Source organism: Patella vulgata, chromosome 8, assembly GCF_932274485.2.
Source record: "Patella vulgata chromosome 8, xgPatVulg1.2, whole genome shotgun sequence".
Taxonomy (NCBI): domain Eukaryota; kingdom Metazoa; phylum Mollusca; class Gastropoda; family Patellidae; genus Patella; species Patella vulgata.
This window is the reverse complement of record NC_065886.2, coordinates 5,139,828-5,284,006: the sequence shown is the minus strand read 5'-3', so window position 1 is coordinate 5,284,006 and position 144,179 is coordinate 5,139,828. Positions and strand designations below refer to the sequence as shown.

General features: G+C 36.8%; 1 protein-coding gene and 4 long non-coding RNA genes across 7 annotated transcripts in view; all 5 read right to left on the bottom strand.

The window, feature by feature from the left end:
* LOC126829415 (phospholipase B1, membrane-associated) overlaps positions 1-6,859 on the bottom strand; it is a 24,909-nt gene extending 18,050 nt beyond the window's left edge. The window contains exons 1-2 of one of the 2 annotated variants that reach the window (XM_056102950.1): positions 6,587-6,859; positions 1,834-1,959 (exon numbers count right to left, since the gene is read on the bottom strand). In XM_056102950.1, the coding sequence (XP_055958925.1) occupies positions 1,834-1,959; positions 6,587-6,596 (136 nt within the window). In that variant the 5' untranslated portion in view covers positions 6,597-6,859. Of the gene's footprint in view, positions 1-1,833; positions 1,960-3,612; positions 3,744-6,586 lie in introns of those variants that run through there. The other variant, XM_056102951.1, reaches the window with a different exon arrangement.
* A 7,315-nt stretch (positions 6,860-14,174) lies between these two features.
* Positions 14,175-25,913, bottom strand: LOC126829427 (uncharacterized). Its single transcript, XR_007683391.2, has 4 exons — positions 25,754-25,913; positions 18,964-19,121; positions 15,362-15,490; positions 14,175-14,939 (listed from the first exon to the last, which is right to left on the bottom strand). It is a non-coding gene; the product is annotated as an uncharacterized LOC126829427 (long non-coding RNA).
* A 17,388-nt stretch (positions 25,914-43,301) lies between these two features.
* Positions 43,302-65,643, bottom strand: LOC126829426 (uncharacterized). The gene is made up of 4 exons (XR_007683390.2): positions 65,438-65,643; positions 47,775-47,962; positions 43,924-44,052; positions 43,302-43,529 (listed from the first exon to the last, which is right to left on the bottom strand). It is a non-coding gene; the product is annotated as an uncharacterized LOC126829426 (long non-coding RNA).
* A 1,533-nt stretch (positions 65,644-67,176) lies between these two features.
* Positions 67,177-126,370, bottom strand: LOC130013986 (uncharacterized). Of its 2 annotated transcripts, none has more exons than XR_008788957.1 (4): positions 126,298-126,370; positions 69,961-70,088; positions 68,669-68,794; positions 67,177-68,103 (listed from the first exon to the last, which is right to left on the bottom strand). It is a non-coding gene; the product is annotated as an uncharacterized LOC130013986 (long non-coding RNA). The 2 variants fall into 2 exon arrangements; XR_008788958.1 differs by lacking the exon at positions 126,298-126,370 and adding an exon at positions 81,509-81,634.
* On the bottom strand, positions 111,479-113,446 carry LOC130013987 (uncharacterized). Its single transcript, XR_008788960.1, has 2 exons — positions 113,321-113,446; positions 111,479-112,753 (listed from the first exon to the last, which is right to left on the bottom strand). It is a non-coding gene; the product is annotated as an uncharacterized LOC130013987 (long non-coding RNA).
* Positions 126,371-144,179: the final 17,809 nt, after the last annotated feature.

The window sequence follows — 144,179 nt, the reverse complement described above, 5'->3', positions numbered from 1 at the left end:
TCTCCGGGTCCTCCGGTTTCCTCCAACTGTTAAAGACCCCTACGCGCGAGCGAATTAATGAAATAAAATTGAGCCATATGTTAGTCCCGAAAAGACCTAGTTTGTGTTGAGTGGACGTTAAACCCCATCTCTCTCTCTCTCTCTCTCTCTCTCTCTCGTTATCATCGAGATAAATAAATGATTAGGCTTTACTGTCGTAGGTTACTGTGGACAACAAATTCCAAGACAAATCTGATAACCACAGTTAATGATATCCATGCAATACCAACTACCACTCCAATAACGTTTAAAGTACGAGCTGTTGATCCTTTAGCTCGAGCAGTGTTCACATCTCCAATCCTATAGGCATCACGTGACTGTAATAAAGTTATAGAAAGCATGTATTTTGTGTGTGTGGGGATTGGTTTTTCTAGCAAAATTGCGAAATTTTGTAATCTAGAGTCCTTGAAATACCATTTCCTGGTCTTTGGGTGAACATTTGATGGTATAACGTAATGTGAATTCATGTTATTTATTAAGAATTTTGCAAGAATGCAACACACGCACGCCAGAGCCAACTATGGTCTATGAATCATCTGAAAAAGTATAGTGTCCGCGAGTTTTATGTTAAATAATGGTGTCCGCGAGGTTTATGTTAAATAATGGTGTCCGTGAGGTTTATGATAAAGATATCTGGAAATGTAAAGTAGCAAAGTTTCTACAATTTTTGCTCTTTAAATTAGTAGCATTGTATTAAAGTTGCAATTTCATATTTTTACCTTATATTTTTAAAATTTATTAAAATAAAGCCTTAAAATAGATGGTATCTATAGTAGTCCTACCTTGTTAAAGAATAATCCTATTAATCCTATAATTCGCTATTGCCCGTTGAAAAATTGGCAAAAATATCATTTTCCTCTTCAAATTCAAACGTTTGGGGATAGCTACTCCATAGTGGAGAATAGAAAACAAGGGAGGTAATTGTGTTATTATTTCCGGTCTAAATGAGTTTTAAGTGTGAGAATGACACCTATGATCGTATAATAGTGAGTTGACAACCTATTGAGCAACAGACATAGAAATAATTTTGTTTTGACTTTCTTAGAAAATATGAAATTGTAACTTTAATTAATATCTTTGGCTAATTATTAGATTCACACATTGTATAAAAGTCATTAATATTGTCTCATATGCACTTAAATCAACACGAGTGAATGATTGATAAGTTGATACATAAAAAGAGTTATAATTTGGTAATCATTCATTTCTAGGTTGATAACAGATATAACTGTGAAATGTCTACTGTAAGATTCGACTATCCATATAAGGGTGGTTTTCGACGTCATTGGGCTAATTAAACAATCGTTATAATTAATTACGTCATGTTTGACCAATTAGATAATTGAAGGTCCAAAACCCAAAGCTAAAAGACCATCATATTTCTGAGCATTCGTCAGACAGCAGCTGAATTCTAGAAGGAAAAGATGTAGCAATATCTATCTAGTTGGATGGGGTTTGAGGGAATGCCTTTATTGTAATCTACTATGCTTTGTACCATATGTAAGCAGATTGATATTTAAAATGTAAAAACGAACTATTGCATTGTTATTTCTGGTAAGGCTATTACAATATGTAGTGAGAAAAGATGCATGGGTCATACGTAGGATGTGGCGACCGGTTTTGAGTTATGCCCGCTCCCCATATCTGACAAAGACCCATGGTGCTACAGTGATTGAAGGGGGCATATACAACTCTTTGGTAAGAAAAGTGTATCGTGTTACACGTGAACATACTCGGTTCAAATTTAAATAATAAATTACTCAAATGGTCGTTAAACCCCGTTTTACTACCTACCTTGACCGAATGAATTATTGATGCGATTCCAATTGGCCAGAAACAGATCACACATACTATGATGGAGAATACCAGATAATCTGGTGGTTTGTGTACGGCGATCATAGTGTTTTGGGGCTGAGTAACCTGTAAGAACAAACCAAAAAAATTATTAAGTTTCGTAAATTATTTATCTGTGTTTCTTGAATAAGGGGGTTGGATGGCTGAATGGTTAGCGTGCGCGCGCTGTATCATAAAGTCTGTCATTGAGTCGACTGGCGTGGTTTCGAATCCCCGGTTGTACGTGACAAGGAGTAGGGTCGCCTGTCCAACCTCGTGGGGTTTCTCCGGGTCCTCCGGTTTCCTCCCACTGCTAAAGACCCCTACGCGCAAGCGAATTATGTACCAAAATACTGGAGGGGTGCAATGATATTTGTTATAGTGTAAGAATCTCCCCACTTCATCTGTTAAAACTCTTGTCCATTCTCTCATCACCTCTCGTCTAGATCAATGTAACTCTTTACTGATTGGTACTCTTTTACGCATCACTAACAAATTACAAAAAGTTCAAAATTTAGCAGCAAGGCTCATCACCGGAAGTAATTATAATGACCATATTACTCCTATTTTACAGAAACTCCATTGGTTACCGATTATTTTTAGAATTGAATTTAAAATTCTCCTTTTAACATTTAAATGTATGAATGATGTGTCCCCTTCTTATTTATCTTCACTTTTAGAAATGTACACACCGAGTCGCACTCTGCGCTCTTCATCTGATCATTTTTTACTTGTAAATAAATCAGCAAGACTTTTATCTTTTGGAGATCGATCTTTTACCGTCCAGGCACCGGAATTATGTAATTCTTTACCTTTTAATATAAGATGCTGCACAAATTTAATCTCTTTTAAGTCACTTCTTAAAACATTTTTGTTTAAGAAAGCTTTTAACTTATAATTTTTTTTTAAAAACCTATTTGTGATATGAGATTTTATTCTGCGTTACCATGTTATGTTTTACTTCTATAGTTGTATTTAGTTTTCCTGTATGTATATTTATTTTTATTACATATTTTATTAAATTGTGTTGTACAGCGCATCTGAACACGTTTTGTGGAAGATAGCGCTCTATAAATGTTAATAATAATAATAATAATACCTAGATACACGAGGGGTATAATGAAATGACTACAGTCGGGAGATAAATCGAAAAACAACCAAATGAAAGTAGATGAAATGGCTACAGTCTAGTGATAAGTGATAAATTAAAAGCCAAAAAATTGAAAGTAGATGAAATGACTATAGTCTAGTGATACATTACCCCCTCCCCCCCCCCCCACACACACACCCCCCACCCCCGCTAAAAAAATGAAAGTAGATGAAATGACTACAGTCTGATAATGAATTAAAAACCAACAAAATGAAAGTAGATGAAATGACTATAAGCTAGTGATACATACATACCCAAAGAATGAAAGTAGATGAAATGACTACAGTCTGGTGATAAATCGAAAACCAACAAAATGAAAGTAGATGAGATGACTAGACAGTCTAGTGATAAATTAAAACCCAACAAAACGAACGTAGATGAGGTGACTATACAGTCTGGTGATTAATTAAAAAAACAATACAAAATGAAAGTAGATGACATGACAACAGTCTAGGGATAAATTAAAAACCAACAAAATTGCTACAGTCTAGTGAAAGTAGCATTAAGATAAAATGCATACTTATTATTATTATTATTATTATTATTGTTCGATTTATATAGCGCTTCATTACACATGAAGTGTTACTTACAATTACATTGCCGCCGGCTGGGTATTGCCTCTGGGAATAACTTTGTTGTGGTGCATATCCTTGCTGAGGAGCATATCCTTGTTGTGGAGCATATCCTTGTTGTGGTGCATATCCTTGCTGAGGGGGATATGCTTGTTGGGCATATCCTTGTTGAGGGGGATTTCCTTGTTGTGGTGCATATCCTTGCTGAGGGGGATATCCTTGTTGGGTATATCCTTGCTGAGGGGGATTTCCTGGTTGCGAGGGATATCCTAGTGGCGGGATATATTGCGCCGGGGGTAATACTTGCTGTGCAGAGTCTTGCTGTGGAGGGACTGATTCATTTTCCTTCTCTGAAAGATTAATTATTAGAATAATTATTCTTTTATATATCTTGGTCAGGGAACATAACCCTTTTACTTGTAAGATATCTGGACATATGAATCTATCGGTGCTATGGCTAGATATGAATATTAAAGGACAACGTTGGTGTCAGCCATTATCACACATGTGATAGAACTGGTTAAACACATTCCAAATATAATTTTAACACAGAAATCACTGGCCATGATAGATGTGTTATGAAGATTTCAAGAAACGGGAAGTGTCGAAAAGACGAGCTATCCTTCTGAAGTAACGAGGGATAACAGATAAACGATCGAATTTTAGCTCACTATCACTAATAATTCCTTAGAAGAGACTGTGAGATGATATCTGACAATACTTTATAACAAGAATTGACTTTCACGAGAAAACAAAAAATAAATAATAGAAAAAGTCATAAAAAGAATTGACTGTCACTGGGTAAGAGACACGAGAAAAATAGAAAAAGTCCAAATATTACCATATATATTTTATTAAGTAGAGAATGAATAAAAACAAAGGAATGCACGCCTATGGCTTTGTTGTTGCCCGCAGAGCTCCGTAAAGGAAGTGACTCTCCCCTATCGGGTTGCTTGGTTGCTCTCGGTAATCGCCTCTGTTGCTGGTTAACCTGACTAAGGCAATAAAACGAGAAGTCAGGCATCGATTACCGAAGATCTAAATCCTCTTAAAATCGGATCTAGAGAGAGGAGAGAGAGAGAGAGAGAGAGAGAGAGATGGGGTTTAACGTCCACTCGACACAAACTAGGTCATTTCGGGACTAACACATGGTTTAATTTTTATTTCAATAATTCGCTTGCGCATAGGGGTCTTTACCAGTGGGAGGAAACCGGAGGACCCGGAGAAAACCCACGAGGTTGGACAGGCGACCCTACTCCTTGTCACGTACAACCGGGGAATCGAAACCCCGCCAGTTGACTCAATGACAGACCGTATGATACAGCGCGCGCGTGCTAACCATTCGGCCATCCAACCCCCCAGCAGTGTAGACAACCGCGTACCCTGCCCTCATATTTTTAAAAACAAAAGAAAACGGAAATGGTTGATAACCCTTGAATCCAATGAGATTTCCTGCCAGGGTATAGGGGTATGTGTGGCTAAGCGCCTTACGGAAATTCCCCTCCGCAAAAGTGCCCTCTCTTCGAAAAAAGTGCCCTCATTTCTGAAAAAGTGCCCTCATTTCTGAAAAAGTTCACTTCGAATTTCGGAAGAGTTACCTCTTATGGAAAAGACACCGAGAAAAATAAACCATAGTTTGATTCACTATTTCAGCACTTCGTTGATACATCATTTTTCTCATCGGATTGAATACAAAGATCAATTTTTAGTAATTAAAAATATATATATATATATATATATATATGTCAAATTATGTTTTTCCAGTCGGGACCGCCCTTGAAAATAACTTTTCCCGGACCTAAATGTGAGGGAGTTTGGCACAAATTTCTGCAGAAAATGAATATGTCAGCAGTTCAAAATATTTAAATTTAGTTTTACAATTTGCAATAATTTCCATTGCTCCACGATACCAATGTCACGGTGTTCAAATACAGCATACACTCTTCAATTATAGTATTAGTAATTTTGCACAGATTGGAATAAAGCATTTGATGCTTGTATTTTTCTTTATCCGTAGGTCGTTTAGTTCTTGGCTGTTATGTTCACGTTCATGTTCAAATCTTTGGGACTTGGTCTACTCATACCAAATGTCACTGTATGATATTTCCTGGCTCACATATACGTCAAATCAATTCTAGAATGTGCAACAGGCCCAAATATTTCCCGTCGCCGCTCCCCTCCCTACCCCACACAATAAGTGTCCTAAGTTCGGTGTGCATATCCTACGTCGGAGGACCCAGCACGCCACTAGATATCACGTCAATCATTTCTTTGTCAATAATTGATTTTATTTGTCGTGAATACAACGCGTATCCACCAAACAAGTAGATAAACAGTTTCAAACAGTAACAGACTGTGTTGCTATAGTTTCCAAAAGTAACAAACTGTGTTTCTATAAAGCATGCGTTAAACAAGGCTCGTGTCCTGCTTAACCCTGTCTTTTGCACTTTTAGATTATTTACTCCTGTTATTGTCAGTAGAATGAATTAGCTTCACCTCGTTCATCAATAAAAAAGGGGGACTATATCGTTTATATGTAAATCTGATAATAAAGCGAGCCTTGTTCGACATAGACCAGTTTTAAATGTTCATATGGACATACATGAGAGAGAGAGAGAGAGAGAGAGAGAGATGGGGTTTAACGCCCATTCCCCTCCAACTAGGTCATTTTGAGCTTAACAAATGGTTCAACTTTATTTCGATAATTCGCTTGTACGTAGGTGTCTTTGTTAGTGGGCGGAAACCGGAGGACCCGGAAAAACACAACGAGGTCTTATAGACCACCCTATCAATTGTCACGTACAAGCGAAACCCCGTTACTTGACTCAATGACAGACCTTCTGATCTAACGCGCACGTCTTCCCCACCAGTCGCCCCCCCCCCCTCCCCTGTTAAATGACATGAAAAGGCATGGGACTGAATGGAACACTCTGCTTGAAGACAGACATTGCACCGGAAATTAAGAACAGGTATTTTAAAATTGTATACTCACTTTCCGACATTTCGTGTTGCTTCGACAATATTATCAATCCTAATAGAATAACCTCACGTTAATCCTTAGATTATTATGTTGTAACTTTTCATTAATATGTTTTACACCTGTATGCCTAGAATGGGTCGCAAGTCAGGACACCAGCGGATTAAGGGATAAGTTGCGCAATATCTCAGCTGGTGGAGAGATCACGCGTTGAAAGCTGTCGTCCACAGTCTCGAACACTGTGATAAGCATACAGGTCCATAGTCTCGAACACTGTGGTGAGCATACAAGTTGTATATATGTGTAGCGTACTGAAAGTGATCAATGAACTATATGATATGTGTGTGTGTATAGAGTTTTAATAAATCGATAAACATCTAGGTTTGGTTACAATAAATAATGTATGGTCAGTCGGGTTGTAGTGACGACTGTTCTACAGCCTTGAATATATAAATAAGGTAATCCCCGGTGTGAGCGTATATGGCTTGATAGGGGCGACCCCTCAATCTGCTGGGTTTTCTCCGGGTACTCCGGTTTGCTCCCACCGGATAAGTAACTACGCATACTTATTGCTCGCATTGAACGGTGGATAAACGGAAGAAGTTTTGTGGCTTTCACCCCGAGTTATAGATGCGGACTGGACAGGTACACGCCTCTGCTAGGGATTTCATGTGGAATCTTGAGGTGTTGATGGATTCGACGTGAACCATGGATACTTATACCACTAATGTGTGCAGGGTGGCGTCGTTTGCCCTATGGTGTATTGGCAAGCTTCGGAGGCCTTTGATCAGACCTCGACACGGTTAGGGGGGGGGGGGTGGGGGTGGATAGCCGAATGGTTAGCATGTGCGCGCTGTATTATAAGGCCTGTCATTGAGTCAGCTGGCGTGGTTTCGAATCCCCGGTTGTACGTGACAAAGAGTAGGGTCGCCTGTCCAACCTCGTGGGTTTTCTCCGGTTCCACCGGTTTCCTCCCACTGCTAAAGAAGACCCATACGCGCAAGAGAATTATTGAAAAAAAATTTAACCATATGTTAGCCCCGAAATGACATAGTATTGTGTCGAGGGGACGTTAAACCCATCTCTCTCTCTCTCTCTCTCTCGCGACTGAGAAGCTTGTCCACTTGTGAGTTCAAGGTTGGATTATGGTAATAGCTTACTATTTGGTTCATATGATTACCAATTCCATAAATTGCAGCACATTCAGAACGTCATGCAGATATGACGCTCATATTGGTGGAACCTCTCTGGCTACCAGTTGAAGCTCGGGTCCAGTTTTAGGTCATCTGTATAATTTTCAAGTTGATCCGTCATACAACACCTGCACAACTCTAATCCCACTGAGCTGATTTCTGTTGCTACACCAGTGAGAAATCTTCGTAGTGCTGACGGTGTGAAACTTTTATATCAGCCACTTCGACCCAAACCGTCAAGAGCTTATGGTGATCGTGCGTTCAGTGTTTTTGCACCAAGCCTATGGAATTCCTTCAAGCTTGCCTGGTTACTCCAAAAATAGGAATAATGCGAATTGATCATCGAGATTCTTTTATTCCCCGCGTTAGTTTGTTTTTTTGGGGTTTTTTTATTCTGCGGTAAAGTATAGAATTGTCGGAGAATTTACAACGAAACGAAATTCTAAGTGCTGATAATACGATAAGGCGTCTATTTTAAATGCCATTGGACCAGGTCATCGCGGACATATCCTTGTTAGTTCTTGTCTCCCCTTTTTTTGTCATTTCATGGCTCGATGACAACACCACGAAATATCCTTGGAGATCCCGGTACTGGTCGCGAAGGTTCCCCGAACGTCCGGCGTGGTTAGTGGGTGCAGGACGGGGGGTCTGGCTCGGACAGTGTCTAGTTGTTCGATGGGGACGAAAAACCGAGGCCCTGTGTACATATCTCAAAACATATCACCATCTCTTAATATAATAGATACACGGTGTTACATGGTAAGGAGGATACGCCTATCTGTAACTAATGGCTAGAACACAGCCTTTAGCAACCGTAAGCAGCCGCCTCCCTATCTCTTTAGCGGTATCCAGACAAATGAATACGCCTAGGTCCAGAAACTGAACTGACGAAACTAAACATGGTATCCGTTACATGCAGCTGTACATAATTGATAGAGAGAGAGAGAGAGAAAGAGAGAGAGAGAGAGAGGAGGGGTGGTGTCTCTAGACCACACAGTCAACAATCCCCACCTAATTAAGTACACATACAATGTGTCTGTGCAATAAGATCACTTCAGATTATCTTAGAAGTCATGCACAGGATAATGTATGTTGGTGCTGGTTTAAGGTTCACTGACAAAATACACTAACGGTTGTCGATATTATTGGTCTCCAATGAAAGGGGAATCTACGTAAACAGATGTCCCCATACGTGTTAAGCCTAAATCTTATATCATATAGACACTCCGAGTATACAAGTTTGGCCAACCCATTGCATCTTACATAATATTATGTCAACACCCCACACCTGATGCAGATTAAATTTTACAATTAATCTGTCACATGTCCAAAATGAGTTACAAATGAAAAATATAAATTAAAATATGAATTCAAAATTCAATATTAAAATTTAGATCCCAAATGATATTGTATTACATATCCCATTCACCATGAAGTAGGGTGCGGTGGCTCAGTGAGTAAGGCGTTGGCTCGCTACCCTGTCGGTCCCGTGTTCGACAGTTGGTCGGGATTTTCTGGAGTTGTCCCCCTTGTGTTGGTCAGCTGGCCGGAAAAGAAACAACGTATAATTGTTCGGGTGGGGACCAAAAAACGAGGTCTTATTTATATATTGCCATGCACGTAACAGAACCCCCGAATTCGATATAAGAATAGTCCTTAGCGCCGCTGCCCGGGAAACACTTCCCTCATAGCACACCGTACGGCGTATGTCCGTCAACATAGCCCACTCCGTGTAGAAAAGTAGACCATTAAACCCCATTTCATCACAAAGTTTTATTTTTTATTTTTGTCTTTTGAAATATAAGAAAATTATGAGATCTTCGGTGCCTTTAATCGTCGCATTATTCGTATAAAAATCTTTAAATATATATTTATGTTTCGCATTATTCGTATAAAAATCTTTAAATACATATTTATGTTTCGCATTATTTGTATTGAAATCTTTAAATATGTATCTATGTTTTGCCCGAACTTTCTTGTGTTTTATACAAAACATGACTGGATGTAATGGTGTTTAATGACACGTCAGCAGCAACTGAACACTGACATTATTTTAGTAGTGATAACAGAGATCAATTTCGTAGTAAATATATGATTTGTTTACATCAGGAACATAAATATAAAACAGCTTCATAAATTAAACAGGAACACAAATACAACAGAACATCAATTACACCAGGAAACAATAACATTAGTTAGTTTAAACTTATTTTATTGCATCGACATTTCATTGTACAATACAACTTATAAACGTCTTCTCCTTAAAAAACAGTAATTGATGAGAATATTTCATATGATAGATACGAAGTTATATTCATTTCATTGAACTAATCATTAATATATTGCATAGATGCTCAATTCATATAAATGGAATATTTTAACAAATAATACTTATAAATTTGCGGAATATGAAATAAAAAACATTTACATTTACAAAATAACAATAACACGGTACATTAATAAACAACCATTCTGCGCTTCTGCCACGGCGGCGGCTGAACTCGAGTGAGGGAATACGCCGGTCTTCGCTCTCCTCTGCTCCCCTCCGCTTGTCGCTCTCTCTCCCCCTTCTCTCTCCTCTGCATGTCTTATATAACTTATATACCTTTCAACAACAGGGACAGCTGACAGGAACGTCTTTTAAGGAATTGAGTCTTACAGCACAACGTCATTATCATGTATGGAGTTGGCCACTAGGTTGAACACAGATCATATGGAATTGATTAATGCCTAAATTACAACACAGTGCGTACGGGTTTAGAACAACGTGTATAGTTTGAAAACAAAATAATATCATCCAGTATCACAACCAGCTTGGGTCAATAAGAGAGGGAGAGAGAGAGAGAGAGAGAGAGGGTCCACTCGACACAAACTAGCTCATTTCGGGACTAACATATGGTTCAATTTCATGTCAATGATTCGATTGGGCGTAGGGGTCTTTAACAGTGGGGGGAAACTGGAGGACCCGGAGAAAATCCACATCTAAATAATAGACAATTTAATGAAAGTTATTGAGCACTAAGGCGCGGGTAACCTTTGGTTTTTTGAGAGGTCTGCAAATTTTTATCCGAATTAAGTCCGTGATGTAGCAAGGGCGCGGCGGGGGATGTCAACTCCTAGTTAAAGGTCGGGAAGTTCCATGCATTATAAAGAGCTGACAGATCTCGCTATAATAGTTAAATAGATAGTGAAAAGGGAATCTGTTGAAAATCTCGGTAACAGTATTCCATTCTGAGTGGAGTTATCGTTCTTTGCAAATCAGTGTAGTCACGATTGTCATTGCTACCTTTGTTACGACAATCAATAAAGTCTCGATTGACTATTTTCAATTTAACCGCAAATTGAGTTGCGTCTACTACATCGTTAACACTGTTCATCACGTGCATTTTGCATACCGATTGTCCATTGGCCAATCACCCTATTTTACCGAGATTTCGTCTAATAGTTTGTATGCAGCTATGGCGGGTGTGGCGCCAGGCAGGGTAAGCTTACTCTTCCGGACACCTGTTACCACTGTTTGTGGTGTATTTTGTACACGGTGAACAGTCCATATGCTGATTACACTATTTTGCCTTTTTACTCAATTTTGCCTATATCGTTTTTTTTAGGACTTCGAATTTTGTCTAATGGTTCGGATTGTTCGTTCGTAAGTGGAATCATGCACTTAAAGCTACAATTTCATATTTTGAAGTTATATTTTTAAAATGTATTAAAATAAAGCCTTAAAATCGCTGCTATATATAAACAGTCCTACCTTGATAAAGAATAATCCTATTAATCCTATACTTCACTATTGCCAGCTGAGAAATTGGCAAAAATATCATTTTCAACTTCAAATTCAAACGTTTGAAGATAGCTATTCCATGGTATGGAATAGAAAAACAAGGGCGGTAATTAGGAGATAATTGTGTTATTATTTCCGGTGTGAAACATTTTTAAGTGTGTGAATGATAACTATGATCGTATAATAGTGAGTTGACAACCTATTGAGCAAAAGACATAGAAATAAATATGTTTTGACTATCTTAGAAAATATGAAATTCTCGCTTTAAGCGGCTCCTTACAAATGAGAGATGTCACTCTAATAAAATTTGGGTGTGTTTGTTAAGTTCAGTATTTGTATATATACTTACATTGACACATCCTTTTCCAATACAAATGGGAGATTACCACATCCTTTGATCATACAATTACAAATGGGAGATTACTACATACTTTTACTATACAATTACGTATGTGTGAAAAGGGTGCATATTTCTGCTTGCGAAATAATGAATTGCCACATCGCTTTGTCTGACATGCATGACTGAGCATTACCTAGAAATCAGCTATATTTGAGGCAAGGTCCTGTTTCAACTTGGTTGGGCACGTATGATTGACCCAGTTTAATAGTACACCTTTAATAATAAATGAGGCGTTGACTTCGGATAGGAATGAAGCATGCGTTAGATGATTGAAATTTGGTTTGTAACAAGATAAAGCGAAAGCAGATTTTTATAAAACTAATTTTAGCATCCTGTCTCGACACAGTAATACACATATTTATTATCGCCAAATCAGTTAAATCTAGGGACGTAAAATTTCAAACAAAGGCAGACAGTTAACCCAAATATATAAAATCCAATAAAATCCAAATAGATCCACTTTCATTCCACTTGGGCATGGTTTACATTAATATGAGAGAGAGGGGGGGGGGGACGGAACTCCTGGTGTGTCAACCAGATAATTAACCACTGAGTCACAATATTTTTCCGAATTTTATAGGTTGAATTCTTTCAATAATATAAGGTGCCACGGTGGCTCGCTACCCTGAAGTTCACGGGTTCGATCCCGGTGTTGGCTGAGAAAAGTTCATTTGGATTTCCCGGCGTGGTTTCCCCCTGTTAATTGGCCACGACGGAGGGCCTGACAGGGATAACTGTCTAGTACTTTGGATGGGACGAAAAACCAAAGTCCCGTGTACACATTGGCGTGCACTTAAAAGAATTCGATATAAGAGTAGGCCGGGCACACTTTCCCTCATAGCACACTGTATGGCGTATGTCCGTCTTCATTAGCCCCATTGGAAACGAACAGCAGAACAGTTGGACGTTAAACCCCATTTCATTTCATTTCAATAATATAAATAAATGAGTTAGAGTTTAACGTCCAACTGTTCTGCGCCAACCTTGTTATTGGAGACGGAGAATGGGGTTTAACGTCCAGTCGACACATACTAGGTGATTTTGAGACCAACATATGAATCAATTGTATTTCAATAACCCACCTGTAGAAGGAAACCGGGGGACCACGAGGTTGGACAGGCAACCCCGTTCTTTGTCACGTACACACGCCACCCAACTCCTCTTAAAAACTCAAATAATTTTAAAGATATCAGTTGTAATTTAGTAAAGAATATAGAAAGAATTATTTTCCAATATCCATTGAGTATACACTGCAATAATGATAATAAAAATTAAAATTATAAAAAACCTTATTTATTAAAAACCACTATTTATTAACAATTACAATTATTTGCACCTTATTTATTAAAAACCACGGTTTATTAAAAAAAAAACGATTTATTAACAATTACAATTACTTGCACAATATTAAAACATAGTAAAATTTAGTTTAAAAAAAATAGAAAAGAACACGAAGGCCATTTTCCGATATCCATTTTAAAACTGCAGTTTTAATTTAGTAAAACAAAACACCAAGAAGGTTATTTTCTGACATCCATTGAGGTATACACTGTAATAATTATAATACTACTAAAAATATAATTATAAAAACCTTATTTATTAAAAACCCTTAATTATTAACAATTACAATAACTTGCACAATTTTAAAACATTACAGTTTTAATTTAGTAAAAAATAGAAAAGAACAAGAAGTTTATTTTCCTACATCCATTGAATATACAATGTAATAATAATAATAATAATGATAATAATACTAAAAACTACATTTATAAAAAGAAAGCCACTTGTTGCACATGTGTATGAACTATGAATAAGCTTATCAAGCAATTAAAAATAGGAAAGAAAAATTATACTTATTAGTCTCAGGTAATATTTATATCAAGGATAAAAGATAAATATTGTAACAAATGTTATTCATCGCTGTTTTTAAACAAAGATAAAACAAACAAACAAAAAAGATAAATAAAAACCACCCCATCCCACAACACAACCACAAAAATACTAACAAAACCAACGATGGAAATTTTCGTTTACATAAACTGTGATATTATGGCAAAGAAAGGAGATTGTTTAATGATAAACAGATAATTTAACAACAATATTATATTTAATGATAAAATCATTTGTTATATAAAAGACATTCCGTAATTTAACAACAATATTATATTTAATGATAAAATCATTTGTTATATAAAAGACATTCCGTAACTTAACAACAATATTATATTTAATGATAAAATCGTAAGTTATATAAAAGACATTCCGTAAAGTAGATTTTATTTTAATGCATAGATAATTTAATTAAGTTCGTGCATGAGGGAGCCGCTAGCGCTAGCCAGGTCTCGGGTTCGCTTCCAGTGTTGGCCCACAAAGTTCCTCGGGAATTCCCGGCGCGGTTTTCCCTTGTCAGTAGTGCCGGAAGGATGGCCCGACAAGGAACAGTATCTAGTCTTTAGGATGGGACGAAATATCGATAAAGGGTAAACATTGGCGTGCGCATAAAAGAACCCATGGCAGTTGGAATTCGAAATAAGAGTAGGGATATAAGAGTAGGCCATAGTGCCGCAACCTTGGCAAAATTTCCCTCACAGCAGACTGTGGTATGGCGTCTTAAATAGCCCAGTCAAGAGTAGAACAGTAGAAAGGTAAACCCTATTTTTTGTCTTTATCATTATTAGTTAATATTTACAAGTAATCACGAGTGTCCAGTGCATAACATATCGTACTCGATTATCCATAAGTAGTAGAACTGGTGTTTACTACTGCCGTTGAATCCCGAGTGTCCAGTGCATAATATATTGTACTCGATTATGCATAAGGAGAAGAATTATTGGTGGTTACTGCTGCCGTTGAATAAACGACCACCCTGAGAACTATGGCTACTATGATCCAAATAATACCTATTACCAGTCCAATAATGTTTAATGTACGAGCTGTTGATCCCTTGGCTTGAGCAGTGTTCACATCTCCAGCAGTGTAGGCATCACGTGACTGAAATAGAGTTATGGTAAGCATACATTAAAACGCCGAAAGATTTTAAAATTTTCAATTACTTACAGGATTATGACTACTCATCTTCCTGTTCCCCTTGTGGGTATGCTCTGCTAAAAAATAACTAAGGCTCAAATACCAGCGACATGAAACTTGGCATGCTTGTTTCGTGGACAATTGCGCATCGATTTATGGACTACGAGGGAGAAGCTGAGAGAGAGAGAGAGAGAGAGACAGAGAGAGAGAGAGAGAGAGAGGCGGGGGGAGGAGAGAGAGAGGGGGCGTGGTTAGGATTGACAGCCTTTATGTGACAAGGAAGGAGTAGGGTCTCTTGTCGAAAAAATGATTTAGTTTGTGTTGCTCTCTCTCTCTCTCTCTCTCTCTCTCTCTCTCAAATATTTCATTCAATTTCAAATACTTACCCCGCATGAAAAAATTATTGATGCGATTCCAATTGGACAGCAACAGCACAGACAAACAAAGATGGAGAATCCCAGATAATCCTGGGGTTTTACCACGTAGAGTGTTGACGGCTGTGGCTGTGTTGTTACCTGAAACCAAAAAAAATATCTGGTCAAATAAATAACTTACTGTCTGTTCCAGGCGACACTACTATTTCTTCAATTCTTAATTAAAATGGTTACAACTTCACGACCTACCTTGAATTGTCACCCCATTACTTTCTTCGTCGAACCTTAAATCCTTTATTCCCTTGTAAATTTCACATTTTTCGACACTAATCAATTTCTCTGAACATAAACATTACCACTGCACTTGCGAATGTTGGGTCACTCGTATATCAGGTAGGGTATAAGGTATTCCACAAATCGGGTGCATTCGGTTAATAATATTTGTGCGGAAGGATTCGCCCGTTTGTTTTGCGGCAGTGCGAGGTGTGTGGGTGTGTGTGTGTTTGTGTGTTTAGGTTTCTTTGGTTACCGGTATTTTAATATTCCTTAAAGATATTCATAGTATTGCATGTCTCCTACAATATTCCTCACAGAACACTTATTTTCAGCATTAGATGGCATGGTAACCTTTCTGATAAAGTGTAAATTTGTACGATATCTTATAATTTTATGGACTTAAATAGTTTTGATTAACGGTATCTATTTTCATTTGTTTCAGATATTATCGTAGAATAGATAGAAAAAACAAATCGTGGAAAATATAATACCTTGAATAATGGATCATCCTTTCATCACATGCATTTGCAAGTGCACGATGATGTGTGTATATAAGAAGGTAAATACTGGGTAAGTGATTATTGTTATTTACAATTTCAAGATGATGATTACGCGAGATGTGAACCAATGTTTTAATCGTTTATTTACTTATTTTGAGAAACAGAGTAAAATGAATTATAGACGGTATAAAACTGCCCAAAAAGAGATTGCCTACGCATTGAATATACCCTTAAAATCTGTGTACGGGGCTTTGAAAAATGACTCATCTACAATGCAGGAAAATAATTTTACAAAAAGCAGGGTTAACAAATGTTCAACAAAATTAGATAATTTTGACCTGATGACAATAAGAAAGACCATCCATAAACTACACGACAATGGCCAGTATGTAAGTGCAGTTCATTGTCGTCATAGACAAGGTGGAGGATCTGTTTTGGGAAGCGGGAAGATTGAATGAGGAAATACCACCAGTCGTAATTTCGTTCGGGAGTGACAACGAGTATGAGAGTGAGGATTTGGACGACGATGTCAGTGGAGAGTGTGATAGTGAAAATTTTGCTGAGAATATTGATGACGATGGTGTTGCGAATGAAGATTCGAGTGATGATGATATAAACGTGTGTAGTGTATGTGATTGTGAGAACCCACCGGGAAGTAAATCGGGTGCGATTGTGAATTGATTGGGCTGTGATTTGTGTGAAAGTTGGATGCTTGTGAAAGTACTGGGAAAGAGATTGATGTAAGCGCAAGTGTGGTGAAGTGTGTCGATTTTGTGCATAATGTAGGCCAGACAACTTCTGTAATATATATTGTATATAGTCGGGGCATTTTCTGTGAATTTGTGTAAATAAATGATTTGTGTAAAACATTTTTTTTCCCGTTTCCTTGTTTAAAAGGTAGACTTGCAGAAATTGAATTAAGTTCAAGATGAACAAAAAACAAACACCCGTGGTCTGAACACACGCAATTACGTGCCCTTGATCTACCAGGAGTTGACCTTGTGTGGCTACTACGTCGTTCCGTTTTCTGTCATATTATCACTTGGGGGCATTTCACAAAAAAAACTAAATCAAACAAGAAATAGAGTAGGCTATCTATAAAAATACCTTAGGCGCGCCCCCTATCAATATATTGCCAACTATGGTCGTCCACTAAGGTGTATATATCTTTCTAAAAGGTGCTACAAGACCACGATTTGGCGGTCTGAAAATAGTATTAAAAGTCGTACAAAGCCAAATAAAATCGACAGTTATATATCTATTATTCTAAAGCCAGATAGACAATTCGTTTGAATTGTCATTTAGCCTACTTCCAAATTTCCATGACGTGTCACTACGTGTCAAACTTTGTATGTAGTTTATAGCAATTTCCAAAAGCCACCGGACTGGGGCCGCCAATTTAATATCTAAGGCAGTAGAGTAAACAACTGTGGTCTGAAACCAAATAGCAAATTTATATTACCTCCCGTAAATAGCTCATAGAGCAAATTATATTCTACTGAGCCGAAACAACTATTTAAACATGCAAGTAGGACGAAACGACCCCATGTCAAATCCACACCCCTGGTGGATTTGGTTTATTCCAAATAATTAGGTCAGGCATGGCTGTCTTCATTACCGCGAAATAAATAAACAACGTTTTTTCAAGAGAGAAAGGTTATATAGCTTTGTCTGAAATTAGTTAACGTGCGGTAGAAAGTAAAGGGGTGACAATTTCAGGTAGGTCGTTAAGTTTTAAGGATTTTAATTAAAAACTGAAGAAATAACAAGCCATTTTCGAGTCGTAGTGTCGCCTGGAACAGACAGTAGTATCATTTTCAATAACAACCCTAGTCTAGTCCAATATATTTGAGATCAAACACGGAATCTCGGGGTTAGTGCGCCAGTGCCTTATGAACTGAATCCGCTGTGGCCCCGCTTCTATTTCCAAACAACAATTGAGGTTGTACCATTTTGATGTTGTACCTATCGTCGCAAGTTGGGTTGGATGGCTGAATGGTTAGCACGTGCGTGCTGTATCATAAAGTCTGTCATTGAGTCAACTGGCGTAGTTTCGAATCCCCGGTTGTACGTGTCAAGGAGTAGGGTCGCCTGTCCAACTTCGTGGGTTTTCTCCGGGTCCTCCGGTTTCCCCCCACTGCTAAAGACCCCTACGCGCAAGCCAATTATGGAAATAAAATTGAACCATATGTTAGTCCCGAAATGACCTAGTTTGTGTCGAGTGGACGTTAAAAACCCATTTCTCTCTCCCTCTCACCTCGTCGCAACATCATTTTTCGTGAGTTAGTGCTTATTTACTGATCCTCTATGGTCCCTCTTGAAGTAACGGGGAAATCAAACTGTTGTGTAAAATCATTAATGCTAATTTTAGTCAGTTTGTGTTACATATCTTTAGTTTAACGTCCACTCGACATAAGCTAGGTCATGTCCGGACTAGCGCATGGTTCAACATTATTTCAATAATTCGCCTGCGCGTTGGGGCCTTTATCTAAGGGACAAAACCAGCGGACCCGGAGAACATCTACGAAGTAGGACAGGTGACTCTTCAGGTACAAGCGGCGAATAGAAACCACGCCACTTAATAGACCTTATGATCTATTATGCCCCTGACCCCCCCCCCACCCCAAGAGGAATCAAAGATACTTGCAACCATCAGTTTTATTAGGTTAAGGTTGCATATCTTTAAAACCTCACACAACATTTTAAACTTAAATAGTAGGCATTATGCATTCCATCTCGAATTATCTAGTAAAGATAAAATGGCTGTAGTCTAGTGATAAATTAAAAACCAACAAACTGAAAGTAGATATAAGTAAAGACCATATAATTCATACTTACAATAACATTGCTACCGGCTGGGTATTGCGCTTGACCATATCCTTGTTGTGGGGCATATCCTTGACCATATCCTTGTTGTGGGGCATATCCTTGTTGTGGGGGATATCCTTGCTGCGGGGGGTACCCTTGCTGCGGGGGGTATCCTTGGGGATTCTTAACTGAAAGATAAATAAGAACGATTAGTGTTTTTGCTAAATTTTAATATATTCTAAATATCTTGACCAGCGGTCCTACTAGTTATACTCCCAACTTTAACATCCGCATACTGCAGCACCTTGATTGCGAGATGAAACAAATATTCATATTGCCGCTATTTATTATTCAACTTCTTGTAATTGACATAGAAGGGGTGTAAATACAATTACTACAATTGTAATTGACTTGCATATACAGGAAAGAATTTGTTGTGTTTAACTTAAAATGGGTGTATATACAATTATTTGTTGTAATTGATGTAGAGGAAGTGTATATACAATTATGTATTGTAATTGACTTAGAAGAGGTGTATATACAATTATTTGTTGTAATTGATGTAGAAGAGGTGTATATACAAATATTTGTATTTAACCTAGAACAGGTGTATATACAAATATTTGTTGTAACTGATTAAAAACGGGTGTATTTACAATTATTTGTTGTATCTAACTTAGAAAGGGTGTGTTTACAATTATTTGTTGTAATTGATTAACAAAGGGTGTAATTACAATTATTTGTTGTCATTGATGTAGAAGAGTGTATTTACAATTAATTGTATTTAACTTATTTTTAACCACAAAACCCTCTGCGCGACAACCACTGATAGTATTTATTATTTTTTTGATAGAAAAGTGGCGGTGGTCTTTATGTGAAACATCTTCTTTTCTTTGTTGCTCCAAATATTCGTAATGGTATACACCCGTTTTTTTGCATAGAATGTGTCTACATTTTTCAATTTGGGGGCATATCAAGCCCAATAACTCGCCCTTTATCAGCGCAAGTAGAGTTTATATATTAGGGCTTGCCCTGAAAAAATAATGACTAGTTCGATAATAGGGTGTCCAAATCGGTGAGGGGGGTTGGGTGGCTGAATGGTTAGCGTGCGCGCGCTGTATCATAAAGTCTGTCATTGAGTCGACTGGCGTGGTTTCGAATTCCCGGTTGTACGTGACAAGGAGTAGGGTCGCCTGTCCAACCTCGTGGGTTTTCTCCGGGTCCTCCGGTTTCCTCCCACTGCTAAAGACCCCTACGCGCAAGCGAATTATTGAAATAAAATTAAAAACCATATGTTAGTCCCGAAATTACCTAGTTTGTGTCGAGTGGACGTTAAACCCCATTTCTCTCTCTCTCTCTCTCCAAATCGGTGAAAATGTATTACTGCCAGGTCCTGCCGATCACCTACTAAGAGCGTTTGTTTCTCAATACCGCCCAAAGTATTGAAAACTTTGAACGACAAGGAAAGATATTTTATAGATATACATCTATTCTACACATTATAAAATTGGAGAAATTATAGATAATTTAATTTTGACTTCACGGCGTAGAACCGACACGGAAGAACTATAGCTTACACGGAATTGACTAATTTGTAAAGCCCACACACAATAAAACGAGGAAAACGTGGATGAAGATATCCCGATTGTAAAGAGTCTAAGCATGTCTCAGCATAATCAGGGCTAAATCTTTTTGTTAAGGCCAGCTCAATTTTCGTCAAGGTCGCTCAGTTGTGAATAAGGTTAGGGCACGTGATTGTTGGCGAGATTGCAGGTTAGGGTTAGGTTAAGCATTAGGGCTAGGGTTAGGGTTGGGATTAGCATTAGCCCTGTTAACATCTCGTGACCTTTCACCAAACTTGAAGTTGGCCTTATCAAAAAGAGTTAACCAATAATCAGGTTGAATTAACCATTAAGCAAAATCAGCACGTGCTTCGCGCATCATGGGAATAGGTGGGGGGGGGGGGCACAGAATTTCTGCTTTGTTAGACGACGAATTCAAAATATCTAATCTAAACATTAATTATGAACTTTTAATTAGTTTTCATTGTTTTTGTCTTTTCTTAATGTTACCTTCTTTGTTATAATATATACTAACGTGTATAAAACAACTCTAACCACGTGCTTGATGGATTGTTTATGGTTTATTATTATTTATACATGGGGACACGAACATCTGCCCAGTGTTCATGGCCGGTATAGATCTTACCCGACCCTTAGTATGATAAATATTTTAAATAATAATACTACTAATAAATCACAATCACATAGGCACAGAGGGGTGCCTGAGAAGAAATTTTTGAAAAATATCTTGTGGAACTCTTGTGGTGAAAACCACCACAGACCCAAAACATTCTATCAAAATTATTCTAAAAGTCGCAAATTTTGTGGAATGTGGTACCACACAGACATATAGGGAGGTATGAGCTAAAATTTTTGAAAAAATTGATTTTTTTTCTAAGTTCAAAATCTTGTGGAACTCTTGTGGTGAAAAACACCACAAACCCAAGTCGAAAGTCTTGTGGAATGTATTTATTTTCAGAAACCCAGTATCTTGTGGAACTCTTGTGGTGAAAAGTTCCACACAAATGCCCCCAAACCTTGCCATAGATGACTTATATCTTATTTATAAATATTACTGGAGATGTTTTAAATTAATAAGTGGGGGTTGGATGGCCGAATGGTTAAAGTGTTGCATCATAAGATCTGTTATTGAGTCAAGTGTCGCGGTTTCGAATCCATGTTTGTAAGTGACAAGGAGTAGGGTCGCCTGTCCAACCTCGTGGGTTTTCTCCGGGTTCTCCGCCCCCCCCTAACCACTGCTAAAGACACCTAAGCGCAAGCTATTGATTGAAATAAAACCATATGTTAGTCCCGAAATGACCTAGTTTGTGTCGAGTGGACGTTACACCCGATTTCATTATCTCTCTCCTAACTTAACTTAAAGATACATTATGTAAGATTTAGATAAAGAGCTGATCGTTCTTGCTATAAAAATACGTTATTATTATTATTTTTTTTACAAGTTGTCTCTGTTTGTAGTTTTGACAAGATGTGTGCATTGATTGTATATTATCGTAACCACGATTCTAGTATATTCGAACCGTTCTAATCTAGTTAAAATCTCGAGCATTCGATGGCATCGGGGGTTGATTATGGTCGGGTCATGTTAATAAAAATGACTACTTAATAATTTATATGACATTTAAGGCGTAAAGAAAGGCCTCTAGTAAGCAGATTTAGCTCTTGAATAATGTCTCCTTAAAGATAGGTTCCCAGAAAAGTATTTATCAGGTGGTTATTGCCTATAAAAGTATGGCAATTTTGGTATGTATGGAAGGAAGAGATATCCAATCTTACTAGAAAAATACTGAATTCCCATGCATCGTATACAGTACATAAATGTAAGGGTTCCCCTAATCGACAGCCCGACGATTAGGAATATCTGCAGGCGTGACGTCGATTGCTGCACGCGAACATTGGGCGATTTGTGTACATGTTGATAAACTTTATGAAGAGTAAGACGTACAACACTTTCTGAGATAAAAATCACGGGAAAAGACGCGGGCAGTGGATAATCCGAGCATTTAATAAGGATCCGATATTTGTAATAAATAGTCAGCGATTACAGACAGCATCGTCTTGTGTACGCCATGAAATCTCCTTTGTCTTCGCTGCCGTTTCTATAGGTACGGAGAGAGGTAAATCACGTGATACAAACATGACCTCTTTCGATCGATTTTTAAAGTAGGGCATTCCTTGGCAATTACAATGTTTTGAGAAGGATTTGAAGCAAAATTATGATAAATTAATTAGTTTGAATTGTTTTTAGTCCAAATATATCATCCATCAAATCATCCAGTTTGCACCCGGGAATGTATCTTTAATAGTCGAGTGCGAGACAATAAATAATATATTGATATAGTACGAGTGAGTTAGTACGAGCGCTATTCTACTTATTACGCAATGGCTTGCACGAAAGCATTAAACAACTTAAAATACAGACACTATCCAGCACGTGCATTTCAATGAAATACGCCACGCGGGTTCAATATTTCAACTAGTATAAATAATGTACGCTTGGCACATTGAAATAATGGAACGTCAACATCAAAGGATGACGTCACATCTGTATTTTAAATACAATTAGAATGAGACTATAAAGAGCAGTGGTCCCTAACGACCGGTTCCCGGATCCATTCACTTGGTGTGATATAGTGTTTGTCCTGTGTAATTGTTTAATTGTTTATGTGTTTTATGACCCTCCTGCACTTACTGTTAAAGATGTATTATGTTAAAGCTAATTCTGACTATTACAGGATTTTATTTTTAATTCAAATGTTATATAAATAATTATTTAGACATTTATTCACGTGGCACTTAAGCCTTTAATCAACTCTAGAACATCGGATGGCCCATATGTAAACGGATTACAATACGATCACCATTTATTGATTTAATTTAAAAATGAAGAAGCGAGGCTGAGGTTCGATTAAAAAGTAACGTTGCTACGATAATAAATAATATGTGTCAAAACTTCAATTAGTGATAACTTCGCTCATAATAAAATAATTTGAATGAAATTTCGAACAGTTCTTTATCTTAGATAATGCATCTTTAAAATAGGGGAAGGCCACTGGGGTTAAGTGGGTAGGACGCTGGGTCGCTAGCCTGGAGGTCGCGTGTTCGATCGGCATTGGTGAGAAAGTTCATAAGAATTTTCCGACGTGGTTCACTCTTGTCAGTGGCGCAGGACGGAGAGCCTGACAAGGACAGTTGTCTAGTCGTTCCGATGGGACGAAAAACTAAGGTTTCGTGTATACATTGGCGTGCACGTAAGAGATATCTTGAAAGTTGTAATTCGATATAAGAGTAGGCCGTAGTGCCGCTGCCCGGGCAAAATTTCCCTCATAGCAAACTGTATGGCGTATGCACGTAATCATTAACCCAGCCGGAGCAGACCAGTAGGACGTTAAACCCCATTTCATTTCATTTTCATTTCTTTAAAATAAGATTAGTAAATCACACAGAAAGTGAATAAAAGAAACCATGCTCTTTGTTGATTGTTGTTATGTTTATTTGTTATGTTGATAAGTCAATAAACAATTACACCATACCCTTACTGTGTTATTACAGGTCAACACCATGTCTTGATTTTGTTGAAATGTAATTGTGAGAATAAAGTAGTTTAAAGGGCCTTGTATTTTATTTATGAATACCAACCATAAATTAAACTTGGCCCCTCTCAATGTTTTGTTTGAATATAAAGTCTGCCCGGGAATATTCAATCCGTTACAGAGACAACGTAGACGGCTATACAATACAGAAAGTTTCACATATATTCACACATTATTGAAAGCAGGGTGACCCATGCTAAATACAGAAAGTATAACAATATCTTTACACGTATAGTCAGTTATTGAAAGCAGGGTGACTCATGCCAAATACAGAAAATATAACAATATCTGTGCACATATAGCCAGTTATTGAAAGCAGGGTGACACATGCTAAATTCAGAAAGTGTTAACAATATCTTCAAAGGAGATAGTCTACTGTTGAAATAAAGTTGACACACATCGAAGTGTGAGTGGCTCTATTCACTGAAACCTTAAAATATTAATGTATATGCTATTGTATGTATTCTATAGTACAACTCAGTTGTATGTATTACAATCACTGTATTCAATTATAAAAATTCTTATTGAATTATTGCTAAATACTTTTGTTCGTTGAAATTCGTAAACAGAGCAAATAGAACGGCGGTTACATACGCCTGCTAGGTCCATTCAACACGTGTTTTTTATTATTATTATTTTTTATTATACTTACTAATGCCCGAAACCATAGAAATACACGACATGTGTACTGATTATAGCCCATTATGTCTTAAATATTTGATCATTCCATAACAACTGGACCAATGGTGGGAACATGCCCCCCCCTCAAAAAAAAAAATAAATAAAAATCATAGGGTATAGTATATGAACCTTAACCTATGAGATATGACCAATTGGAATTACGGTACTGAAACGGATCATAAATTCAGTAATGTTTTTCAGGTTTTCGGGAGCTTTAAACTCACATTTCTAATATGAGTAGACTCTATAACTTAGTAATCTAAGACAACTTTTGGTGAGGTTGGACAGGCGACCCCACTCCTTGTCACGTACAACCGGGGAATCGAAACCCCGCCAGTTGATTCAATGACAGACCGTATGATACAGCGCGCACGTGCTAACCATTCGACCATCAAACCCCCCTAGCAATTAAGAAAGTATTTCAAATTCTTTCGGCACATCTCGGATAGCTCTGTATTCGCTAGTGGTCATGATTTTGAAGATGTCGATTATTACTTCGATAATATTTCTAGTATGATATTACAAAACGTCTATAGGTTTCTAATGCTAGCCTGGGGTTAAATTGAAAATGTATTAAATATTATGAAAATGGCAAACCTGAAATTGTAAATAAATATTATATTTGTTTGCTCATTTAATTTTTATATTATCCAAAACCATCTTTTCATGAATTGGTAATATTAATTTGTAAATTATCCAGAACCATCTTTTTATGAATTGGTAATATTAATTTTGTATATATTATTGGAAATAGATAGCCTAATATAGGCCTAGATTGTTCCTCAATCTTTATCTGGTAATAAAATCCTGTGTGTAAAACACGCAGGTTATTTAAAGTTGTCATGAATTTGTAATAATATTATTTTGTGTACACAAGAGAGGGGTGGTCTAATACACGCTCAGCCTGTTCCCCGTTCTTTTTCTGTAAATAAAATACTTTATGCATAATAAAAACAGACTTACCATCTGAGAATTCTTGCTTCGACATGATTGTTACTTCTTATTTTATTTTGTGTCGTTATTATTAAGACCAACAAGTTCACACGAACTGATTCACCGCACTGCCTGTCTTACTTCTATATCCAACATAATACGTCACAAATAAAGGAACGGGCCTAGTATGGGGTCTGTTGCGCAATATCTCTTCTTGTGGAAAATTCACTGAATGTTGAAATAGTTCGGCTATGTTTGTGACCACTTTTATAACAATACAATTTAAGAATACAATATATTTATTCTATGTGCATAATAAATCACTAAGCCAAATTGTAGTGTTGAATATATTAACAGCCTAGTACAACATGATAATAATTAAACATTATATGAATCATTTTATTGTATGTCATAGGATTATCGATTGCAAGAATTTGTTGAATGTCATGTTTCTATCTATCTATACTAATATTTGTGACTGTCGTTTGTCTGTCTGTCTGTTCGGGGTTGGCGGCTACACTAGGTCTGCCCCGAGTCTGAAATTTGGGGTATAGGGGTAGCTCAGACTGGGGAGTAACATAGGCCAGGTGGCGTTAGTCTACCACTTCCGGTTTCGGAGTTATGACTCCCGAGCGAAGCCGGGCATTCTTCTAGTTAACCATATATTTGATATGTTATGAGAGTCAGAGAGAGGGAGACTTATGTCTGTACATTGATATTTGATTTAAACGAAATGAAATGAAATGGGGTTTAGCGTCCTATACTGTTCTGCTCCGAAATGGGATAATTGAAGACGGGCATACACCATATAGTGTGCTATGAGGGAAATTTTGCCCGGACAGCGGCAGTACGGCTTACTCTTATATCGAATTCCAGCTATCAAGGGATCTCTTACGTGCTCGCCAAAGTATACACTTGAACTCGGTTTTTCGTCCCATCCGAACGACTAGACAGCTGTCCTTATCAGGCCCTCCGTCCTACATCACTGACAAGGAAGAACCACGTCGGAAAATCTGGATGAACTTTCTCGGCCAATGCAGGGATGGAACATCCGACCTCCACGATAAAGGTGGTGCAACAGTCATTTTGGAATCGGAGAACTATAAAAGAATGGTATTAGACATATTGAACGATACCAACTACTATCTAAAATTAAACTCTCCGCCACTATCCAGAAATATGACCGCACTACGTCGAATGATATGGACACATAGTCCCTGTTTAACGGAGAACGAAATCAAATACTTACAAGAGTTTAATTTGAAAACCAACAATATTTATGGTTGCCTAGCTGACGCGACAGATATTGCTCCAGATTATAAAAAGTCTAGTTGAGAATCAGGTGGGAGAGACCTAGAGGTCTTCCGGGACGTCGGAGAGGCTCTGCCCTCGGACCCCGGGAGAATAAGGTCTTCTGAGACCTAGTAGGAGCAGCTGTATATAGACGTTATTATATCTAACCACAAATGACGTTCATATGTAGAATTGTGAGAGAGAGAGAGAGAAATGGGGTTTAACGTCCACTCGACACAAACTAGGTAATTTCAATAATTCGCTTGCGCGTAGGGGTCTTTAGCAGTGGGAGGAAACCGGAGGACCCGGAGAAAACCCACGAGGTTGGACAGGCGACCCTACTCCTTGCCACGTACAACCGGGGATTTGAAACCACGCCAGTTGAATCAATGACAGACTGTATGGTACAGCGCGCACGTGCTAACTATTCAGCCACCCCCGCCCCCAAATGTAGAATTGTACATCGACGAACCTGTGGTTATATCGCATACTCTTAAGTGGTGCCGTAGACCAGACCAACCTTTTCGAAGTCCTAACCACTAGAAGATCAAAGTATTTTATGAAGAGGTAAGTCTTTTTCTGATCCTAATCATGGCCACGGTTAATGCAGATATTAGTGTTATGTTTAATAATTAAACTGGCGAAATAAGTGGTTTGTCTTTAACGCTTACACGTTATGTAGTAACTCAATTAGCTCAACCATTTTCTAGAAATCGCTTGAATATATACTCAGCCAAATTAAAAACTTGACACTCGGGATTTTTGGGACTAGATTTTTAATATTTGGTTTAAGGCAACTATTTTAGTGTTATGTTGTGCACAGACGACCTTGACATCAACAGAAAGCAAGAATACGTCTCGCCGAAAGTCCTTGACATTGATAACGTTCGTGATGTCACAGTACCCCCAAACTGAAATTCACAGACTTGGAGAACAATCGGAATAAAGTGTTTAGTAACGGCTGTGGCCTCCTCTAGCGTCTCATACTGCCACACAACGTCTTCTCGTGGATCTCAGAACATTTGTAAACACTACCCGAGGAAGACGTCGCCACTGCTCAGCAAGAGCATGTTGAAGGTCCTGCAACGTCAGTGGTGGATTCACTTGCTGACGTTCACCTCGTCTGCGGTACACTCGGACCCTGCCATTGGCAAATCTCCAAGTGAATCGAGATTCGTCACTAAAGACAACCGAATTCCACTGTCTTTGAGTAAATCTTATGTGTCTTGTGGACAACACAAGTCGGTTACGGCGATGAAGAGGCGCCAATATTGGTCCATTATAGGGCCTCCGAGCTCGAAGACCAGCAGCCTGCAAGCGATTTCGAACAGTTTGTGCAGTTACCCTTCCACCAAACATCTCTCTACTTGTGCAGGTTGCAGTGACAAATCTGTTTCTAAGATGACGTAATCGTATTGCCTGATCTTCCTGAAGTGACGCCACACGTGGCGCTCCCGCCCTTGGGCGGTCGGCAATAGTTCCAGTTTGAAACACTCTCATTCTAAGATTATTTATTGTCTGGCGTGAACAATTAAAGGCTCTTGCAACAGTGACCACAGACTGACCAGCATAGAGCCTACCTATAGCACGTAGACGTTCTACATTTGAAAGGCGCGGCATTTTCTAACAAAGATGAAAATAACAATTTTAATTTGTTTTTCAAGTTCAAGTTACGTGTGCGTGTCCAGTTTAAGCAAACTTGCATCGATTGACCTCACGAGTTTGTATGCTCAAAAGTCACGTGATCCACGTGACTTTACAATTTTATTAAATTAAAGGCTTCTTACTACTTACTATGTTTAGAAACACTTTAAAATTTATTTGACTTACCAGAAAAAAAAATTGTTGAAATTCATCAGTGTCAAGTTTTTAATTTGGCTGAGTATATTACTAATCGGATCAAAAGTATTAAAGGACAATATTGGTGTCAGTCATTATTACATATGTAATAGAACTGGTTAAATACATCAGATGAAAGGTCCTATTTCTTAAAGGACAATATTGGTGTCAGTCATTATAAAATATGTGATAGAGCTCGTTAAATACATCCCAAATATAATTTTAACACAGAGATCATTGCTACGGGAGACGTGTAACAAGTACGTGAAGAAACGGGAAGTGACGCCAAACATGACAAACACGAGTTGTCCTTCTATATAACAGACTGAAGTAACGAGCGGTAAGAGACAAACGATCGAATTTCATTTCACTGATAATTCCATTGAGGATGAAAAGTTGTTATACGAGACGATGAGAGGATATCTGACAATTCAAAAATAGAATTGGCTGTCACAAGATAAGGGAAAACAAGAAAAATAGAAAAATCCCGTGCATTCCCCCGTTTTTATTCATTCTGCTCTTAATAAAAACATGGTAATGCACGGACTTTTTCTAATTTGATTGTTATCATTTATCTAATGACAGCCAATTCTTTTTTTGAATTGTCAGATATCCTCTCACCGTCTCATATAATAACTTTTCATCTTTCATCTTATAACTTATAATGACTGACACCAATATTGTCCTTTAATGGAGAATATTTCCAACATAGATTATAGACTATCCGTTCCAGCTAATGCGAGGAGTTCCCACTTTTGGATTCCCTAATTTGGATCGTGTGTGATTATGATTATGTTTGTGTGTTTCATTTATCATTTATATGACATTCATTTGCGTGACGATTTCTTTCCGCGTACTGTGTTCCCATGTAGTGTGTGCCGTTATTAATAGAATAATACTGATCTAGGACTAAACGCGTAATGTGACCAATGACTCTTATACTTTTAGTTGCAGGTACTTGATGACTGCCCTGTAGCCAGATTTATCCATTTGTGCTGATGATTTCAATGGGTAGGTTCACATGATGGTATGATATAAAGACAATAATAAAACTACATTTGCAGTTCTTATCTCTATAATTCTTTCAATGATTCTATCCAATTGAAATATCCTTAGAACTTTCCAGTCAGCTGTCGTATTATGGTATATCGACACAAAAACAAATTTGAACAGAGAAAAAATATTATGACATGATAAATCTATATAATGACATTAAACGTTGAAGTATTCATATTTCAATCAACAAAATCAAATGTATATATACAAAAATATATCTATGTATACAAATATATCTGTAGAAATGTATAAATACTTCCACAATTGAAAACAAAGCTATCCCAATTTTACAGGCATTGCCAATAAGTTTACTAATTTGAAATTTTAATTGACAAGTTATAATTTGTGTTTTTGTCAAAAGTGACCAACAATGTGACAAGCAAACATAGTCATTTAAGATGTGTGAATAACTGTAATTTGATAAATATAATTTGCATCCACTCCAAACAACCCCACCCCACCAACCCACTTCTAGTAACAAATCATTAGGATATATCAATAATAAAAATATTTACACAGATGAAAATCTCAATACAACATGAAGCTAAATGTAAAACTTGGTTAATATTTAATGTGTTTGATGTCATGGGTAGGAATATAGTCAGATATGCATATTTTATTTCTGATACTGTACCAGGCTCTTTTCTCTTTTTTTCACTTAGTCTGACATGGCCTGTTTAAATGAAATGAAATGGGGTTTAACTTCCTACTGGTCTGCTCCTAAACTGGGCTAATCAAGACGGGCATACCCACTTAGCCACGTGATCTCCTAGGCCTGTTTAAAGCTAGAGTTATTGGATATACATACCCCAAGATACACATACGTATTTACATTTTCCATGTAATGTATTTCAATATACAACCTTTTATTATTATTATAGAAGAGCATTATTTTTGATTTATCTGTGTATACGTCTAATTTCCCGTCTGAACAGAACTGTAGAGTTTAGAGTCCTTTGTTGACCAATATTTGTAGAGGAAATCATCAGCAAAGAGAAGGTGTGAAATTTTGGTATTATCTAGAGTGGGTGCATCGTTATCAGAATTGGTTAAATAAGTGTGAAGATCATGATTAATATAAATATTGAAGAGGGTTGGTCTTAGAACACAGCCTTGTTTTACACCCGTATTTGAAATTATTTAGTAGCCCATCAGTAGTTTTGGCGCGATACGAGGTGTTTTCATGCATTGAGTATATGAGGTTAAATACATTGCCAGAGATGTTATGTTTTAGAAGTTTCAGAAATAGACCATTACGCCAGATATTGTCGAAGACTTATGAGAAATCCACAAAACAGAAGAACAGGTATTCTTTATTGCATTTATGTTTGTTTATTAAGGTTTTCAGAATAAAAACATTGTCCACTGTTCTGTGGTTTTCTCTAAAACTATACTGAGCTGCGTCAATAATGCTGGGTGCTTCCAGATAATCAATTACACGTTTATTTATTATGGAGAGAAAACATTTGCATAGGGCAATACCCCTATACATGTAGTTGTTTGTATCAAGTTTGTCTCCTTTTTTATAAATTGGTATGATAAAAGATTCACTCCATGATTGCGGAAATGTACCCGACTTAAGTATTAGATTAAAGAGTTTAAGAAACTGCTAAATCATATATTCATTGGATGTATTTAGCATTTCATTCAAAATTAACTCTGGGCCATTGGCTTTTTTTCTTTTATTTTTTTTTGAAAGCTGTGCGTATCTCCTCAGCAGATATTGCTTGATTTATTTTATAATTTTTTAAAGTAGAGGAGTTTATGAGCATTTTTATATTCATGTCTGTGTTATCGTTGCTACTACTGTTTTCTCAAACGTTTTTGGTTGGAATCATTTTGAAAAATGATTTTCCCATGTTTTCAGTGGAATATCATTAGTTTCGTTTAATTTTACTGTCATCTTGAAGAAGTGAATTTACTAATTTCCAATACTCACGTCCGGAAGGTAGCTATTAAAGAAAACATACATGTTTGATCCATTTATCAGAGCTCCACATGTAGTATGATACAAATTGAGGGTGTAACTGTAGGACGATTTTCTTTTATTGTCAAAGACTCGAATGGTAGAGCTTATTACCGTCTGGGTTCTGTCACACGTTTCTGTTATATGAGCCTGTAAAAATTTGTTCTTTTTGTGGTTCTTATAGTAGAATTCTGCCACGCGCCTGAATTTCATATAATGGCCAGCACTCCAGGTTTAATGGAAGATTCCAAACTTCAATATACCCTCCAAAATACCCCCCCCCCCCCACCTCGGAATATGTCATATAAAAGTTATGAAGCGATCTCAAAAATCATAACAGTCTCTGGAATTAACTGCTACGTTATTTTGCGAAAAAGAGCACTGGTCATGGAAAGATAACTGGTTGTGTAGACCAGGTTGGCGGCTAAGTCAGCTGGATGCTTTAATAATATCAGAATAAATTGACATACATATCACATATCTAGTTACAAAGGAGTGAACTATTTTTTTAAGACAGTATGGCGGTTCAGCCTACTGTATGATTTAATATTACGCTATAATAATTAATTAGGGGAAAATAATGACGAAAAGAATAGGGACTTACACAACAATTATTAACAATGACAGTGCATATCAAATGATTTAATTTATTTATGGCTAACAATTTAATGCCATGTATTATTTCTATAAATGGTTTAATTTGTTTTAATTGCTTTGTTCTGTGTTGCTGCTGGCTCTTCTTTTTCTCTTCAGGTAAGTTGTATCTGGGCAGAGCCATACGCAAGACAAACCCTAATGGAATACCTTTAACTTCTAACATCAGTCAGCTGGACCTCCTGTTTTAACCTGTTTTTTATTATACTATTCAAAAAAAGTGGGGGATATTTGATTTTTAAGTGTTATTAAAGTCACCTAATGAAACTGACGAAGAAACAAATGACAAAATGAAATGAAGTTCACATTCATCGATTTATTCCAAATGATCGTTAGACTAAGTAAGGCACAGACTGACCATTATAAGGGTAAAATGATACCCGGGTTCAAAAAGCAAAGTTACCACAGCATCACAACCAAGTCAGTAACGGGTAAATCCTCCTCTGTTTGCCAAATAAGCATTGATCCGACGTGGCATACTCCTAATGAGACGTCTAAGGTCATTTTGGTCCAGATTGTCCCATTCCTGTTGCAACGCAGCAGCAAGTTCTTGGACATTGACAGGACGTTGTTGACGTTGACGTAACCTCTGTCCAAGCATGTCCCAGACATGCTCGATGGGGGAGAGGTCGGGACTCAGTGCTGGCCAAGGTAATGTGGTGATGTTCTGTTGTTGGAGGTAACCTGTAACGATCCTGGCCCTGTGACATCTTGCGTTGTCATCCTGGAAGATGAAACGGCGGCCATGACGTCGTGCGAACGGCACAACATGGACTGCCAAGATGTTGTCCCGGTAGTACTGGCCTGTAACACGCCCTGCAACAACATGTAAAGCCGTTCTTCCAGCAACAGTGATGCCTCCCCACACCATAACAGAACCACCCCCAAATCGATCATGTCTGATGACGTTAACGTCTTGGAAGCGCTGGTTTCGACGACGCCACACCCTCCTACGTCTGTCCAAAAAATCAACAGTGAACCTTGACTCATCTGAAAACATCACATTGCTCCAGCGTCGATTATCCCAGTGTTGACGATCCCTACACCAACGACGTCTTGCCTGAATGTGATGATCTCTCAAACAAGGGATCACGCGAGGACGTCGGGCGCGAAGGTGACCCCTATGCAGTCGATTCCGAATCGTCTGGCCACTCACTCTCACACCAGTGTCTGTTTGAAGACGAACGCTGATCTGATTTGCTGTGATGACACGATTTCTCAAGGCCAAGGTACGGATAAATCGATCCTGGGCTTGAGTTGTCGCCCTTGGTCGACCTGAGCGTGGTCTGTCCTGTACAGATTGTGTATCACGGTATCTGGACGGTATCTGCTTATGACAGACTGAGAAACATTCATCGTCCGCGCCACAACCGCCTGTGTTGTGCCGATCTGTAGCATGCCAGGGGCACGTAACCTTTCATTTTGGGTAAGCCGACGCATATCAAAATTTGTTTTCTGGTCACTAAAACAATTAAACTGATGTTTCCACCCTGGAATTCAATGCCACAATGACTGTAACATTCAAAGTCAGAGTCGTGCAAATCTTGGGTTGGACCCCCATGATGATCCCAAGCATCACCTGCATTCCATGCGGTAGCTATTGGTGCGTTTGGGCGTCACATGTAACTGGAAATGTTTCTTCTGTTAGGTTCTATAGTGATTTTTTTCGTAGTCATTTGCATATTTTAGTATTATGCCCCCAAAATCAAATATCCACTACTTTTTTTTAATAGTATATCTACCCCCCCCCCCACCTCTCTTCATCTCAGATATACTTCTTTTCAAATCCAAAACTGTTCAACTGGTTTTCAAGCCCATGTGTTCTGGAATTATCTAACTTTGAGTTCAAGATGTTGTACATATCTATATTCGTTTAAAAAACAACTTAAACAAATTTATTTGAACAAACTTTTAACTAACTCTGTATATAAACATTTAACATGCTATATAATATGCTGTAACAATAATAATAATAGTCTGTTCATTATCTTCCTCTCTCACTCTTTCATTCTCTCTTTCACCTTCTTTCTATCTATCTATCTTTCTATCTATCTTCCACTCTCTCTCTCCGTCCCCTGTTAGGATTTGGCCGAATGTTAGAAAATGCCTCTCCGTCGCCCCCCCCCCCCCCGGGCCCCCACCACGGCTGAAAACCCTTACGCGAATACGTAGTATTGTACCATATGTTAGTTCGAAAATAAAATCTCTCTCTCTCTCACTCTCTCTCTCTATCTCTCTCTCCAAATCCCTCCCCCCATATACCCCTCTCTCTTCCCCAATCTATAAAATATATGATTGGACACATTTGAACCTTGACCCGACACGTATCACCCGAATGCAATGACTATTGCTCGATAAACTTATTGATTATGTGAAAATATCTAACTGAATTTAACATGAAGTTTTACATGTATTTACTTGTATTTTGTTAAATTAACACAACAATATGTTACCAACCCACGTAGTTTGATTCTGCTGACGTCCATGTTGAATCATACTGGTGGAATTTTCCATAAAGAATTTCACTTATTATTTCAGAATTTATTTTTTTAAATTAGGACGATAAACACTAATTGCTTTTTTATTATCTTCTATAAAACTAACAGGGAGTTCTTTAACCACACAAGTTGTTCTAAAATTAACTTCCATATTATAGATAAAATATCCTGTAATATTACGTAATGACAAGACAACTCTTTCTATTTTGGGGTATTTACACTTCAGTACCATCAACTCTATTCCTGGTTTCCTTCCACTGCTAAAATGGACTAGTTTGTGTCGAGTGGACGTTAAATCTCATCTCCATCTGTCCTCTTCCTCTATATCATCATTTATCTTATTTTCCTTTCTCTACCCCACCACCCTCCTTCTCCCCCGCTTCTCTAAACTTAAAGGCTCTATTTACATGGTTAAAATTGATTATTTAAAGTAATCAAGGAATAGACTAAGTATGCTTGTGTTAACAGCCAGTATTAATATTATTCCAGTTAATATGAAAACCTTGTCGGGAGAAGAAATATTGAATGTGGGATGTGCATCAGAAACTATATTCTTGGAAGTTGATGAAACATGTGAATAAATTAATCGGCATATACATTTATTTCAACAAATATTTGTATTTTTAAAACCTGTAACCTGACGAATATGTTTTAAAGATGCCAAAATATTTTATTTTCTCCAAGTTGTCACAAATTTGACATTTGAGGGAATCCATCCTTACTTTTATTCAAAACCCATTTTTACTACATTTTGAAAATGGGAACCCCCACCCATGGAACACCCAATATTACATATGGAAAAGTGTGCTACAGTTTCACGAATTTAAAGGAGAGAATAGACAAATCACAATCCAAAACCCAACCGTCAACAGTGACTCTTACCTTATCTCAAGTTATATTTACAAGTTGGACTAATCAACTATGATTCTTTATTGTGTTTATTGATTTACATGCTTAATTACAACTAATATTTACAGCTAATGTTTTATCTGTCTTTGTCATTTCACATATTTGACGTTTTACATTTAACTTTGGCCTTAGAGGTATTTTGACTTTATCGTTATCGGTATCTGGACTTTTACATTTGTTACATACAATCAATGGACGAGACATTTTAGCAGAGCGTTTAATATTGGCAGCGATACCCTTCCATAGATCTAAAGCATGTATGAGGTTCACCACACTAGCTAACTAGTAAGTAGGTTTATTGCATAAAAACGCCCATGGGGAGCAGCAAACAATTATAAAATGAAAGAAAAATCACATTAGAACAAACATACATAAACATAGATAAACGCTGCCTTGTTCACTACTGAATCAAGGGCGATCTGTAAAGATGCCTAATTCAATCTTATAAAGTGATTTACAAAGTACGCTCACAACAAAAAGAAAGGAAATAAACATAGTTCTATATATACTAAACAGCAAAAAAACGTCAGTACGATTTCAAAATCAGAGCGGCACTTTGATCAAATCATTCTAGAAAACGACTTACTAAATGGATCACATTAGTGATTAATTTATCACAATTCCAAGATATTACGAGTCTGTACACAGTCTATACATCAGTATCGTGTGTGTCCACCGCGAGTGTCAATAACAGCAGCTCAGCGTCTGTACATGGAGTGGACCAGGCGATTGATGAACGCCACTGGCACCTACACTCTCAGAAAAGTCTGGCGCAATCCATCGGCTGTGTTTGGTCTCGGTACGACGTTATTAAGTCTCCTCTGAATTTCATCCCAAAGATGTGCAATCGGGTTTAAATCTGGACGAAGGGCTGGCCAGTGCATAACGTTACGTTTAAACATATTTTATTACTTTAGAGTAAACGGTTCGGACAAAAGTTACTAAAACTTACAAAAGAGTCCTCTCCAATACAATATAATTGTTTTAGGTGGTCAGTGAAACAAAGTCAATGAATGTACATATCGGATACTAATAAACAATACATTAACAAAACAAACATATTTACACAAGTTCAGTGTATTTAAAATATGGACCAGGGAGAATACCTCGGTAAAACATACCTTACAACAGCGAAATATACGTTGACACCGTTCTGCTGTAGAAAGTCCCGAGTAACTCTGGCGGTGTGGACACGTTATTTCGATGACGTGCGAAATGTGGTATGACGTGGGGCCTGAAAGCTTGATCGATGTAGTTCACTGCTGTGATGCCGCCTCCTCTCCCTGGACCAAGATTTTGGAACACCACAGGACCCACTCTCTAGTTCAGGCCGATTCCCCCCCAAATCATTATGCTTGGACCTCCACATGAATCTCGTTCCATGACACATTGGTCAGAATAACGCTGGCCACGTCGACGCCATATTCTGGTCCTGCCATCTGCAGTTGATATGCAATAACGACTCTCATCTGTGAACAGAGCAGTTCTCCATTGCCTGAGTCGTCAGTTCTGGTGCTGTTGGGCAAACTGTAGACGTTCACGTCGATGACGAGGGGTGAGGATCGGTCCACGGTAAGGTCTACGGCAATGGGTGTTCTCTAATGTGAGACGTTGGCGCACTGTATCGGTACTGGTGGGTCTTCCGTGTGTTCACACTGTCTGACGTGCTGTCTCAGATTCCTGTGTGAAGGAATTTTGCACGTGCTGTCGCACAACATGGCGATCCTGTCGCCTTATAGTAACCCTTGGTCTACCAGTCCGGGGGCGATCATCCGTGGTGTGAAGGGATTCTGCACGTGCTGTCGCACAACATGGCGATCTTGTCGCCTTGTGGTAACCCTTGGTCTACCAGTCCGGGGGCGATCATCCGTGGTGTGAAGGGATTCTTCACGTCCTGTCGCACAACATGGCGATCTTGGCGCCTTGTGGTAACCCTTGGTCTACCTGTCTGGGGGCGATCATCCGTGGTGTTGGTGGCCCGGAAGCGTTGCTGAAGTCTGTAGATGTTCCGAACATTGACCTGGAAGTGATTGGCAACAGCTTGGGCAGTGTGGCCAGCGTCGAGTCTTCCAAAGCGCCTGGTTCCTCTGAGCTGTCGTGAGTCGTGGCATTGTAGTGTGAATCATTCAACCAGGTATGGGGGTGCATATTATAGGGCTGGTCCCGGCGAACATCACGTGCAGCATGAGTTACATGAAAATCATGGAGAACATATTACCATCTCAAAAGTCGGGTTGCGTTTTTGAGAACATTTTCTGGGTTCAATTCTGTGTTTGGGAAGGAGCCTTATTGCCCAGGTAACATACCATCCTGACCTTTCTTTTGCTGCTTAGTATACATGTAATTACTTATCTAAATTAACTACATTTGTAATTGCTTTAATGTTTATCTTTATTCTGAACCATGATCATTCTAATCTGAACGCACTGTCTTATCTATTTACTTTTTCTGAACATCTATCTTAAAATAATTTAATATTACTTAACATGCATCTTAGTCATTGATTCAGTATGTACCTATATTTGAGTTAAGTCTCAGTAATGTAAATATGTTAATTTATATCATATTTTGTATTATATGTTTAACCCTTATCATGTATATGTTCAAATATTTCTAGTTTAATTATTATTAAGATATTAAGTTGGCGAAAGCGATTGGGTATATAAATATAAGAGACGAAATACGGACACTTATGTTCATTCGTTAATAAACCCAGTTCAACGTTAAATAATTAGTACTTATGTTTCTTATAGGTGAGTTAGTTTATAATTGGGTCGCCTAATAATTCATTTAGTATATATGTTTATGTTATACCTAATATTATGATGTGAAATAGTTTACTACACTTATTCACATAGTATGATAATACTTTATAATCGCTTATTGATTAATGTATGTTTCTTTTATGCATAATATGATAACGTGAAATAGCTTAGAATTACACTTGGTCACATAATATATGCTAAAATTATATATTCAATTATTCATTAATAGATAATTTGTAATTGATGTTTTAATTATGAATTCAATATATCTTTATTTGTTTTATGATGTTCAAATAATTAGTACTTATGTTTCTTATATAGATTAAAGCTCCTTGAATAAAAAATATTTTGATAGAGCGCTGTGCTTCGACGTATTAGAGCTACGCACCCCCAGCATAAGAACTTCTAATAAACGTCAAGATAATATAACAGAGCACAGTCGCATATATAGAGTTGCCTTAAACCAAATATTAAAAATCTAGTCCAAAAAATCCCGAGTGTCAAGTATTTAATTTGGCTGAGTATAGTTAAATAGATAGTGAAATGGGAATATATGTTGAAAATCTCGGTAACAGTACTCCATTTTGAGTGGAGTTATCGTTGTTTGCAGGACAGTGTAGTCACGATTGTCATTGCTACCTTTGTCACGACTATCAATAAAGTCTCGATTGACTATTTTCAATTTAAATCATCAACCGCAAATTGTATTTAAAACTGTTGAAAATCTCGAGCATCTGATGGCATCGACAGTTGATTATGCTATTGGAAAGTTAATAAATGTATAATTGATAATTATTTAAGGTCTAAAGAAACAACTGCAATAGACAACTTTAGCTTTAGAATAATGAATTGTTCGTTTAGCGAACTTTTAAGCGGCTCCGTACAAATGAGAGATGTCACTATAATACAATTTTGTGGGTGTGTTTGTTTAGTTCAGCACCTGTATATACACTAATTGACAAACCCTTTTCCAATACAATTACAAATAGGAGATTACCACATCCTTTGATCATACAATTACAAATGGAAGATTACCACATCCTTTTCCAATACAATTACGTATGTTTGAAAAAGGTGCATATTTCTGCTTGCGAAATAATGAATTGCCACATCGCTTTGTCTGACATGCATGGCTGATCATTACCTAGAAATCAGCTATATTTGAGGCAGGGTCCTGTTTCCACTTGGTTGGCCACGTATGATTGACCCAGTTTAAGAGTACACCTTAAATGCATTCTCTGTTCATTTTAATCAAGAAAGAGAAAAATGAGGTTTAACGTCCATTCGACACAACTAGGTCATTTCGGGACTAACATATGGTTTAATTTTATTTCAATAATTCGCTTGCGCATAGGGGTCTTTAGCAGTGGGAGGAAACCGGAGGACCCGGAGAAAACCCACGAGGTTGGACAGGCGACCCTACTCCTTGTCACGTACAACCGAGGATTCGAAACACGCTAACCATTAGCGCGCGCGCTAACCATTCTGCCATCCAACCCCCCCACATTTTAATCAAAATCAAGCGTTGACTTTTATAAAACTAATTTTAGCATCCTGTCTCGACATAGTTATTTCACATCGCCAAATCAGTTAATTTTCGAACGAAAGCAGACATTTAACCCCAAAAATCATTATATAAAATCCAATAAAATCCAAAATGTCATCCGTATGTATGTGTTTGTCATTCTAACTGTGTATATACACACATTTTGTTCCTTTTTAATACTATGTATGTATATTATCTAGGGAGAGGGGTTTTACATAGGCTAAGACATCCTGAATGAAAATATTGTTTATAAAACAAAAGAGATCCGCTTTCAATCCACTTGGGCATGATTTACATTAATATCACTTGTTATTGTGATAAATATTTCTAAATATCAAATACGTATGATGTTTCTCGATAATAGAATGTCTATGCCTCCGACCAATACTCACTGCCAAGGGGAATCCAGCGCTAGGAAGGAAGCCCGGAACTCCTGGTGTGTGAACCAGCGCCTTAAAGGTACATTAGTTAAGATTTTTATAACGAGTTCGCCATTCTTGCTATAATAATTCAAACATAGATGATAAAAGAAAAGAAAATGTTGAAAATTTCATGCAAATTACTTTGTTCTGAACGGAATTGTCACTGTTGAAAGTTTGGACTAGAAATTGGCATCAATTGTGTCTGCACCGTCTATGAGAATTGACAGACGATAACTAAATGGCTATGGTAGCCTCGCTTAGCAGGCCTTTCATCGCCAGTTTCCGGTAGTGACATCAGCGACTAACGGAAAACGTTAGCTTGATCTGCCATTTATTGATTTAATTTTAAATAGACGACTGTTTAAATCCAAACTGTATCCACACCATCCGTGGGTCTACAGGGTTGATTTTGAGCTTGTTGTGTAAATAAAGGTCTAATTAATAATTTCTATAACATCTGAAGCCTACATAAAGACTTGCAATAGGCAGATTTAGCTCTTGCATAATGTATGTTTAACTACTGAGTCACCATAGTTTCCAGAATTTTATAGGTTGAGGGACTATTGAGGGATTAAAAAAATTCAGCATTCCTGAAGAAAAAGAGCTCAGTCTACGTCGCGTCTTCTGCTACGAGTACGATACGGGTCATCGTCGAGTGCTAGGCCTAGTGCTATATAAATATATACCTGAGCCATAATAACATTGATATAATAAATCATAAGAACAGCAATATAGGGCCTATATCATCAGAAATTATATTTTGTAAGAGTACATATTTGGTGAAAGATGTTTTCATATTTGATTGGTTAGGCTTAATTGATATTATATTGTTTATTTATAATGATATATTCCAATGTAGAGTACTGAGTACTGTAGGCCTAGAAGTTCAAGTAGATCTATACGTCTTTATCTTAGATAATATGACCTCCTCTCGCTCTAACTTGTCTAAGCTAAATCAAATCAAATCAATGTGCTATTAATGTAATGTAGGGAGAGACTTCAGAGACCAGAGAGAAATTTGGTTTAACGTCCACTCGATACAAACTAGGTAATTTCGGGACTAACATGGTTCAGTTTTATTTCAATAATTCACTTGATTGATGGGTCTATTTTAGCAGTGAGAGGAAACTGGGGGACCTGGAGAAAACCCACGAGATTGGACAAGCGACCCTACTCTCTGTCTCGTACAAACGGGGAATCGAAACCACGCCACTTGACTCCATGACATGTCATCTAGGTCTAATACACGTATTAATACCAGGTAATTTAAATTGTAGGTCCCTGTTTTTAGTAGTTTCGTAATTTTAGAATTACATGTAGTTGTGATTTTTAAAGGATCAAATTTTAAACAGAAAGCTTTACTGTCTGTAGTTGCACATGTTCTTTTTACATTCTATATTTTTTGTAAAAACAAATAAAATCTACAAACACAATAACAGGCCTACAGTACACCGAATAAAATAAAGTTAGATTCATATGTTGTCATTAAAAGCAATTGAAAAAGAATCATGTGCGAGGGAACCAACTATATTTTCTGAAGAATCTGTTGTATTCTGGCAAAAGGATAATGGACAAGACTAATTTTTTCTAAGATTGTGTATCGAAAAATGTGATTCTATGTAGGCCTACAATTACTTGTGGTAAACAATTTAAGTGTTAAGTTTATGGTATGTTATATTTATATACCTTTCCAAATTTCATAACAGAAATATTATTTTGCTCAATTTTCATTTGCAATAAGCTTTTAATAAAACAGTAAGCCTAATACTGTTATGCTATTAAAAATCACATTTCTCCTTTTTACTGGTAGGCCTTAATCCAACCAATAAAATATTTACTGAAGCACTATCACTAATTTTAAACCATTCAGTAATTCAATTTACTCTGTGATTATCTAGTAATAGTATGCTGTATGGTTAACTTCAGTTTGTATGGCAGATAATTCCATAATAGTACACAGTATAAATTAAATTTTCTATTTCTAAATAATCAGTTGACAAAAAAATCACAAAAATAAAAGTAACTCTGAACACAGATCAGACCTAATGTCATGGATATCTAGAGCAAACTTCAGATTTATAATAAATGAAATGAAATGAAATGGGGTTTAACGTCCTACTGTTCTGCTCCTAACCTGGGCTAATGAAGACGGGCATACGCCATACAGTGTGCTATGAGGGAAATTTTGCCCGGACAGCGGCACTACGACCTACTCTTATATCGAATTCCAACTGCCAAGGGATCTTTTACGTGCACGCCAATGTGTACACGGGACCTCGGTTTTTCGTCCCATCCGAACGACTAGACAGCTTTCCTTGTCAGCCCCTCCGTCCTGCATCACTGACAAGGGAGAACCACGCCGGAAAATCTGGATGAACTTTCTCGGCCAATGCAGGGATCGAACACCCGACCTCCAGGCTAGCGAGCTAGCGCCTTACCCACTTAGTCACGTGATCCCCTCATATAATAATTTAATATATTCTTGTGCAGTAAAATTGACAATCTCATAGTATTAGGGGGCCTATAATTATAAAGGCCGTCAAAACATTACATGACACCCAAAGCAATATGCAAAATATTCATTCTCAAGTTGTTTTTGGTTAATACTTGTTTGTAAAAAGAGAAACCAATCAACGTAAATAATGTTTATTGAAAAATGTTATAGGCCTATTTAAAATAGAATTTTAATATCTTTAATTATTATATTTTTTTAAAAATGAAAGCCTACATTTTTACGCTGCCCAGTATACTGTGATACATAAAATACCCAGTACCAGTCCAATAAAGTTTAAAGTACGAGCCGTTGATCCATTGGCTTGAGCAGTTTTCACATCTCCAGCAGTAAAGGCATCACGTGACTGAAATAGAGTTATGGTAAGCATACATTAAAACGCCGAAAGATTTTAAATCTTTCAATTACTTACAGGACTAAGGCTGCTCATATTCTTGTTCGCCTTGTGGGTCATGCACTGCTAAAAAATAACTAAGGCTCAAAAATACCAGCGACATGAAACTTGGCATAATTGTCTCGTGGACAATTTGCGCATCGATTTATGGACTATGAGAGAGAGAGAGAGAGAGAGAGAGAGGGGGGTGGGAGGGGAGAGGGGCGTGGTTAGGATTGACAGCCTTTATGTGACAAGGAAGGAGTAGGGACTCTTGTCGAAAAAATGATTTAGTTTGTGTTGTTCTCTCTCTCTCTCTCTCTCTCTCTCTCTCTCTCAAATATTTCATTCAATTTCAAATACTTACCCCGCATGAATAAATTATTGAAGCGGTTCCAATTGGACAGCAACAGCACAGACAAACAAAGATGGAGAATCCCAGATAATCCGGGGGTTTTGTCACGTGGAGTGTTGACAGCTGTGGCTGTGTTGTTACCTGAAACCATAAAAAAATCTCTGGTCAAATAAATAACTTATAATTAGTATCATTTTCAATAATAACCCTAGTCTGGCCCAATATGTTTGGGATTAAACACGGAATCTCAGGGTTAGTGCGCCAGGGCCTTATGAACTGAATCCGCTGTGGCCCCGCTTCTATTTCCAAACAACAATTGAGGTTGTACCATTTTGATGTTGTACCTCGTCGTAACATCATTTTTCGTGAGTTAGGGCTTATTTACTGATCCTCTATGGTCTTTGGGGATCACGTGGCTAAGTGGGTAAGACGCTGGCTCTCTAGCCTGGGGGTCGGGTGTTCGATCCCTGCATTAGCCGAGAAAGTTGTCAGTGATGCAGGACGGAGGGCCTGACAAGGACAGTTGTCTAGTCGTTCGGATGGGACGAAAAACCGAGGTCCCGTGTACATATTGGCGTGCACGTAAAAGATCCCTTGGCAGATGGAATTCGATCTAAGAGTAGGCCGTAGCGCCCTTGCCCGGGCAAAATTTCCCTCATAGCACACTGTATGGCGTATGCCCGTCTTCATTAGCCCAGTTTAGGAGTATTTCATTTCTATGGTCTCTCTTGAAGTAACGGCGAAATCAAACTGTAATGTAAAATCATTAATGCTAATTTTAGTCAGTTTGTGTTACATATCTTTAGTTTAACGTCCACTCGACATAAACTAGGTCATGTCCGGACTAGCACTTGCTTCAACATTATTTCAATAGTTCGCCTGCGCGTTGGGGCCTTTATCTGTGGAACAAAACCAGGGGACCTATGACGGGGTATCAGGTTAAAAATGCGATCTGCAGTAGAAAGTAGAAAATAAAAAGCAAAAGAGAAAATTCTTATCCAAAATGGACATTTTCGTGTGGGAAACATATACCGTTCGTGCTTTTCAACCTAATACGTCCACCTTTTCAAATTTAAGTCGTAAATATTCTACTTTCAACAACAGAATTTCTACTTTCAATAATCAACTTTTGACATTCGACTTTCAACTTCAGATTTTCTACTCGAGATTTTCTGCTCGAGATTTTCTCCATGTATATTACGGAAATAAATTTGATCACGTGACTATTTCTGCATGTCATTAAAATACGGAATTTTCCCTGGGCCCTTATTCACGAAAACTTAACTAAGATAAAATCCAAATTTTAGTTATTTGATTGGATAATATTAGATTGATTTTAGTGCTTAGCCAATCAAAATTGAGGTATCTACTAAAATTTGGATTTTATCTTTAGTTAAAGTTTCGTGAATCAGGGCCCAGAAAAATAAACGATCCCAGGGAAAGATAACTCTAGTTGTAAGACTAAGATAAGGACGCAGACCACCAAATTGTAGTTCGTCTATTTATAGCAATTCTCTCTCTGTCTCCTTTCTCCCCTTTTGCATGCCCATTTTTGTTGATTATTTGGTCTAGAATGGACGAAGAAGGTTTGAATTAACATTTTCTGCCAGGTTTTGGTAAATATTTATGATTTTGAAGCGGAAGGATAACGGAGTTATCAGGTTGGCTACGGTGATATGTACGGCAACTAGTTACATGTTTTTAGTATGCTTCTTCAAGTTTGTTTATCTCAAAATTTTGGTGGTCAACCTCATACAAATTTTAGTGCAAAGACATGGCCATTTGTTCCTCTGTATGTAGTGAAAAGCATTCAGCCCAACGAAAATTTGGGGAAAAGTTGGAGGTGGGCAAAAAGGCCAGAAGTAGTGCGAGTTATAAATAGACAATTTTTCCCATAATTTTTTTCTCTCCTCTTCCTTCATTTTTGGGTTGACTTTTTGGTCTAGAATTGGAGAAAAGGGATCAAATTTGCAATTTCATAGCAGTGTTGGGTAATACTGATGATATTAGAGCGGAGGGATAGGGGGTGTAAACATAGGCGTACGGGCTCAATGACAGTTAGGGGGGCAGAACCCGAAATTCCCGAAAAAAATTCGGGTTTACAGACAGCGACGCCGGTCTTCCTCTAATAGAGCCTAATTAAGATGGCTGACTCGAATTCTAATCAATCATTTACAGTCCACGGAGACGGGACAGTTGGGAGAACATTTTGAAAATTTGACTGTCGCAAACGCGTTTTCCTGCTATTCTAGCCTGTGAATACAGCAACTTCAATTTGGTCCAATATAGCCTACCTGGCTGACCCGAGGTCCAAACAACCAATCAATCAATCAATGGAAAATTTAACCACCGCAAAGGCGTTTTCTGTTATTCTAGCCCGTGTAAGCAACTCAAAAAGTATCCAATGGCTTTGTAAACGAAATCCCATTCTGAATTCGAACCATCCAATCAGACTGTTGCAGCTGCATTCACAAATAATAATCGATGCCCGAAAACTGTCACATAAAGTAGAGTGGCTCCAGACAATGTTTTAATCCATAGTCAACTCAGTACAAATTCGTGGTATTCAATTAAAAGAAAAGTAAGGGCTCGGTGATAGTTAGGGAAGCAAAACTAGAAATGCCCGAAAAAATTTCAGGTTTACAGACAATGGCGCCGGTTTTCTTCGAGAAGCGAAGAAGCAAAGCTGACCTTGTATGCCCCCCCCCCCTCAGAAAATTGTGGAATATTTAACAGCCGCGAACGCGTTTAACTGCTATTCCAGCCCGTAAAATTAGTGTTTTATTAGATTTCGGGCACTTTACCCGTCTGCCCGAAAAGTCAGCTTGCCCGAAAGTGCCCCCCCCCCCCCTGCCCCCCTGGTTCGTACGCCTATGGGTGTAAAGTGTCTTTCTGCAGAGCAATCATTGTGTCGGAAGTGAGATTTTCACCCAAGTCAACATCAAATCCCCGTAGCAAAAAATCTAAATGGTCAACCCCCTACAAATTTATGATGAGGATATTGCCAAATGTGGTCCCCATTTTGCCTATAAAGATTGGAACCAACGGAATGTTGAGCAAAAAGCTACAGCCTGTGATGTTACAGCCATTTAACATTAAAGTCAATGGGCAAATAATTGCTAGTCTGAGTCCATGTGCAACAAAGATTGAAAGCGGAAGTGCGGTTAAGAGTTATCTTTCTATGGGATCATTTATTTTTCCGGGAAAATACCGTATTTTAATGACATGCAGAAATAGTCACGTGATGAAATTTATTTCCGTAATATGCATGGAGAAAATCTGAAGTTGACAGTCGTATGTCAAAAGTTCATTATTGAAAGTAGAAATCTGTTGTTGAAAGTAGAAATTCTGTTGTTGAAAGTAGAATATTTACGACTTAAATTTGAAAAGGTGGACGTATTAGGTTGAAAAGCACGAGCGGTATATGTTTCCCACAGGAAAATGTCCATTTTGGATAAGAATTTTCTCTTTTGCTTTTTATTTTCTACTGTCTACTGCAGATCGTATTTTGAACCTGATACCCCGCCATAGGGACCCAGAGAACATCTACGAAGTTGGACAGGTGACCCTTCAGGTACAAGCGGGGAATCGAAACCACGCCACTTAATAGACCTTATGATCTATTAAGCCCCTGACCCCCCACCTCCCCCAAGAGTAATCAAAGATCCTTGCAACCATCAGTTTTATTAGGTTAAGGATGCATATCTTTAAAACCTCACTCAACATTTTAAACTTAAATAGTAGGCATTATGCATTCCATCTCGAATTATCTAGTAAAGATAAAATGGCCGTAGTCTAGTGATAAATTAAAAACCAACAAACTGAAAGTAGATATAAGTAAAGACCATATAATTCATACTTACAATAACATTGCTACCGACTAGGTATTGCGCTTGACCATATCCTTGTTGTGAGGCATATCCTTGACCATATCCTTGTTGTGAGGGATATACCTGCTGAGGGGCATATTGCCAGGGATCTTCTTGTTGCGGGGGATCTCCTTTTTGCGTGGGATTTCCTTGCTGTGGGGGGTATCCTTGGGGATTCTTAACTGAAAGATGAATAAGAAGGATTAGTTTTTTTGCTACATTTTAATATATTCTAAATATCTGGACCAACGGTCATACTAGTTATACTCCCAATTTTAACATCCACATACTGCAGCACCTTGATCGCGAGATGAAACAAATATTCATATTAAACTGTTTCAATGGCATTTAGTAATTGAACTAGAGTATACAGGTCACAATTCTATGGAATACAATTACTGCTTTTTACTGAGCGACGTTTCGACTAGGCTTCTCTAGTCATTATCAAGCTATGATAAAAAAATGAAAATATGACAGGACAATATATACATGTACACAACAATGCTTGGTTAATGCTGACAAACCAGGGATCTCCCTTAATTACGTGTAATATTTAATACTTATCAATATTCCAGTGACAATTTTAAGTTTGTAATAAACATCATAATTTGCAAAAATGATAATTATTAATTCCCAACTATTTTTGCTTTTCAGGCCTGCTGTTATTGTAATTTAATGCACTCAATAGTTCTAACCCTGCCTTTCTTCATCACTATAACATCCAGTGAAGTACTACTCAATATTTCAAATTGTCAGCCTCCAGGGGATTATTGATCATTTGTGCAGTCATTGTTTTAAGGGATTTTCGTATATCAGTAGAATCACTCGCATCAAAATACAATTAGAAGGATACTGTAAAGCGCCGTGGTCCCCTACGACCGACTTCCGGATCAATTCACTTGGTGTGATATACTGTTTGTCTTGTGTAATTGTTTAATTGTTTATGTGTTTTATGACTCTCCTGCATTTACTGTTAAAGATGCATTATGTTAAAGCTAAATCTGACTATTACAGGATTTTATTTTGAACTCAAATGTTATATAAATAATTATCAAGACATTTCTTCACATGATACGTAAGCTTATAACCAATTCTCTAGAACATCGGATGGCCCATAAGTAAACGGATTACAATACGATCGCCATTTAATGATTTCAGTTAAAAATGGAGAAGCGAGCTTGAGGTTCGATTTAGGAGATTAACACTTCCTGTTACGTATTTAGAGGGGGTTTATTGTCCATTTAACCATGCTTGAATCATTAGAACACGAGACGCGATAGCGTGTCTGTAGGCACAGACACACAAAGAAGAAATGGGTGTGCAGACACAAAAAAAAATTGAGCGTGTCTGCCAGAATGATTTTCAGTGTCATTTGTAATGAAGCGACTCGATGAACAAGGCTAAACATATCCCACAGGAGAATACTACTGGTTTAGACTAGAATAATCAGACGCAAAAGACTGTCATTCAATTTCTGTGGCACCATGCAAGAACCTGATAAGCCACATGACATTCTATTTGAGAAAAATGCAACTGAAGTCTGTGGTCTATAATTCCAAATCTATGATCTCTATTTGATGTTTTGTGATTTTAATGTGTACAGAGGCATCGTATAAAAATTCTGGATGATAATCTCTCTTGTAACTGCAAACCTTACGGAAACTTTTGGGCAAATATGAATTTCTGAGATAATATTTTTTGAATTTTCCATGCAAAAACCTGATAAGCCACATTGATGAAATCCCATTGAAGGTTTGTTGGCTCTAATCTTATAAAATACGTCATAAATCAACTGAAACAACACATACAAAAATCCCACATATGCTAGGAATATCAAGGGTGGACTCAACGACCATGGGTTTTGTGGGGTGGGGGGGGGCTCGGGTGACGAAGCGCTCAACAGGTGGTCCAGGTGGCCCACTCCTGACAATTTCAAAAGGTAGAAGCCCAAAAATGCCATTTCCAGTGACCTGAGACAAGAATCCGGTTCTAAAGTGCGCCCACTGGATCGCCCCCCCCCCCCCCGGCGCTTAAATCCTCCCTTGACTTAAACATCAGCAAAACGGGTTAGAACGCCGTGGACAACCTTGATAGACCGCTATCTCGTGACATAAAAATAAGAAAAATGCATTATATGTTATGAAAGTGTGTTGACAATACAAAGCGTCTTAATTATTGAGTTATTATAATGTCCACTTGACACAAAATATGTCATTTCGGGACAAACGTTCGGTACAATTTTATTTCAATCATTCACATGCGTGTAGGGATCTTTACAATATTTTTTTAGCCCTGCATGAACTCGATTCCATTCAGTTTTCGACTCAATGAAAATACCAATTTTAATTAATTACAACAATTAAACCAGCGGTTACCATGCAAGATACGCCCACATTTTGCAAGAGATGTACAGAGAAAAAACTAAAACAAATGTGATTTTTTTTTATAGAAACAGTGACCAAAATCCAGGAAGTTACGGTCCTATATGCACAAATATCGAAAGAAACCAAGATTTGTTTGTTGGATATAAACATATATGTCAAGTTTCATCAATATCAGATAAAAGTTGTGACTTCTAGAGGGCCCACATTCCACAAACTTGGTATTACGTACTTTTACACTATTTGCGTACAAGTGGTAGCAATTTTGTCAGGTAGTTTTTACGAAATTCGAACTCAAATCATCATTATGGTAACAGTGATATATTTAAACCGTTTTTAAATTGGATGAAAATTGTGACCTCTATAGGGTCCACAAGCTAAAAACGTGATTTTTCACACAATCGGGGGTCATAACCCAGGAAGTCATGGCCCGATATATGCAAATATCGACAGGTACCGAGATCGTTTTGATATAAACATATATTTTAAGTTTCATCAAGATCGGATAAAAATGTGACTTCTAGAGGGATCAAACCTTGGTATGACATACTTTTGCACTATATGCAGCCATTTTGCGGGGTTGGATGGCCGAATGGTTAGCACGTGCGTGCTGTATCATAAGGTCTGTCATTGAGTCAACTGGCGGGGTTTCGATTCCCCGGTTGCACGTGACAAGGAGTAGGGTCGCCTGTCCAACCTCGTGGGTTTTCTCCGGGTCCTCTGGTTTACTCCCACTGCTAAAGACCCCTACGCGCAAGCGAATTATAGAAATAAAATTGAACCATGTGTTAGTCCTGAAATGACTAAACTTAGTTACGAGCGCCATAATCCATGAAGTTACGATCCGATATGCGCGAATATCGAAAGGAACCAACCCGAGATAAATGACCTTGGGTGTGACTTGTGGGTTATCAGGTTCTTGCATGGAAACGTTGGCACACAAATCAGATATTATGAGGCTTATCAGGTTCTTGCATGGAATATGCTTATTTTTATATCAGGTTAAAACTATTATAGACTTGGTTATCATGTCAAATATATTCACAGTGTCTTCATGATTACAGTCAAGATGGATACTACCCATCTACGTTCAATGGCACTCTTATCTCAATTTTGGGGAAAATGTGGGTTATCAGGTTCTTGCATGCTGCCACAGATTTGGACTTTTCTCATATTTCGCCAAACATAACCGATTAGAAATTACAGTAAAAACAGAAATGATTGAATGTAATTCAGTTTATATACATTCAAATTACATTTTTATATGCCTTGCTACCCATTTGTATCCATTTCTGGGCGATCATGTGGCTAAGTGGGTAAGACGCTGGCTCGCTAGCCTGGAGGTCGGGTGTTCGATCCCTGCATTGGCCGAGAAAGTTCATCCAGATTTCCGGCGTGGTTTCCCCTTGTCAGTGATGCAGGACGGAGAGCCTGACAAGGACAGCTGTCTAGTCAGGGATGAAAAACTGAGGTCCCGTGTACACACTGGAGTGCACATGAAAGATCCCTTGGCAGTTGGAATTTGATATAAGAGTAGGCCGTAGCGCCGCTGCCCGGGCAAAATTTCCTTCATAGCATACTGTATGGCGTATGCTCGTCTTCATTAGCTCAGTTTAGGAGCAGAACAGTAGGACGTTAAACCCGATTTCATTTCATTTTTCTCAACCAACACTGAGATTGAACCCCTCATTTGCATGTCAGTGTGTTACTGATTACTAAGTTTGTGAAATGTAGGTTTTTCCTCATGTAGGTTTGTCCTCATGAAATCGGTTTAACGTCCTACTGTTCTGCTTCGACTGGGCTAATGAAGAAAGATATATGCCATACAATGTGCTATGAGAGAAATTTTGCCCCAGCAGCGGTACTATGGCCTACTAATATCGAATCCAACTGCCAAGGGATCTTTTCGTGCATGCCAATGTATACATGGTACCTCGGTTTTTTGTCCCATCTGAGTGACTAGACTACTGTCCTTGTCAGGCCCTCCGTTCCTGCACCTCTGACAAGGGGAAACCATGTCGGAAAATCCTGATGAACTTTCTCCACCAATGCAGTGATCGAACACGTGCCCTCCGGATTACCGAGCCAGCATCTTACGCACCGTGGCTTTATCAAAATTAGTAATGAAGATGTGCTATGACAGAAATTTTGCCTGGAAAGAAGCATTACCACACTTACTAATGAAGATGTGCCAGGAAAGACATTCTGCCTGGAGAGCAGCATTTCAGCATACAGTCATTACCAATAGTTCTAAGTGCACGCCAACCTATAAAAGAGGTCTTTACACACTTTTCCATCATTACCAATTACTAGTCTGCGGGTTCACTAGTCCGCGGGTACACTAATCCGTGCGTTCACTAGTCCACTGGTGCACTAGTCTGACTATATAAAATACTATAAATATGAGTATTAAAGAAACCCAGTAGATATGGTGACTGATATCACCCAACATCACGGCATTTTAACCCGAAATCACAACATTTTAACCATTATAGCATATGCCCTTCTTCATTAGCCCACTTGGAACAGAATAGTAGGATGTTCAACCCCATTTAAAATTCATTTTCATACTTTTCTGCACCAATCGGACTATTGAAGATAGTCATACGCGATGCAGAGTGCTATGACGGAAATTTTCTATGGACTGTGGCAGGGCGGAGGATCTGGCAAAGGGATAAGGTATAGTTGTTCGGGTTTTAAGAAAATCAAGTCCCCATGTACATATTGGCATGCACGTAAAAGACACTCTGACAGTTGTAATTCAATATCAAAGTAGGCCATAGTGCCGCTATACGGGCAAAGTTTCTGTCATAGTACACTGTATATAGTGTATGCCTGTCTTCATTAGCTCACTCAGAGCAAAACAGTAGGATGTTCAATCTCATTTAATTTTCCTACTTTTCTGCACCAATGGGACTATAAAGGATAGGCTTGCAAGCGGACGAGTGCACCCGTTGACTATTGAGCATCATTTGCTTGAAAACGTTGAGAGAACCCTCAACGAAACGTCGCTTTAATCAAAATAGTAATTGTGTTCCATATTATGTTTTTTGCTGTATCATGGAGTCAAGTGAACGTTAAACCCCATTTCTCTATCTCTCTCTCAATTTTGACAAAACAAATAATGATTGATTGTCGGAAACTGTTTCATAAAGTAGAGTTGTTCTCTACCAAAAGGTTATCACTGTCCAAATGTTCGGAGTAGTCTACACCTAGTCTGACAATGGATGAAGTGTTTTTATAATTAAATTTATTAAATATAGTACCTTGCACCAGTAAATATAAAATTAATGATTCTTGCACCAGTAAATATAAAATTCATAGGCCGACTTAACTTTAAGTCCCGTAATGATGAATGTTATAATGACACGTTTTCCATTGCTGAACTCCGAGATTCTCTTAAACGAGCTCGGGATACTGCAACTGGTCCAGATGAAATTCACTACCAGATTTTAAAACATTTACCTTTTTCTACACTCTTAATATTAATAGATCTTTATAACCGGATTTGGGTTGATGAGAATTTCCCTCCTTCGTGGCATGAAGCCACAATAATTCCCATCCCTAAACCGGGTAAAGATCATACGAATCCTACCAACTATCGTCCGATCGCTTTAACTAGCTGTATTTGCAAAACCATGGAGAGATTGATTAATCGGAGGCTTGTTTGGTACCTCGACTCCAACAACCTTATTACTTACCTCCAATGTGGATTTCGGTCCCAAAGGAGCACTCTTGATCATCTCGTTAGATTTGAAACGTTTGTCAGGGATGCTTTCATCCAGAAACAACATGTAGTTGCTATATTTTTTGATCTGGAGAAAGCTTATGATACCACATGGAAATATGGTATCATGCGCGACCTGCATAACCTCGGTCTGCGAGGTCGCTTACCTATCTTCATTAAAAACTTCTTAGAAGATAGGTCGTTTAAGGTACGTTTGGGATCAATATTCTCTGACCCATTTCCCCAGGAAATGGGAGTTCCTCAGGGAAGTATATTATCTCCCACACTTTTTGCTAACAAAGTAAATACAATACCGACGTGCCTTAAACGTGGGGTCGATGGCTCTCTTTATGTTGATGACTTTCAGATGTGCTACGGATCGACAAGTATGCAGACAATCGAACGTCAGTTGCAGCTTTGCCTGAATTCTATTCAACGATGGGAAACTGACAATGGATATCGATTTTCGAAATCCAAGACTGTGTGCATGCACTTTTGTCAAAGAAGAGGTTTACATCCTGATCCGGAACTTACACTGGATGGTAGTCCCATTCCAGTTGTAGATGAAACGAAATTCTTGGGTTTGATATTTGATAAGAAATTATCATTTATCCCTCATATCAAAACCCTCAAGAAGAAATGTCTGAAAGCCCTCAACATATTTGGAGTCTTATCAAACACTGACTGGGGAGCAGACCGCAAGGTCCTGCTCAGATTATATCGAGCATTAATAAGATCAAAACTCGATTATGGGTGTATTGTGGGTCAGCCCGCGAGTCTTATCTCAAAGAGCTTGACACCATACACAACCAAGGACTTAGAATCAGTTTAGGGGCATTCCGAACATCTCCAGTGCAGAGTTTATACGTCGAGGCGCACGAGCCCTCATTGCACGACAGACGTGATAAACTTGCACTGCAGTGTGCTTCAAAAATTGCATCTTTGCCTCATCATATTTCATTTAACACCATATTTAGACCCTATCATGAACATCTATATTTACTGAAAACTAATGTTATTCCATCATTCGGTATTCGCATTCAACCCCTTTTGTCTCAGGCTGGTATCAGTCAAGACAGTATTGCGAATACCCCTTTCTTTGAGACACCACCATGGGCTATATCCCCTCCCAAGATCGATCTCGATCTTACAAAAAATAAAAAGAAAGATACTAGTTCTACAGTGTTTCAGTCTCTCTTCAAAGAGTTAGGGTCTAAATATGGTGATTATGTTCCAATTTATACAGATGGTTCCAAAGATGGCGATCGGGTAGCTTCGGCTACTGTCACGCCATCTGAGACCATTTCTGTTCGTCTTCCTCCTGCTGCTTCCATATTTACTGCTGAACTCCAGGCCATCTTTCAGGCGTTGGAGTTCATTAAATCCTCTTCATCTTTAAAACACATTATATTTACCGATTCTTTGTCCTCTTTACAGACAATAAGCAGCTTGCACACCCTTTAGTAGCAGACATTTATCGTCTGCTACTATCACACGAGTTTAACGGCAAGGACACCGTCCTTTGCTGGCTTCCCAGTCATGTTGATATTAAAGGGAATGATCAAGCAGACTTAGCTGCCAAGTCTGCTTTATATCTTCCCATATCACAATTTCTTTTACCTTTCACCGATTTTAAATCGTCCATTAATTTTTTTATATATGACCGCTGGCAACGGTCTTGGGATCTTGCAGACACAAATAAACTTCATCACATTAAGCCTCTCTTAGGAGACTGGCCAAGCTCCTACAGAACCAGCAGGAGGGGTGAAGTTGTTTTGTGTCGCTCTCGCATTGGTCATACCTTTTTAACTCATATTTTCATTTTGAAGCGAGAGCCTCAACCAGAATTTGTTCACTGCCATGTTCCTTTGACAGTAAAACACATCTTGATTGAGTGCAATCATCTCAAGTATATTAGAACTAAATATTACCGTTGCCAGTCAGCACACGTCAATTATTTGCTCAACCGGAGCTATATGATAGAGTGCTAACATTTTTAAAAGAGACAAACTTTTATTCTCAATTTTAATTGTATATATTTAATCATGTATGTCGTTTTAAATATTTATATATGTAAAAGATTTGTTATATTTATTTTTAATTAATATATTTCTGTGATATTTGTTTTTATTTACATATAAATTCAATTATGTGATAGCATTTTAATTTGTCTCGATAGATTCACCATATGTTTGGCGCAATATAGCCCGGTTGGAGCTGACGTGCCATTAAACAACATTTCATTTCCAGTAAATATAAAATTAATGATACTTGCACCAGTAAATATAAAATAAATTCATGATAATTATTTATATATTCATGTATTTTTGTACAAGTGTACATTCTTGGAATTGTATTACCATTAACAATATGGAGATCAATTATAATAACCTTTTGCCTTGTTCATGAATCCTTAAATTTTTGAAAATTTAGTTCTTAATATGAAACTGTCTTAATAAAATATTGCTTAAATCAATGTGTGTTGTTAATGTCATTCAAAATGGCGACTGTCTACATATACAATATATAAAATAGGTCATGAGTCGATTGTTGCCGTTTTTTTTATTTCGAATTTAAAATTATATAAGTTGTAAAACCATATAAAAGTAAAGATTGGGCCAACGTAATATAACGTATTTATGTAACCTCATATAAAATATGGTAGAGCGTATACAAACAGAATTATATGAATATATTCATTATCAGAAATACACAGGCCTTTCAAACGAACAGCCGCCATTTTTATACCTACATGCATATGTACAAAATATATTTTTATCGTCTCGGGCAAGGTCAAGGTCACGATCTTTTCACGGTTGATGATTGTGTTTAAATCTGTTTATATCATATTATTTCTATTCACATTACAATATTTTTTTATAGGTTACGGTTATTGTTGTTATTTATCTAAATTGCTTCAATTATTTATTAAATATTTTTTGTTTGTTCGTTTGACCGGAACGTACGGAATTCTGGGATTTAAAATGGAGGCACTTTATTATTTTTCCCAAAGAAGAAATGATGCCGTGATTTAAAGTTAAATAAAGCTATTCCACACATACACACACGATTGAGGTTCAGCGAAGTAAAGTTGAAGGTAAGTGCACTTTGTATGCGAACTTCCGTTGACAGTATACCGATAGATATAATGTTGATAAAAAATAATCTGGCCGTGGAAAAAGTTTGCACGCAACTTTGTATATCAGATAGTCAGTATTTTTTTTAACACGATGCAGTTATATTGTCCGTAAACCATGCGATTTATAAACAAAATCAACATTGCTTTAAGTTATCGAAAGTAATACTGGTTCCAAAATTGTTTAAAAAAAACTTGGATTCAAAAATTATCAAACACATACACATAACGAATTTATTAATGATGTAAACTGTTAAAATTCAGGCTATGCTAATTATAATATAACTACATGTAGTATTTTCTAAACATTTTTAGGGGCGTTTCAGGTTGTTTTTTTTTTGTGTTATTGTACTGATATTTTTGCAAATTTAATAATGCATAATGCAAGAGCTAAATCTATATATTGTACGTAGGTTAAGTAGGTATTTCTTGAGACTGTAAATGTTATATTTTTTCATAAGACATTTTAATGTTAATGATTTAATTTAATTGAAAAATGGATAATCAAGACTTTAAGCTTATACATAGGCCTATTTATATGATATAACATTAAATAACAAGTTTGCCAGTACATACTTGTACATAAAGGTTTCAGTCCTACTCCCCTGCTAATTTTTTTCTTGCAGTGGCCAAGAAAGTTCATCAGGATTTTCTGGCATGGTTCCTCTTTTAACTGGTGCAAGACGGGGGGGGGGGGCTGGTAAGGGCCAATGTACAGTTGTTCGGATAGGACAAAAAACCAAGGTCTTTTGTACACATTGCCGTACATGTAAAACATGTTGGAATTAAAAATACCTGTAGGCAGTAGCACCACGATCCAGTCAAAATTTCCATCACAGCACACTTTACAGCATTTGTCCAACTTCATTAGTCGTTTGGATGGTACGATTGACCGAGGTCCTGTGCACACTCGGGTGTGCACGTAAAAAAAAGATCCCCAGGCAGTTTGAATTTGATATAAGAGTGGGCCTTAGCGCCGCTGTCTGGATAAAATTCCCTGATAGCACACTGTATAGCATATGTCCATGTCATTAGCCCCGTTGGAATAGGACATTAAACCCCATTTCATTTCACTCATTCCAAAGTTAACTCCTATTCCATCAATACCATGAACAAACGAGATAGAGGCTATAGGTTTTGGCCATATTTGGTCAATATCCCAGATTTCCTTTCTTTTATGCATATCATCACTTTCATAGCGCTAATGTAGACCTTTTTCTTGAACATTTTCCCTTGTCAGTGATGCCGGACAGAGGACCTGACATGGATGTTGACTAGTCATACGGATGGGACAAAAAAACAAGGTACTGTGTAAACTCTGGTGTGTTTGAAAGATCCCTTGGCAGTTGGAATTTTATATAAGAGTACGCCGTAGCTCTGCTGTCCAGACAAAATTTCCCTCATAGCACACTGTGTGGCATATTTCCTGTTATCACTTCTCAACAAGCTGTGGATATACATGTAAATTGTTAATATTTAAATGTGTATTTTCAATTTTATAACATTATATTTTTGTCTTTTAAATAAAGTATATGTATACATACTTATAGAATATTTTGTTATATAATTCTGCTAGATTTTTAACTTTCCTGTGCAATACATTTAGAATTCAAAAAAGATGTTTATTTAATGTTATAATGGTCGGTTAGATCTCAATCATTTTGCTCGTCCTTTTAACGACAATTTAACGCCAGGAAATGACGTTAATCTAGCGTAAAGTTTACGTCATTTTTACGTTATATTTACGTCATTTTCTGGCGTAAATCTAACGTAAAGTTTACGTCATTTTCTGACGTAAATCTAACGAAAGTGACGTAAACTTTACGCAAAATTTACGTTAGATTTACGTCAGAAAATGGCGTAAACTTTACGTTAGATTTACGTCAAAAAATGACGTAAGTTTACATTAGATTAACGTCATTTCCTGACGTAAAATTATCGTTAAAAAGATGAGCAAAATGATGGTAAACTGACTGAACAAGAAATTAGTATTATTGCGGTATTTCGAGGCGAGTGTCCGTGTGATTGAAATAATTCCACCCTGCTATCCGAGACTAAAGCCCGTCGTACACGAGCAAATTTTCTTTGACAAATGGAGATTTGTCAAATAAATTTGCCCGTGTACGAGAGGAAATTTACCACATTTTCATTTGCCATATGAGATTTGACAAAAGCTGACATGCATAGCTTTTCGTCAAATAAATGTGTTAAAGATTTGGAACTTATGCTCGTGTACGATAGGCCGTCAAATAAATTTGCCACAAATCTGCGCACGCATCTAAATCTATTGATTTCACTTTCATTTTTCGACGCAGGGGCAAATTTATTTGCTGGCTTCGTACACGGTCAAAGAAAATTTGAAGAGACCGTCAAAGAAATTTGTTAAATTTTCTTTGATCGTGTACGACCAGCTTAAAAGAGGAGTAACTCTTGGCAACAAAAATGACTTCGCTTCGGGAGTTTCATGTAAGTTTCCAGCCTTTATTATTTTATTTTGCAGACTGTTATCACAATGTTGTAGCTAGTTCTTCTTCACACAATTGCAGTTCATACTTACATCCTCTAAAATACCATATAAACCCAAAGCCGTATATAGATAAAGTTGCGACAACTGTGAAGCCAGAAATTTCATAAGACGTCATGAAAATATGACGTCAAGTGTATAAAGACGCCATCTTGGGTCCCAAGTATTTGTACTTACTCACTATTTTATGTCCTATCATATTGTTGTGTCGAAGTTGGCTGCCCCCGACAGGGATGTATATATAATGTTTGAGCTAGAAAAAATCCTGAGAATCATTAATCTGTTTAAATTGTCAAAATCGGTTCATAACTTTTATTTTTGTAGCTGGTTTTATATACCCATAGGTAAGCAGCGTTTATCAAAATTCTGTCAAATACGGGCAAAATGGATAAAATAATATTTTGACTGACTGAATGACGTTGGTACAGGCTCAAATTGTACAAATATGGAGGGTTTAGAACATAATTGTGATAAGTCACAATGCTTGATATATTGACTTATCACAATTATGTTCTAAACCCTCGATGTGTGCTAGGGTTACACATTTACTAAAATCAACCACAAAAATATTGTTTTTACCTTTTATGTGGACAAAATTTAAAGGAAGTCAGGAATATTTCGTACAGAAAAGTAATAAAAATAATAATATTAAACAAAATCATAAAAAAAATCATTATATCTTGAAAATTGGTTTTCTGATGATAGAATAATAAAATCAAACTGGGAAGTATGTTTTCATTGACCAGTTATGAAATATCAAATAAAATATAAAACTTAATAAAAGGAAATGAATCGTAAGGAACAGTTACCGGTACACTACATATATGTCTACATCATATTTACTAAGTTAAAATCAAAAATAAAACTATTTTAATAATTTTTATTTGGGATAAAATTAAAGGAAATTGGTCTTATTTCTGACTGGAGTTGGACAAAATAACAATATCAAAATAACTAAAAAAGACATTAGATCTTAGAAACTGGTTTTCTTTCTGATGTTGAAATGATAAAATCAAACCAGAATTTTAAGTTTTCTCTGAATAATTATAAAATAACATTTCTTTTTTATACCCTTTACAATGATTTTAAGTTCTCTAAATAATTTTAAATTAACAAAGAATAAAACATGACAAATGAACTATCATATGCCATACAACCAAAACCTGTAGCCTAATAAACTATACAAATAACAATAAAAACAAGAAAGGCATCTAAATTTCAATCAAATATTTTACCAAGCTCTAGGAACCTGAAAAATTATAGTAAATATGATTTAAAAATATTGGTAAACAATAATCAAATGGAATGGCCAACAATTATTTTGACACCATGAATACGTAACATGGATGGAAATGAAGTACGCCGTGATATGTGCTATGAAGAATATTTTTATTTAACACGAAATTGATAAAGCACACGATTCAAACTAATTTTATTTTTTTCGTAAATAACAAATTCAGTCTCAAAGAATTAAAATTGTTAATATTTCAATTATTTTCTCGCATTTGCGCGTGTCTAACTGGATATAGTCTCGGTCAACAGTACCTCATAGTGCAAAGCGTACGGGGAATATTCGTATGAATGATAGAGACTACATTTGACACGTCTTCCGCCATTATAGAATTCCGCGAAAAAGAGATAAAACATACTTTTTTCAAACGAAAAGTATAGCTGAACAAACTATTATTATTATTATTATACAAAAAGCGCACATTATTGTTATAAGAATATAGTCTAATTCATAAGAAAATGAAATAAAAAATACACCAGATAAAAGCTCTATTAAAGCGCTATTCCACACATCTCAACATTTATCAGCTTTTTGTTCAATCTATAAAAGCCCTACAGTCCTACAAAGTGTTTGTTTAGTCAAGTGAAACAAGAAAATGCATAGGCTAAATGGAAAAATAGAACAAGTACACCTTAATGTCAAAAAATACGTAAAACTATGAAATAAGATACTTCTATATGATTTAACCGAAAGGTCCTATATATGCAACACGGATATATAATATCTACAATCAAGTAAAACGAACTGCATCTATTCATTTTAAGTATTGCGTCGAGCTGAATAAATTATGTGATTTATTGTCATTAAGGGATCTATGGGTGGTTGGTTAACAATGTGTAACTAAAAACTATGATATATTGTCTTTATTGCCAACATTTCAAAGTACATATACCTAGAACTTTCTACACAATATATTCATTTAAGCGCAACTATGTCATTTGGGGATTAATATACCACATATTACAAGTCATACCCAACGGAGAGAAAGGACGATTAATTCAAATTCCACCATTTTGGATTTCATTTTGCCAACCATTGTGAATTTCTACCATCAAGATTTCTCGAAATTAAATTATTGAGATTATCGCTGCCCTTTTATTACCAAATTAATGTTGTTGTTTTTTTTTCATTTTTATTTTTATTTTTTAAAATGATATTCTTTTACCAAATTTAGCAGTCATATTGAAAGAAATGCCCGGCACCAAATGACAAATACATTTTTTTAATTGATGTTTGTTAAATTCGATTTTTCCACACATTTCGCTTGCATAACCAGTCGGTGTTTGAGAAATTTAAAAATAAATTATTTATCCTACCACCACTGAAAGAAACTGATTACGAGATATCGCTCTCCGATAATTCCTGAAGAACGCTAAGTTAATCATGTCATTTTGCCTTGGCCGATTTTGAGTATGATTTCGTCTGACATATTTATCATTGAACCAAACTGCATTGGTTTCTTTTGCAATTTGTTTAGGATAAATTGTAGCCCTTAAAACGTTATAGTTACACCAAGAAAAAACATAAAACATTATATGACGCCATGACGTCATAGATTTTATGGCGTCATCATTGACGCGTCATAGTTGGGACCCAAAATGGTGCCTTTAAATGAGTTGTCGTAACTTTCCCTTTACAGGGCTTTGTATAAACCATGACAATGGTGTCTAGTCTAAGATGCCAGTGGTTGCTATGTAGCTGTTCTGACGTGTTGTCAACAAATGACAATTTTGGCATAAATGATAATGATTAGGTAGGCCTGTATTTTAGCTGCTATATTCGACTACCTCATTGTATTTTCAAGCGATTCCTTGTGACTAATGAGTATGACTCATTATTAGGTAGATCATGCTAGTCAGATTTTGAAAGCATGATTTTTTTTTAAAAATCCACCTGATTAATAAAAATTGGTGAGTGAAGCTAGCCTATCAAAAAAGAAAACATAGGCCTACTGACACTGTCACTGCATATAGTTACGAATATATTTGGATACCTGAAAACGGTTTTAATTAATTTATGACTGATTTCCTACTGTTTTATGTGTTTCAGAAATGCGATTTCATAAAAGATGATGTTTGAAAATGGTGTGATAGTCATGTGTGCAGAATTCCTTGAATATATTTGCCAATAAAGATTTGAGACGAGGAAGATCATTGATCACAAAAATGAAAAAAAGTACACTGTTATATTTATACGCAGTAATTCGCCTTGATAATTTAGAGGAGGTTTATTGTTCATTTGACCACACTTTTCGACCAATCAGAATCCAGGAAATTTCTAATTTGTGCTACAATAAAAAGTAACGTTGCTACGATAATAATATTATCATGTCATATTATTGATTTATTGATTATTGATTTAATTTAAAAATGAAGAAGCGAGGCTGGGGCTGGATTAAAAAGTAACGTTGCTACGATAATAAATAATATGTGTCAAAACTTCAAACAGTGATAACTTTGCTCATAATAAAGTAATTTGGATGAAATTTTCAATATATTAATTTTGAATTATTCATTTGGAAACTAAACTATTATAGCTAGTACGAGCAGACCTTTATCTTACATAATGCATCTTTAAAATAAGGGGAGGCCACTGTGGTTAAGTGGGTAGGACGCTGGATCGTTAGCCTGGGGGTCGCGTGTTCGATCGGCATTGGTGAGAACGTTCATAAGAATTTTCCGATGTGGTTCCCCCTTGTCAGTGGCGCACGACGGAGAGTCTGACAAGGATAGCTATCTAGTCGTTCGGATGGAACTGAGGTCTCGTGTATACTTTGGCGTGCGCGTAAAAGATATCTTGGCAATTGGAATTCGATATAAGAGTAGGCCGTAGTGCCGCTGCCCGGGCAAAATTTCCCTCATAGCAAACTGTATGGCGTATGCACGTCATCATTAACCCAGCCGGAGCAGACCAGTAGGACGTTAAACCCCATTTCATTTCATTTTTTTAAAATAAGATTAGTAAATCAGACAGAAAGTGAATAAAAGAAACCATGTAATTACACCATACCCTTACTCATCTTCAATACCCCGCATATTTTGGCACTATTTTTGATTGGGTATAAGCCCAGCTTGTGATCCTATCAGATTCCTTCGTTAAAAATATCGTTACGATTATCAAGTCTAGCGCTTATAGCTAAAATGTCTACATGTGACAATCGAGTTGCAAAGTTCAAGGTTCGATCAATGTCAAGGTTGCTGGAAATCATACCTGATCAACAAAGAGTTTCTATGGAGGCCGCCATATTTGTTTACAGTGTGTTATGTGCGACGACCCCTGATTGGACAATGCTAATTGATCACGTGTAAACACAACCAGCGCAAAATTTCGGGAATTACCCAGTTCTGGAGCAACGGTAGGGTGACCCATGTACTCACAGAAATACAGTCCACCGCTGATAGTTCGAGACTACCACTGAAGCGTGCACATTCGCCGTGCCGAGACCAACTTTCTGACAGTATGATACTATAAATAGCCATGGCACGTGCAATTCTCTACAAATCTATCAACTATTACAGCCGTAAAAAATTTATTGTTGACGATTTTGAATAGCAGTAAACTTAAGCTTCTTGGTTATTACAGCAGATTTAGAAATTACGTTCGTTTCATTTTTTAAATCGCTTTATCATTAACTGTACAGTTAAGAGCGGCATCTTTTGGTTTAGTACAAATAATATCTCTGAATCACTCGGGTTAGACAGGAACATGATACTAGCAGTAGTTTCATTTTACTTTTACAAGCTGCTTAAAACGATTGTTGAGCTACCTATCGTGCTTATTTCTGTTAGATGTTGTAAAACTCGCGATCGTTGCTTCAGAAACATGACCCTTACTGTGATATTACAGGTCCACACCCTGTCTTGATTGTGTTCATATGTGAGAATAAAGTAGATCAAATGGCCTTGTATTTTATTTATGAATACCAAGCATAAATTAAACTTGGCCGCTCTCGATGTTTTGTTTGACTATAAAATCTTTCCGGGAATATTCAATCCGGTTTAGCGACAACGTAGAAGGTGACACAGTACAGAAAGTTTCACACTATCTTTACACATATAGTCAGTTATTGAATAGCAATAAAGAAAGTATTTCAAATCCGTTGGGCACATCTCAGATAGCCCTGTATTCGCTTGTAGTCATGATTTTGAAGATGTCAATTATTACGTTTTAATCTCTATAATCTGACTTCGATAATATTTCTAGAATGATATAAAAAACGTCTATAGGTTTCTAATGATCGCCTGGGGGTTAAATTGAAAATGTTTTAAATATTATGAAAATGGCAAACCTGAAATTGTAAATTTGGGCGGGGGTCCAAGTATATACAGACCCCCCAGAAAACAATTAGGGTGGGGGCGGACCCCACCACCCCCTCCCATGTGTGACGCCCATGAGCCTAAAATAGGCCTAGATTGTTCCTCAATCTTTACCTGGTAATAAAATCATGTGTGTAAAAGACGCAGATGATTTAAAATTATCATGAATTGGTAATAATATTATTTTGTGTACACAAGAGAGAAGTGGCCTAATACACGCTCGCCTGTTCCCCGTTCTTTTTCTGTAAATAAATACTTTATGCATAATAAAAACAGACTTACCATCTGAGAATTCTTGCTTCGACATGATTGTTACTCCTTATTTTATTTTGTGTTGTTATTATTAAGACCAACAACTTCACATGAACTGATTCACCGTACTGCCTGTCTTGCGTCTTTATCCAACAGAATACGGGGGGTTGGATGGCTGAATGGTTAGCGTGCGCGTGCTGTATCATAAAGTCTGTCATTGAGTCGACTGGCGTGGTGACAACTGTAGGGTGTTTGTTGACCTTGACTTCAATACGATAATAAAAGTTGAATTTCTGAGAAACTGTAGCAAGTGGCTCAAGACAAGTTGTTTTAATCCATAATCAATTCACTACAAATTCGCTGTATTCAATAAAAAGAAGAGTAGTGTTTTATTCGCTGGCACTTTATTTTTCTAACACTAATTTTGCCTTGAACACAGCGAATTTTTTATTGAATTGACTATGGATTAAAACATTTTGTCTTGAGCAACAATTTTTTAGAGCATTGGTTATTAATTGTGAATGCTGCTCCAACAATCTGATTGGATGATTGGAATTAAGGTCAGTACAGAGGGGGATTTCGGTTGCAAAACCATTTGACAACTTTGAAGTCACTTAATAAAAGATACATTATGTAAGATTTAGACAAAGAGCTAGCCATTCTTGCTATAATAGTTCGAAAATAGATAATGTAAAATGAATAATTTGAAAATTTCATTCAAATTATTTTATTGCGAGCGAAGATATTAACCGTTGGAGGTTTGACAAGACGTGTGCAATAATTTCAACCACCGTACTGGTTGTTCGAAGCTAAGGCTCGCTCCTCCATTTTTAGCTTAAATCAAAATATGGCTGAACTGTTTTCCGATGCCACCGAGGTTTGATTATGACCTGGATATTTTAATTAATGTCTAATTAATAATCTAGAAAACATTTCAGGCCTAAAGAAAGACCAGCCATAGGTCCCGAATCCCGAATAACGTGCCAACTTCACGTTGCCCGAACAAGAAGTTATTTTCCAATATCCATTGAGTATACACTGCAATAATAATAATAAAAACTAAAATTATAAAAAACCTTATTTATTAAAAACCACTATTTATTAACAATTACAATTATTTGCACCTTATTTATTATAAAACACGATTTATTAAAAAAAAAAACACGATTTATTAACAATTACAATTACATGCACAATATTAAAACACAGTAAAATAAGCAAGAAGGCTATTTTCCGATATCCATTTTAAAACAGCAGTTTTAATTTAGTAAAACAAGACACCAAGAAGGTTATTTCCTGACATCCATTGAGATATACACTGCAATAATTATAATACTACTAAAAATATAATTATAAAAACCTTATTTATTAAAAACCCTTAATTATTAACAATTACAATAACTTGCACAATTTTAAAACATTACAGTTTTAATTTAGTAAAAAAATAGAAAAGAACAAGAAGTTTATTTTCCGACATCCATTGAATATACAATGTAATAATAATAATAATAATAATGATAATAATACTAAAAACTACATTTATAAAAAGAAAGCCACTTGTTGCACATGTGTATAAACTATGAATAAGCTTAACAAGCAATTAAAAATAGGAAAGAAAAATTATACTTATTAGTCTTAGGTAATATGTATATCAACAATAAAAGATAAATATTGTAACAAATGTTATTCATCGCCATTTTTTTTTTTTAAAAATAAAACAAAAAAAAATAAATAAATAAAAAACACCCCATTCCACACAACACCCACATAAACTGTAATATTATGGCAAAGAAATGAGATTGTTTAATGATAAAATCATTTGTTATAAAATGAGATACAATAACGGAAAGAGATAATTTAACAACAATATTATATTTAATGATAAAATCATTTGTTATATAAAAGACATTCCGTAATTTAACGACAATATTATATTTAATGATAAAATCGTAAGTTATATAAAAGACATTCCGTAAAATAGATTTTATTTTAATGCATAGATAATTTAATTAAGTTCGTGCATTAGGGAGCCTCTAGCGCTAGCCAGGTCTCGGGTTCGCTTCCAGTATTGGCCCACAAAGTTACTCGGGAATTCCCGGCGCGGTTTTCCCTTGTCAGTAGTGTAGGAAGGATGGCCCGACAAGGAACAGTGTCTAGTCTTTAGGATGGGACGAAATATGGATAAAGGGTAAACATTGGCGTGCGCATAAAAGAACCCATGGCAGTTGGAATTGGGAATAAGAGTAGGGATATAAGAGTAGGCCATAGTGCCCCAACCTTGGCAAAATTTCCCTCACAGCAGACTGTGGTATGGCGTCTTAAATAGCCCAGTCAAGAGTAGAACAGTAGAAAGGTAAACCCTATTTTTTGTCTTTATCATTATTAGTTAATATTTACAAGTAATCACGAGTGTCCAGTGCATATATTGTACTCGATTAACCATAAGGAGAAGAACTGGTGGTTACTACTGCCGTTGAATCCCGAGTGTCCAGTGCATAATATATTGTACTCGATTATGCATAAGGAGAAGAATTATTGGTGGTTGCTGCTGTTGTTGTAAAAACGACAAAATTGAGAATTATGGCTACTATGATCCAAATAATACCTATCACCAGGCCAATAATGTTTAAAGTACGAGCTGTTGATCCCTTGGCTTGAGCAGTGTTCACATCTCCAGCAGTAAAGGCATCACGTGACTGAAATAGAAATGAAATGAAATGTTCTGCTCCTATACTGGGCTAATGAAGACGGGCATACGCTATACAGTGTGCTATGAGAGAAATTTTGCCCGGGCAGCGGCACTATCGCCTACTCTTATATCGAATTCCAACTGCCAAGGGATCTTTACGTGCATTCCAATGTTTACACGGCACCTCAGTTTTTCGTCTCATCCGAAGGACTAGGCAGCTGTCCTTGCCTGGCCCTCCATCCTGCATCACTGACAAGGGGAAACCACGTCGGAAAATCGGGATGAACTTTCTCGGCCAATGCAGGGATCGAACACCCGACCTCCAGGCTAGCGAGCCAGCGCCTTACCCACCTAGCCACCGTGGCTCCTGACTGAAATAGAGTTATGGTAAGCATACAATAAAACGCCGCTAGGTGGATTTTAAAATTTTCAATTACTTACAGGATTATGACTACTCATATGTGACAAGGAAGGAGTAGGGTCTCTTGTCGAAAAAATGATTTAGTTTTTGTTGCTCTCTCTCTCTCTCTCTCTCTCTCTCTCAAATATTTCATTCAGTTTCAAATACTTACCCCGCATGAAAAAATTATTGATGCGATTCCAATTGGACAGCAACAGCACAGACAAACAAAGATGGAGAATCCCAGATAATCCTGGGGTTTTGTCACGTAGAGTGTTGACGGCTGTGGCTGTGTTACCTGAAACCAAAAAAAATTCTCTGGTCAAATAAATAACTTAGTATCATTTCTATAATAACCCTAGTCTGGCCCAATATGTTTGGGATCAAACACGGAATCTCAGGGTTAGTGCGCCAGGGCCTTATGCACTGAATCCGCTGTGGCCCCGCTTCTATTTCCAAACAACAATTGAGGTTGTACCATTTTGATGTTGTACCTCGTCCCAAGGGGGGTTGGATGGCTGAATGGTTAGCACATGTGTGCTGTATCATAAAGTCTGTCATTGAGTCAACTAGCGTGGTTTCGATTCCCCGGTTGTACGTGACAAGAGTAGGGTCGCCTGTCCAACTTCGTGGGTTTTCTCCGGGTCCTCAGGTTTCCTCCCACTGCTAAAGACCCCTACGCGCAAGCGAATTATGGAAATAAAATTGAACCATATGTTAGTCCCGAAATGACCTAGTTTGTGTCAAGTGGACGTTAAACCCCATCTCTCTCTCTCTCTCTCTCTCTCTCTCTCTCTCTCTCACCTCGTCGCAACATCATTTTTCGTGAGTTAGTGCTTATTTACTGATCCTCTATGGTCCCTCTTGAAGTAACGGGGAAATCAAACTATTGTGTAAAATCATTAATGCTAATTTTAGTCAGTTTGTGTTACATATCTTTAGTTTAACGTCCACTCGACATAAACTAGGTCATGTCCGGACTAGCACTTGCTTCAACATTATTTCAATAATTCGCCTGCGCGTTGGGGCCTTTATCTGTGGAACAAAACCAGGGGACCCAGAGAACATCTACGAAGTTGGACAGGTGACTCTTCAGGTACAAGCGGGGAATCGAAACCACACCACTTAATAGACCTTAAAATCTATTATGCCCCTGACCCCCACCCCCACCCCAAGAGGAATCAATGATCCTTGCAACCATCAGTTTTATTATGCCCCTGAGCCCCCCCCCCACCCCCCAGGAGGAATCAAACTATCGTGTAAAGATCCTTGCAACCATCAGTTTTATTAGGTTAAGGTTGCATATCTTTAAAACCACACACAACATTTTGAACTGAAATAGTAGGCATTATGCATTCCATCTCGAATTATCCAGTAAAGATAAAATGGCTGTAGTCTAGTGATAAATTAAAAACCAACAAACTGAAAGTAGATATAAGTAAAGACCATATAATTCATACTTACAATAACATTGCTACCGGCTGAGTATTGCGCTTGACCATATCCTTGTTGTGGGGCATATCCTTGCTGCGAGGGGTATCCTTGCTGCTGGGGGTATCCTTGCTGCGGGGGGTATCCTTGGGGATTCTTAACTGAAAGATAAATAAGAACGATTATTTTTTTTTTGCTAAATTTTAATATATTCTAAATATCTTGACCAGCGGTCCTACTAGTTATACTCCCAACTTTAACATCCGCATACTGCAGCACCTTGATCGCGAGATGAAACAAGTATTCATCTTACCGCTATTTATTATTCAACTTGGTGTAATTGACATAGAAGGGGTGTAAATACAATTGTAATTGACTTGCATATACAGGAAATAATTTGTTGTGTTTAACTTAAAATGGGTGTTTATACAATTATTTGTTGTAATTGATGTAGAGGAAGTGTATATACAATTATGTATTTTAATTGACTTAGAAGAGGTGTATATACAATTATTGTAATTGATGTAGAAGAGGTGTATATACAACTATTTGTATTTAACCTAGAACCGGTGTATATACAAGTATTTGTTGTAATTGATGTAGAAGAGGTGTATTTACAATTATTTGTTGTATCTAATTTAGAAAGGGTGTATTTACAATTATTTGTTGTAATTGATTAACAAAGGGTGTAATTACAATTATTTGTTGTCATTGATGTAGAAGAGTGTGTTTACAATTAATTGTATTTAACTTATTTTTAACCACAAAGCCCTCTGCGCGACAACCACTGATAGTATTTATTATTTTTTTAATAGAAAAGTGGCGGTGGTCTTTATGTGAAACATCTTCTTTTCCTTGTTGCTCCAAGATATAAACCCGGTTTTTTGCATAGAATGTGTCTACATTTTTCAATTTGGGGGCATATCAAGCCCAATAACTCGCCCTTTGTCATTCTCTCTCTCCTAACTTAACTTAAAGATATATGATGTCAGCTTTAGATAAAGAGCTGGTCGTTCTTGCTATATTTCGAAAATACATAATTTTGAAAATGTCATTCAAATTACGTTATTATTTCTTTTTTTGCAAGTTATCACTGTTTGTAGTTTTGATAAGATGTGTGCATTGATTGTATATCATCGTAACCACGATACTAGCATATTCGAACTGTTCTAATCTAGTTAAATTCGCGAGCATCCCATATCATCGGGGGTTGTTTATCGTCTTCTCATGTTAATAACAATGACTACTTAAAGATACATTATGTAAGATTTAGATAAAGTGTCTTATTAATAATTTAGAAAACATTTCAGGCCTAAAGTAAGACCGGCAATAGGCAGATTTAGCTCTTGCATAATGTATGTTTAATAATTTATATGACAATTAAGGCGTAAAGAAAGGCCTTTAATAAGCATATTTAGCTCTTGAATAATGTCTCCGTAACGTACAATTATTTGTTGTAGTTACTAACATAGCGGAGATTGCATGTGTAGTTTAATGGTCGAGTGCGAGACATTAAGTAATATATTGATATTGAACGAGTGCGTGTAGCACGAGGGCTATTCTATGTATTACGCAATGTCTTGCACCAGACCATTAAACAACTTAAAATACAGACACTATCCAGCACGTGCATTGCAATAAAATACGCCACGCGGGTCTAATATTTCAACTAGTATAAATAATGTACGCTTGGCACATTGAAATAATGTTACGCCAATATCAAAGGATGATATCAAATGGCGGAGAGTGGAAGGTTGTGCGTGTGAGTCTCTCTGACCAACCTTCAATCATTTCAAGAATGGGATTTAGTATATAAGTGCTATATTTATGAATTAAGTATATATTATAAGAATATATTTTATTGTTGGAGATATGAAGTTGATCAGCTTATTGCTGATTGATGTGTAAAATGTTTTGTTGATCTCCAGTAGATTGAACTCTGTAACTAGGGACGCTACCATCATAACTATCTCTCACGTGCGGGGTCTCATCTTTTGTTTGTGATTATAAACAGGACTGCTCAGTGATATAACAATTGTAAGACATCTATGTATAAGTGTTATTATGTCATTTGAAAAACTGAGGAAGAGACTTACATCAGCCTCGAGTATTACAAACCCCAAAAAGTCAAAAACGCTTGATTTTGAGCTTGATTCGGGCGACGAACTAGATTTTGAGATGGAGGACAAATTAATCGACCGATTTCTCGTTGTGCTCCAAGATGAAAGAGCTGTATTTAAAATGGCCAATACACTAGCCAAGATCATAAGCCCTCAGGTTGCTGATGCTGTGGTAAAATTACAGAACAAGGTAGATCGATTAGAGAAAGAACTTCAAGAGAAGAACGCACAAATTAGTGAGATCTACAATAAGTGTGTCGAACTGGAACAGTATGGTAGGAGAGAAGGGGTGCGTATCTCAGGAATTGTAGAAACACAAGAAGAAGACACAGACCAGCTAGTGATCGAAGTAGGTAAAATCATTAATGTACCAATAACTAGAAATGACATAAATAGAAGTCATAGGGTAGGCCCCCCTGGCGCATATGATTCTGTTTCCAAACCTAGATCCATCATAGTGAGGTTCAAGGTCTACTATACCAAACAAGCTTTCATGAAAAACGCCAAAAGGCTAAAAAATATACGACCCCGCAAAACAAATACAGGTGTCAATAATGTTAATAATGACCCAAGTAAAAAAACATCGTTGAAGACCCAGGAAACAAGCGGTGCTGTTGCACACGATTTGTCTCTCGTACCTGTTGTGATGAAAAGGAATAAGATTTCTATTAATCATGATCTAACAAAACTAAGATCTACCCTTGCTTTTAAAGCCCGCCAATTATTGAAGGAAAAGAAAATCTCCCAAACATGGTGTAGGGATGGGATCATCTATATAAAAACCCGAGATGGATCAACAAAATTAGTGAGAAATATAAACGAGTTTGAGGCAGTCTGTGAGGCAACAAAGATCAGAATGAGAATTACCAAAGTAGGCGATGCTACTACAGATCCACCGACAGGTGAAGATTCTTACTTAAATATCTCGACAATGGAACTTTAAATCTTACTTACCAAAATGTAAATTAATGCATATTATTATTATTATTATTATTATTATTAGCTTAAATTGGATAACCTTTAAAAAGGCAGGTGTGTCAATCATAAAATTATTTAAAATTATTTAAAAATGACAAAGCCACACATCCTCTCTATTCTACTAAGATTAAATAGAGCAGCAAGTATGTTGTTTACATAGTACAGCTACAGACTCATCACGCAAACGCATATATATTTAACGGTTCGTGACCCACTTATACTAACAAATACGTCTGGCCGATTACAGTCTTACAAAATTAAACTTATAAAGTATTTGAATAAATATAACGTGAAATATTATAATAATTGTTGACGTTTACAAACATTTTATTAAAACCATATTTGGTTGTATCATATTCATCTAATAATATAAACCCGTAAGTAATAATTGACAGCTTTATTCTGAGGTAGTAGCATTTGAGCTCTCTTAAAATTAAGCCAATCCATAAAAATCAAGAAGCTTATCTTTTCTACTTCTAAAAGCTGTATATGCACTTTTCTGTTAAATTAAAACATGGAGTCAGCTATTAATATGATTGTAAAAGTGATATGATTGATTATTTCATAATTAAAAGAGTCTTCTTACATTTTAGTATATATGAAATTATTCATTGATATAGTGGAATGTTACAAAATTAAAGAAAAGTTTATATATTCTAGTCTATTGAGTCATTTAGAGATATAATTATTTCAAGTTACAAGAAAGTTGAAACATTCTAGGATATACAGTCATTCATTGATATTCTAGGATAAGCAGTCATTCATTGATATCACTGATTATTTCAATATTGACCGAAATTTTATATATTCTAGTAATGATTGATTATCTAATTGATATGGTTAATTATTTCATAATTAAACGGGTGTTTATACATTCTAGCATATAGAGTTATCCATCAACAATTAAAAGGAAGTTTATACACTATAGAGTATGGAATCTTCCATTGATGATTTAAAAACACAAAAGAAATATTATACTCTCGCACATGGAGTCTTACATAGATATGATTGATTATTTCACAATTAAAAGGAGGCTCATATATTCTAGTACATGTATATAGAATCATTGTTGATATGATAGATTACATCAAATTAGAGGAAGTAGTACACTTTAGTATATGAAAACTCATTACCAAAATGTATATTAATGCATATTATTATTATTATTATTAGCTTAAATTGGATAACCTTTTAATAGGTAGTTGTGCAAATCATAACATTATTCAACAATGATAAAGCCACACGTGCTCTCTTTAACATTCTACTAAGATTAAATTTTAATAGTGCAGCAGGTATGCTGTTTACATAGTACAGCTACAGACTCATCACGCAAACACATATATATAACGGTTCTTGGCCAACTTATACTAACAAGTACGGAGTCTTTCATTGATATGATTTTTAAAATAAGGTTTAAATGATCTAGTATATGAAGTTATTGAAGCATATGATTTATTATATCATAATTATAAGGAAGTTTATGTATTCAAATATATGGAGTTAGCCTTTGAGATGATTAAATTAGTGATATGATTGATTTTATCTAAATTAAAAGAAACTTATCCTTTGGTATCTGTGATATGAGGGATTATTTCATAATAAATTTTAGTAAAATTTCAGCCATGCATTGGTATGATAGATTGTTTCGAAATTAAAAAGAAAGTTTATACATTCTAGTCCAGGGAGTAATTTAGAGATATTATTGTTCCAAAGTTACATGAAAGATGAAACATTCTAGTTTATTATTAGGAGATTTATTTTAGTAAATAAAATTATCCAATTTTGTGACTTTATATTTATATAATAAGCGTATACCTATGTATATTATTTATGATTCTATAACTTTATATTAGAAAGCATATCATGATTAATGATACTATAACTATTAACATGATTGACGATTTTCAAATTTATAATTAATAGAAGGCCCAGTAGAAGTTTAAGTTTACCCATTCTCAGCCATTCTTGATTTGATCTTGGTCAAATGTTTCACCCTTGCCTTGCTTATATGTATATATGCTCACAGTTCATTCGCATATATGTATATATATTCCCACTAGAGAGATTATTCTATGTCTCTTATGTACATACGTTGTTTTCACCTTTTTATATTTGTTGTTTAAAACATGTTCACCTTGAATCGTACCACGTGTCGTCATCCCCACTGTCTTCCGACTTAGTTTTGTCGTTATCATCGTGCCCACTATCCTTGTTGTCCTCTCCATCATTATATCATTTGCCCAACTTCTTTAATCAAGATTCCAAATTAAGCTTGTTGCCTGTTAAATACCACACACTAATCGTTGCTGGTGATATTCATCCCAACCCTGGTCCGAACAAACTCAATATAATTCACTTAAACATTAGAAGCCTGCAAAATAAACTAGACCTACTGTCCACCGATTTCCCCGACGTTGATATCATTACTTTGTCTGAAACGTGGATAAATGACTCGATTAAAACTGACATATTACGGTTAAGTAATTTTCATGAACCCATTCTTGTTAACAGATCTGGTGGACAAGGTGGCGGAGTAGGCATCTACGTTCGTGAAAATCTATACTACAAACATCGTAGGGATCTTGATGTAAACGGCATTGAAGCAGTTTGGATAGAAATCCATGCCCTAAACAAAACCTTTCTAGTTGGCACCTTCTACAGGAAACCATCATTAAATGTAGAATATTGGAATGAACTTGAAAATAGCATCTCACAAGCTAAGGACGACAACAAGCCACTCCTCATTCTAGGAGATTTCAACTGTAACTACTTTTCCCCACATACTCGGAAACTAAACGACATATCTGATCGCTTTAACTTGTTTCAGCTGGTAACAGAACCTACGCGAATTACAGAATACTCTAGTACAATCCTTGACTTGTGTTTTGTAAATTGTCCCGATTTTATTCGATCTTGTGAAGTCTTGGAAGCAGGAATAAGCGACCACTGCCCAATCAAAATTACTGTAAATATATCCAAACCACAGAAAGAAACGTTCACTCGTCCAATTTGGAATTACGATACACAGAGTTTAAAACATCTGGATGAATATTTTGGGAACACGGATTGGGATTACTATTTGCAGAATCCAATCCAGCCTACCACTATTGCCACTGTCATCTCTGAAATTATTATTGATGGAATAAAAGGCCATATCCCCTCAAAAAATGTTACAATAAGAAGTCATGATACCCCATGGATAAATGACTATATCCGTCGTCTAATAAGAAAACCTACTCGTATTCACAGGAAAGCTAAAAAAGATAATACCCCATCTTCATGGTTCGAATTTAGACAATTTCGTAACCACGTTGTGAGTGAAATCAGGAAATGTAAATTAGAATATTTTAATAAAATTGACGATAAGATTAGTTCTAATAAATTAAATGATCGGAAATGGTGGAATTTAGTAAAATCAAACACAGTTAAATCAGGGCATACTAAAAAAGAACTCCCCCTCTAAAAATAGACAATAATATATTTTTCGGAAATCGCGAGAAAGCAAATGCGCTTAATACGTTTTTCGCTAACCAGAGCCAAATAGAAAACCCTCTTGACGACCCCCCAAATGTAATACCCCATGACGTATTTATCGAAGATCCAAGTTTTTCCATTGAAGAAGTTAGTAACATTTTATTATCCTTAAATATTAACAAGGCTACAGGCCCCGATCATGTGAACAATCGTATACTCAAATCATGTTTAATATATTATTCCAATTCGGTACTTTTCCAGATATTTGGAAGCTTGCCAATGTTGTTCCCGTTTATAAGAAAGCTGATATACACGACGTGTGCAATTATAGGCCAATTTCACTTCTTAGTTGTCTAGGCAAAGTTTTTGAAAAATGTCTTCATAAATACTTACATAATTTTTTTAGTGGAAAATGAAACTATTTCCCCTTTTCAATCAGGCTTTAAACAAAATGATTCTACTATATATCAATTAATTGAAATCAATGATTACATTGCTAAGGCTATGGATGAAGGACATGAAATTAAAGCTGTATTTTGTGACGTAAGTCGCGCGTTTGACCGAGTCTGGCACAAAGGTTTACTAAACAAATTATATACTGTAGGAATTAGGAACAACTTTTTACTTTTAATAGAGCATTATCTCTCAAACAGACAACAAGTTGTAGTTATTAAAAACATATGAAGCAGGTGTCCCCCAGGGCTCCGTCCTAGGCCCAACATTGTTTCTCATTTACATTAACGACGTCATCAAGAACATAAACTCCCATATCAGACTGTTTGCGGACGATACGTCCTTGTATGTCATTATTGAGGACCCCGTTTTATGTCAATCCAGTCTTAATGATGACCTTTCTAAGATATCTACTTGGTCAATTGATTGGAAAGTCAACTTTAACCCAACTAAAACAGAAAGCATGACTTTTTCACGTAAAAAAAACCCCTCTTCGTTTCATGTGAATTTTAACAATACCGACATAATAGATACAGCTGACCACAAACACCTTGGGCTAATATTCAATTCCTCAGGACAGTGGACCGTTCATATTAACTCCATAATTACTAAAGTAGGTAAACTTGTGGATGTTCTTAGAAGTTTCAAATATAAATTGTCAAGGAAATCACTAGAGATTATATACAAATCCTTCATTCTCCCTGTATTTGATTACGTTGATGTAATTTATGATAATTATAGTAAAACTGACAATGAAAAACTTGAAAATATCCACCTTGATGCCCTTAGAACTATAACGGGTTTGGATAAAGGTATATCACACAAAATTCTATACACTGAATCAGGACTCACTTCTCTGAAACAACGAAGATATAGGCATAGGTTAACCATATTTTACAAACTAGTAAACAAACTAGCCCCCCAAAACTTATGTCTTCTTGTCCCACCTAAGATATCTGACATTAATCCATATTTTCTGCGTGACACCAACTCTCTAAGATCTGTCCAGTGTCACACGGAAACCTATAAATCTTCCTTCGTCCCACTGACAGTTCGCGATTGGAATGATCTACCTGCCAATGTTAAAGATTCCTCTTCACTTAAAATATTTAAAAAAACATCTTTCCAAACATGATAAACAAGTCCCCTCATATATCTACTTTGGTAATCGCTCAGTAAATGTCGTCCATACACAACTTAGACATGGTAAAAGCACATTAAATTATCATAAATTTCTAATGCATGTTTCCGAAAATCCTTCATGTAAGTGTGGCTACTACATGGAAAATACAGAACACTTTTTCTTCTTCTGTCCATTGTACAAGGAAGAACGAATCCGTACCATCAACAATCTTCTTTACCATTTCCACAATATTTCAGCAATTCTTGACGGAAACCCGAAAGTAAATGATTGTGAGAATCAGGCCTGTTTTGAAATTGTTCATTCGTATATAAGTGCTACAAAACGATTTAAATTGATAAAGTACTGATCAAATTGAATTAAACGCTTAAACTCCCCCAGTCCCCTAACCCACGCCCCGCCCGCCCGTCCGCCCCGAGGATGAGGACACACTATGTACATTCTAATACCACGGTGACAAAAATGACACAATATTATACATGTACTTATTTTCGCGCAATGTATTATAATTTCCATGCAATTTAGACATGCCATGTTTTGTTTTACTATCTTGGAGACGGATTAATATAAGCCTCATATCTTGTTTCCGAATCCATATAGTTTATTATGTATTGTTAATATGTCATTATATGTCATTATACTGTTTAAACCAAAGGATGACGTCACATCTGTATTTTAAATACAATTAGAAAGAGATTGTAAAGAGCAGTGGTCATCTACGACCGACTTCCGGATCAATTCACTTGGTGTGATCCCTACGACCGGCTTCCGGATCAATTCACTTGGTGTGATCCCTACGACCGGTTCCCGGATCAATTCACTTGGTGTGATATAGTGTTTGTCCTGTGTAATTGTTTAATTGTTTATGTGTTTTATGACCCTCCTGCACTTACTGTTAAAGCTGCATTATGTTAAAGCTAAATCTGACTATTACAGGATTTTATTTTTAATTCAAATGTTATATAAATTAAATTTGATTAAAATACAGATCTATATTTCGTTTCGTTTTTTTTATACCTAGTTTGTGTCGAGTGGACGTTAAACCCCATTTCTCTCTCTCTCTCTCTCTCTCTCTCTCTCTCTCTCTCTCTATTGTGTGTATTCTATAGTACAACTCAGTTGTATGTATTACAATCACTGTATTCAATTATAAAAATTATTATTGAATTATTGCTAAATACTTTTGTTCGTTGAAATACGTAAACAGTCCAAATAGAACGGCGGTTACATGTAGCACCATGGGCCTTCTGTCTGACGTGGAGAGCGGGCCATTGATTCCGGTCGCCACATCCTACGTACGACTCATGCATCTTGTCTTACTACATATCTTAGTAGCCTTGTGATCGTCTAGAATTTGTCCCTAGCTGTCTTTGCTTCCCCTTCACGTTGTGTATTTTCTTCTTACTGTTTTCTTAAGCCGTCTGTCTTCTCAGTAGTTATAACAATGCAACTGTTCGTTTTTACATTTTATATATCAAGCTGGATACATATACGCATAGTATAGATTACAATACTAAAGTCATTCTCAAACACTAGCCAGCCAGACTCGATATGGGCGAGTCTGCTGATAGAAATTGGTACATCTTTCTCCTTCTGGAATCAAGCTGCTGTCTAATGAATTCTCACAAATATGATAGTTTTGTAGCTTTTGGCTTTGGATCTTCAATTATCTAATTGGTCAAATTTGATGTATATAATTACAGAGATTGGTCAAATAAGCCAAATGATGCAATCGTAAATTTCCGTCACATGTTTTTCGACACAATCTATCCTTGAACTTAGAACCCCATACCTGTTATTCTCACGCTATTTCACAAACAATTAATTTGCGTTTTAGATAAACTCATACCATAGCTACTGTACTGACAATAGCGAATAATTTGTAAAGATCAAAAATGTTGTTTAACCCATCTTATTTCTCTATTCCTTGTCTATAAATTTAAAAACAATCTCGCAACGACGATAGTGCTACATACATACGCCTGCTTAGTCCATTCAACAAGTGTTGATTTTTATTATTATATTCTCGTTTGTGATTCAACCATTACTACTTACTTATGCATTGCCCGAAACCATAGAAATAAAGGTTAGTTGGTTGTATTTTACGTCCGCTTCCACCGAGGTGATATCGCAGACAAGAGAAATAAACGACACGTGTATTGGTTATAACACATACAACCGGGGAATCGAAACCCCGTCAGTTGACTCAATGACAGCTCGTATGATACAGCGCGCACGTGCTAACCATTCGGCCATACCCCCCCCCCCCCTAAGCAATTAAAAAGTATTTCAAATCCTTTGGGCACATCTCAGATAGCCCCGTATTCGCTTGTGGTCATGGTTTTGAAGTTGTCAATTATTACGTTTTAATCTCTATAATCTGACTTCGATAATATTTCTAGTATGATATAAAAAAACGTCTATAGGTTTCTAATGATCGCATGGGGGTTAAATTGAAAATGTATTAAATATTATGAAAATGGCAAACCTGAAATTGTAAATAAATATTATATTTGTTTGCTCATTTAATTTTTATATTATCCAGAACCATCTTTTAATGAATTGGTAATGTTAATTTTTATATCATTCAGAACCACCGTTTCATGAATTGATAATATTAATTTTTATATTATCCAGAACCATCTTTTTATGAATTGGTAATAGTAATTTTAATATATTATAAGTAACATTGGAGAGAGGTAGCCCAATCAGTGGCGTGGCTGTGAAATATATATTGTGGGGTCCGCAATAATATAAATTATATAAAATTTTGACAATCTGTGACGCCGGAGTCACGAGTCTGTGCAGCAGCCGATGTAGCGCGATAGTTCAGTCTTCTGTAAACCCTGTTTTGGCATATTTTACGTGGTTAAACTAAAACATCACACCAATACAGTGTTATAATGTTTATGTCAGGGGGTGCCGTATTCATATTTTTTTCATGACTTAGTATCATAGATATTAGTATTTTGTACATTTTGTGTATTATAAATGGATTTCAAAAATTAAACATAAGTGTTTGTATTTTAATTTGTACATTGTTTTATACGGATAGAATCTTAACTAATCCTTATAATTGTTGTAAATAAATAGGAATTAGGGCTTACTATGTGAATTTTGGCGTGGGTCCAAGTATATTCAGACCCCCCAGAAAAACAATTAGGGTGGGGGCGGACACCACGGCCCCCCCCCTTTTGTGACGCCCATGAGTGTAATATAGGCCTAGATTGTTCCTCAATCTTTATCTGGTAATAAAATACTGTGTGTAAAACACGCAGGTTATTTAAAATTGTCATGAATTGGTAATAATATTATTTTGTGTACATAAGGGAGAGGTGGCCTAATACACGCCCAGCCTGTTCCCCGTTCTTTTTCTGTAAATAAAATACTTTACGCATAATAAAAACAGACTTACCGTCTGAGAATTTTTGCTCCGACATGATTGTTACTCCTTATTTTATTTTGTGTCGTTATTATTAAGACCAACAACTAACAACTAACTGATTCACCGCACTGCCTGTCTTACTTCGATATGTCACAGAATACGTCACAAGTAAAGGAACGGGCCTAGTATAGGGTCTGTTGCGTAATATCTCTTCTGGTGGAAAATTCACTGAATGAATGTTGAAATAGTTCGGCTATGTTTGTAACCACTTTTATAACAATACAATTTATTTATTTCGGTGCATAATAAATCACTAACCCAAATCAGGGGCGCAGATCGCCAAAAATTAGTGGTGGGGACAGTCCATGCGCGGGCGACTATTGGTAAAGAGGGGGGGGGGTCGGGGGTCCTCCCCCGAAATTTTTTGAAAACTAGACGCTCTAAAGCGCAATCTTCAAGCCACCATTCACGATTTATTCTTTCATGTACACTACAAGAACTAGAAAGGGTTCCACTACTGATGTCTTCCTCCTCACTACGGAGTTCCTTTGCGCAAGTTTTTTAGTCAAATGACTACAAAAAGTTTACTAGCCTATAAACTGTACTGCACATAGCTTAACATATAATAAACCAATTCCCATTGAAATAAAGGTGATGTCTTACCGCATAATTATATGATTTGATGAAACGCGAAAATTGGCGTGATTTCATCTGGCTGGTGTCCATCCCCAGTAGTTGTCGAAGACTACGTAAAGTCTTTGAGCAAAATGTGTATTCAATTGGATACACAAATGTACAGGCCTACAAAAATCTTTTAATTTATATAAACTAAGACAAGCCACACACACAGCTAAACATATCAATATTCAATCCCAATTGAAATAAATGTAACATTTTACATCCAGTATACCAGATAAAAACAAAATCTCAGTTCTTTCTTAACCCGTTAATACCCAGCGTATCAGATATGCACACCTACATGATATACATATAATTATAATCCCTATGAAATATTTTAATTATTTACTGTTATTATATGAATTATCACTTATTCCCTGCGAAATGAAAATCGGTTACCGGGTGCAGCTGTACAACGTCAAGAACCCTGGCCTCAAGTGCCTGGGACCAACTCTACACTTTCCAAAATGTCAATAAAAGCTCTGGAATAATTTCAATTTAAAAAAAATAAACAGTAAGTAAACATCGGAAATAAGTGGTGGGGACACAGTTTATCATGTCCCCACCACTGAAAATATTGGTGGGGACGCGTCCCGGGATCTGCGCCCATGACCCAGATTGTAGTGTGATTTTCCTGTTGAATATATAACAGCCTAGTACAACATTATCCCAGTTAACATTGATGGTTAGATTTACGTAAAGTTTACGTCATTATGGTTAGATTTTGGTTAGCGTCCAATAATGGTAAAATTCTTTGGTTAAATTTACGTTACTTTTACGTCATAATGGTTATGGTTACTTTTACGCCAGAAAATGACGTAAATGTAACGTAAACTTTATGACGGATTACTAACCAATTTTTTTCCCTTTGAATACTTCTTGATTAAATAACATTACAAGTGTGTGCACATTCTAACAATTGATATATAGTCGGAATTCAGACATAATAATTATATATGTATTATTGGTTATAATTCTAACGTTAATCTAACGTAAATTTTACATCAGGTTTCTAACCGTTAGTTTATGGTTAGTTTTCTGACGTAAATCTAACGTAAGTTTTCTGACGTAAATCTAACGTTAGTTTTCTGACGTAAATCTAACGTTAGTTTTCTAACGTTAATATAATGTTAGTTTTCTAACGTTAATGTAATGTTAGTTTTATGTCATAATTTTAACCGCTAATTTAACGTTAGTTTTCTAACGTAAATCTAATGTTAATTTTATAACATAAATCTAACTTTAGTTTTCTAACATAAATCTAACGTTAGTTTTCTAACATAAACCTGATATTAGTTGTAAAACGTAAAACAAATGTCAGTTAAATGTCATGATACTAACAATTAAGGGCCTGACAAGACAGCTGTCTAGTCATTAAAATGGGTAAGACCCTGGCTCGCTAGCCTGGAGGTCGGGTGTTCGATCCCTGCATTGGCCGAGAAAGTTCATCCAGATTTCCGGCGTGGTTTCCCCTTGTCAGTGATGCAGGACGGAGAGCCTGACAAGGACAGCTGTCTAGTTGTTCAGATGGGATAAAAAAAACCGAGGTCCTGTGTACACATTGGCATGCATGTAAAAGATCCCTTGACAGTTGGAATTCGATATAAGAGTAGGCCGTAGTGCCACTGTCGGGGCAAAATTTCCCTCATAACACACTGTATGGTGTATGGCCATCTTCATTAGCCCAGTTCGGAGCAGAACAGTTGGACGTTAAACCCCATTTCATTTCATTACATTTTGTATCCATTTCTAAGTGCCCAAGAATAGAGATCTAGTTCCTTTAATAGTTGCGGTCTGTAGGTGACACACAAAGAGAAAACGAATGAATGAATGATCTACTCTCATTTCAAATTCCAAATGTCAAGGGTTCTTTTACGTGCACACCCACGTAATGGTCTAGACACTGTTTTTTTTAGGTCCTCTGTCCTACACCACTACTAACAAAGGGAACTTTCTCGACCAACATGGGGATCACGTTGGCTAAGTGGGTAAGACGCTGACTCGCTAGCCTGGAGGTCGGGTGTTCGATCCCTGCATTGGCTGAGAAAGTTCATCCAGATTTTTCTGCGTGTTTTCCCCTTGTCAGTGATACAGGACGGAGGGCCTGACAATAACAGCTGTCTAGTCAGGGATGAAAAACTGAGGTCACGTGTACACACAGGAGTGCACATGTAAGATCCCTTGGTAGTTGGAACTTGATATAAGAGTAGGCCATAGCGCCGTTGCCTGGGCAAAATTTCCTTCATAGCATACTGTATGGCGTATGCTCGTCTTCATTAGCACAGTTTAGGAGCAGAACAGTAGGACGTTAAACCCGATTTCATTTCATTTTTCTCGACCAACACGGAAATTGAACCCCTCATTTGCTAGCCAGTGTGTTACTAATTACTAGAGAGAGAGAGAGAGAGAGAAATGGGGTTTAACGTCTACTCGACACAAACTAGGTCATTTCGGGACTAACATATGGTTTAATTTTTATTTACATAATTCGCTTGCGCGTAGGGGTCTTTAGCAGTGGGAGAAAACCGGAGGTTGGACAGGCGACCCTACTCCTTGTCACGTACAACCGGGGATTCGAAACCACGCCAGTCAACTCAATGACAGACTTTATGATACAGCGCCCGCACGCTAACCATTCAGCCATCCAACCCCCCCGTTACTAATTACTAAGTTTGTGAAATGTAGGTTTTTCCTCATGTAGGTTTGTCCTGATAAAATCGGTTTATTGTCCTACTGTTCTGCTCCGACTGGGCTAATGAAGACAGGTACATACCATACAATGTGCTATGAGGGAAATTTTGCCTACTAATATCGAATCCAACTGCCAAGGGATCTTTTCGTGCAAGCCAATGTATACATGGTACCTCGGTTTTTTGTCCCATCTGAGTGACTAGACTACTGTCCTTGTTCCTGCACCTCTGACAAGGGGAAACCATGTCGGAAAATCCTGATGAACTTTCTCCACCAATGCAGGGATCGAACACGTGCCCTCCGGATTACCGAGCCAGCATCTTACGCACTTAGCCACCATGGCTTTATCAAAATTAGTAATGAAGATGTGCTATGACAGAAATTTTGCCTGGACAGCAGCATTACCGCACTTACTAATGAAGAAGTGCTAGGAAAGACATTTTGCCTGGAGAGCAGCATTTCCGCATATAGTCATTACCAATAGTTCTAAGTGCACGCCAACCTGTAAAACAGGTCTTTACACACTTTTCCATCATTACCAATTACTAGTCTGCGGGTTCACTAGTCTGTGGGTGCACTAATCCGTGCATTCACTAGTCCACTATAAATATGAGTATTAAAGAAACCCAGTAGATGTGGTGACTGATATCACCCTTCGTAAGGCGATAACCCAACATCACGGCATTTTAACCCGAAATCACAACATTTTAACCATTATAGCATATGCCCTTCTTCATTAGCCCACTTGGAACAAAATAGTAGGATGTTCAAACCCCATTTAAAATTCATTTTTATACTTTTCTGAACCAATCGGACTATTGAAGATAGTCATACGCAATGCAGAGTGCTATGGCGGAAATTTTCTATGGACTGTGGCAGGGCGGGGGATCTGGCAAGGGATAAGGTATAGTTGTTCGGGTCATACGAAAACTCAAGTCCTCGTGTATATATTGGCATGCACGTAAAAGACACTCCGACAGTTGTAATTCAATATCAGAGTAGGCCATAGTGCCGCTATCCGTGCAAAGTTTCCGTCATAGTACACTGTATATAGTGTATGCCTGTCTTCATTAGATAACTCAGAGCAAAACAGTAGGATGTTTAATCTCATTTAATTTTATTTAATTTTCCTACTTTTCTGCACCAATGGGACTATAAAAGATAGGCTGGCAAGCGGACGAGTGCACCCATTGACTATTGAGCATCATTTACTTGAAAACGTTGAGAGAACCCTCAACGAAATGTCGCTTTAATTAAAATAGTAATTGTGTTTTTTGTTGTATCATCAAGTCAAGTGAACGTTAAACCCCATTTCTCTCTCTCTCAATTTTGATACCCAAAAATTTGACAAAACAAATAATGATTGATTGTCGGAAACTGTTTCATAAAGCAAAGTTGTTCTCTACTAAAAGGTAATCACTGTCCAAATGTTCGGAGTAGTCCACACCTAGGCCGACTATGCATGAAGTGTTTTTATAATTAAATTTATTAAAATATAGTACCTTGCATCAGTAAATATAAAATTAATGATCCTTTCACCAGTAAATATAAAATTCATAGGCCGACAATGCATTGTGTTTTTATAATTAAAGTTATTAAATGTAGTACCTTGCACCAGTAAATATAAACTTAATGATCCTTGGACCAGTAAATATAATATTCATGATCATTATTTATATAAGGCCTTCATCAACCTTGCACCAGTAAATATAAAATTAATGATCCTTGCACCAGTAAATATAAAATTCATGATCATTATTTATATAAGGCCTTCATGTATGTTTGTACAAGTGTACATTCTTGGAATTGTATTACCATTAACAATATGGAGATCAATTATAATAACCTTTGGCCTTGATCATGAATCCTTAAATTTTTGAAAATTTAGTTCTTAATATGAAACTATCTAAATAAAATATTGCTTAAATCAATGTGTGTTGTTAATGTCATTCAAAATGGCGGCTGTCTACATATACAATATATAAAATAGGTCATGAGTCGATTGTTGCCGTTTTTTTATTTCGAATTTAAAAGTTCAACACTTAATTATATAAGTTGTAAAACCATATAAAAATAAAGGTTGGACCAAGACTAGTTCCATTTTTTTAAGTTATGAATCTGAAAAATAGATAATAATGACCCAGTCAATTAACATAGAGATCTACTCTAGCTATATGAGTCCATATATTTATCGTCTCTCGATAAAAGACCTATCTCTGAAAATTAAAATTACCCGATTTGATTATTCTTTTAATATAACGTAATCATGTAACCTCATATAAAATATGGTAGAGCGTATACAAACAAATAATATGAATAGATTCATTATCAGAAATATTACAGGCCTTTCAAACGAACAGTCGCCATTTTTAGACCTACATACATGTAGATGTACAAATATATTTTTATCGTCTCGGGCAAGGTCAAGGTCACGATCTGTTCACGGTTGATGATTGTGTTTAAATCGGTTTATATCATATTATTTCTATTCATATTACAATATATTTTTTATAGGTTACGGTTATTGTTGTTATTTATCAAAATTGCTTCAATTATTTATTAATATATATTTTTTGTTTGTTCGTTTGACCGGAACGTACGGAATTCTGGGATTTAAAATGGCGGCATAGGTTATTATTTTTCCCAAAGAAGAAATGATGCCGTGATTTAAAGTTAAATAAAGCTATTCCACACATGTACACACGATTTTGGATTCAGCAAAGTAAAGTTGAAGGTAAGTGCACTTTTTATGCGAACTTCCGTTGACAGTATACCGATAGATCTAATGTTGATAAAAAAATAATCTGGCCGTGGAAAAAGTTTGCACGCAACTTTGTATATCAGACAGTCAGTATTTGTTTTTAACACGATGCAGTTACATTGTCCGTAAACCATACTATTCATAAACAAAATCAACATTGCTTTAAGTTATCGAAAGTAATACTGGTTCCAAAATTGTTTTTAAAAAATCTGGATCCAAAAATTATCAAACACATAACGAATTTATTAATGATGTAGACTGTTAAAATTCAGGCTGTGCTAATTATAATATAAGTACATGTAGTATTTTCTAAACATTTTTATGGGTGTTTCAGGTTGGGTTTTTTTGTTGTTATTGTACTGATATTTTTGCAAATTTAATAATGCATAATGCAAGAGCTAAATCTATATATTGTACGTAGGTTAAGTAGGTATTTCTTGAGACTGTAAATGTTAAATTTTTTTATAAGACATTTTAATGTATTAACTTGCTAAGTCTATAATCAAGTCTCAATGCCATCGGGTGCTCGAGATGTTCACAGATTCAAACACTGGCGGTTAATGTTAATGATTTAATTTAATTGAAAAATGGATAATCAAGACTTTAAGCTTATATACATAGGCCTATTTATATGATATAACATTAAATAACAAGTTTGCCCGTACATACTTGTACATAAAGGTTTCAGTCCTACTCCCCTGCTTATTTTTTCTTGTGGTGGCCAAGAAAGTTCATCAGGATTTTCTGGCATGGTTCCTCTTTTAACTGGTGCAAGACAGAGGGGCTGGTAAGGGCTAATGTACAGTTGTTCGGATAGGACAAAAAAAACAAGCTCTTTTGTACACACGGTCCAGTCAAAATTTTCATCATAGCACACTTTCAAGCATTTGTCCAACTTCTTTAGCCCAGTTTGAGCAGCACAGTATGATGTTGAACCCCATTTCATTACAGATCCACAGTAGGTTGGCTGTCAGCCCAGTTGGAGCTGAACAGTAGGCCGTTTAACCCAATATCGTTTTTTTTGGGGAGTATAAAGTTGCTTTTTATTTATTTTTTTTTTTTTTACAGATCCTACATGTATATTTGAGCACCCGTGGTGGCAGTAATGACAAAGAAGTTCTAAAAAGATTTATATGGGCTTTATAATGAAAGTTAGACAACACTACTACTTGCCAAACACTACTACTTGTCACATAATGTAATGATATAAATATATATGTATCTATGGTAGCACAAATATCATCAAAATGTAGGCCAAAGCTTTACAAGCATTGTAGGCCTAAAATACTTTCTGTCTGAACTTTTGACAGTCAATTCTTTGATGACTAGTTAGTTTAGAGCAGATATCCTGTCACAGTATTATATAACAGCTCTTTGGCTTAAAATTTAAACTGAGTTGTATCAGTGAGTTGAAAATCATCTGTGTTCCTGTTATTGCTCCCTGCTGCAGCCAGTAAACAATAACCTTTTGCGTTCCTTACAAATCTTCCAATTTTTACTGATAGATCAACCATAGCAAAGATCTCTATTAAGATTATATTTGTAATGTGTGTAACAAATTCTATGACATAGGTATAATATTGGTGTAGTTAAGTTAGTTAAGTATATACCATATTTATGCACACATTTCAATATTGGCATATTATTAGTCTCTATCATCTAGAAAAAAATATTCTATATTCTACGAATATTAGTGTGGTTGCGTTGTCAACATTTGAGAATAATCGGTCATAGGCTAGATTATCCGGTCTTTTACATTATCATAAACAAAGTCTAAGGGAGGTAACTAGTCCTAAAACAAGATGTTGACGCCCATGAAATTTATATAAGAATGCCATTTCCGAAAATCCATTTGATTGCATTGTCAGTTCAATATCCAACACTCTTAATTTTTTTTATTGTAAAATTTCTCTCTTCATGGGCCATATCTATGGGGTTTTTTTATTGAATCCTAATTCGTCATCACTATTCATGTTTGTTTATAAATGCAAGTGTTATTGACAACTGTCCCAGACCCTCATTATTTATATGGCCCAACTTTTCTTTGGGGTACACCGGCACGGTATTAGACTAGGATAAACATTAGTCTTATATACCGCCTCTACTTAATTATGGATGTAGGTCGGAAAAATGTAAAATTTGGCAATTTGACTTATACTCAACATCGACTTATGCTATAACTGTTTCAAATGACAAGTGCTAAATGAAGTATTTATGTGGTCTTTGGTGAAAGAAATGAAATGAAATGAAATGGGGTTTAACGTCCTACTGTTCTGCTCCTAACCTGGGCTAATGAAGACGAACATATGCCATACAGTGTGCTATGAGGGAAATTTTGCCTGGGCAGCGGGGCTACGGCCTACTCTTATATCGAATTCCAACTGCCAAGGGATCTTTTACGTGCACGCCAATGTCTACACGGGACCCCGTTTTTTTTGTCCCATAACGACTAGACAGCTGTCCTTGTCAGTCCCTCCGTCCTGCATCACTGACAAGGGAAACCACGCCGGAAAATCAGGATGAACTTTCTCGGCCAATACAGGGATCAAACACCCGATCTCCAGGCTAGCGAGCCAGCGTCTTACCCACTTAGCCACTTGATCCCCCCCTTTGGTGAAAGAGAGAGAGAGAGAAATGGTTTAATTTTTTATTTACATAATTCGCTTGCGTGTAGGGGTCTTTAGCAGGGGGGGGGAAACCGGACGACCCGGAGAAAACCCACGAGGTTGGACAGGCGACCCTACTCCTTGCCACGTACAACCGGGGATTCGAAACCACGCCAGTCGACTCAATGACAGACTTTATGATACAGCGCGCGCACGCTAATCATTCAGCCATCCACCCCCCCCCCCCCCCCTTTGGTGAAATAAAACAGAGCTTTGGCTAGTGAAATGAAAGTTTAACGTCCTACTGTTTTGCTCTGAACTGGGCTAATGAAGATGGGCATACGCCATACAGTGTGCTATGTGGGAAATTTTGCCCGGACAGTGGCACTACGGCCTTGAGGTCGGGTGTTCGATCCCTGCATTGGCCGAGAAAGTTCATCCTGATTTTCCGGTGTGGTTTCCCTTGTCAGTGATGCAGGACGGAGGGACTGACAAGGACAGCTGTCTAGTCGTTATGGGACAAAAAAAACGGGGTCCCGTGTAGACATTGGCATGCACATAAAAGATCCCCTGGCAGTTGGAATTCGATACAAGAGTAGGCCATAGCGCTGCTGCCCGGGCAAAATTTCCCTCATAGCACACTGTATGGCGTAACCTTTTGCGTCTCTTCAAAATATTTCAAATCTTTTGTCATGGATTAACCATTGCAAATATCCGTGTTACAATTATATTTGAAATGTGTTAAACCAATTCTGCAACACATGTAATATTGGTGTAGTATATATCTTTGTTTATACACCCACATATCAATTTTGGCCCTGTTTGTCCGTACACTGGGTGTACTGTTTTGTCGGCTTGCAGACGACTCTTTAACTCTGACAGTACCGTTGAGGCCTTACCCGCAGCAAAGTCGAAGATGTCAACAAACCGGACGTGTCAGATCAGCTTAACGCACTCCCACAAATAAATCATAGAACGACGATGTCCTGGAACGATGTTAATTTAATGGGCAAAGTGGTAAAAAACACTGTGAAGTTTCACATACCAAATTATGACGAACAAAACAAATATCAACCCATGTTGGAAACAATGGCAGGTTCTAACCAGTTCATAGATCTCATTGTCCAGTCTCTCAGATATAAGACAGCACCGACACTCGCTGTGACGCTCAAACCAAATGCAAATGCGAAATAAGTGTCAGTAAATTATATGGAATGAAATGATAAGCTTAATAAATGTCCATTACCGAAGTACACAAAATAATGGTAGGTTTAAGATAAAGAAAACACAAGCGTAGCGTCAGCTTGGTTACCGTAAGGTGCCTTAGTTCTAGTAACAAGTGTCTTATTTGACGACTACAAGTTATAATCTATGGCAAGACGGTAGGGTCACGAAAACGTAAAACAGCACACTCCCCACCTTAAAGGCGTACGTCTTTAATAATTAGTTCTTATCAACAAATCACTGGTCTATACAGAAATACAAGCTGAGACACAGGTCGCGTAAATGTCTTCAGTTTTCCACTAAGCTTGCTCGAACCTGGTTGATCGTCCTCAAAGACTACAACGTCAGCTGTCCGGACAATTCCATCTTGACTAAGTTCCACATTCACTATGCGTCCTTTAAGCCATGATCCACGAACGGCGTCCTTTTCCATAACTAACACTAAGTCACCAACATCTAAGTTTGGAAAAGATTTAGTCCATTTACGTCTTTGTTGTTGGTTTTGGAGGTACTCCTTCCTCCACCGAATCCAGAATTGATCAGCCAGATACTGCACTCTGCGCCAACGACTGTGGCAATACAAATCCGGTTCCGTGAAGTTTCCAGGAGGAGGTAAATAAGGTCTAGTTTTCATGGTAAGGATACTAGCTGGTGACAGAGGCTGAGGATCCTCTGCATCTGAAGGTATAGCTGTTATAGGTCTGGAATTGACAATGGCTGTAGCTTCCGCAATGAGAGTAACAAGAAGATCGTGGGTGATCTGAAACTTCCCAAGTCCCAAAAGCATACCATCCAAAACACGACGTAGGGTTCCAATCTGACGTTCCCATACGCCACCAAAGTGAGATGCGCGTGGCGGATTCCATTTCCAGTCACAGTCGTGGTCCAACAAGAATTTCTTCACTTTATCATTATCGACATCCCTCAAAGCATCATGGAGTTCATTATGTGCTCCTATGAAGTTAGTTCCACGATCAGATCGAAGTAAAGCAACAGGACCTCTTATAGCGATAAAGCGTCGTAATGCGTTGATAAAGGCCGAAGTGTCCATCGCGTCAACAACTTCTATATGAATTGCTCGACTGGCTAGACATGTGAAGATGATGCCCCATCGTTTACTATTGATAGATCCACCTCGAGTTTTCTTCGTCGTTATGTCCCAAGGACCGAAGGCGTCCATTCCCACGTTGGTAAAGGGTGCTGTTTGCCCTACACGATCTTCTGGGAGATCGGCCATCTTAGGTGTTTCAGAAGGCCGACGTAGAAGATTGCATCCAACACATTTTCTAATCAAAGAGTTTACCAAACTGGAACCTCCTATGACCCAAAATCCGGCTTGTCTGATGGCTCCATGGGTTATAGATCTACCTTGGTGATGCACTGTTTCATGGTAATGTCGCACGACAAGCAGTGTAACATGGTTCTTCTTTGGTAATACAGTCGGATGCTTCTCCGGAAAGGACAAACTGGAACGACGGAGTCGACCACCAACCCGGATAAGTCCATCTTGATGAAAGAAAGGGTCAAGCTGATGAAGATGTTGTCCAAGAGACCGTTTTATACGTTTACTTTCGTTCTGATCTTTTTTGAGATTTGCAACCACTTCAGGGAAGGCTTCATGTTGAACATGTTTTAGGATTACAAGTTCTGCTTCATGCTGACTTGAGTAGATCAATAGCTTCCCCAGAACTTGAACAAGAATACACGCCATCATCAACATAGAAGTCTTCGTGGACAAATTTATGTGCGGCATTTCCATACTTGTGACAAGCGTCATCAGCCGATTTCCGAAGTCCAAATGTAGCTACTGCAGGGCTAGGTCCGTTTCCAAAAAGATGTACATTCATCTGGTAGTCAACAACAGGAGCATTTGGATTGTTATCCTCAAACCAAAGGAAGCGTAAGAAACTTCAATGTTCAGGATTGACGTAAAAGCTATGAAACATTTGCTCAATGTCACACATTATCGCAACTTCATCTTGACGAAAACGAAGCAGTCTTCCGAGAAGTCCATTCATCAGGTCAGGACCTTGAAGTAATTCTTTGTTTAGGGATGTTCCTTGGTATTCTGCTGACGAATCAAAAACAACTCTAACTTGTGTAGGTTTCTTAGGATGATACACTGCAAAGTGGGGAAGGTACCATTTCTGTCCTTCCTTGGTATCACCTTGAGTCGGATCAACTTGTGAAGCGTGGCCTCTTTGGAGAATCTTTGACATAAATTCAAGATAGTCAGTTTTAAGTTGACTATTTCTTGTGAAGTTTCGTAGAAGACTTTCGAACCGCTTCTCTGCTTGAGCTCGGTTATTTGGCAAGTTTGTTTTAGTCTCACGAAATGGAAGGGGTGCTTCCCAATTTCCTAAACAGTTCTTGTGGAATCCTTCCTCCATAATTTTCAAAAAGTGACGATCATCTGGAGATGTTCCATGGTCCGAATCATGTTCTGAAGTAAAGAATTCATCTTTAGCAATACTGTTCAGTAAACCTTTCTGATCAACTGATGTCTTCTCACAAATAACAGATGTGTACAGCTCCTCCCCAGTCTTGGTTTCAAGTGCTTTTGCTATCTGTTCTTTACAATGAATTTCATATTTACAATCCTCTAGAGTATATTCTGTTCCAACTAAGGTTCGGCGACATGAGAGGTGCACGCTACCTCCAAGACGATTCAAACAAATATCTCCAGACACAGTCCAGCCTAGGTCCAGACGTTGAGCCCATGGTGCTCCTACGGGGCCGTTGATGGATTCGCGAACTTTAAGAAGCTCTGGAGCGTCTCTTCCAATTATCAAATTTATTCCTGTGGCTTCTTCGTAGGGTGGAAGAAATTTAGCTATATGCCGAAGATGTGGGATTTGCTGTATAGCTTCCTTTGTAGGAATTTCAGATTTGTCTTCCGGTATATTATCGGATTCGATGATTGTCGGGAGCTTGAATGTTTGCCATCCAAAGTACGGGCATATAAGTTCGTGCCTCGTCGTCCCAGACAAGTTTCTTTGCCATGACAGGTCTCAAGTGTGTACTGGTGCCTATCTCCTGTGATGCCAAGGTCATCGAAAAGAGATCCACTACCCAAACTATGACTAGATTGGTCGTCGAGAGTGGCATACGTTCGGAATACTACGCTAAAGTCGTCTCCACGGAGAATGTCAATGAGTGAGAACTTTCCACAGGTTCTCCCTTTGATGCCTGGTGATCCACATATCTTCATGCAAGCTGTTCCAACGTTCTCTCCAGTTGACCGAGAAGGGTTATGTGACAAGTTAGATGCGCTGTAATGCAAAAGTGTTGGATGTCTACGTCCGCAGCTATCGCATTTGACATCTGATTTGCATCTTGTAGAGTAATGTTTTTTGGTGAGGCATCGAAAACAAATGCTAGCATTTCTGACAATCAGTTCCCGCTCTCTGGGTTCCTTATCTGCAAATACACGACAAGTAAGCAAAGTGTGACGATCTTTACTTTCAGGATGAATAGGGCATAACACGTCTTCTTCCGGATTAATGTCTTCAGAAGTTTTGATATCCGTTTTCAATGACTTGGTATGTCCTGCTTTGTTCGAATAAAAGTTCAAATTACTAGGGTTTGGAGATTTGTGTAGTTTCGAAGTAGATTCGTAGTCAACTCCAGGCATTTTGATGATAGCTGGATGGTTTTGTTTCAAAGCAATGTTATGCATGAGTTCAACAAAGGAAGAAAATGGAGGATAATCATCAGATTGTCTTGACATCATGTGTTTGGTAACTTTGTTTTCCCATTTGTCACGTACCATTTTAGGGATTTTCTCAATCAATGACTTCATGTAGTATGATGAATTCAAAATGGACAGACCGTTCAAAAACGGAATTTGTGAACCAACGTCTTCACAAACATCATAAAAGTTCTGATACCCTTGTCGGTCGTCGCTTCGGAAATTGGCAGCTTTCTGCAAGTTGTTCAGGAGGGCGTTTGTAATTTCTGCACTATGACCGAAACGTTCTTCCATAGCTTTCCAAAGGTTGGTGACTTTCACATGAGCGTCGGGATGTACACGTCTACGAAAGGTGTTGACAAGATCCTTTGGTTTTCCAGATGTGTAGCGAAGAAGGTATGTCATTTCCTGGTTTGGTGAAGCATCGACATCAGCAATCATTGATTTAAAAGCCACTTTCCAAGGCAAAAATATAGGAGGGTCTCCAGCGAAAACATCCGGTTCGCACTTAGGTAGTGACTGTTTTGCCAACGAAGACATAAGCTTAGCACTTGTTTCATTTTGCATATCAAGATGTCGAAACAGGGTTTCATTGAGTGCGAAAGTTGCATTATGTTGATGTGATGTTGCTTGATCAAATGGTCGAAACAGTGGGTCGTTACCAGCAAATCGTTTTGGTTGACAGGTAGCCGATGCTTGATGGTTATCTTGATTGACTTTATCCTCAATGTTAGGTTGAGTATCAAAAACTGGTTTCACGTCGTTTATCCAGTCCTGGGTTGCTTTAGAGCGATCAAGCTGTGATGCCAAATCATCAACAGAGCCAATGTCTGATCCCCCACTGTAGGCCTTTACTGCTGCTTCAGCCATTGCGAGGTCTCGTTTACTTTTAAGTTCATCTAATTTGGAAGCATCTAGTAGTTTCTGGCGTTCGAGGTCAGCTTCTCTCAACTTTTGGGTTAACTGAAACTGTCGAATCTGTTGATCAAATTCAAATTTTGTTTTCTGCTCAGCAGCTCGTACCTTAGCTTCCAGTCGCCTGGCACAACTTGATGTAGTAGAAGCTTTTGACAAATGAGCAGATTTTTTATCGTCACAGGGGTGCTCTTGGGTGCCTTCCTTACAAGGGATAGGTGGTGGAATGCTATTAGCCAGTGCACTATCTGATATCTTTAACCATTCCACTGTTCTAGACGAAATTTCAAGAGCTTCAGCTTGTCCAGATTCCGATTTATCACGGGTAAATAACTCTTGAATCTCTGTGGCTTCGTTCTTGAAGGCAAGTTGAGAGACAACAACGTTATTTTTTAACTCTGGGATTTCTGGTGATCCGCCTTTTGCTCGCAATAACATGTCAACGTGGTGTTTAAGTTCTTTATGAGACTTCCAAAACTTCTTAGTTTTCTCCATTATAGCGTTTTCAACGAATTTCACAGATGGCGTTCGGTTTCTGGATGAATTTTGCGCAATTGGAGTTTCATTGTCGCCTTGATTGGCTTCCATACTTTTAAAACTTCGTCTTGAAACGTTTTGAAGAAACTAATAATTTTACCACAAATAAAGATCAACAACTAATTCGCGTGTTGCGAAGTGTTCATAACAATTACTATGAATAACTTTAGTGTTTTTTACTGTACTGTTTTGTCGGCTTGCAGACGACTCTTTAACTCTGACAGTACCGTTGAGGCCTTACCCGCAGCAAAGTCGAAGATGTCAACAAACCGGACGCGTCAGATCAGCTTAACGCACTCCCACAAATAAATCATAGAACGACGATGTCCTGGAACGATGTTAATTTAATGGGCAAAGTGGTAAAAAACACTGTGAAGTTTCACATACAAAATTATGACGAACAAAACAAATATCAACCCATGTTGGAAACAATGGCGGGTTCTAACCAGTTCATAGATCTCATTGTCCAGTCTCTCAGATATAAGACAGCACCGACACTCGCTGTGACGCTCAAACCAAATGCAAATGCGAAATAAGTGTCAGTAAATTATATGGAATGAAATGATAAGATTAATAAATGTCCATTACCGAAGTACACAAAATAATGGTAGGTTTAAGATAAAGAAAACACAAGCGTAGCGTCAGCTTGGTTACCGTAAGGTGCCTTAGTTCTAGTAACAAGTGTCTTATTTGACGACTACAAGTTATAATCTATGGCAAGACGGTAGGGTCATGAAAACGTAAAACAGCACACTGGGTGTGAAATGTGATTCATTCCGATTGTGAGAGGACAAGCATTATCAATATACAGCTTTTCAGGACTTTGCCTTCCTTGGTTAATTCTCCTTTTTTCAAATGCAATAGATGCTGTGTTTATTCTTAATTGATCTTTTTCAAATTTGTGTTACACACTGGAATCATGAGAGGACGAAACCTATCAATATTCAGTATTCCACAACATTTCATTCCAGTGTCGGCCGAGAAAGTTCTTCGTGATTTCCAGACTTGGTTTCCTCCCCTTGTCAGAGGTGCAGGACAGAGGGCCTGACAAGGAAGGACAGCTGTCTAGTCGTTTGGATGGTACGAATGACCGAGGTCCTGTGCACACATTGGTTCGCACGTGAAAGATCCCTTGGCAGTTTGGATTCGATATAAGAGTAGGCTTTAGCGCTGCTGTCTGGATAAAATTCCATAATAGGACACTGTATAGCATATTTCCATGTCATTAGCCCTGTCGGAATAGACATTAAACCCCATTTCATTTCACTCATTCCAAAGTTAACTCCTATTCCATCAATACCTTGAGCAAATAAGATAGAGGCTATAGGTTTTGGCCCAATTTGGTCAATATCCCAGTTTTTTCTTTCTTATATGCATATCAACACTTTCATAGCGCTAATGTAGACCTTTTTCTTGAACATTTTCCCTTGTCAGTGATGCCGGACAGAGGACCTGACATGGATGGGTGACTAGTCATACGGAGGGGACAAAAAAAAACCCAAGGTACAGTGTAAACTCAAGTGTGTGTGTGTGAAAGATCCCTTGGCAGTTGGAATTTTATATAAGAGTACGCCATAGCTCTGCACACTGTGTGGCATATGCCCGTCTTCATTTCTCAAACAGCTGTGGATAAAAACTGTTAATATTTAAATGTGTATTTTGTATTTTATAACATTATATTTTTGTCTTTAAATAAAGTATATGTATACATACTTGTAGTATATTTTGTCATATAATTCTGCTAGATTATTAACTTTTCTGTGCAATACATTTAGAATTCTGACTTGTTATGGGTAGATAGAGAGCAATGGGGTAAAACATCCAATAGACATAAACTGTCCTTTGGGACTAAGTGATTCAATTCAAGTTGAATAATTCATCCGCACCAGGAATCTTTAGTAGTAGGAGGACCCAGAGAAAACCCATGTTCAAGTTGGGTGTGGAAAAAAACCACTTGACTCAATGACAGACCTTATGACCTAAAGCGCACACGTTGGACCACTCAACTTTTAGCCTCACCCACGGGTCAGGAAAATTTGATTATTGGTTGAATGTACTTCCCATTTACTGCGGCAAATAATGAATAATTTTGAAGGTTTTAATGCTCATCAAAATTTGACATTAGAATTGCATCCGTAAATGATGTTAATTTAATGTTAGATTTACGTTATAATGGTCGGTTAGATATCCATCATTTTGCTCATCCTTTTAACGACAATTTAACGTCAGGAAATGACGTTAATCTAGCGTAAAGTTTACGTCATTTTTATGTTATATTTACATCATTTTCTGACGTAAATCTAACGTAAAGTTTACGTCATTTTCTGACGTAAATCTAACGAAAATGACGTAACTTTACGCAAATTTTACGTTACATTTACGTCAGAAAATGACGTAAAGTTTACGTTAGATTTACGTCAGAAAATGACGTAAATATAACGTAAAAATGACGTAAAGTTTACGTTAGATTAACGTCATTTCCTGACGTAAAATTATCGTTAAAAAGATGAGCAAAATGATGGTAAACTGACTGGCCATTTTTACGTAAATGTAACGTAAAATTAACATCATATTGTTATGTGGGATAATAATTAGACATAATATGAATCATTTTATTGTATGTCATAGGATTATCGATTGCAAGAATTTGTTGAATGTCATGTTTCTATTAACCATATATTTGATATGTTATGAGCGAGATAGAGAGAGAGAGAGGGGGGGGGGGGTCTGCTCCGAGTGGGCTAATGACTGGAGAACGATGACGTGTGTGTTGTTTAACGGACACACGTCACGTATTGTTCAATTTGTTTCATCAATTCGCTTGTGCGTGGAGCACTTTAACAAAGGGTGAGCAAGTGGGATGGGGTGCAACATTTCCCTTATAACACATTGCGTGGCGTGTCTTGATAGCTCTCCCTCTACTGGCGTTTATAAAGAGCTATTTATTTAGTGTCCGATAATGGCCATCTTATCTTTTGTATAGATACGACCCAGATACCCTGTAATGGATTAATACCTCAGAGTTGATAATTGTATAAACTATTCGAGTTCTACTGTGACAAGACATTTGAATTCTCAGTGTTGGTGTCAGCCATATTGTCATGGCCGGTCTATGGCCACCGTGATTCACCACCTTTAAACTCTAATTAAGACCACATACAAGCTGTTGAAGTGTTTTATTGACAATGAGTTACATAAAATCGACAAAGATGACAATTAACCCTAATGGGGAGATGAGTGTAACAAACCGTATAATTCGTGACAATACTGTTGAACTGATTCCCGACGATGATAACCCCTCCACTGGTATTGCTTCAGTAGACATATTATATTTCCTACAAGCTAAGGATTTTGACATCAGCAATATAAAATGTCTCCAAAATGTAGGTAAGGGCAAGTTTTGCCTACCTCTTAAGGATATACTTGCCAAGGAGTTATTTCTTGAGAATCTCAAGACCTTCTCAGTGAAGAATTGCAATTATACAGTAGAGTCGGCTGGAAACATCACATGGGACTACCCTGTTGATTCAATTCCTGTTGCGGTCTTCGGCCTACCATTCGAAATGGACAATAAATATCTGGTTAACAAATTGATGAACTTTGTGAATTGGTTAAATGTGACAGATCCTGCTTCAAACCATTTCCAACGGTCGAAAGCGGTGTTAGAATTGTTTATGTAAAAAAAATGTTTAAACCTATTCCATCGCACATTTATATAAAAGGGATACATGTATCCATTAAATATGAGGGCCAAACTAGGGGCAAAATTTGTTACAACTGCGGTCTGCATGGGCATCTTGGCCGTGAATGTACAAAACCAGACAAAAGATATAGTCTGCCAACCAACCCCAATGCACCAAATCTTGATGATCAAATGGAATTTCCTGCCCTTCAACCCCAAACTAGTCCAAACAGTGCTATAGTATTTGCTGATATAGCCACTGAACCCACCCATAATATTGATAATATTTATGAACCTAATCATGAGCACCTAAATATCAATAACCATGTCTTAGGTTATGACCCTAGTGAAGACAATAACCCTGGTGTCAATAATATCCCCTCAAAAAATAATACGACAAAAACAAATGTCTTTAATTCTGGTCAAGTCAAACCCGCAAACCCAGGAAGTCTAAACCAGGACTTAGCTACTCTAGACTCCATAAAAACAACAGTAGTCAACAATGACATTCCTATCACTACCGATACAACAAATGTTATCCTCAGCCCTGATAGCCATTTTATCAATGATGTTAATAAGTCTATTATTGATACATCTAGTGGTCATGTTTCTTCCACCCCCATTAACACAGGATCCTCAGTGGGTCAAAGTTATTTAGAGGATAACAGTATCATTGACAACTCATCCCATGATATCCCTGAAACATCGCAGTCAAATCTTAACTATGACACTGATGTCTCATTGTTAAATATCTCTACAGTCACTAAGTGTGACACAGTAAGTAAAAGGGAAAGAAGCCTTGATAGTTTATCCGAAACAGAAATAGATGATAAAAGGGCGCGAGCGGAATCCCCGCTTACCGAAACAGAAGTTTAGAGATCAAACAAATTAAGACGTTATAAGTTCTTGAAACCATATTAGTTAACAATGAAGCCTTCTATCCCTATTATTTACCTAATTATTATGTTAATTTACTCCATAAACACTCTACAAGGAAATCTTCAAACGATTAAACAAATTAGCAATATATTTAACAAACTAGATATTGTTTGTATACAAGAAATCCTAAAATCCAATGTCCATCAAATAAAAAATGTTGAAAACGAAACTGGCTATAACTTATACACTGCATATAATGAAACAAAGATTGGCATTGCCCTATTATTAAGCCCAAACATTATACATAAACTCTACAATACACCTGATGAATTAGCAGGTAGGCTCCAACATCTGGAGGTAAATGCAAATAATGAAACTATTCAAATATTCAATATATATGGTCCCTGCAAGAGAGAATTGAAAACTTATTACTACAAGAGACTTCTTGAATATGTCAAAACTATTCATAATCCACAACATTCTTATATTATTACTGGTGATTTTAACCTTATTGAAAACAGTAAAGATAACAAACATGGCAACATGAATAACCATCCAAAAGATGCTATAAGATATCTACTTGATATACAAAATCTACTTAAGGCAACACAAATAAAATAACTTGTTTCTCGGGCACCGCCCGCACGCAAAATTGGTTGCGCGTGCAGTCTATTTATTAGTCTTGATGAAAAAAAATAAATATGTAACGCCCGCCCGCACATCGACAAGCAAGTCGTAAAAAAAATATCCCGCATGTACCTACATCCGCCATACATGTATATCTATTCAAATGTATTAAAACTGATTCAGATGAACATGCTGTCTTATTTATCCGAACAATGGCGAAGTTTGGCAAATTTGCCTTTTTTATTGATATCGAAAGAACCTCCATTTTGTATCACGTGATATTAATTACCTCCCCTGATAAACTAGAATTTGATTCGTGTTAAAAGTCATTGGCGACAATATTTCAATCATTCGATCGTAATCGGCTCATTATTGCCGGCTTCAGTCGGTCCTTGTTTGGAAAATCCTATTGATAAAATAATGAACCGTAGAACAGGTTAATTAATTATAGCTAAGAATACGATACGATGACGATAGTCGTCATAATGCATACCTTAGAATCTGGGTCATTATTAGCACATTTACGGTAGTTTCGATAATCCGGAAAATAATAATTGGATTACCGATTTGGTGGTTTTACTGACCAGTTGTTAGTTAGATTTAAATAGTCATTCAATATAAACACCGGATAGAACACCGAATATCCTGAGAAACACACCGAATATCCCAAGAAACAGTATTTCCGGCAATCTCCAATACCGATGACACGGTGTGACATGCATTGGTTGGAATTCGGTAAATAATTATAAATAAACCGGCGATACTAGATTTAGTTTTAAATACTGTTTACCATGATTATTATTTTTGATACACCTGGTGAAAGAGGCTTAGTTTTTAAAAATATTGTTGTCTTTATGGAGGGCTATTACATAGTCGTATGGAATTTTATTTTAAACCAATTTCAATTATGTGAATTAAATATGGAAAATTATTTTCCTTTCAGTCAGTGTTCAGTCTCAGTGTTTTAGTAGACTTGATTTTGGGTTTATGTTTTAAGTATGTACAATAAAGTTGAATATAACGGAAAGCAAAAACGTAAACAAGTAATGACTTTCTCATTTAAAAAAAAAAAAAAAGAAAGACCGCCTTCCCGCCCCAACAATTTTCAGCAATAGCCAAATTTTATTTTGCACCATCAATGAGTAAAAAAGAAAAGAAACCGCCCTCCCTCCCTACAGTTTCAGCTGTCAGTTGCCCGAGAAACAAGACATTTATTTTGTGTGGCCTAATATAAGTGATGGTTACAGAATTATCTCCCCTGACACTCCCCTTTTTACCTATCACAACTCACAAGGTCATGCTAGCAGATTAGACCGCATTTACATAAGTAATAAATATGCAACTTACATCAAATCAATTAAACATATACCACTTCATTTCACTGACTATAAAGCAGTGGAACTAAATATCAACCTTAACAATCTTAAATGGGGTAAAGGATATTGGAAACTTAACAATTCTATTCTAGATGATAAAAACTACCAAAATCAAATTAAAACATTCTGGTCAAGCGTGCAAAACAAAAAATACCAAATCATTGACAACATACAATGGTGGGAAAAAGGTAAAGCCGCTATTAGAAATATTACACAAAATTACTGTCAAGCCTTAGCAGTTGAGAACAAACATATCCTCAGTAACCTTTATCAACAACTGGAATCCCTAGAAAATGAAATACCTAGTAAGAATAACTCTATAAACGAGATTAAATCAAAAATTGAGCTTATAGAATATAATACCAAACAAGGCTACGTTATACGTTCAAAATTAGAAATACCCCAAATTGATGTATCTACTAATTCTAAAATATATAAATTAGCAGAAGTTAAAAAGGGTGCAAAAAAACAAATTAAACAACTGATCAATCAAAATAATACAATCTGTGACAATAAACAAGATATATTACACACAATTCACCAATTCTACCAACAACTATATACTTCTCAAAATATTAATGATAACTTAATGAAGTCCTATATCGAAAACAGTGACATAAACACACTAACAAACACGGAAAGAGATTCAATATCACATTTTATATCTAGAGATGAAGTCCTTAAGGAGTTACAAAAATTTAGAACAAACCGTAGCCCGGGTATAGATGGTATTCCAGGAGATTTCTACATAAAATTATTTGACATTATAGGAAACGATTTAACAGAAGTATTAAATAACATCTATCTACAGGGGGAATTATCTAACACAATGAGAACTGGTATCATAACAATAAACTACAAGAATAAAGGCGACCATCGATTACTCAAGAACTATAGACCGATAAGCCTGTTATGTGTGGACTATAAAATCATAACAAAAATTCTAAGCACAAGAATAAATTCTGTTATTAACAAATTAATCTCTAATACACAAACAGGAGCTGGACCAAATAAAAGCATTTTTGATAACCTATATTCAATAGATACAATACTAAATTATATAAACACAAATGAGTCCAGTGCCTATATATTATCATTTGACCAAGAAAAAGCCTTCGATCGCATTGAACACAACTATATCATAAATCTACTTAAACATATTAATTTCCCAAATTACATCCTTAACTGGGTTACAATATTGTTTAAAAACTTGATTAGTAAAGTCCAAGTAAATGGATCCTTTTCCCAAAATATTAAAATTAACCGATCGATTCGTCAAGGATGTCCACTATCCATGATTCTATACTCATTGTGTATCAACCCCCTTGCTTCATACATAAACAAAAACATCCTCATATAAGGCATCAGGATCCCTAACCACCCTTCAGAGATTAAGTTATTTCAGCATGCAGATGACTGTTCTGCTATAATATCTAGACTTTCTTCATACAGCACTCTCCTCGAACAATTCAAAACATTTGGCTCTATATCTGGCTCCAAACTAAACCATGATAAAACTGAAATCCTTTCTGTTGGAAAACCATCACACTACTCCTATCCTGTAAATATAAATATTAATATTAAAACAGACGCTATAAAATTACTAGGCATTTGGTTTGGCTCAAATAAAATGGAGAAGAACTGGCTACCCCTTGTTCAAATAATCAATTCAACCATCCAGACATGGGAAAATCACTCTCTTTCATATAAAGAAAAAGTATGCATCTTAAACACCTATATACTCAGCAAACTATGGTTTGTTGCTAGGATAGTTCCTCCCTCAAACTCAATTATTAAAAACATAAATAAAATAATCTACAATTTCATCTGGGAAAATAAAAGTGAAACAATTAATCGAAACACCTTGAACCTAGAGCATAAAAATGGTGGCCTTAAAGTGCCAAACATTCGACTAAAAATCCAGGCAATGCAACAACAACTTATAGTAAAAGCAATCAAAGACAACAACAGTCCCTGGTTAGGCCTATACATATACTGGCTAGGATTTACTACAAGGGATACTCTGCCAAGATATGCATCCAATAATTATACCCACTCGGAAAAACTCCCCCAATCATATATAGATATAAAAGAAACTTACAATAGCCTCAAATCATCCATCAAATATACATACAATACAAAACTTAAAGACATATACTGGTCCCTAATTGACTTATTACAGACACAACCAAAAATAAATAAACAATTACCTCATGTTGACTTTTCAAAAGTCTGGACAAATCTCTATAAATGCTCCTCCTTATCTGAAAAAGAAAAGGATTTCATGTATACAATCATCAATAATGCAGTACTAACAAAAGATATTATGCTATACAGAAATATATATACTATCAACTATAAATGGCACTATTGTAACCGAGCAACTGAATCTTACCATCATTTATTTCTGAATTGCCCCAAATTAAAATTCTATAAATGTTTCATTACTACACATATAAACAACATTATCTCACCAAAGAATTCAAAATCAACAACAATACAATCCATCTACACAATATAAAATCTAAATACATTCATGATATATACCTATACCTGTCCATTATATTGTCTAACCGAACACACCCTCTATCCACAAATATTTCACAAGAGCTTATATACCAATTCTATACAAAAAGAAAACAAAAATAAAGATTACTCTCTAAAGCTCGAGTCTTCACTACCTTATGACCCTCCTTAAGCCTAGGATTGTGTCGTCATGTCTGAATTTATACTCTGCAACTTCTCCCATGAAATATTGACTTTGCTACTATAATAAGTAGCTACAACCATAGACATCTTCTTATATTTCTTTCGTATATGAGCACTCATTGCAATTTTTAGTAAGAATGTAGGCCTTCAAGCAAAAATAACCAAACACCTGTAGGCCTACCCCATATAAATTCTGGAAAATTTTGGCTTAATTGATAAACCAATATTATACAAAAGGAAATAAAATCGAAATCACCAAGCTTCAGCCTACTCTGCCTTACCGAATTCTCCTGTATAAGGCAAGTTATCGTCCTGTATGAAGCTTCCATATTAATTACTCTACTATATGACTAAACAGACCGTGCTATTTACTTTAAGTTGTCACAATTTGACATCTTAGTCATCTTTCGTTTTCGTTAAATGGCACTATCTCACTCTGTCATATAAATAAAATACCTATACACCCACTGAAATATGTCCAACAGTAAAATAGAAATCCATTAAAAACATTTAAACACTAACTCAAGTTTTACCCGTTTGTTTTACCGCTATTTATTAACTGTAATCAACACTCACCTCTAACATTAACATGGCCATCATAACATCCCACAATTCCCTATGCACGTTCTTTTTGTGCTGGGAAACATCACACTCTTTTTCAACCAGACGCTTTTCCGCAACAGACTTCAAATATATTTTTAGCTGTATATATGAAAGTAGCTATAATATAGGAACTTTAATTGTATTCTGTATTATATTACCGTTTGTATATATCATCTCATATTGACTTTGTATATAACAATTGTAAATAAATAAATAATTCTACTGTATTAAATTAAAAAAAAAAAAAAAAAAAATTAAAAAAAAAGCTGCAGTGTAGTAGGACCCATTATTATATATAACATGTTATGGCAGATAACTTGGATGGTGTATATATTTCATGTTATAGGACAATATTGGTGCCAGTCATTATCACATATGTGATAGAGCTGGTTGAACACATTCCGAATATAATTTTAACACGGAGATCATTGCTACGATAGCTGAGTAATACAGGTTTCCTGAATCGGAAGTGACGATCAACGCCAATGGAAAACACGAGTCTAAATTTCAATATTGTATTCTAAATTCATATTTTATTTGTAACTCAATTTTAGACATATATTAAGTGACAGATTAATTGTAAGATTTAATCTATATCAGGTGTAGGTTGTTGAAATAATATTATGTAAGATTTAATGGATTGTACAAACATGTATACCCGGAGTGGCTATATGGTATAAGATTCAGGCTTAACACGTATTGACACCTTTTGTCTTGAGCTAAGATGTGTGAATCTTAATAATTACTTTTCATTGTTCTGATTACGAATGGTATTAACTATGGCGTGCCTTAACCGATATAAAAAGCCTAGTTTACAAGCAGAAAAGGAGGGTACAAAGGAGGGACAAGAGAGGCCCGTAGAGGCTGAGAGGTCTCCCGGACCTCGGGAGAGGGTCTGCCCTTGACACCGGGCAGAGGGGTCCTGTGAGACCGAGGGGAAGCAGCTATAGCTAGACGTAACTTCACCCAACCAAATGATGTTATTATGTACCTGTAAATATGTTGTCCAGTATTAAAATATCTTTTTAATAAATAAGAGTTATGTATTCTATCACATCATTTCTCTATATAACTGACTGATGTGACGAGTGATAACAGATACACGGCCGAATTTCTGCTCACTAATAATTCCTTCGAAGACCAAAAGTTGTTGTGTGAGACTGTGAGAGGATATTGCGAGCGAAGATATTAGCCTTTGGAGGTTTGACAAGACGTGTGCAATAATTTCAAGCACGGTACTGGTTATTCGAAGCTAAGTCTCGCTCCTCCATTTTTAGCTTAAATCAAAATATGGCTGAACTGTTTTCCGATGCCACCGAGGGTTGATTATGACCTGGATAAGTTAATTAATGTCTAATTAATAATGTAGAAAACATTTCAGGCCTAAAGAAAGACCTGCAATAGGTAGATTTAGCTCTTGCATAATGTATGTTTAACGGGCTAAAATAGAAGAAAAACGCATTCACGGTTTATTTTAGTAGCGATAACAGAGATCAGCTTGCGAAATAATGAATTGTCACATCGCTTTGTCTGACATGCATGACTGAGCATTACCTAGAAATCAGCTATATTTGAGGCAGGGTCCTGTTTCCACTTGGTTGGGCACGTATGATTGACCCAGTTTAAGAGTACACCTTGAATGCACTCTCTGTTCATTTTAAAGCTGAACTCCGGTTACAAAAATACCGAAATAATTAAATAAAAAAATGTTAACGCCCCCAAGCCGCCATACTTGTTTCCAATTTGTGAAATAAATATGGCGGACATGGGAGGCTTATGACCTGGAAAGGTTAGCCGATCTCACTTCCAGTTTGTTTCTTGTCAGCCACCTGTACACATCCGGCCTTATTCTCTACACACGCTTCACTGTTTGCTCTATTGTTTCCCAATAGTATACCAAATTATTGAAGATTGCAAAATATCTGACCAGGTAAGCCTGTAAATAATTATATGAACTGCGTCTACTACTATATAGCCTAAAAGCTTTACTCTAAAACAAAAGATGCAAAAAGATGACTTACCCCAACCTCAAATTTTCAACCATGAAGAAGAAAATAGATAGGGGTCTTTAGCAGTGGGGGGAAACCGGAGGACCTGGAGAAAACCCACGAGGTTGGACAGGCGACCCTACTCCTTGTCACGTACAACCGGGGATTCGAAACCACGCCAGTCGACTCAATGGCAGACTTTATGATACAGCGCGCGCACACTAACCATTCAGCCATCCAACCCCCCACATTTTAATCAAAATGAAGCGTTGACTTTGGTTGGTTTGTAACAAGATTAAAGGACAATATTGGTGTCAGTCGTTATAAAATATGTGATAGAGGTCGTTAAATACACCCCAAATATAATTTTAACACAGAGATCATTGCTACGGGAGTTGTGTAACAAGTACGTGAAGAAACGGGAAGTGACGTCAAACATGACAAACATGAATTGTCCTTGTATATAACTGACGGAAGTAACGAGCGGTAAGAGACAAACGATCGAATTTCATTTCACTGATAATTCCGTTGAAGATGAAAAGTTGTTATATGAGACGATGAGAGGATATCTGACAATTCAAAAAAAGAATTCAAAAACCAAGGCAGACAGTTAACCCAAATATATAAAATCCAATAAAATCCAAAATGTCATCCGTATGTATGCGTTTGTCATTTTAACTGTGTATATACACCCATTTTGTTCCTTTGTTTTAATACTATGTATGTATATTATCTAGGGAGAGGGGTTTTACATAGGCTAAGCCTGTTCCCCAATCCCATTCAGACATCCTGAATAAAAATATTGTTTATAAAAAAAAAACAGATCCGCTTTCAATCCACTTGAGCATGATTTACATTAATATGAATAATGATTCATAAGTATATCTTAAACATTCTTGTTATTGTGATAAATATTGATAAATATCAAATACGTATGATGTAACTCGATAATAGAATATATATGCCTCCGACCAATACCCACTGCCAAGGGGAATCCAGCACTGGGAAGGAACCCCGAAACTCCTGGTGTGTGAACCAGCGCCTTAAACATACATTATGCAAGAGCTAAATCTGCCTATTGCAGGTCTTTCTTTAGGCCTGAAATGTTATCTAAATTATTAATTAGACATTAATTAACTTATCCAGACCATAATCAACTCTAGATGGCATCAGATTTCTCCGATATTAAATAGATTAGAATGGTTCAGCGATACTTTGATTTAATCAAATATGGAGGACCGAGAGTTAGCTTCGATCAACCAGTACGGTGGTTGAAATTATTGCACACGTCTGTCAAACCTTCAAAGGCTAATCTTCGCTTGCAATAGAGTAATTTGAATGAAATTTTCAAATTATTCATTTTACATCATCTACTTTCGAACTATTATAGCAAGAATGGCTAGTTCTTTATCTAAATCTTACATAATGTATCTTTAAAGGTACATTAGTTAAGGGTTTTATAAAGAGTTGGCCATTCTTACTACAATAATTCGAAAAAAGATGATAAAAAAAAAGAAACTGTTGAAAATTTCAGTCAAATTACTTTGTTCTGAACGGAATTGTCACTGTTCAAAGTTTGGACTAGAAAATGGCATCAATTGTGTCTGCACCGTCTATGAAAATTGACAGACGATAACTCAATGGCTATGGTAGCCTCGCTTAGCAGGCCTTTCATCACCAGTTTCCGGTAGTGACATCAGTGACTAACGGTAAACGTTAGCTTGGTCCGCCATTTATTGATTTAATTTTAAATAGACGACTGTTTAAATCCAAACTGTATCCAAGCCATCAGTGGGTCTACGGCGTGTAAATGAAGGTCTAATTAATAATTTCTATAACATCTGAAGCCTACATAAAGACTTGCAATAGGCAGATTTAGCTCTTGCATAATGTATGTTTAACTACTGAGTCGCCATAGTTTCCAGAATTTTATAGGTTGAGTTCATTCAATAATATAAGGTGCCACTATGGCTCCGTGATTTAAACGCTGGCTCGCTATCCTGAAGGTCGCTGGTTCGATCCCGGTGTTGACCGATAAAGTTCATCAGGATTTTCTGGCGTGGTTTCCGCTTGGCAATGGTGCATGACGGAGGGACTGACAAGGATAACTGTCTAGTCTTTCGGATGGGACGAACAACCGAGGTCCCGTGTACACATTGGCGTGCACGTAAAAGAATTCGATATAAGAGTAGGCCGGGCAAACTTGTCCTCATTGCACACTGTATGGCGTATGTCCGTCTTCATTAGCCCAATTGGAAAAGAACAGCAGAACAGTTGGACGTTAAACCCCATTTCATTTCATTTTAAAAATATAAATAAATGAGGTAGGGTTTAACGTCCAACTGTTCTGTCTTCATTAGCCCAATTGGAAAAGAACAGCAGAACAGTTGGACGTTAAACCCCATTTCATTTCATTTTAAAAATATAAATAAATGAGGTAGGGTTTAACGTCCAACTGTTCTGTCTTCATTAGCCCATTGGAAAAGAACAGCAGAACAGTTGGACGTTAAACCCCATTTCATTTCATTTTAAAAATATAAATAAATGAGAGAGGGTTTAACGTCCAACTGTTCTGTCTTCATTAGCCCATTGGAAAAGAACAGCAGAACAGTTGGACGTTAAACCCCATTTCATTTCATTTTAATAATATAAATAAATGCGGTAGAGTTTAACGTCTAACTGTTCTGCGCCAACCTTGTTATTGGAGACGGAGAGTGGGGTTTAACGTCCAGTCGACACATACTAGGTGATTTTGAGACCAACATATGAATCAATTGTATTTCAATAACCGGAGGACCACGAGGTTGGACAGGCAGCCCCACTCCTTGTCACGTACACGCGGGTTGACACAATGACAGAACTTACGATCTAACGCAAACGCATTAAACCATTCGGTCACCCAACCCCTCATAAAAATACAAATAATTTTAAAGATATCAGTGGTAATTTAGTAAAGAAAATAGAAACGAACACGAAGATTATTTTCCAATATCCATTGAGTATACACTGCAATAATAATAATAAAAACAATAATTATAAAAAAAAAACTTATTTATTAACAAGTACAATTACTTGCACAATTTTAAAACATTGCAGTTTTAATTTAGTAAAAAAATAGAAAAGAACAAGAAAGTTTTTTTCCGACATCCATTGAATATACACTGCAATAATAATAATAATAATAAAAACTACATTCATAAAAGGAAAGCCACTTGCTGCACATGTGTATAAACTATGAATAAGCTTAACAAGCAATTAAAAATAGGAAAGAAAAATTATACTTATTAGTCACAGATAATATTTATATCAACAATTAAAGATAAATATTATTCATCGCTGTTTTTAAACAAAGATAAAACAAACAAACAAAAACAAATACATAAAAACCACCCCATCCTACACCACACCCACAAAAATACTAACAAAAATAGCCATGGATATTTTCGGTTACATAAAATGTGATATTATGGCAAAGAAAGGAGATTGTTTAATGATAAAATGGGATACAATAAAGAAAAGAGATAATCTAACAACAATATTATATTTAATGATAAAATCGTAAGTTATATAAAAGACATTCCGTAAAGTAGATTTTATTTTAATGCATAGATAATTTAATTAAGTTCGTGCATTAGGGAGCCGCTAGCGCTAGCCATGAGATCTCGGGTTCGCTTCCAGTGTTGGCCGACAAAGTTCCTCGGGAATTTCCGGCGCGGTTTTACCTTGTCAGTAGTGTAGGAAGGATGGCCCGACAAGGAACAGTGTCTAGTCTTTAGGATGGGACGAAATATGGATAAAGGGTAAACATTGGCGTGCGCATAAAAGAACCCATGGCAGTTGGAATTGGGAATAAGAGTAGGGATATAAGAGTAGGCCATAGTGCCCCAACCTTGGCAAAATTTCCCTCACAGCAGACTGTGGTATGGCGTCTTAAATAGCCCAGTCAAGAGTAGAACAGTAGAAAGGTAAACCCTATTTTTTGTCTTTATCATTATTAGTCAATATTTACAAGTAACCACGAGTGTCCAGTGCATAATATATTGTACTCGATTATCCATAAGTAGTAGAACTGGTGTTTACTACTGCCGTTGAATCCAGAGTGTCCAGTGCATAATATATTGTACTCGATTATCCATAAGTAGTAGAACTGGTGGTTACTACTGCCGTTGAATAAACGACCACCCTGAGAACTATGGCTACTATGATCCAAATAATACCTATCACCAGGCCAATAATGTTTAAAGTACGAGCTGTTGATCCCTTGGCTTGAGCAGTGTTCACATCTCCAGCAGTAAAGGCATCACGTGACTGAAATAGAAATGAAATGAAATGTTCTGCTCCTATACTGGGCTAATGAAGACGGGCATACGCCATACAGTTTGCTATGAGAGAAATTTTGCCCGGGCAGCGGCACTATCGCCTACTCTTATATCGAATTCCAACTGCCAAGGGATCTTTACGTGCATTCCAATGTTTACACGGCACCTCGGTTTTTCGTCTCATCCGAAGGACTAGGCAGCTGTCCTTGCCAGGCCCTCCGTCCTGCATCACTGACAAGGGGAAACCACGTCGGAAAATCAGGATGAACTTTCTCGGCCAATGCAGGGATCGAACACCCGACCTCCAGGCTAGCGAGCCAGCGCCTTACCCACCTAGCCACCGTGGCTCCTGACTGAAATAGAGTTATGGTAAGCATACAATAAAACGCCGCTAGGTGGATTTTAAAATTTTGAATTACTTACAGGATTATGACTACTCATATGTGACAAGGAAGGAGTAGGGTCTCTTGTCGAAAAAATGATTTAGTTTTTGTTGCTCTCTCTCTCTCTCTCTCTCTCTCTCTCTCAAATATTTCATTCAGTTTCAAATACTTACCCCGCATGAAAAAATTATTGATGCGATTCCAATTGGACAGCAACAGCACAGACAAACAAAGATGGAGAATCCCAGATAATCCTGGGGTTTTGTCACGTAGAGTGTTGACGGCTGTGGCTGTGTTACCTGAAACCAAAAAAAATTCTCTGGTCAAATAAATAACTTAGTATCATTTCTATAATAACCCTAGTCTGGCCCAATATGTTTGGGATCAAACACGGAATCTCAGGGTTAGTGCGCCAGGGCCTTATGAACTGAATCCGCTGTGGCCCCGCTTCTATTTCCAAACAACAATTGAGGTTGTACCATTTTGATGTTGTACCTCGTCCCAAGGGGGGTTGGATGGCTGAATGGTTAGCACATGTGTGCTGTATCATAAAGTCTGTCATTGAGTCAACTAGCGTGGTTTCGATTCCCCGGTTGTACGTGACAAGGAGTAGGGTCGCCTGTCCAACTTCGTGGGTTTTCTCCGGGTCCCTACGCGCAAGCGAATTATGGAAATAAAATTGAACCATATGTTAGTCCCGAAATGACCTAGTTTGTGTCAAGTGGACGTTAAACCCCATCTCTCTCTCTCTCTCTCTCTCTCTCTCTCTCTCTCTCTCTCTCACCTCGTCGCAACATCATTTTTCGTGAGTTAGTGCTTATTTACTGATCCTCTATGGTCCCTCTTGAAGTAACGGGGAAATCAAACTATTGTGTAAAATCATTAATGCTAATTTTAGTCAGTTTGTGTTACATATCTTTAGTTTAACGTCCACTCGACATAAACTAGGTCATGTCCGGACTAGCACTTGCTTCAACATTATTTCAATAATTCGCCTGCGCGTTGGGGCCTTTATCTGTGGAACAAAAGCAGGGGACCCAGAGAACATCTACGAAGTTGGACAGGTGACTCTTCAGGTACAATCGGGGAATCGAAACCACACCACTTAATAGACCTTAAAATCTATTCATCTTACCGCTATTTATTATTCAACTTGGTGTAATTGACATAGAAGGGGTGTAAATACAATTAATACAATTGTAATTGACTTGCATATACAGGAAATAATTTGTTGTGTTTAACTTAAAATGGGTGTTTATACAATTATTTGTTGTAATTGATGTAGAGGAAGTGTATATACAATTATGTATTTTAATTGACTTAGAAGAGGTGTATATACAATTATTGTAATTGATGTAGAAGAGGTGTATATACAACTATTTGTATTTAACCTAGAACCGGTGTATATACAAGTATTTGTTGTAATTGATGTAGAAGAGGTGTATTTACAATTATTTGTTGTATCTAACTTAGAAAGGGTGTATTTACAATTATTTGTTGTAATTGATTAACAAAGGGTGTAATTACAATTATTTGTTGTCATTGATGTAGAAGAGTGTGTTTACAATTAATTGTATTTAACTTATTTTTAACCACAAAGCCCTCTGCGCGACAACCACTGATAGTATTTATTATTTTTTTAATAGAAAAGTGGCGGTGGTCTTTATGTGAAACATCTTCTTTTCCTTGTTGCTCCAAATAATTGTGAAGATATAAACCCGGTTTTTTGCATAGAATGTGTCTACATTTTTCAATTTGGGGGCATATCAAGCCCAATAACTCGCCCTTTGTCATTCTCTCTCTCCTAACTTAACTTAAAGATATATGATGTCAGCTTTAGATAAAGAGCTGGTCGTTCTTGCTATATTTCGAAAATACATAATTTTGAAAATGTCATTCAAATTACGTTATTATTTCTTTTTTGCAAGTTATCACTGTTTGTAGTTTTGATAAGATGTGTGCATTGATTGTATATCATCGTAACCACGATACTAGCATATTCGAACTGTTCTAATCTAGTTAAATTCGCGAGCATCCCATGCCATCGGGGGTTGATTATCGTCTTCTCATGTTAATAACAATGACTACTTAAAGATACATTATGTAAGATTTAGATAAAGAACTAGCCATTCTTGCTATAATAGTTCGAAAATAGATAATGTAAAATGAATAATTTGAAAATTTCATTCAAATTACTCTATTGCGAGCTACGATATTAGCCTTTGAAGATTTGACAAGATGTGTGCAATAATTTTAACCACCGTACTGGTTGTTCGAAGCTAAGTCTCGCTCCTCCATTTTAGCTTAAATCAAAAAAATGGCTCAACTCTTATAATATATTTAATATCGGAGAAATCCGATGCCATCGAAAGTTGATTATGGTCTGGATAAGTTAATAAGTGTCTAATTAATAATTTAGAAAACATTTCAGGCCTAAAGTAAGACCGGCAATAGGCAGATTTAGCTCTTGCATAATGTATGTTTAATAATTTATATGACATTTAAGGCGTAAAGAAAGGCCTTTAATAAGCATATTTAGCTCTTGAATAATGTCTCCGTAACGTACAATTATTTGTTGTAGTTACTAACATAGCGGGGATTTCATGTGTAGTTTAATGGTCGAGTGCGAGACATTAAGTAATATATTGATATTGAACGAGTGCGTGTAGCACGAGGGCTATTCTATGTATTACGCAATGTCTTGCACCAGACCATTAAACAACTTAAAATACAGACACTATCGAGCACGTGCATTGCAATAAAATACGCCACGCTGGTCTAATATTTCAACTAGTATAAATAATGTACGCTTGGCACATTGAAATAATGTTACGCCAATATCAAAGGATGATATCAAATGCCGGCAAGTGGAAGGTTGTGCGTGTGAGTCTCTCTGACCAACCTTCAATCATTTCAAGAATGGGATTTAGTATATAAGTGCTATATTTATGAATTAAGTATATATTATAAGAATATATTTTATTGTTGGAGATATGAAGTTGATCAGCTTATTGCTGATTGATGTGTAAAATGTTTTGTTGATCTCCAGTAGATTGAACTCTGTAACTAGGGACGCTACCATCATAACTATCTCTCACGTGCGGGGTCTCATCTTTTGTTTGTGATTATAAACAGGACTGCTCAGTGATATAACAATTGTAAGACATCTATGTATAAGTGTTATTATGTCATTTGAAAAACTGAGGAAGAGACTTACATCAGCCTCGAGTATTACAAACCCCAAAAAGTCAAAAACGCTTGATTTTGAGCTTGATTCGGGCGACGAACTAGATTTTGAGATGGAGGACAAATTAATCGACCGATTTCTCGTTGTGCTCCAAGATGAAAGAGCTGTATTTAAAATCGCCAATACACTAGCCAAGATCATAAGCCCTCAGGTTGCTGATGCTGTGGTAAAATTACAGAACAAGGTAGATCGATTAGAGAAAGAACTTCAAGAGAAGAACGCACAAATTAGTGAGATCTACAATAAGTGTGTCGAACTGGAACAGTATGGTAGGAGAGAAGGGGTGCGTATCTCAGGAATTGTAGAAACACAAGAAGAAGACACAGACCAGCTAGTGATCGAAGTAGGTAAAATCATTAATGTACCAATAACCAGAAATGACATAAATAGAAGTCATAGGGTAGGCCCCCCTGGCGCATATGATTCTGTTTCCAAACCTAGATCCATCATAGTGAGGTTCAAGGTCTACTATACCAAACAAGCTTTCATGAAAAACGCCAAAAGGCTAAAAAATATACGACCCCGCAAAACAAATACAGGTGTCAATAATGTTAATAATGACCCAAGTAAAAAAACATCGTTGAAGACCCAGGAAACAAGCGGTGCTGTTGCACACGATTTGTCTCTCGTACCTGTTGTGATGAAAAGGAATAAGATTTCTATTAATCATGATCTAACAAAACTAAGATCTACCCTTGCTTTTAAAGCCCGCCAATTATTGAAGGAAAAGAAAATCTCCCAAACATGGTGTAGGGATGGGATCATCTATATAAAAACCCGAGATGGATCAACAAAATTAGTGAGAAATATAAACGAGTTTGAGGCAGTCTGTGAGGCAACAAAGATCAGAATGAGAATTACCAAAGTAGGCGATGCTACTACAGATCCACCGACAGGTGAAGATTCTTACTTAAATATCTCGACAATGGAACTTTAAATCTTACTTACCAAAATGTAAATTAATGCATATTATTATTATTATTATTATTAGCTTAAATTGGATAACCTTTAAAAAGGCAGGTGTGTCAATCATAAAATTATTTAAAATTATTTAAAAATGACAAAGCCACACATCCTCTCTATTCTACTAAGATTAAATAGAGCAGCAAGTATGTTGTTTACATAGTACAGCTACAGACTCATCACGCAAACGCATATATATTTAACGGTTCGTGACCCACTTATACTAACAAATACGTCTGGCCGATTACAGTCTTACAAAATTAAACTTATAAAGTATTTGAATAAATATAACGTGAAATATTATAATAATTGTTGACGTTTACAAACATTTTATTAAAACCATATTTGGTTGTATCATATTCATCTAATAATATAAACCCGTAAGTAATAATTGACAGCTTTATTCTGAGGTAGTAGCATTTGAGCTCTCATAAAATTAAGCCAATCCATAAAAATCAAGAAGCTTATCTTTTCTACTTCTAAAAGCTGTATATGCACTTTTCTGTTAAATTAAAACATGGAGTCAGCTATTAATATGATTGTAAAAGTGATATGATTGATTATTTCATAATTAAAAGAGTCTTCTTACATTTTAGTATATATGAAATTATTCATTGATATAGTGGAATGTTACAAAATTAAAGAAAAGTTTATATATTCTAGTCTATTGAGTCATTTAGAGATATAATTATTTCAAGTTACAAGAAAGTTGAAACATTCTAGGATATACAGTCATTCATTGATATTCTAGGATAAGCAGTCATTCATTGATATCACTGATTATTTCAATATTGACCGAAATTTTATATATTCTAGTAATGATTGATTATCTAATTGATATGGTTAATTATTTCATAATTAAACGGGTGTTTATACATTCTAGCATATAGAGTTATCCATCAACAATTAAAAGGAAGTTTATACACTATAGAGTATGGAATCTTCCATTGATGATTTAAAAACACAAAAGAAATATTATACTCTCGCACATGGAGTCTTACATAGATATGATTGATTATTTCACAATTAAAAGGAGGCTCATATATTCTAGTACATGTATATAGAATCATTGTTGATATGATAGATTACATCAAATTAGAGGAAGTAGTACACTTTAGTATATGAAAACTCATTACCAAAATGTATATTAATGCATATTATTATTATTATTATTAGCTTAAATTGGATAACCTTTTAATAGGTAGTTGTGCAAATCATAACATTATTCAACAATGATAAAGCCACACGTGCTCTCTTTAACATTCTACTAAGATTAAATTTTAATAGTGCAGCAGGTATGCTGTTTACATAGTACAGCTACAGACTCATCACGCAAACACATATATATAACGGTTCTTGGCCAACTTATACTAACAAGTACGGAGTCTTTCATTGATATGATTTTTAAAATAAGGTTTAAATGATCTAGTATATGAAGTTATTGAAGCATATGATTTATTATATCATAATTATAAGGAAGTTTATGTATTCAAATATATGGAGTTAGCCTTTGAGATGATTAAATTAGTGATATGATTGATTTTATCTAAATTAAAAGAAACTTATCCTTTGGTATCTGTGATATGAGGGATTATTTCATAATAAATTTTAGTAAAATTTCAGCCATGCATTGGTATGATAGATTGTTTCGAAATTAAAAAGAAAGTTTATACATTCTAGTCCAGGGAGTAATTGAGAGATATTATTGTTCCAAAGTTACATGAAAGATGAAACATTCTAGTTTATTATTAGGAGATTTATTTTAGTAAATAAAATTATCCAATTTTGTGACTTTATATTTATATAATAAGCGTATACCTATGTATATTATTTATGATTCTATAACTTTATATTAGAAAGCATATCATGATTAATGATACTATAACTATTAACATGATTGACGATTTTCAAATTTATAATTAATAGAAGGCCCAGTAGAAGTTTAAGTTTACCCATTCTCAGCCATTCTTGATTTGATCTTGGTCAAATGTTTCACCCTTGCCTTGCTTATATGTATATATGCTCACAGTTCATTCGCATATATGTATATATATTCCCACTAGAGAGATTATTCTATGTCTCTTATGTACATACGTTGTTTTCACCTTTTTATATTTGTTGTTTAAAACATGTTCACCTTGAATCGTACCACGTGTCGTCATCCCCACTGTCTTCCGACTTAGTTTTGTCGTTATCATCGTGCCCACTATCCTTGTTGTCCTCTCCATCATTATATCATTTGCCCAACTTCTTTAATCAAGATTCCAAATTAAGCTTGTTGCCTGTTAAATACCACACACTAATCGTTGCTAGTTTGCTCCTATTAATTTCTGGTGATATTCATCCCAACCCTGGTCCGAACAAACTCAATATAATTCACTTAAACATTAGAAGCCTGCAAAATAAACTAGACCTACTGTCCACCGATTTCCCCGACGTTGATATCATTACTTTGTCTGAAACGTGGATAAATGACTCGATTAAAACTGACATATTACGGTTAAGTAATTTTCATGAACCCATTCTTGTTAACAGATCTGGTGGACAAGGTGGCGGAGTAGGCATCTACGTTCGTGAAAATCTATACTACAAACATCGTAGGGATCTTGATGTAAACGGCATTGAAGCAGTTTGGATAGAAATCCATGCCCTAAACAAAACCTTTCTAGTTGGCACCTTCTACAGGAAACCATCATTAAATGTAGAATATTGGAATGAACTTGAAAATAGCATCTCACAAGCTAAGGACGACAACAAGCCACTCCTCATTCTAGGAGATTTCAACTGTAACTACTTTTCCCCACATACTCGGAAACTAAACGACATATCTGATCGCTTTAACTTGGTTCAGCTGGTAACAGAACCTAAGCGAATTACAGAATACTCTAGTACAATCCTTGACTTGTGTTTTGTAAATTTTCCCGATTTTATTCGATCTTGTGAAGTCTTGGAAGCAGGAATAAGCGACCACTGCCCAATCAAAATTACTGTAAATATATCCAAACCACAGAAAGAAACGTTCACTCGTCCAATTTGGAATTACGATACACAGAGTTTAAAACATCTGGATGAATATTTTGGGAACACGGATTGGGATTACTATTTGCAGAATCCAATCCAGCCTACCACTATTGCCACTGTCATCTCTGAAATTATTATTGATGGAATAAAAGGCCATATCTCCTCAAAAAATGTTACAATAAGAAGTCATGATACCCCATGGATGAATGACTATATCCGTCGTCGAATAAGAAAACCTACTCGTATTCACAGGAAAGCTAAAAAAGATAATACCCCATCTTCATGGTTCGAATTTAGACAATTTCGTAACCACGTTGTGAGTGAAATCAGGAAATGTAAATTAGAATATTTTAATAAAATTGACGATAAGATTAGTTCTAATAAATTAAATGATCGGAAATGGTGGAATTTAGTAAAATCAAACACAGTTAATTCAGGGCATACTAAAAAAGAACTCCCCCCTCTAAAAATAGACAATAATATATTTTTCGGAAATCGCGAGAAAGCAAATGCTCTTAATACGTTTTTCGCTAACCAGAGCCAAATAGAAAACCCTCTTGACGACCCCCCAAATGCAATACCCCATGACGTATTTATCGAAGATCCAAGTTTTTCCATTGAAGAAGTTAGTAACATTTTATTATCCTTAAATATTAACAAGGCTACAGGCCCCGATCATGTGAACAATCGTATACTCAAATCATGTTTAATATATTATTCCAATTCGGTACTTTTCCAGATATTTGGAAGCTTGCCAATGTTGTTCCCGTTTATAAGAAAGCTGATATACACGACGTGTGCAATTATAGGCCAATTTCACTTCTTAGTTGTCTAGGCAAAGTTTTTGAAAAATGTCTTCATAAATACTTTTTTAGTGGAAAATGAAACTATTTCCCCTTTTCAATCGGGCTTTAAACAAAATGATTCTACTATATATCAATTAATTGAAATCAATGATTACATTGCTAAGGCTATGGATGAAGGACATGAAATTAAAGCTGTATTTTGTGACGTAAGTCGCGCGTTTGACCGAGTCTGGCACAAAGGTTTACTAAACAAATTATATGCTGTAGGAATTAGGAACAACTTTTTACTTTTAATAGAGCATTATCTCTCAAACAGACAACAAGTTGTAGCTATTAAAAACGAAACATCTAAAATAAAAACATATGAAGCAGGTGTCCCCCAGGGCTCCGTCCTAGGCCCAACATTGTTTCTCATTTACATTAACGACGTCATCAAGAACATAAACTCCCATATCAGACTGTTTGCGGACGATACGTCCTTGTATGTCATTATTGAGGACCCCGTTTTATGTCAATCCAGTCTTAATGATGACCTTTCAAAGATATCTACTTGGTCAATTGATTGGAAAGTCAACTTTAACCCAACTAAAACAGAAAGCATGACTTTTTCACGTAAAAAAAAAACCCTCTTCGTTTCATGTGAATTTTAACAATACCGACATAATAGATACAGCTGACCACAAACACCTTGGGCTAATATTCAATTCCTCAGGACAGTTGACCGTTCATATTAACTCCATAATTACTAAAGTAGGTAAACTTGTGGATGTTCTTAGAAGTTTCAAATATAAATTGTCAAGGAAATCACTAGAGATTATATACAAATCCTTCATTCTCCCTGTATTTGATTACGTTGATGTAATTTATGATAATTGTAGTAAAACTGACAGTGAAAAACTTGAAAATATCCACCTTGATGCCCGTAGAACTATAACGGGTTTGGTTAAAGGTACATCCCACAAAATTCTATACACTGAATCAGGACTCACTTCTCTGAAACAACGAAGATATAAGCATAGGTTAACCATATTTTACAAACTAGTAAACAAACTAGCCCCAAAAAACTTATGTCTTCTTGTCCCACCTAAGATATCTGACATTAATCCATATTTTCTGCGTGACACCAACTCTCTAAGATCTGTCCAGTGTCACACGGAAACCTATAAATCTTCCTTCGTCCCACTGACAGTTCGCGATTGGAATGATCTACCTGCCAATGTTAAAGATTCCTCTTCACTTAAAATATTTAAAAAAACATCTTTCCAAACATGATAAACAAGGCCCCTCATATTTCTACTTTGGTAATCGCTCAGTAAATGTCGTCCATACACAACTTAGACATGGTAAAAGCACATTAAATTATCATAAATTTCTAATGCATGTTTCCGAAAATCCTTCATGTAAGTGTGGCTACTACATGGAAAATACAGAACACTTTTTCTTCTTCTGTCCATTGTACAAGGAAGAACGAATCCGTACCATCAACAATCTTCTTTACCATTTCCACAATATTTCAGCAATTCTTGACGGAAACCCGAAAGTAAATGATTGTGAGAATCAGGCCTGTTTTGAAATTGTTCATTCGTATATAAGTGCTACAAAACGATTTAAATTGATAAAGTACTGATCAAATTGAATTAAACGCTTAAACTCCCCCAGCCCCCTAACCCACGCCCCGCCCCCGCCCGCCCCGAGGATGAGGACACACTATGTACATTCTAATACCACGGTGACAAAAATGACACAATATTATACATGTACTTATTTTCGCGCAATGTATTATAATTTCCATGCAATTTAGACATGCCATGTTTTGTTTTACTATCTTGGAGACGGATTTATATAAGCCTCATAGCTTCTTTCCGAATCCATATAGTTTATTATGTATTGTTAATTTGTCATTATATGTCATTATACTGTTTAAACCAAAGGATGACGTCACATCTGTATTTTAAATACAATTAGAAGGAGATTGTAAAGAGCAGTGGTCATCTACGACCGACTTCCGGATCAATTCACTTGGTGTGATCCCTACGACCGGCTTCCGGATCAATTCACTTGGTGTGATCCCTACGACCGGTTCCCGGATCAATTCACTTGGTGTGATCCCTACGACCGGCTTCCGGATCAATTCACTTGGTGTGATCCCTACGACCGGTTCCCGGATCAATTCACTTGGTGTGGTCCCTACGACCGGTTCCCGGATCAATTCACTTGGTGTGATCCCTACGACCGGCTTCCGGATCAATTCACTTGGTGTGATCCCTACGACCGGTTCCCGGATCAATTCACTTGGTGTGATCCCTACGACCGGTTCCCGGATCAATTCACTTGGTGTGATCCCTACGACCGGCTTCCGGATCAATTCACTTGGTGTGATCCCTACGACCGGTTCCCGGATCAATTCACTTGGTGTGATATAGTGTTTGTCCTGTTTAATTGTTTATGTGTTTTATGACCCTCCTGCACTTACTGTTAAAGATGCATTATGTTAAAGCTAAATCTGACTATTACAGGATTTTATTTTTAATTCAAATGTTATATAAATAATTATTTAGACATTTATTCACGTGGCATGAAATTACAAAACTACCTACTTCAAATTTAACAAGACTTGCTTTAATTGAAAATCAAAAGATGCATGACGACGGAAGATCAATCTGATTAAAATACAGATCTATATTTCGTTTCGTTTTTTTTTATACCTAGTTTGTGTCGAGTGGACGTTAAACCCCATTTCTCTCTCTCTCTCTCTCTCTCTCTCTCTCTCTCTCTCTCTCTCTCTCTCTATTGTGTGTATTCTATAGTACAACTCAGTTGTATGTATTACAATCACTGTATTCAATTATAAAAATTATTATTGAATTATTGCTAAATACTTTTGTTTGTTGAAATACGTAAACAGTCCAAATAGAACGGCGGTTACATGTAGCACCATGGGCCTTCTGTCTGACGTGGAGAGCGGGCCATTGATTCCGGTCGCCACATCCTACGTACGACTCATGCATCTTGTCTTACTACATATCTTAGTAGCCTTGTGATCGTCTAGAATTTGTCCCTAGCTGTCTTTGCTTCCCCTTCACGTTGTGTATTTTCTTCTTACTGTTTTCTTAAGACGTCTGTCTTCTCAGTAGTTATAACAATGCAACTGTTCGTTTTTACATTTTATATATCAAGCTGGATACATATACGCATAGTATAGATTACAATACTAAAGTCATTCTCAAACCCTAGCCAGCCAGACTCGATATGGGCGAGTCTGCTGATAGAAATTGGTACATCTTTCTCCTTCTGGAATCAAGCTGCTGTCTAATGAATTCTCACAAATATGATAGTTTTGTAGCTTTTGGCTTTGGATCTTCAATTATCTAATTGGTCAAATTTGATGTAAATAATTACAGAGATTGGTCAAATAAGCCAAATGATGCAATCGTAAATTTCCGTCACATGTTTTTCGACACAATCTATCCTTGAACTTAGAACCCCATACCTGTTATTCTCACGCTATTTCACAAACAATTAATTTGCGTTTTAGATAAACTCATACCATAGCTACTGTACTGACAATAGCGAATAATTTGTAAAGATCAAAAATGTTGTTTAACCCATCTTATTTCTCTATTCCTTGTCTATAAATTTAAAAACAATCTCGCAACGACGATAGTGCTACATACATACGCCTGCTTAGTCCATTCAACAAGTGTTGATTTTTATTATTATATTCTCGTTTGTGATTCAACCATTACTACTTACTTATGCATTGCCCGAAACCATAGAAATAAAGGTTAGTTGGTTGTATTTTACGTCCGCTTCCACCGAGGTGATATCGCAGACGAGAAATAAACGACACGTGTATTGGTTATAACTCATACATCCGGGGAATCGAAACCCCGTCAGTTGACTCAATGACAGCTCGTATGATACAGCGCGCACGTGCTAACCATTCGGCTATACCCCCCCCCCCCCTAAGCAATTAAAAAGTATTTCAAATCCTTTGGGCACATCTCAGATAGCCCCGTATTCGCTTGTGGCCATGATTTTGAAGATGTCGATTATTACGTTTTAATCTCTATAATCTGACTTCGATAATATTTCTAGTAGGATATAAAAAAACGTCTATAGGTTTTTAATGATCGCATGGGGGTTAAATTGAAAATGTATTAAATATTATGAAAATGGCAAACCTGAAATTGTAAATAAATATTATATTTGTTTGCTCATTTAATTTTTATATTATCCAGAACCATCTTTTAATGAATTGGTAATGTTAATTTTTATATCATTCAGAACCACCGTTTCATGAATTGATAATATTAATTTTTATATTATCCAGAACCATCTTTTTATGAATTGGTAATAGTAATTTTAATATATTATAAGTAACATTGGAGAGAGGTAGCCCAATCAGTGGCGTGGCTGTGAAATATATATTGTGGGGTCCGCAATAATATAAATTATATAAAATTTTGACAATCTGTGACGCCGGAGTCACGAGTCTGTGCAGCAGCCGATGTAGCGCGATAGTTCAGTCTTCTGTAAACCCTGTTTTGGCATATTTTACGTGGTTAAACTAAAACATCACACCAATACAGTGTTATAATGTTTATGTCAGGGGGTGCCGTATTCATATTTTTTTCATGACTTAGTATCATAGATATTAGTATTTTGTACATTTTGTGTATTATAAATGGATTTCAAAAATTAAACATAAGTGTTTGTATTTTAATTTGTACATTGTTTTATACGGATAGAATCTTAACTAATCCTTATAATTGTTGTAAATAAATAGGAATTAGGGCTTACTATGTGAATTTTGGCGTGGGTCCAAGTATATTCAGACCCCCCAGAAAAACAATTAGGGTGGGGGCGGACACCACGGCCCCCCCCCCTTTTGTGACGCCCATGAGTGTAATATAGGCCTAGATTGTTCCTCAATCTTTATCTGGTAATAAAATACTGTGTGTAAAACAAGCAGGGTAATTTAAAATTGTCATGAAATGGTAATAATATTATTTTGTGTACATAAGGGAGAGGTGGCCTAATACACGCCCAGCCTGTTCCCCGTTCTTTTTCTGTAAATAAAATACTTTACGCATAATAAAAACAGACTTACCGTCTGAGAATTCTTGCTCCGACATGATTGTTACTCCTTATTTTATTTTGTGTCGTTATTATTAAGACCAACAACTAACAACTAACTGATTCACCGCACTGCCTGTCTTACTTCGATATGTCACAGAATACGTCACAAGTAAAGGAACGGGCCTAGTATAGGGTCTGTTGCGTAATATCTCTTCTGGTGGAAAATTCACTGAATGAATGTTGAAATAGTTCGGCTATGTTTGTAACCACTTTTATAACAATACAATTTATTTATTTCGGTGCATAATAAATCACTAACCCAAATCAGGGGCGCAGATCGCCAAAAATTAGTGGTGGGGACAGTCCATGCGCGGGCGACTATTGGTAAAGAGGGGTGGGGGGGGTCGGGGGTCCTCCCCCGAAATTTTTTGAAAACTAGACGCTCTAAAGCGCAATCTTCAAGCCACCATTCACGATTTATTCTTTCATGTACACTACAAGAACTAGAAAGGGTTCCACTACTGATGTCTTCCTCCTCACTACGGAGTTCCTTTGCGCAAGTTTTTTAGTCAAATGACTACAAAAAGTTTACTAGCCTATAAACTGTACTGCACATAGCTTAACATATAATAAACCAATTCCCATTGAAATAAAGGTGATGTCTTACCGCATAATTATATGATTTGATGAAACGCGAAAATTGGCGTGATTTCATCTGGCTGGTGTCCATCCCCAGTAGTTGTCGAAGACTACGTAAAGTCTTTGAGCAAAATGTGTATTCAATTGGATACACAAATGTACAGGCCTACAAAAATCTTTTAATTTATATAAACTAAGACAAGCCACACACACAGCTAAACATATCAATATTCAATCCCAATTGAAATAAATGTAACATTTTACATCCAGTATACCAGATAAAAACAAAATCTCAGTTCTTTCTTAACCCGTTAATACCCAGCGTATCAGATATGCACACCTACATGATATACATATAATTATAATCCCTATGAAATATTTTAATTATTTACTGTTATTATATGAATTATCACTTATTCCCTGCGAAATGAAAATCGGTTACCGGGTGCAGCTGTACAACGTCAAGAACCCTGGCCTCAAGTGCCTGGGACCAACTCTACACTTTCCAAAATGTCAATAAAAGCTCTGGAATAATTTCAATTTAAAAAAAATAAACAGTAAGTAAACATCGGAAATAAGTGGTGGGGACACAGTTTATCATGTCCCCACCACTGAAAATATTGGTGGGGACGCGTCCCGGGATCTGCGCCCATGACCCAAATTGTAGTGTGATTTTCCTGTTGAATATATAACAGCCTAGTACAACATTATCCCAGTTAACATTGATGGTTAGATTTACGTAAAGTTTACGTCATTATGGTTAGATTTTGGTTAGCGTCCAATAATGGTAAAATTCTTTGGTTAAATTTACGTTACTTTTACGTCATAATGGTTATGGTTACTTTTACGCCAGAAAATGACGTAAATGTAACGTAAACTTTATGACGGATTACTAACCAATTTTTTTCCCTTTGAATACTTCTTGATTAAATAACATTACAAGTGTGTGCACATTCTAACAATTGATATATAGTCGGAATTCAGACATAATAATTATATATGTATTATTGGTTATAATTCTAACGTTAATCTAACGTAAATTTTACATCAGGTTTCTAACCGTTAGTTTATGGTTAGTTTTCTGACGTAAATCTAACGTTAGTTTTCTGACGTAAATCTAACGTTAGTTTTCTGACGTAAATCTAACGTTAGTTTTCTAACGTTAATATAATGTTAGTTTTCTAACGTTAATGTAATGTTAGTTTTATGTCATAATTTTAACCGCTAATTTAACGTTAGTTTTCTAACGTAAATCTAATGTTAATTTTATAACATAAATCTAACTTTAGTTTTCTAACATAAATCTAACGTTAGTTTTCTAACATAAACCTGATATTAGTTGTAAAACGTAAAACAAATGTCAGTTAAATGTCATGATACTAACAATTAAGGGCCTGACAAGACAGCTGTCTAGTCATTAAAATGGGTAAGACCCTGGCTCGCTAGCCTGGAGGTCGGGTGTTCGATCCCTGCATTGGCCGAGAAAGTTCATCCAGATTTCCGGCGTGGTTTCCCCTTGTCAGTGATGCAGGACGGAGAGCCTGACAAGGACAGCTGTCTAGTTGTTCAGATGGGATAAAAAAACCGAGGTCCTGTGTACACATTGGCATGCATGTAAAAGATCCCTTGACAGTTGGAATTCGATATAAGAGTAGGCCGTAGTGCCACTGTCGGGGCAAAATTTCCCTCATAACACACTGTATGGTGTATGGCCATCTTCATTAGCCCAGTTCGGAGCAGAACAGTTGGACGTTAAACCCCATTTCATTTCATTACATTTTGTATCCATTTCTAAGTGCCCAAGAATAGAGATCTAGTTCCTTTAATAGTTGCGGTCTGTAGGTGACACACAAAGAGAAAACGAATGAATGAATGATCTACTCTCATTTCAAATTCCAAATGTCAAGGGTTCTTTTACGTGCACACCCACGTAATGGTCTAGACACTGTTTTTTTTAGGTCCTCTGTCCTACACCACTACTAACAAAGGGAACTTTCTCGACCAACATGGGGATCACGTTGGCTAAGTGGGTAAGACGCTGACTCGCTAGCCTGGAGGTCGGGTGTTCGATCCCTGCATTGGCTGAGAAAGTTCATCCAGATTTTTCTGCGTGTTTTCCCCTTGTCAGTGATACAGGACGGAGGGCCTGACAATAACAGCTGTCTAGTCAGGGATGAAAAACTGAGGTCACGTGTACACACAGGAGTGCACATGTAAGATCCCTTGGTAGTTGGAACTTGATATAAGAGTAGGCCATAGCGCCGTTGCCTGGGCAAAATTTCCTTCATAGCATACTGTATGGCGTATGCTCGTCTTCATTAGCACAGTTTAGGAGCAGAACAGTAGGACGTTAAACCCGATTTCATTTCATTTTTCTCGACCAACACGGAAATTGAACCCCTCATTTGCTAGCCAGTGTGTTACTAATTACTAGAGAGAGAGAGAGAGAGAGAGAAATGGGGTTTAACGTCTACTCGACACAAACTAGGTCATTTCGGGACTAACATATGGTTTAATTTTTATTTACATAATTCGCTTGCGCGTAGGGGTCTTTAGCAGTGGGAGAAAACCGGAGGTTGGACAGGCGACCCTACTCCTTGTCACGTACAACCGGGGATTCGAAACCACGCCAGTCAACTCAATGACAGACTTTATGATACAGCGCCCGCACGCTAACCATTCAGCCATCCACCCCCCCCCGTTACTAATTACTAAGTTTGTGAAATGTAGGTTTTTCCTCATGTAGGTTTGTCCTGATAAAATCGGTTTATTGTCCTACTGTTCTGCTCCGACTGGGCTAATGAAGACAGGTACATACCATACAATGTGCTATGAGGGAAATTTTGCCTACTAATATCGAATCCAACTGCCAAGGGATCTTTTCGTGCAAGCCAATGTATACATGGTACCTCGGTTTTTTGTCCCATCTGAGTGACTAGACTACTGTCCTTGTTCCTGCACCTCTGACAAGGGGAAACCATGTCGGAAAATCCTGATGAACTTTCTCCACCAATGCAGGGATCGAACACGTGCCCTCCGGATTACCGAGCCAGCATCTTACGCACTTAGCCACCATGGCTTTATCAAAATTAGTAATGAAGATGTGCTATGACAGAAATTTTGCCTGGACAGCAGCATTACCGCACTTACTAATGAAGAAGTGCTAGGAAAGACATTTTGCCTGGAGAGCAGCATTTCCGCATATAGTCATTACCAATAGTTCTAAGTGCACGCCAACCTGTAAAACAGGTCTTTACACACTTTTCCATCATTACCAATTACTAGTCTGCGGGTTCACTAGTCTGTGGGTGCACTAATCCGTGCATTCACTAGTCCACTATAAATATGAGTATTAAAGAAACCCAGTAGATATGGTGACTGATATCACCCTTCGTAAGGCGATAACCCAACATCACGGCATTTTAACCCGAAATCACAACATTTTAACCATTATAGCATATGCCCTTCTTCATTAGCCCACTTGGAACAAAATAGTAGGATGTTCAAACCCCATTTAAAATTCATTTTTATACTTTTCTGAACCAATCGGACTATTGAAGATAGTCATACGCAATGCAGAGTGCTATGACGGAAATTTTCTATGGACTGTGGCAGGGCGGGGGATCTGGCAAGGGATAAGGTATAGTTGTTCGGGTCATACGAAAACTCAAGTCCTCGTGTATATATTGGCATGCACGTAAAAGACACTCCGACAGTTGTAATTCAATATCAGAGTAGGCCATAGTGCCGCTATCCGTGCAAAGTTTCCGTCATAGTACACTGTATATAGTGTATGCCTGTCTTCATTAGATAACTCAGAGCAAAACAGTAGGATGTTTAATCTCATTTAATTTTATTTAATTTTCCTACTTTTCTGCACCAATGGGACTATAAAAGATAGGCTGGCAAGCGGACGAGTGCACCCATTGACTATTGAGCATCATTTACTTGAAAACGTTGAGAGAACCCTCAACGAAATGTCGCTTTAATTAAAATAGTAATTGTGTTTTTTGTTGTATCATCGAGTCAAGTGAACGTTAAACCCCATTTCTCTCTCTCTCAATTTTGATACCCAAAAATTTGACAAAACAAATAATGATTGATTGTCGGAAACTGTTTCATAAAGCAAAGTTGTTCTCTACTAAAAGGTAATCACTGTCCAAATGTTCGGAGTAGTCCACACCTAGGCCGACTATGCATGAAGTGTTTTTATAATTAAATTTATTAAAATATAGTACCTTGCATCAGTAAATATAAAATTAATGATCCTTTCACCAGTAAATATAAAATTCATAGGCCGACAATGCATTGTGTTTTTATAATTAAAGTTATTAAATGTAGTACCTTGCACCAGTAAATATAAACTTAATGATCCTTGGACCAGTAAATATAATATTCATGATCATTATTTATATAAGGCCTTCATCAACCTTGCACCAGTAAATATAAAATTAATGATCCTTGCACCAGTAAATATAAAATTCATGATCATTATTTATATAAGGCCTTCATGTATGTTTGTACAAGTGTACATTCTTGGAATTGTATTACCATTAACAATATGGAGATCAATTATAATAACCTTTGGCCTTGATCATGAATCCTTAAATTTTTGAAAATTTAGTTCTTAATATGAAACTATCTAAATAAAATATTGCTTAAATCAATGTGTGTTGTTAATGTCATTCAAAATGGCGGCTGTCTACATATACAATATATAAAATAGGTCATGAGTCGATTGTTGCCGTTTTTTTATTTCGAATTTAAAAGTTCAACACTTAATTATATAAGTTGTAAAACCATATAAAAATAAAGGTTGGACCAAGACTAGTTCCATTTTTTTAAGTTATGAATCTGAAAAATAGATAATAATGACCCAGTCAATTAACATAGAGATCTACTCTAGCTATATGAGTCCATATATTTATCGTCTCTCGATAAAAGACCTATCTCTGAAAATTAAAATTACCCGATTTGATTATTCTTTTAATATAACGTAATCATGTAACCTCATATAAAATATGGTAGAGCGTATACAAACAAATAATATGAATAGATTCATTATCAGAAATATTACAGGCCTTTCAAACGAACAGTCGCCATTTTTAGACCTACATACATGTAGATGTACAAATATATTTTTATCGTCTCGGGCAAGGTCAAGGTCACGATCTGTTCACGGTTGATGATTGTGTTTAAATCGGTTTATATCATATTATTTCTATTCATATTACAATATATTTTTTATAGGTTACGGTTATTGTTGTTATTTATCAAAATTGCTTCAATTATTTATTAATATATATTTTTTGTTTGTTCGTTTGACCGGAACGTACGGAATTCTGGGATTTAAAATGGCGGCATAGGTTATTATTTTTCCCAAAGAAGAAATGATGCCGTGATTTAAAGTTAAATAAAGCTATTCCACACATGCACACACGATTTTGGATTCAGCAAAGTAAAGTTGAAGGTAAGTGCACTTTTTATGCGAACTTCCGTTGACAGTATACCAATAGATCTAATGTTGATAAAAAAATAATCTGGCCGTGGAAAAAGTTTGCACGCAACTTTGTATATCAGACAGTCAGTATTTGTTTTTAACACGATGCAGTTACATTGTCCGTAAACCATACTATTCATAAACAAAATCAACATTGCTTTAAGTTATCGAAAGTAATACTGGTTCCAAAATTGTTTTTAAAAAATCTGGATCCAAAAATTATCAAACACATAACGAATTTATTAATGATGTAGACTGTTAAAATTCAGGCTGTGCTAATTATAATATAAGTACATGTAGTATTTTCTAAACATTTTTATGGGTGTTTCAGGTTGGGTTTTTTTGTTGTTATTGTACTGATATTTTTGCAAATTTAATAATGCATAATGCAAGAGCTAAATCTATATATTGTACGTAGGTTAAGTAGGTATTTCTTGAGACTGTAAATGTTAAATTTTTTTATAAGACATTTTAATGTATTAACTTGCTAAGTCTATAATCAAGTCTCAATGCCATCGGGTGCTCGAGATGTTCACAGATTCAAACACTGGCGGTTAATGTTAATGATTTAATTTAATTGAAAAATGGATAATCAAGACTTTAAGCTTATATACATAGGCCTATTTATATGATATAACATTAAATAACAAGTTTGCCCGTACATACTTGTACATAAAGGTTTCAGTCCTACTCCCCTGCTTATTTTTTCTTGTGGTGGCCAAGAAAGTTCATCAGGATTTTCTGGCATGGTTCCTCTTTTAACTGGTGCAAGACAGAGGGGCTGGTAAGGGCTAATGTACAGTTGTTCGGATAGGACAAAAAAAACAAGCTCTTTTGTACACACGGTCCAGTCAAAATTTTCATCATAGCACACTTTCAAGCATTTGTCCAACTTCTTTAGCCCAGTTTGAGCAGCACAGTATGATGTTGAACCCCATTTCATTACAGATCTACAGTAGGTTGGCTGTCAGCCCAGTTGGAGCTGAACAGTAGGCCGTTTAACCCAATATCGTTTTTTTTGGGGAGTATAAAGTTGCTTTTTATTTATTTATTTTTTTTTTACAGATCCTACATGTATATTTGAGCACCCGTGGTGGCAGTAATGACAAAGAAGTTCTAAAAAGATTTATATGGGCTTTATAATGAAAGTTAGACAACACTACTACTTGCCAAACACTACTACTTGTCACATAATGTAATGATATAAATATATATGTATCTATGGTAGCACAAATATCATCAGAATGTAGGCCAAAGCTTTACAAGCATTGTAGGCCTAAAATACTTTCTGTCTGAACTTTTGACAGTCAATTCTTTGATGACTAGTTAGTTTAGAGCAGATATCCTGTCACAGTATTATATAACAGCTCTTTGGCTTAAAATTTAAACTGAGTTGTATCAGTGAGTTGAAAATCATCTGTGTTCCTGTTATTGCTCCCTGCTGCAGCCAGTAAACAATAACCTTTTGCGTTCCTTACAAATCTTCCAATTTTTACTGATAGATCAACCATAGCAAAGATCTCTATTAAGATTATATTTGTAATGTGTGTAACAAATTCTATGACATAGGTATAATATTGGTGTAGTTAAGTTAGTTAAGTATATACCATATTTATGCACACATTTCAATATTGGCATATTATTAGTCTCTATCATCTAGAAAAAAATATTCTATATTCTACGAATATTAGTGTGGTTGCGTTGTCAACATTTGAGAATAATCGGTCATAGGCTAGATTATCCGGTCTTTTACATTATCATAAACAAAGTCTAAGGGAGGTAACTAGTCCTAAAACAAGATGTTGACGCCCATGAAATTTATATAAGAATGCCATTTCCGAAAATCCATTTGATTGCATTGTCAGTTCAATATCCAACACTCTTAATTTTTTTTATTGTAAAATTTCTCTCTTCATGGGCCATATCTATGGGTTTTTTTTATTGAATCCTAATTCGTCATCACTATTCATGTTTGTTTATAAATGCAAGTGTTATTGACAACTGTCCCAGACCCTCATTATTTATATGGCCCAACTTTTCTTTGGGGTACACCGGCACGGTATTAGACTAGGATAAACATTAGTCTTATATACCGCCTCTACTTAATTATGGATGTAGGTCGGAAAAATGTAAAATTTGGCAATTTGACTTATACTCAACATCGACTTATGCTATAACTGTTTCAAATGACAAGTGCTAAATGAAGTATTTATGTGGTCTTTGGTGAAAGAAATGAAATGAAATGAAATGGGGTTTAACGTCCTACTGTTCTGCTCCTATGTTACGCGCAGGCAAAGCTCATAGTGCTGATTCAGTCTATGTTAGTATTACTAACTTATTATGCTTAAATCGCCTGTAATATGTGCCACTCAGGTGGATAATCAGTATTGTTTTCTTTGTAACGTAAGATATTTAAATAGGCCTAGCCTATATAGTCAATTCAGTTATAGATGCATCAACACTGTTATAAGTTTACGAGCATATATAGTTATTATTTTACTATTAAAATCATTATTATATATATATATAATGCTACCAAAAAGTCATAGTGATGACAGTATCCAGCTTCAATTATTTAAAGTTTATCGGCTGTTCATTCATTGCCAGCCTTTCGGAAGTGTCAAATGGAGGCAAACCGCGTGCGTTCAATGTCATAAAATTAACGTGTGAAAACTACTTTACCCCGTTCCTAATTCAGCTTGTCAGTTTTCAATAATGCGTATTATTGTGCCCCACCTCATGGGCGAGGGGGACACATCAGCAGGATAGCTTGCCTATTAATATTTTACTCGTATTTTTCAAATATTCATCGGCTGTTTCTTCAGAGCTTCTTTCATCAACTCCTGCGTTTGACATTTTTCACGCGCTTATGTTCCAGACGCTGTCATTGGCCGAGTTACTCGCGCTTTCGTTCTAATGAATCTGATTGGTTAGTTTACGCGAGCTAGCGTTCCAATCCCTCTGATTGGCGGAACGTTTAAATCTTAGCAGACGACAGTCTTGAGGCTCGGCACTTCGGTCTTTGGCTGCCACTGGGTGTAGTTCGTCTAGTGTAAAAGTCTTTATTACTTTTAAGGCCCATTTTGCCTTAGGAAAAACTAATGGATTCTTTGATGGTAGGTTAATAGCAGTCTAATTATGCCGATGGAAAACTCTAGACCTTTATGTAGGCTGGAGAATGTGTTTTTTTTAAGTTAGGCCTTAGGCCTAGTTTCCCTCGTCAATCACTATGAGTGATTAGATTAGCATCATTCTTTTAGACTAGTCCTATATTTAATATTTTGTCCGTATTTCCTAACCTCCAGAACTGGCCTTTTTGTATAGGCCTATTACTACAGGTTGTTATTTTCAGCGTAATCATTCGTGGGAAAACCCCACACCCTACCTACCTTTGGGGAAAAATCCCCATTCTCACCAATTAGTGGGTAAATCCCCACTTTTATCATTTTTGGGGAAAAATCCCCATTCTCATCAATTAGTGGGTAAATCCCCGCTTTTATCATTTTTGGGGAAAAATCCCCATTCTCACCAATTAGTGGGTAAATCCCCACTTTTATCATTTTTGGGGAAAAATCCCCATTCTCATCAATTAGTGGGTAAATCCCCGCTTTTATCATTTTTGGGGAAAAATCCCCATTCTCACCAATTAGTGGGTAAATCCCCGCTTTTATCATTTTTGATGAAAATCCCCATTTTCATCAATTTGAATTACTGGGTAAATCCCAATTTGGTCGTTTTTGGGGAAATAATCCCTACTTTTTAGCACTTTTGGGGAAAAACTATAGGAATACAATCTTGCTTGCAGCAAGTGTAAGGGCGAAGGGTGGTAAAAAAAAAGGGTCATTTATTTAACATATAATAGACCTATATAGTTATAGTAGTATTTAGTGTCTTATATTAAATTAACTTAATATTGTTGGCCTATTAGGCCTATTTTATTATAATTTATGCAATTTGTCGCCTAATTTCTTCATTATACATTGCTGAAGACAGTAGAGTCTATAGTCTATAGGCCTATAATAAATTAATTGTTTTTATATATGTAATAAAATTTATTAACTTTTAACTTTTGTTTGTCTTATTCTTTTGGTTTAGCGCTAGGCTGGAGCGAACCCTATTTTATTTACGTTCTTTGTTAAGGGAATCGAGGAACCGTAACATTGGTGTCAGAAGTGGGATCAGACCACAAAATTCCCTTAATATTATTACAAACTCCAGTACTAGTGTGCCAAAAGAATAAGTCAATAGTTAAATCATAATTAAAAAATATAATCAAACGCACCTGAAATAAAGAAAAACGTTTCAGTTTATTGTGATATAGTTAAACAAAAACCAGGGAAAAAAAAAAAAAAAACAAATCCCTGAATAATCAGGATCCTTCAAAATGGCAACTTTGGATGATACAGAAGTTATCATTAATAATAAAAATAGTGCTGTAGCAAACCCAACTAGTGAGGGCCAGAATGAAAGTGTACAAAGGGAGAATTTATCCCAAAATTTAAATGAATCACTTCAGTCTGTCGAAAGTGACCGTCCCAGTAGTTTGATAAATAACAGCACAATCTTAGATCAAATCAGCCAACAATTGGAATATCTAAGAAGCGAGAACCATAAAGGGTTGGTTGAAATGAAACAAGAAATAAATGTTATTAAGAAGGATTTCAATGCTTTGTCTTGTGAACTAAATGGGTTTCGTAAAAGTGCTAGACTTGAACCGAATGGCATAGTTAGGGATGTATTTCCTGAGGGTGATTTTCAAAGTAGTTCTCCCATTACGCAATCAAACCAAAATGATAATCATTTGAGTTATCCACGTTTTAATAGTAGAACTCATGAAAATAATCATTCTGTTAAAATGAGGCCCCATCAATATGATGGCTTAGAAGATTTTGAGGAGTACCTTTCGCAGTTTGAAATTGTTTCAAGCATAAATAGGTGGAGTTATAATGACAAATCCTTGTATTTAGCCAGCAGCTTAACTGGTAATGCCAGAGCTATTTTGACCGAACTCGGTCCTCTGGAAAGAAAAGACTTCAATACTCTTGTTAGGACTCTCAGTATTAGATTCGGCTCACTTGAACGGTCAGAAATGTATCGAGCCAGACTACAAACTCGTTGTAGAGGAAAGTCTGAAACTCTGCCTGAATTGGCCCAGGCCGTTCGTAAATTAACACGGCAGGCTTATCCTACAGCTGATTCTTCGCTCACTAACATCTTGGCTCTCGATCATTTCGTTGATTCCATCCAAGACTCAGACATGAGGTTGAGAATACGAGAACTACGTCCAAAAGATATTAATGAGGCTGAAACACATGCCATTCGGTTAGAAGCGCATAGACTCGCTGACAGGCAACGAGGACGTTCTGTGCATCAAATCAGTCCGGAGCCCGTTTCTGTGTGTCACTCTCAAAGCCAATCAGTGCCTGAAAAATATAGTGAGATAGATATCAGAACACTAAATAGATCAATCAATACGCTAGATAATACGACCAGACAGCTGGTTCAAACCTTAAGTAATAATAAATCATATTACCAGCCGCCTAGGCAAAGAAATCTTTGGAATGGGGGCAGTAGTAGCAGTAACAATTATAATAAGCAATACCAGACAGGCACTGATAACAACAGAGGCAATAGTTATGTGCCACGGGATCAAAGGAGAGAAAATAATTGGGAAATAAGGGGAGGTAACTCCGGTGAACCCCACCGCCCACAAGATCAAAAGAGGAACTGGGAAAGACCTCAGTCACCTCAAAAGTCCCAGGACCAACGCAATAATTCAAGTAGGTCGGGAAACTAAATGTCGTTGGACTTGCGAGTCAAAGTTCAACGGGTGACATAGATGACTCACTTAATAATAAATCAAATGATATAGTGATAAGTAGTATTTCAAATGACCATAATGGCTTGTTTGTACATGCCAAAGTGGAAAACCTAGATGCCCCATTGTTAGTGGATACAGGGGCAAACATTAGCATACTTTGTGAAAAATCCATACAAAAGCTAAAAACTATGTGTGAAGTACATATTGAACCAGTACAACTAAACCTAATCACTGCTACGGGGGAAAGAGAACCGTTCTTAGGGAAATGTACTGCAAATGTGATTATTGGTGCACATAGTTTTAAACATGAATTTCTTATCGCAAAAATTACCAATTTTGGTATTATCGGAATCGATTTCTTGACAAAGCATAACATAGATATTTTAATTATGAAAAATTGTTTATCAATAAAGGGGGATGAAGTGCCATGTTATAGATATCAAAAGGGAGATAATCAATGTTGTTGCAGGGTCTCTGTGGCAGAAGATATAGTGATTCCTCCCAATAGTGAGATTATGATTATGGGTAGGGTGATAGATCCTATACCTCATGAGAGGACCACAATCATTGAACCTACTGAGAATTTTACGCAAAAACATGATATTTTAATGGCTAAAAGCATAGTAAACCCAAAGTGCGGGACTGTCCCAATCCGTTTACTTAATGTAAATGAGGCTGAACATAAGATTTATAAAAATTCAATTGTGGCGACCATGGAGGTCATTGATACATGTATGGATTGTCCGATTGATTGCAGTGTAAATGAAATATTAGCAGATAAATCGAGTTTATCCGAAAATAATGACATACCTGAGCACCTGTTGGAATTGTACAATAAGTCTTCCGTTGATCTCGAGGAGAGCCAAAGGCTTGCCCTGAAAAATTTATTAATAAAATATAAAGATGTGTTCTCAAAGTCGTCAGGTGATCTAGGCTTGACTGATTTAGTTGAACATGAAATTGATACAGGACTTAATCCCCCAATTAAACAGCATCCCCGTAGGATCCCCATAGCTAAGGTCGAGGAGGTTGAAAAAGAGCTAGAGGATATGATTAGTAAGGGAATAATTGAGCCCTCATGTAGTCCATGGAGTAGTTGTGTAGTATTAGTCAAAAAGAAAGACAATAGTCTGCGTTTCTGTTTGGATTTCCGTCGTTTGAATGAGGTGACTGTGAAATGTAGCCATCCAATACCTAGAATAGATACAACACTTGACGCTCTATCTGGAAATTCTATATTTTCCACCATTGATTTGCGTTCAGGGTATTGGCAGTTAAAAATAGCGGAGAAAGACCGACCGAAAACGGCCTTCGCAATTCAAGGCGGTGGTTTATATCATTTCAATCGCATGGCGATGGGATTGTGTAATGCAGCAAGCACTTTTGTTCGTCTCATGGATAGAGTTTTATCTAAATTAACATGGAAAATTTGCATGGTCTATCTCGATGACATTATTGTTTTTGCGAAAACATTCGATGAACATGTGGAAAATTTAAACCTAGTGTTTCAAAGGTTAAAAGAAGCTAATTTAAAAATGAATCCCAATAAATGTGCAATGTTTAAGAAAGAGGTGTCTTTTCTGGGTCATGTGGTCAGTGAACATGGCATAGCCACTGATCCTGAGAAAACTCTTGCAGTTCAAAACTGGCCCATTCCTACTTCTGTGAAAGAAGTTAGATCATTTTTGGGGCTATGTTCGTATTATAGAAAATTTGTATCAAAATTTGCAGACATAGCAAAACCATTGCATAAACTCACTGAGAAAACCCAGAAATTTGTTTGGGGGGATGAAAGTCAGAAAGCATTTAATAATTTAAAAGATGCACTTACCAGTCCACCTATTCTGTCATTTCCACAGCCAGAGGGCTTGTTCATTATCGATTCTGATGCTTCAAATTTTGGGGCTGGGGCTGTTTTATCTCAGATTCAATGTGGCACTGAAAAAGTTATTTCATATTATAGCAAGGCATTCAGTAGAACAGAACGCAAATATTGTGTGACTAGAAGAGAGCTATTGGCAATTGTGCTATCAATAAAACAATTTCACCATTATTTGTATGGGCAGTTTTTCAGAGTGCGCACAGATCACGGAGCTCTGACCTGGCTAATAAATTTCAAAAATCCTGAGGGTCAGTTGGCTAGATGGTTCGAGTTTTTATCATCATATCATTTCAAAACGGAGTATCGTGCAGGGCGTGTCCATAATAATGCAGATTCGCTTTCCAGGAGGCCATGTATCAAACAATGTGGGCACTGTACTCGAGCTGAGCAAAATTATACCCATGATGCTAACCCTGATAATCAAATTTCACCCTGTGATGTGTCTGTTAACGCCCTGTCTAATGCTGCGGAAGGCCAATGTGCCTTAAATAAGAATCCTCTCAATGTTCGCCCTGAAAGTAAAGATGTACAATTAGATATGTCGCAATTACTAGAGCCAGCGGGTCAAAATATTATCAATTTTCAAGAAAAAGACCCAATTATTCAAATAGTCAGTTTGTGGGTTAAGCAAAATAAAAGACCGCCTTGGGCTGATATTTCACTAGAAAGTGAGAGCTTGAAATATTACTGGATGCGCTTTGATTCTTTGGTATTCAAGGATAATATTCTTTGTTATGAGTGGGAACCAGATAAAGGGAGACAACCCCATTTTCAGATAATTTTGCCAGATTGTCTTAGGAAATTAGTCCTTGAAAACCTGCACAATGGGGTTTGTGGAGCACATTTAGGCAGAAAGAAAACTCTATCAAAAATAAAAGAGAGATTTATTTGGAATAATATGGGAATTGACATCAAGCATTGGATTAAAGCATGTGATTATTGTTCTGCTCGAAAATCCAAGGCTAAAACTGCTAAGGCCCCATTAAAAAAATATAATGTGGGTATTCCAATGGAGCGTTGGGCACTAGACGTCATTGGACCATTACCTGTGACTGAAAACGGAAACAAGTATATTTTAGTAATGGCAGACTATTTCACTAAGTGGGTCGATGCAGTACCGATGAAGGACCAAAAAGCGCACACTGTAGCCAATAAATTTATAGATCGGGTGGTCAGTATTTTCGGAGTGCCTATGGAGCTCCACTCCGATCAGGGGTCAAATTTTGAGTCACAAGTGTTTAAGGAAATGTGCACCATATTAGGTATTACGAAAACACGTACTACTGCCTACAGACCCCAATCAGATGGGATGATTGAGAGGGCAAACCGTACGATTGAAAACATGATATCTTGTTTCATTGCAGAAAACAAAAAAAACTGGGATAGCCACTTAAATTTGTTATTAACTGCCTATCGTTCTGCGGAACACGAGTCTACTGGCATTAGTCCAAATCATATGGTCTTCGGACGTAAAATAAACTTACCTGTCGATCTGGTTCTTGGTAGAGTTCCACCTGAAGTAAATCAAAACAAGTCAGAATATGCATATCAGTTGGCAGAAAGATTAAAAACAATTCATGAATTCGCACGTAAAAGATTAAAGATATCAGCGGATAATATGAAACGGAACCATGACCGTAATATTCTGGTTAATAAATATAAGGAGGGAGACCGTGTGTGGATTTATAATGCCCGATGTAAAGATGCAGGCAATAAATTAAGCCCTGCATGGGAGGGTCCTTGCGTTGTGTTAAAACCAATCAATGACGTACTGTATAAAATTCGAAAGTCTGTGACTTCCGTACCTAAGGTCATCCATCACAATTTGTTAAAACCATATGTGGGCAATTCTAATCATTTGGGATATAAACACTAAATAATAATAGTAATAAACAAAAGCAAACAAACAAACCTTTGTAACAATCACTTTTTGAATAACGGTCATCTTCATTATGTATTTCAGATCACACGTTTTAATTGTGGTATTTGCAATGATAACCGAGAATATCTACGGATCAGCCATTGCGAAAGACACATTATCAGTAGCCATTCCGGCTTTGGGTACAAATGTAGCCAATGCAAGAATGTGACCAACCGTCCTGATATAAAACACCCTGGATGCCCACGTGCCACCATGGAGAGGGTGAAAAGAGCCAACATGCGGTACGGTGTTAAGGAAAAGGCAGAATACCAAGATTTTGTGAAGAACATGAGGAGTGATGTTAAATCTATTAGGCGTCAAGCCAGATCAGAGTCAGAGAGACGCGAGGCCAGAGCTGCGGCTGTGCCTGAAGTGGTACCTCCGAAAACCTCTGAGAATCCCAGTACTATTGTTCCCAAACCACTTTTTGTTTCTCCTATCCGCATAAACCGTAAGCGGTTGAGAACTGTTTCCTCTTCATCCTCATCTTCTTCGTCGTCGGCCCTGTCTGACGTGTCGTCGGCATCCATTCCAAGTCTGCGGGATAGTTCGGCACCACAAGAGGTACCCAAATCATCTAATAATAATGCTTCGACAGAATCCAGTTGTGTGTTAAAAGCTAATCATCAGCTAGAGAAGATGGCAGCTAATAAAGGCAAAACTGTTATTTTGGACGTGGGGGGGACTGTATTTAAAACTTCTATGGCAACGTTGAAGTCCCATCAGGAAACTCTCTTCTATCACTTGGTAAAGGAGGACGCCCCTATCAAGGCAGATAAGAAGGATGGTCATTTTTATTATTTCATTGACAGATCACCAAAGCATTTCGATCTTATTCTCACCTTTTTAAGAGGGGATGTTGGAGCCCCTGCCTCTAAAATGTCATTGCCATATAATTATCAATCCCTTTATGAATTGCTCAGTGAGGCCCAATTTTACGGAATTACTGACTTACAGTCTTTTATAAGTCAAAGATTGCAGGAGATTTAAGGCTTCCTGTCTGTGAATGTGATCGTACAATGAAGTCGACTTGTATGTTCTTGTTAATTAGTGCTGCTATTATTATATTATTCATTATTGTTCCTTGTTCACTAATTATCTTGCCTGCTCGCAGGAGTTCGCCTTTAAAGGTGGTTTTACGGTGTTTGCCGTCACATGCTTATCTGAAATGGAATTCATATATATTTTTTTAATATTTAAGTTACAAATGTCACTTTTAAGTGCAAAACTAGTAGAGGCGTTAGTCTTGCAAAATTTTTTTTGGTTATTCTGCCAGACTCGCGTTAAAACGATGCAGTACTCAACACTATAGCTTTGCCTTGGTTTAATTTACTCATTCGGGACGAATGTTTTTCAGGGGAGGGGGCAATGTTACGCGCAGGCAAAGCTCATAGTGCTGATTCAGTCTATGTTAGTATTACTAACTTATTATGCTTAAATCGCCTGTAATATGTGCCACTCAGGTGGATAATCAGTATTGTTTTCTTTGTAACGTAAGATATTTAAATAGGCCTAGCCTATATAGTCAATTCAGTTATAGATGCATCAACACTGTTATAAGTTTACGAGCATATATAGTTATTATTTTACTATTAAAATCATTATTATATATATATATAATGCTACCAAAAAGTCATAGTGATGACAGTATCCAGCTTCAATTATTTAAAGTTTATCGGCTGTTCATTCATTGCCAGCCTTTCGGAAGTGTCAAATGGAGGCAAACCGCGTGCGTTCAATGTCATAAAATTAACGTGTGAAAACTACTTTACCCCGTTCCTAATTCAGCTTGTCAGTTTTCAATAATGCGTATTATTGTGCCCCACCTCATGGGCGAGGGGGACACATCAGCAGGATAGCTTGCCTATTAATATTTTACTCGTATTTTTCAAATATTCATCGGCTGTTTCTTCAGAGCTTCTTTCATCAACTCCTGCGTTTGACATTTTTCACGCGCTTATGTTCCAGACGCTGTCATTGGCCGAGTTACTCGCGCTTTCGTTCTAATGAATCTGATTGGTTAGTTTACGCGAGCTAGCGTTCCAATCCCTCTGATTGGCGGAACGTTTAAATCTTAGCAGACGACAGTCTTGAGGCTCGGCACTTCGGTCTTTGGCTGCCACTGGGTGTAGTTCGTCTAGTGTAAAAGT